Source organism: Pleurodeles waltl, chromosome 9, assembly GCF_031143425.1.
Source record: "Pleurodeles waltl isolate 20211129_DDA chromosome 9, aPleWal1.hap1.20221129, whole genome shotgun sequence".
In the NCBI taxonomy this organism is placed as follows: Eukaryota; Metazoa; Chordata; class Amphibia; order Caudata; family Salamandridae; genus Pleurodeles; species Pleurodeles waltl.
The window spans coordinates 768,503,425-768,647,603 of NC_090448.1; positions in this window are offsets into that span (position 1 = coordinate 768,503,425).

Genomic DNA, 144,179 nt, shown 5'->3' on the forward strand with positions numbered 1-144,179 from the left:
AGATGAGCAGGGTATTTGATGTGGAGAGGGTCCCTGCTTCTGGAGTTCACACACATTGTACTCCCAACTATCCAAACAACGTGGCTGGGGCAATATCCCTATTTGCTGTCTGCTGGCATGTGGTGTATGTGTAGTCTGCGAAGTCAGAGGTTTCACATCACACAGCTATATGTGCATGGGTTATGTGGCTGTACAAGTAGGCCTCCAAAAGTCCATAGGGTATCTAGTTCGGGTCTTGTGATTGTAAAGAGCCATGACCCCATTGACTGGTTCAGCCATGTGTTGAGGGTATGGCTTTCATCCTGTACACAACTGAATGTGTGTCAGCATAAGTGGAACACATCTGCATGACTGTGGTGGCACGCATGGTCTGTTACTGGAGCGGCATGTATGAGTGAGGCATTAGAGCATGTTGTAGTGACGTGTGTGGCTGTTGTGCTGGCATTGACCAATTGCTCCCTGTCTCTCTCTCTCCCACCCTGTGTCTCACTGTCCTACCCTCCCTCCCTCTCCTCCTCTGTCTTTGTGTGCATCAGCATCATCTGGCGAAGGAGAAGGGGCACCAGCGAGAGGGGAAGATGCATGCCATGGGACCCAGGAGGCTGATACCAGCGGAGGGAGGGGTCCAGTGGGACGGAGGGCAAGGGGAGCACCACAGGGGAGACAGGATCAACTAAGCCATCATCAGATTCTTTCTTTGATGGTGACTCCCTGATGGTGGCGGAACCTTCAGGCCCTGTGACTGCACCATCATTGTCCGCCACCCCTCTTACTAGCACCCTCCCTGTAGCTCCCCACCCAGTTGCCCGTGCCCGCTCACCCAGGAGGGTGGGCAACTCCTTTGCCGCAGGCCCCTCTGCCCCTTCCCCAGCCAGCCCTGCTGCACTCAATGAGGAGGCTATTGACTTCCTGAGGTCCATCTCTGTTGGGCAGACAGCCATTGTGAATGCCATCTAGGGACTGTCATCCCAGATGCAACAGTCAAAAGCCTACCTGGAAGGCATTCACAGTGCCCTGTCTGCCCTTCATAGATCATTTCAGGCTCTGACCTCCTCACTGACGGCAGCCAGTGTTCCTTCTTCTTCCGTCCCCTCTCCAATTACCTGTTCCAATTCCCACATCCCTCTCCCATTTCCCATCCAAAGCACACTTTCATACCAGCATGCATCCCCTCCAGCAGACCCAGAGCGCAAGGACAAACGCATGCACCACAAACTCCACCACCGCCATGCACACACCTAACAGTCAGACGCACACACAACAACATCCACTCCCTACACTGACTCCCCCATCTCCTTCCCCCTCACAGTCACATCGCCACTCACACCTGCAGACACCACATCATCAGTCCCAGGTCCAACCACATGTACCGTCACTGCCACCGCCACCACAACAACAGACCCCCATACATGCACCCCATACACCACATCTGCACACAACACAACAGTCAACACAACCACATGCAGCACATCCACCCTACCTGCACACACCACCCAACATTCACTCACACATCCCCCTGCCATCTCCCTGTGTCTCCTTCCATCCTCCTCCCAGTTCACCTATACACACACACTCATCCACCCAACACACACCCAGCACACACATATTCACCCACGCACCAGCACCCAAACCACATCCACGTACACACCTATCAACCATCCCCTCTCCCTCCACTCCCAAACGCCTTACCTAAGACCTACCCGCTGCCCCCAAAAAAAGATTCATTCATGAGTTTTCCCTGTTGCCCTCCGTCCAGTCCCTGTTCCCCCCAAACGCTGTGCTACCCCTCCTAGACCCCTGCCTTCCACCTCCCTGTCCTTCTCTAGACTGAGCCATGCCCCGCAGACAGCAGTCTGCAGTGCTGCCACAACAAGCAGACCTGCTCCTCACACCTCAAGTCCTGAGACCACTCCATCTGGGTCCCCTGCTGTCGTAGCCTCCACCGCCGTCCCACCAAAGAAGGCAGGAAAGAGTGGCAAGGCTAAGGTGTCCTCCTAAAAGCAGAACAGTACGGAGGGGAGGCATAAAGACAAGAGGATGGACCCCCCATCCAAACCCTGATCACATCCCACCCACCACCCATCCTTGAGGTGCCTGCAAACCCCATTGATGCCACTGCCCTGTGGAGGTCTGCACATTGCAGTCAGGAGTCAAGTTGGGCACTCCTCATATGCCCAGTGTGCCCGGGACATTTGAACACATATGCACTGGCCCTTGCGGCATTTTGTGAATAGTTGCTTTTATTAAGATTTAAAAATATAAAATTATATTTATCTGCAAATGCACTGTTGGTGTCGATGCTACATAGCTTGTTCTGTCTTTCCTTGTGAATACATGTGTGGTGACTGTGTGTTTGTGCGTGTTTGTGTACTAATGAGCATTTGAAAGACTTGCAATTCGCGTGACATGGCGTATACGGAAGTGCGTGTGTTCCAGAAAGTGAGTGCTTCCTTTTATGTTTGTTCCACCCATATTTTTCTGGCGGTTAGACCGCCCCAGAAGTTATGGCTGTGTGCAGCCTCGTAATACGGTGGGACCGCTGTTGCTGGCTGAAGAGGCCTTCCTCCGGCAACAGCGGTCCGTCCACCAATGCGGTCCGGACCTGGACTGTGTTTTGAAGGTGCCTTCCCGGTACTTGTAATATGGCTGTCTACACCGCCAGGCCTGTGGCAGTGCGACCACCACCTTCAACGCGGCGGTCCACTGACTGCCAAACTCGTAACGAGGGCCTTAGTGTTGTTCTTGGCCTGTGGCTTCCTTCTCCTTTTCAAATTAAAAGATTCCTCAACATCTTTCAGTTTGTCTGATAGAGACTTGGTTGGTGCGGATGCAGGACTTTCATTGCTGGATCACAAGCTTGGTCTGGGATAGTTGAAATGGAGTGTATATATATGTCAAAACTGCAGTTTGACATTTTTATAGACCCGAGAGGTTAGGCCAAGAGTGTGTACTTAGGGGAAGAGACCCCCTCAGAGGTCTAAAGTACGGGAAAACATGCTTTCTACACAGCTTATAAGTTCATTGTGAGTTTCCTGGTTTAGAAAACACAAAATGAACCTATGATGTAAAAACCACAGAAGTTTTGACACATATACAATCCATAAACAAACCGTATCTCTGTACTTAAAATACATTACACCTATTCTGGAAAATGATTAAAAACGCAAGAGGTCCAAATACAGAGAAATAGCAAAACAATCTAAATTTAATCCACATATACTCAATCAGTATTCAACATTAGTCTGCAATGTATTGGAGAGAATGCCCGCCAGCAATTTGTGGAAATTAGTGCAGTGTAGCAGCCATTGTGATAAAAATATGTATTGCATAAGGTAAAATGTCTTTAAAAGATTTTTGAGTCTCTTATTTACAGTCAGATCAGGTAGTTGAATAGCTGTGTTCATATGTATGTATTCCCTTACAGTTGAATAGTCGAGATATTATTCAGGAAATAGTTTCAGCAATTCACATAAGCACTCTTTTTAAGTCTGTTGGTTCTCCCAGAAGATAATCCTTATTTTTGCTATGGGTTTCCCGCCTATCAAATCATTCGTGCATTTTGTCCCTATTAGTAGTTCAAAAGAGTCTCAATTAAAGACTGACCAAAAAAGAAATGGCAGAATTAGGGAAAAAAGAACAGAAGACAGAAATCAATATACTCAATATGCCAATGACTAGTGCAAATAAAATATTTGACCACCACAGTGTCAGGCACACATGCACACCTGCCTGTGGCCAATGTGATACATGTTAAAGAAATGTGATTGTGGACACCTATTGCCCAGTGTTTTAGCTCATCCTGTAAATGGCCACTTTGATTTCATTAGCTTTTATGACCTGCAAGGTCATCCATCCAGTTACTGGGTAATGGCATCAGGCTGGTGGAGCTCAAATATTCAACCAGCTGCTAGCACTCCAGAGTTGGCAGACCTAAGGTTTGGCTGGACTGGCCTACTCTTGTCATTCCTCAACCAATGCTTAATTTGAGCCGGAGGTTTCTGGTGTTCAGCACCAGCACTTAGTGTCAACACCGGTGCTTGTGACACTCTGCCACAAGGTGGGCTGTCTGGCTAATTTAGAGATGACCACAACAACAATGAATTATTAATTCAGAACACATAAAAAATTAATATTACCTGCCAGCCAAGCCATTCTTGTATATTTGGGGGCCTGGAATAGTCTGAATTGTCACACTTTTGGGAGTGTGCCTGTTAGAAGTTGTGTTTTTACTATTATTGTCAGCATGGCATTGGCAATGTATTGTGCAAGCTGCAGTGGCCCCTCTGACGAGAGCCCTGACACTTATTTGTTTACAAATTAAGCACTGTCCTCAACAACGTTACAAGTAGCTCCCCAGTCTTGTAACTTTCTGCATGCAATTTGTTTGCATTTGCCCTATAATCAAGGCACCTGAGGTAATCCAGTCCTGTCTCCGGAGATTTATTATTCTTGTTTGCTTCCTCTTCCTGTATGGCACATAGTACATTCTCAACTTCCAGTTTTCTCAGTTTCAATTCAAAGGTTTCCAATTCCCTAAGAATGGCATTTCCGCTGCCCTAAGAAGCCTTAATATTTTCCCCTCAATACCACCTCAAATGTCTCTTATTGACCTCTTTGCCATCCTCTGACTCCTTTCCCTCAGTTGTGCAAAAACATGATTGATTGCCTCCCCCAACATCTTACTAAAGGCCAGGTCCTGCAGTTATTTCTCAGTTCTTGTTGGGCAACATGTGTCTCCTGAATTCCCCTCATCTTCAGATAAGCTAATACTTTATGGTGCTTAGCTGGTGAGGACATTCTGTGAGCATTGAAGATTATGAGCTTACAGTAGTGGCTTCTCCGCTATGGCGGGGGAGCGTCGCCCCCCGCCAGCAGCTGCAAATTGAAAAATAAAAACAATGGTAAACAATGCTTATTGTTGTTTTCATTTTTCAAGGGGCGAGGCCAAAGGGATGACGAGCAGTGAGAGGAATAGTGTGCACTCCCCTAAGTGCACATGTGTGTTTGGCTGGCCGTCCAGGACGACCAAACACACATTCACACAGTGCTCTCTCCAACCTGGCACTGTGTTGCCAGGTTGGAGACAGCAGGCAGAGGATCCCAGTATGCCTCGCAGCGCCAAGCCAGGGTGCTCCAGCCAATCCTAATGCTGCTTTCATGCTGCTAGCAACATGAGAGCAGCGCTAGGATTGGGTGCAGGGCAGGCTAGGAGCCTGTGCCTTCTGTGAGTACGGACTGAGGAGCCCCTCAGAGGAGGCGGCGAGTAAGGTAATTTTTTTTTCATTATTTTTTCATTTGTAATGTGTTTTTATGGTCCCCACCCACAGCTTTGCCCAGACTGGAGCCGCCCCTGTGAGCTTATATAATTTCCAAGTGACTGTTTAACAACGGCAGCAGTAACTTCCTATAGCAGGACACCCCTCTTTGACAGACAGACCTCCGCTGTCCAACATCTCCAATCAATATCAGCAACCCATTTTTCGTATGTGCGATGGGTTCATCTTTGAGTGTGTGACGCGATCTTGCCAAAGTGACTTTGGGTGAGATGGCGCATCCTAAGAAATGCATCCCACTAGTGTATGTAGAAAAGGCTGCTTTAATGAGGAAGGTGCGCATCACAATATTAATACAATACCCTGGCCATTGCCTTACAGGCTATGAATTCCTCACTCACGTAAACTGGTCATAACAAACTGCCAGCGCCTCACCCCAAACCCCTCAAGCTCATCCACCCACCCAGCATGTAACCAACGTTATTGTTGCCTATAAATTATCGCCATATGTGCCACTCAAAAAACCGATGCTTGCAGGCTGTTTTCTGCCCCCCCACAAACAATCACTCATCTGCACCAAGGTTGCTCTCCTAACAAAGTAGCCAACATCAACACCATCTGATATAACTCTATCTCTATGAAAGAGAGATGCACGCCGTCGTTCCTAAATAAATGCTTACATTCAAAACCATTGTCTGAATGCTCCAGTTTCCAAATGCCTTCTGCAAGACATAAGTTGTACATCTCCCTATTGAGCTTTCTTCGTGCCCTATCAACAGCCGCTGAGTCCCTGGCCCCTCTCCAAATCCTTTGTGCAACAAAAGCTGTCCAAACCTGCATCGTCCCACACCACAACCCCTTCAGTTTCTTTCAAAACCCTCTTTATGCTCGTTATGAGAGCTAAAACCTTCAATTGAACCAGATTGTTATCCCCCAGGTGGATCAAGAGTACTTATGGTCAACCCTGACCATTAAACAGCTCTGTCAACCATGGCAACAATTCCCCCCATTCCTCCTTTTCCCCACAACTTTAACTGAAAAGGAATGTCGGAAAAACTGAGCTGTTAGCCAAAATATCTTCACTCTGTCTGATGCCTGCCCACATAATGAACGAATGCCCGCAGATCCACACCAATAGCTGCTGCCTTACTAGGTCAGGAATGCAATCTTCAACAAAACACCACAAAACAGAATTAACAAACATGCTATGGTAAAACCAACACCGGTTGCACATTTGGGGGGTGATTCTAACCCTGGCAGTCGGTGATAAAGCGGCGGCCAACCCGCCAACAGGCCGGCGGTCGAAAAAATGGAATTCTGACCCTGGCGGGAACCGCCAACACAGCCCGCCACATTAACACTCCAACCGCCGCGGCGGTGCAGACAAACAGCGTGGCGGTCACCGCCAACAGGCAGGCGGCAGACAATGTACCGCCCACACTATCACAACTCACCAATCCGCCACCTTTTCCGGGGCGGGAGCCCCGCCGATAAAAACACGGCGGAAACAGACTACGAACGGGAAAACGCGCACCAAAACACACTCCACGAGGAAGGAGGACAGCATGGAACCCGAATTAAACATCCTACCTGCTCTCGTCTACCTTCTCATCTACCACGAGTACGAACGCCGGCGCAGACGACAACGGTGAGTACTGCACCTACGACACACGGGAGGGGGGAGGAGTGAAGCTTACGGCACACACATATGCGACCCCCACCCCCCCAAACTATGTACACACTAATGCAGAGCAACAATGCACAGTGACACCACCCAAACCCCCCTTAAAAATGCAAAGACAGAATTAAATTGGGACAAAAATTTTATATAAAAAATAGACTCTGATATGGAGCGGTCAACTATGCAAAATATCCATAACAAAATGAAACTATATACACTGCCATGGAGAACCGAGGCAATTAGTCCTGTACATGAAAGTTAAATGGAACAGTCCGTGGGCTACAGTGTAGCGACACAAGGGCAAAGCCCACACAGGAGACCTGAGTCCTTTGGAGAGAACACTGCAGGGGCATCTGATGAAAAAACTACAGGCACCTCAGGGGGAAGGGAAGGGGGAGGCACCACAGCCACATGAGTCCACGACGCCAGATCCACGAAGGGGCCACCATGCCCATTGATGTATCCTGGGGAGTGCAAAGCCACAGTCTCTCAAGTCTCTACAGTGGGTGGGTTGCCCACTGTACCATCCTGGGGAGTGCAAAGCCACAGTCTCACAAGTCTCTACAGTGGGTGGGTTGCCCACTTCACCATCCTGGGGAGTGCAAAGCCACAGTCTCTCAAGTCTCTACAGTGGGTGGGTTGCCCACTGTACCATCCTGGGGAGTGCAAAGCCACAGTCTCACAAGTCTCTACAGTGGGTGGGTTGCCCACTTCACCATCCTGGGGAGTGCAAAGCCACAGTCTCTCAAGTCTCTACAGTGGGTGGCTTGCCCACTGTACCATCCTGGGGAGTGCAAAGCCACAGTCCATCTGGTGGATGACAGTCTCCACTGCTCAAGGAGGAGGCATGGTGGGCACAGTGAACCATAAACAGTGCTTGACAGGAAGGGCCCAGCGGAGCGGTGCTTGAGACGGCGGTGCCCAGCGGAGCGGTGCTTGAGACGGCGGTGCCCAGCGGAGCGGTGCTTGAGATGAAGGGCCCAGCGGAGCGGTGCTTGAGACGGCGGTGCCCAGCGGAGCGGTGCTTAAGATGAAGGGCCCAGCGGAGCGGTGCTTGAGATGAAGGGCCCAGCGGAGCGGTGCTTGAGACGGCGGTGCCCAGCGGAGCGGTGCTTGAGATGAAGGGCCCAGCGGAGCGGTGCTTGAGATGAAGGGCCCAGCGGAGCGGTGCTTGACAGGAAGGGCCCAGCGGAGCGGTGCTTGACAGGAAGGGCCCAGCGGAGCGGTGCTTGAGATGAAGGGCCCAGCGGAGCGGTGCTTGAGATGAAGGGCCCAGCGGAGCGGTGCTTGACAGGAAGGGCCCAGCGGAGCGGTGCTTGACAGGAAGGGCCCAGCGGAGCGGTGCTTGACAGGAAGGGCCCAGCGGAGCGGTGCTTGAGACGGCGGGGCCCAGCGGAGCGGTCCTCTTCTGCACGGCGGGCCCTGTTCAGCGGTGCCTATCTTCACGGCGGGGCCCAGCGGAGCGGTCCTCTTCTGCACGGCGGGCCCTGTTCAGCGGTGCTCTTCTGCACGGCGGGCCCTGTTCAGCGGTGCTCTTCTGCACGGCGGGCCCTGTTCAGCGGTGCCTATCTTCACGGCGGGCCCTGTTCAGCGGTGCCTATCTTCACGGCGGGGCCCAGCGGAGCGGTCCTCTTCTGCACTGCGGGCCCTGTTCAGCGGTGCTCTTCTGCACGGCGGGCCCTGTTCAGCGGTGCTCTTCTGCACGGCGGGCCCTGTTCAGCGGTGCTCTTCTGCACGGCGGGCCCTGTTCAGCGGTGCTCTTCTGCACGGCGGGCCCTGTTCAGCGGTGCTCTTCTGCACGGCGGGCCCTGTTCAGTGGTGCTCTTCTGCACGGCGGGCCCTGTTCAACGGTGCTCTTCTGCACGGCGGGCCCTGTTCAGCGGTGCTCTTCTGCACGGCGGGCCCTGTTCAGCGGTCCTCTTCTGCACGGCGGGCCCTGTTCAGCGGTGCTCTTCTGCACGGCGGGCCCTGTTCAGCGGTGCACATCCAGTAGGTCAAGGGAGCCAGACCTGGCCTGGACTCCCTGCTCAGTCGCCCTCCGACCGTGATGCTTCTGGACCCTTCGGGGACGGAGTCCTGGGCCCTTTGGTGTCCTTCTTTCCAGCTGGGATGTGGCATGTGGGGCACACCTGCTCCGCGCTCCTGCTGCCTGACTTCTCCGCCCTGCTGCCCTTACGCTCCTTAGATGGGGCTCTCGGGCCCTTGCCTCCCCTAGATGATGTGGCTGGTGAAGTGGGCGAACTTTGCTCCTTGGGGGCAGCCGTGTCAGTCCTCGCACGGCGGCCCTTGTGTTTCCTGGTCCTCTTGCCGGGGGGGGGGGCTGGATGTGTCCTTGCTGCTGATTGAGGTGTCACTGCTGGCAAAGGGTGGACTCCAGAACCCATGCACAACAGTGACACCCGAAGCTGGGCTGGTGGTGGCTGTGGTGCTCTTGGGACTCTTTGCAGATGGAGGGGGTAGGTCATCGGAGGGAAAGAGGTCAAGATTAGCCAGGAAAAGTTTTTTAGGGCCAAGGTAAAGGGTAGGAGAAGTGGTGATGGGAGTGGAGGAAGAGGATGTGGTTGTAGGAGAGTCAGGTGTGCTGTCATTGGGTGAAGGTGCTGGTGCTGTATGCTGTCGTGAGGTGGATGGCTGTTGGGTGGGTGGCTGCCTGCGTTTGTGTGTCTTGGAAGAGGGGGTGACAGACACAGTGGGAGAGGACACAGGGGACGTGTAAATGGCAGTGGGGGTGGTGACTGCACGCGTGCGGACTGTACAGGAGGGTGTGGTGGTGATGGAAGCACTGGCTGATGTTGGTGTGCATGCAGGTGTGAGTGTAGACGTCACAGGGAGGGAGGAGGGAGACGAGGAGGAGGGGGACACAGGGGTGGCAGTGACTGTTGGAATGTCTGCATCTGGGTGTTGCTTGGGTGAGTGTTTGTGGGATCTGTGGTGCTTGTGTCTGGATGAGCTGCCCTTGGGTGTTGAGGTGTGTGCAGGCTGGTCAGATGGTGTGGATGGGATAGGCTGAGGAACAGGAGACAGAGACAGGCTGGAGGCAGTCAGAAGAGGGAGGCTGGAAACAGGGACAATGGCTGCCGTCAGTGCTGAGGCCAGAGCTGTGAACGATCGTTGATGGGCAGCCTGACCCGAATGAATGCCCTCCAGGTAGGCATTGCTCCGATGCACCTCCCTTTCTACCCCCTGGATGGCATTCAAAAGGGTAGTCTGCCCAACAATGAGCGTCCTCACAAGGTCAATGAGCTCCGCACTGAGGGCAGCAGGGGTGACAGGGGCAGGGGCTGAGGTGCCTGGGGCGAAGGAGACGCCCGCCTTCCTGGGCGAGCGGGCACGGAGCGTAGGCTGAGGGGCTGCAGGGAGGGCGGGGCTGGTGCCTGTAGAGGCGGGGGGCCCGGATGTTGCCGCCACCGCTAGGGAGCACCCATCCGAGGACGTGTCTGTGTCGCTGCTCTCACCACCGGTCCCCGTTGTGGTGCTCCCCTCGCCCTCCGGATCACTGGTGCCCTCGGTGTCTGTTCCTGGGCCCACCGGGGCCTTGTGACTTGCAGCTCCCTCGTGCTCCGATGCCAACTCTCCTCCGCCTGATGATGCTAATGCACGCATGCACAAGAAGATGAAGAAGAAGGGTGGGGGGAGAAAAAAGAAGACCAGGTTGAGTGCATGCAATGTCAACACCGTTGGCGGAGAGGACAGACACAGGAGCCTCATGCACTAAGCCGCGCATTCGGGGTACACTACTCAGTACTTCTGGCTAAGACAACAGGTCACGAGACGACAAACGCGCACATGTGTGAGGCTGGACCATCAATAGCTGTACTTGTCACCCTACAGAGGTGGGGGCCGGGAGCACAGGGCCATGCCTAAGGGAGAGGACTACACTACAGAAAGCGCCCTGGCCTAATGTCACCCACAACCCTCCTCCCCCACCCAGACGCCGCCACTGCGCAGAAAGATAGCAGAATGTGCTGATACTCACCCCATTGTGTCTGCTGTGATGCTCTCAAGCGCCCATCCAAATCAGGGTAGGCCACCGCCAGGATCCGGGACATCAGGGGGGTCAGGGTACGACTGGCACCCCTCCTAGGTTGGGAGGCCATCCCCAGCAGTGACTCGGCGGTCTTCCTGGTTCCGCGGCGGATGTCCTCCCACCTCTTGCGGCAGTGGGTGCCCCGTCTGACGTGGACCCCCAGGGCCCGGACTTCCTTGGCGATGGCACGCCAAATCTCGACTTTCTGATGGGCGCTGACCTATGTGACATGTACAGGGTGGGAAGGAAACATTCATCAACTTACTGCATGTTAGATGTGATTGGCCCCCCCTCCCGAACCTTGCCATATGGCACATGCTCTCATCTGTCGTGCGTTGCACTCCTCATTCGCCCCCCACCCCACCAACTTACATCCACCCCACTCCACACAGGCATCGCCCATTCCATGTGCACCCGGTGTACTTACCTGTTGGTCTGGAAGACCGTAGAGTAACGCATACTAGGGGAGGACCCCATCCACGAGCTTCTCCAACTCTTCAGACGTGAAGGCAGGGGCCCTTTCCCCAGTCGCAGCAGCCATTGTCACTTCCAGACCGAGGTCACAGCAGCACTTGCAGTATAGGTCCTCTCCTGTGGATGATCAGGTCTCGAGTGATTAGGCAGATAGAAAATGGCGGTCACGCCCGCGGCGGTGCGTACCGCGGCGGTGCGTACCGCTACCGCCGGCGCACCTCGTCATTGGCTCCTGAAACCCATAGGCTTCAATGTTAACCAATGCGGCTCCGTGTAGCGGTCTTCGACCGCCTACCGCCACGGTGTGCTCCGCCAGCGCATTGACCTAACATCCCATTGTCCCACTTCACAGGTCAGGCAGCCGCCATTTCAAGGGCCCACATGGCATAATTTCTACTGCGACACACAGGCCTAGGCCTTGCATTGCCACACATACACGCCTTTCAAAACATAGATAACCGTGTGCTATGCAAGCTGTGGTGAACGTACCAGTGATTAGCTTGACTCTGTGCTCCATGTTGTCATTCCTAGGCACCGTCCGCTGGGACTTGCGAGGAGAAGGATGAATCCTCGCGTGTACCGACCGCTGGTGGACCTGTCGACAATGGAAGAACGCCACATCATACTACGATACCGACTTGACCGTGCCACTATCCATGAACTGTGTGCCCAGCTGGAGCCAGCCCTGATGTCCCCCATCCGCCAACCCACAGGAATTCCCCCTCTGGTGCAGGTTCTGTCAGTCCTCCATTTTCTTGCAAGTGGCTCATTCCAGACAACAGTGGCCATGTCATCTGGAATGTCTCAGCCTGTGTTTTCAAAAGTTTTGTCTAGAGTGTTGTCTGCCCTGACGAAACACATGCGGAGTTACATTATATTCCCTGAGGAGGTTGATTTGGCCACTGTGAAGGGTGATTTTTATGCCCTTGGACATATTCCCAACATCATTGGTGCCATTGATGGGACCCATGTAGCCTTAGTCCCCCCAAAAGACGATGAGCAGGTGTACAGAAACAGGAAAAGTTACCATTCTATGAACGTCCAGGTGGTCTGTTTGGCTGACCAGTACATCTCCCATGTGAATGCCATGTTCCCTGGGTCAGTGCATGACGCGTATGTGATGCGTAATAGCAGCATCCCTTATGTGATGGAACAGCTACAGAGACAATGTGTGTGGCTAATAGGTGACTCTGGTTACCCCAACCTGCCTTGGCTATTCACCCCAGTGAGGAATCCCCGGACCGGGGCTGAGGAACGGTACAATGAGGCCCATGGGCGAACTAGGAGGATCATAGAAAGGACCTTTGGCCTCCTGAAGGCCAGGTTTAGGTGCCTGCATATGACAGGGGGATCCCTGATGTACTCACCAAAGAAGGTGTGCCAGATCATCGTGGCCTGCTGTATGCTTCACAATCTGGCATTGCGACGTCAGGTGCCTTTCCTGCAGGAGGATGGTCCAGATGGTGGTGTTGAAGCAGCTGTGGAGCCTGCGGAGAGTGAAGAGGAGGAAGACTCAGAGGACGACACAGACAACAGGGACAGAGTTATCCAACAGTATTTTCAGTAGCACACAGGTAAGAATCACCCACGCCATTTTACTTTTCCTGAAAGCCTCCTGCTTCTCAACTTTGTCTATGACCCCCCAGTTCTTTTAAACTGATGTTTGATTTTCCCTTCCCTTTTCAGTGCTGTATGACCCACTGCATGACTTCTGCTTGGTTAGCCCATGGACTGATGCTTATTGATCTCGGTATGTGTTCAGCACAAAGTTAACAGAACATAATTGATCGGTAATGTGTTATACATTTGTAAATAATACAGCCTGACTCCTGTTTGATTTCAGTGCATTGAGTGATTTATTTTTTGTGCTAGATAATGGTACATGATATAAACACGGTGATGGGTGGGGGTGGAGTAATGGCCATGGCAGAGTCCAGTTCTCAGTCTCACAGGTGCATTGTCCATATGCCTGTGGAAGGATGGAACAGGGGCAGTTCAAGGTTGGACAGGGTGGCAATGTGGGACAGTGGGAAGACTTCAGGGGGTATCTCATGCTGGCGGGGGTCTTGACATCCTACTCTGTCGATTTTTTTGATCTCAGGCTCCTCTTGCGGGGTGGTTGTTCTTCAGCAGGAGGTGGGGTTCTGGTGGCCTGTCGTTGTGGTGGGGCCTCCTGTCCACTAGCGCCGGCGGAGGTGATAGGCTGTTCCTGGCTAGTGACAGGGGCCCTGTGTGGTGCCACATGGTCCCGCAACGTGTCTTCTATCCGGTTGAGGGCCTGGACTATGCTCCCCATAGCGGTAGAGATGTTGGTGAGTTGATTGGTGAACCCCATGTAGCGTTCCTCCTGCTGTGCCTGGATCTCCTGGAACCTGGCCAGTACCGTCGCCATCGTCTCTTGGGAGTGGTGGTAGGCTGCCATGATGGTGGTGAGGGCCTCTTGGAGAGTGGGTTCCCTGGGCCTCTCCTCCCCCCCTGTCGCACAGCAGCCCTCCGAGTTGCCCTGTTTCCCCTGGCCTTTGTCCCCTGGACGGTGTGCCCACTACCACTGCCCCCAGGTCCCTGTTGTTGTTGGGGTGGTGGGTTAGCCTGGGTGCCCTGTAGTGGCAGACACACCGCTGATTGACCTGTCCTAGAGACAGAGACATGGGCCCGCTGGGTGGGAGCTGTGCTGTTGGTCCCAGAGGGGGTTGGGTCTGCTGTGGCCTGTGTGTGGGGAACCGACTGTCCAGAGGTCCCCGATGGTCCGGGCTGGTCATCAGGTTCCAGGTCGACAGAGCTGCTGTCATCACTGGGGGCCTCTTCCGGGGGGGGATGGACATTTCTGGACCCTCCTGGCCGGTGTGTTGGCGTTCGGGTCCTGCATGGGGTAAGAGAGTATGGTTATTGTTTCTGTGTGTGCTATTGCGTGCCATTTATGGGTGCCCTTGTCCCCCAGTGCCGTCATTCCCTTGGGGGAGGTGTTGTGGGGGTGTTTTGGGGGGGGGGGGGTATGTGCAGTGGTCATGCTTAGGTGATGGGTGTCCATAGTTTGTGGTGGCATGCAGGGGTTGGTGTTGGGTGGGTTGTGCTGGAGAGACATTCTCAGGGAGGATGTGTGATGGGGGGTTGGGGGTGAGGGTGGTGGTGGGGGTTAGCATGCTGGGGGGGGTGAAGTAGTTGAGATTGTACTTACCAGAGTCCATTCCTCCGTGTACTCCAGCGAGGCCATCAGGATGCAGGATGTTTAGTACCTCTTGCTCCCATGCTGTGAATTCAGGTGGAGTGGGTGGGGGTCCCCCGCCAGTCTTCTGCACTGCGATGTTGTGTCGCGAGACCATCGAGCGCACCTTTCCCCTTAAGTCGTTCCAGCTTTTGCGGATGTCATCTCGATTTCTGGGATGCTGTCCCACCGCGTTGACCCTGTCCACGATCCGCTGCCATAGCTCCGCCTTCCTGGCTATAGTGGTGTGCTGCACCTGTGAGCCGAAGAGCTGGGGTTCAACTCTTATGATTTCCTCCACCATGACCCGGAGTTCTTGGTCCGAAAAGCGTGGGTGCCTTTGGGGTGCCATGGGGTGGTGTGGATGAGGTGTGGGGTGGTGTATATGGTGATGAGTGTGTTGGTGTGTGGTGCTTTGTGCTTCTATGTGGTGTGTGTGATGGTGTAGTGTGCCTCTGTGTGATGTAGCTCTCTATTCTGTGATGTGTCTCTCTCTCCTTCGTCTCTGATCTTCGGTCGTAGGGGTTTGTGGGTGATGTGGGTGTGTGTTTTATAGTTGATTGGATGTGTGGGAGTGTTGTTGGTATGTGTGTCAGGTGTGTGTATTTCAAATTGTCCAATGTGGCAGTGTTTTGGAGCTGTGTGTGTATTTTGAGCGCCGCGGTGTGTACCGCCAATGGAATACCGCGGTTGAAAGACCGTCGCGTGGATTCGTGGGTCAGAATGGCATGGGCGTGTTTGTGTTGGCGTGGCGGTGGAGGTTTGGTCATCTCCAGTTTTCCGCGGCCCGCTGATGAGGCGGCCTTCCTTGGATGTCGGGTTTTTGGCGGATTCACAGTTGGTGGTCAGAATGACCGTGGCGGTTTACCGCGGCCGCGGCGGTAGTATGGCGGAGTTCTGACCGGCGGTATAGGCCTTTTACCGCCAAGGTCAGAATGACCCCCTTGATCTGTAAGTGCCTGACTTCAACCTGCCCAAAGCTTTCTTCTGGTGCTGCAGCCCTTCTTGCCTCACCTATTCTGCCAAAATCCTTCTGCTGGAAGGTGAAACTCTGCAGCACCTTGACAAGACAATAAGTACTGACTGCTTTGGACTTTATCCTCCTATCATGTTCAGTCACCCACTCTCAACCTCCTAGACCCCTGCTAACAAATTCTTTCTATCATTCAACCAGGCATACATCTCTCAAGACACTTATTCCCAAAACTACCACCATCCCTGCCCCCCTTTTGTCTGCCTTCAACTTTCATATGAAAAACCTCAATATATCCAAAGATTGTTGACACCTACTTGATTGTTGTGGCACAAAAGAGAAATAATCCAAATAACAAAGGACTGAATACAGCTCTGACACAAAAGTAAACAGTCTCTGCTAAACTTTCCAAACAGGGTACATTACCTTGAGCAGTCCGTAGACAGTGCCTTATCAACAAACACATGGCCTTCAAGTTGTACGTGTAACAAGGTAAAATGTTGAGGGTTGACGGGAAGTAACCGAAATGAGACTTTGTGGCTCATCATGAGTACAGCGGATAGTTTACACCATCCGCCAAACTTTCGATTAGGAGGTTGCCGCCATACAGACTACCTCCCCGCCGGCCCCGTTAGGAGTTTCCCGCTAGTTCAGCGCCCGTAAACCTGAGTTTCCACCTGCTGGCCTAGCGGGAATCAGCATACAGCATTGTCTCTGGCTCATAATCGAGCCGGCAGCAATGCTGTAGAGAGCAGGGTGTACCAGCACCCTCACAATGTTCACTGTCTGCAAAGCAGGCAGTGAACATTGTGAGGGTGCTGGCCAGGGGGGGCCACTGCACTGCAGGGCAGTGCAGGGGCCCATCGGGGGCCCCCTGCTCCTGTTCTCTGCCCGCATTTTCATGGCAGTGCTACCACGATGAAACTGCTGGAGGAGAAAGGGGTTGTGATCTCCAGGGCAGCGCTGCTTTCAGCGATGCCCTGGCAGATTAAGACCGCCACCTCCTCCAGACCGCCTAGATCTCTGATCTTGGTGGAGCTGGGGTTCTATGGCGGCCCGACTGCCAGGGTTGTAATGTGGCTGTCTGACCGGCACATTGGCGGCGGTCCGACCGCCATCCAGGAGTCTGGCAGTCTAAGGACCGCCAGAATTGTAATGAGGCCCTTAATGTCATGTTTTGACATCGACGCTCCCTGCACCATCCTACTCACCAGGTATAAAGCATCATCCACTGTTGAGTATTTAACAGATACCACATCTTCTGTAATGAAGTCATTCACTGTATCACTTTCAGGCCACAGCAGGTGTTGAATCAGGCAAAACCTGCTCTTTTCTTGTTTAGGGACAATGCCAATTGGTGAAATAATAAGTGGTTGTAATGGCAGTTCATCAAAGTGGCCTGCCAATCTTACTTCCGAAACCTCTTTCCTCAACGTACCCATATCCACTTCTTGTGTGCATTTACTGACCTCGAATTCTCTACCTACCCTTTACCCAAGGGCTCTAATAATGTTATCTGAATCCAAAACGAAAACCTTCTGTCTATATCCAAGCATCCTCTTCTTTATCATAAAAATGTAAGCAATGCTCCAGGTGTTCCAACTTAATTGTGTATGAGCCTATTTCCAAATGTCCATAATTTCCCCCTCTACCTGCTCTCCTGCAACCTGCCAGTTCTCAGTCTGCTCTACTTGTCCATCTTAGCTCTATCTCCCTATACAACTTCAAACTGCTGGGTACATTGAGTGAGCAGGTGATTCCCCCACACTTGGACATCACAAATGATGGGCCGAATATTGATCACTGTCAACCATTCATACCCTGTCACAGATCTGGGTTTAATCCATTGTTTTTTTGCTCACCAAGCCACCCCAGTTTGGACCCAGCCATATGCAAATCAGTCTTGACCTTGCTCCCCATGGGGGCAGTCCAGTACGACCTGTCACACTGGGTCCTCTCTGGACCAGAAACAATTATTCTGGGACCAGTTTCAGGGTATCACTCCTCATCAGCCAGGCTAGCTTGAGTCCAGTGGCATAGTGAACATGGGACCCATGTCTGGGCATACCCTTACTGCTTAGGCCACCCGAACAACACAAAAAGATGATGGACGGAATGCTGAACATTTTCAAACATTCACCCCATCACAGTTCTGGGTTTCAATCATCGTTTTTGTGATCACCACACTACCCCAGTTTGGACCCAGTCATATGCAAATCAGTCTTGACTGGGCCTGGGCGTAGAGCTCTGCTCCACCAGCAGAGTGCTTCCAGCTGCGACGGCAGCCAAAACAGTTCCGCTCACAAGCGCAAGTGCATCTGGAGTAGATTTTCTAGTAAAAAATAGGTTTTTCAGTGAAATTTCTTCTCCAATGCACTCTTCAAGTTGTTTTTTAGTGTAAAAAGCATTTTTCCTTTTTTTTTCAAACAGGAAGGACTTCCTGTCCAGCATGCTGCTTCCAGTGCTTTGTCCATCTCCTGGCCACTTTTTGTTTGGTTTTCGAGGTGAAAGTATCGCTCTCTGTCTCCTGGATATACCTTTTGATTTAAGGATTTTGGCCTTCATTATAACATTGGCGGTATTGACCACCTCCCGCCACGGTGATGGCCACCAACATACCGCCGCCGTGGCTACCAGCCAGCAATGCATGTTATGACCGCCGACAGTACTCCACCAGAAATCTGGCGGAACATCGCCGCCGGTAATGGCAGCGGGCGGCGGTAAGGTGGAGCTGCTAACAGCAGCACTGCCACGCCAGTAAAACACCGCCAACCGTATCATGAGCAATGATACAGCCTGGCGGTGTTTTGCTGGCGGACACTGCTGCTGACAGCAGCGCTGCGGACCGTCTCCAGCCGGAGCACCCCCTGCAAGCAGGTAAGTCGGGTTCTCTGACAGGAGAGGAGGGTTGGGGGTAATGTGTGTATGTGTATGTTTTGGGATGCGTGCATGCGGGTGTGAGTCACGTTGGATGCATGCGTGAATGAGTGATTGTGAGCGCTGTGTGTTGTTGATGCATGTGTGTGACAAGGTATGTTGGTGTGTGTTGTGATGTGTTGGTATGTATGTGTGCATGCGTGGGTGAGGTCGGTATTCGCGTGCATGTGTGTATGTGGGTGCGCGTGTGGGTGTATAATTGTGTGGGGGCAGGAGCGGTGGGGGAGGACTCTCGGGAGGGAGTGGGGGAAGGGGAGACCCCTATCAGTGCCAGAGAAGGGATTCCCTGGCACTGATAGTGCCTACCGCCATGGTTTTCGTGGCGGTAAGCTTCGCACAAAAACCATGGCGGTAGGCAGGGTCGTAATCCCGAGGGTGGGATTGTGATGGCCAACGGCTGTTACCACCGTGGCGGTCGGTTTGTTAAAGTGCTGGTGTTGGATGGTGGTAACCACCAGGGTCCAAATTCCAGTTTTTTTTTACCGCGGCCTGTTGGCGGTATTACCGCCAATTTAACACCGACCGCCAGGGCCTTTGTTTTGTGAAATCACACAAGTATGTTCAAAACCTATTGAATAAGGGTGTTTTCTTGGGTATGCACCAGTATTTCTTTGTAATTTCATTTTATATTAAATGTTATAGTGGTGGATAGCTCGGAGTTTAACTTTGGGCCTAGTATTATTTATTTTGCATTTCATTGATTTTTCATCTTTTGTAAAGGGAAATTGTTGCACAGCACAGAACCTTTTCTACATGTTTGTAACATTTGCAATATTATTTTACCATGTGGCCTAGATTTCCAAAGGGCCATCTAGCCACTAGGCCCAGTACTAGTAATCAGTGCATTAAAAAAATATTTCAGTGGTATATGTTTTTAAAACTTCATTAAGGGCTGGGATGACATTTGATTGAATTTAAAATATTGGCTATTGTTTGCATTTCATTTTTTTTTGCAAAAAATGTATATGTTGTGGGACAATATTTGATGGCATAGGAGGATGTGTACTGTTGTGAAATTTTTATAGATTAGTTGATTTTCGTATTTTGCATTGCTGAATTAATGTTAGTGTTTTCTTCAGTGTTAACTCCATACTTCCTTAAGGCCAGTGTGTGTGTGTGTGCGTGTGTTTGTCAGTAGTCACCATTTGTCTTTATTCTTCATGCCATGTCTCCATGGGCCATTTTGTGTAGTCTCTGTCTAAAGGCTGGCATATGTTCTTTCTTCTCCATGCTTCCTTGTTCGTAGTTGCTGTTTGACCATGCGGCTGGTGGCCATTTTGTGTATCCAGCCAGTGTGTCTTTACCATAGACTTGGATGTGTTCTTTGTTCTCCTTGCTCCCTGTTGTTGTTTGAGCATGTGTCTGGTGGCCTTTTTGTACATCAAGCCACTGTCTCTTTGCCATAGGCTTGCATGTGTTCTTTGTTCCCCATGCCTCATTGTTCCTAGTTATTGTTGTCTGACCATGTGGCTGCTGGCATTTTGTACATGCAGCCAGTGTCCCTTTGACAAATGCTTTCATGTGTTCTTAGTTTCCCCATGCCTCCTTGCTCCTTGTTGTTGTTTGACCATGTCACTGGAAGCTATTTTGTGCATCCAGGCAGTGTGTCTTTGCCATAGGCATGCATGTGTTTTTTGTTCTCCATGCCTCCTTGCTCCTTATTGCTGTTGTTTGATCATGTGGCTGGTGGCCATTTTGTGCATCCAGCAAGTGTCTCTTTGCCATAGGCTTGAGTATGTACTTTGTTCTCCATGCCTCCTTGCTCCTTATTGTTATTGTTTGACCAAGTGGCTGATGGCCATTTTGTGCATCCAGCCAGTGTCTCTTTGCCATAGGCTAATGTGTTCTTTGTTCCCCATGCCTCCTTGCTCCTTTTTGTTGTTGTTTGACCATGTGGCGGGCAGGTATTTTGTCCCTTTGCCATAGGCTTCCATACAAACCTTGGTATGTATTGATCATTTGTTTATTCTCAGATAGTATTTTAATTGTTTAGTTTAATTTTCTAATTTAATTTATATTTTATTTTGTTATTTTCATATATTAATTTTTAATTTTTAATTTTTCATTTCTATTTTGTTTTTTTGTTTACATTTTTTCTAATTTCTTGTTTTTTATTTTAATTTTTGTAGTTGTTTTTTAAAATGCTTATTTTTTATTTCATTTATTTAACTCTGCAGTTTGCCTTGATCAATCCACTCATCCATCCATCCATCCCCCAATGTGCTACAGCATTCTGTTTCTTTAGTTGTATAATAATTTCATTTCTTCCTGGTCATCCTTGCTGTGTTGCACTGCAGACACATCAGCAGCATAAATCATTTTTTAATGATTATTCTATTTCCCCTGGACCACCTTGCCACTATAGGTTTTTTAAGGATTATTGCATTTACCCATTCACTTCTCTCTGACTACCACAGGTGTCTCATTTACACATGGAAGTAGAGCAAAGAGCTATGTCTGCATGTTGTGCTGCCTGACTTGAAAGTGATGGTCGTTTGACTTTACACTGTTTCATTATATTGGTATTTATTACATAAGTAACCAACCACACTAATATTGCATTTTTCTGTACTAAAAATGCCATGTTTCACTAACTACATGTTTTACTTAATTAGTTGCTTTTAGGTGCACAAGAGAAGTGACTTCACATAGTGCACAGTATTGCCAAAGACAAAGCCTGTACTGTAAAGTCCTCCAAATCTCTTCCTCTTGTGCAGCTTAGTGCCACTGCCAACTGAGAGCTTTAAGATGGACCCAAAGAAGGTTGCTCCCAAGAAAATGGTCAGTGACAAGAAGCAGCTTTCCACCAGTGACGTGCTGACCACAACCTTTTTCGGAAGACATGTGCCTGCCACACTGGCCTCTGGGGAAGAACCTGGGAGCAGCACTCCCGCATCAACAGCACCACTGCAACCTAAGCCCAAGACCATAGGGGTCATTACAACATTGGCGGTAAAAGCCGCTTACCACCGTGCAGAAGAGCGCCAATACACCGCCGCGGCTGCGGAAATCCGCCACAGCTATTATGACCCACATCTCGGAATCCGCCGAAATTAAGACACCCACCCAAGTTCGCCACACCAAAGGCCAGTGTTAAACTGGCGAAAACAAAACCTCCACCGTCACGCCAACAGAAACACGCCCATGCTATCACGACCCACGAATCCACGTGGCGGTCTTTCAACCGCGGTATTCCATTGGCGGTACACACCGCCGTGCTCAAAATACACACACATCTCCAAAACACCACTACATTGGACAATTCGAAATACACACACCTGATACACATACACACACTACTCCCACACAATAAATACTATATAAAACACACACCCATATCACCCACAGACCCTTTACGACCAAAAATGTAGACGAAGGCCAGAGAGACAGCACAGCAGAGACAACCCCACCACACAGAGGCACATGACACCATCACCCACACAACATCCACGCACAAAATACCCCACACCACTACACATCACCACACTCATCACCACATACACCACCCCACACATCACTTACACCACCCCATGGCACGGCAAAGACACCCCAGGTTCTCCGAGGAGGAGCTCAGGGTCATGGTGGAGGAAATCGTACGGGTAGAGCCACAGATATTTGGATCACAGGTGCAGCACACCTCCATATCTAGGAAGATGGAGCTATGGAGAAGAATCGTGGACAGGGTCAACGCAGTGGGACAGCACCCAAGAAATCGGGAGGACATCAGGAAGAGGTGGAACGACCTACGGGGTAAGGTGCGTTCCATGGTCTCAAGACACAACATCGCGGTACAGCGGACTGGCGGCGGACCCCCACCTCCTCCCCCACAACTAACAACATGGGAGGAGCAGGTCTTGACCATCATGCATCCTGAGGGCCTCAGAGGAGTTGGTGGAGGAATGGACACTGGTAAGTCAAATCTTAACTATCATATCCCCCACCCTACCTGCATGCTATCACAGACCCCCACCCTCCCCCCTCCCCTATCACTCCAACTCCTCACTAATGTACTAATAACACAAACCACCAATCCCAACACCAAGCCCTGTATGACACCACAAAGCATGGTCACCCATCCCTAAAGCATGCCCACAGCACATACCCATAACACCCCCCAACCATCATCACACAAGCCCCCACACAGGAATGCTAGCACTGGGGTACACGCTCACCCACCCATTGCACACCATGACACACACAGATGCAATAATCATGCTTTTATACCCCTGTAGGACCACTACCCAACGTCACCACACAAGAGGGTCCAGACATCTCTACCCCACCCACAGAAGAGGCCCACAGTGATGACAGCAGCTCTGGCCAACTGGATCCAGATGTCCAGCCCGGACCATCGTGGGCTTCGGGACAGTCGGTTCCCCTCGCACAGGCACAGCCCAACACTGACCTTCCACCCTCTGGAAACACCAGCACGCACCCAGAGGGCCCAAACCTCCGTCCCCAGGACACGTCAATCAGCTGTGTGTCCACCACTATAGGGAACCCAGGATGACCCACCACCCCAACAACAACAGGGACCTGGGGGCAGTGGTAGTGGGCACACGGTCCAGGGGACGGAGGCCCAGCAACACAGGGGAACTGGGAGGGCTGCTGTGCGACAGGGGGCGGACAGGCCGAGGGAACCCACTCTCCACGAGGCCCTCTCCTCCATCATGGGAGCATACCACCACTCCCCGGAGACGATGGCTACGGTCCTGGCCAAGTTTCAGGAGACCCAGCGCCTGCAGGAGGAACAGTATTTGGGGTTCAGGGAGGAATTCAGAACCATCAGCTCCGCCCTGGGCACCATCGTAGGGGTGCTGAAGGACATACAGAACACCAAGAGGGACACTGTGGCACTCCAAGGGGCCCCTGACACTAGCATGGACGAAGAACTGCCCACCACCTCCGCTGGCGCTAATGGACAGGACGCCCGCCACAGGACCACCACACCAGCACCCCACCCCCTGCAGACAGAGAACCACCCCGCAAGCGGTCCCTGAGATCCAGGAACAGGACAGAGCACGATGCCAAGACCCCCGCCAAGAAATGAGACCACCCTGATTGTCATCCCACTGTCCCACTTTGTTACCCTGTCCATATTGGAACTGCCCCAGCTCCACTTCCTATGCCCATATGGGCAGTGCACCTGTGAGACTAATAGACTGGACTCTGCCATGGACATTCCTCTACCATCACCCATCACCATTTTACCACCCCCTCCAATAATTAGCACTTCAATAAACACCCTTGAAGCACAAACCAATCTGGAGTCAGTCTGTGATTTTGAAAATGTGTATTAGCAATGACAGTGCCAAAATGCGTTTTCAAATGTAATGTCAACATACCTATGTCACACATCACAAGTCCATGAAGGATGCAAGCAGATGACACACGTTGGTAACCACACCTGTGAAACCGTAATGGATATGTACAACTCAGTTGACAAATACTGCTTGAAATAGACAGACAGGATAAAGGTAGAAGTGTGAAAATACTTGTAGTAGGCAAGAATGTGTTCTCACCTGTGTGTCACTGGAAATATTGCTAGATGACTGAGTCCCTGTTGTTAATGTCTTCTTCCTCTGCTTCCTCCTCATCACTTTCCCCAGGCTCCACAGCTGCCACAACACCGTCATCTGGACCATCCTCCTGCAGAAAAGGCACCTGGCATCGCAAAGCCAGACTGTGAAGCATACAGCAGGCGATGATGATCTGGCACACCTTCCTTGATGAGTAGAATAGGGAACCACCTGTCATATGGAGGCACCTGAACCTGGCCTTCAGGAGGCCGAAGGTGCGTTCGATCACCCTCCTAGTCTGCCCATGGGCCTCATTGTAGCGTTCCTCTGCCCTGGTCCTGGGATTCCTCACTGGGGTCAGTAGCCATGACAGGTTGGGGTAACCAGAGTCCCCTAATAGCCACACCCGGTGCCTCTGGAGTTGACCCATCACATAAGGGATGCTGCTATTCCGCAGGATGTAGGAGTCATGCACAGAGCCAGGGAACATAGCATTTACCTGGGAGATGTACTGGTCTGCCAAACATACCATCTGTACATTCATTGAATTATAACTCTTCCGGTTCCTGTACACCTGTTCACTCCTGTGGGGGGGGGGGGACCAGAGCTACATGGGTCCCATCAATGGCACCTATGATGTTGGGGATGTGTCCAAGGGCATAGAAGTCACCTTTAACAGTATCCAAATCCTCCACCTGAGGGAAAACAATGTAGCTCCTCATGTGTTTCAGCAGGGCAGACAACACTCTGGCCAACACATTGGAAAACATAGGCTGGGACATCCCTGATGCCATGGCCACTGTTGTTTGAAAAGACCCACTTGCAAGGAAATGGAGCGCTGACAGCACCTGCACTTGAGGGGGGATTCCTGTGGGATGGCAGATTGCTGACATCAGGTCAGGCTCCAACTGGGTACACAGTTCCTGGATTGTGGCACGGTCAAACCTGTAGGTGATGATTAAATGTCGCTCCTCCATTGTCAACAGGTCCACCAGCGGTTGGTACACCGGAGGATTCCGCCATCTCCTCACATGTCCCAACTGACGGTGCCTAGGAAGGACAACAGCGACCACAGAGTCAAGCTACTCAGAGGTATGTACCCACAGCTACACAGAACACGAAACATAATCCCAAAAGTTGTCTGTATGTGTGTTGAGTCCAGGCCTAGGTAAGTGTGATGCAGTTGAAAATGAAGCCATGGGGGCCCCTGAAATGGCAGCTGCCTGACCTCTAAACTGGGACAATGGGATGTGAGGTAACTGCGCTGGCGTTGTACACCGTCGCGGTAGGCGGTCGAAGACCGCTGCGCAATGCTGCATTGGTTAACATTGGACCCTCTGGGTCCTAAGAGCCAATGACGAAGTGCACCAGCGGTGATGATACGCACCGCCGCGGACGTCACTGCCATTTTCTATCTGTTCAATCACTCGATACCTGATCTTCGACAGGAGAGGACCTATACTGCAAGTGCTGCTGTGACCTCGGTCTGGAAGAGACAATGGCTCGTGCTTCTGGGGAAAGGGCCCCTGCCTTCACTGCACAGGAGTTGGAGAAGCTCGTGGACGGGGTCCTCCCCAGTACATGCTACTCTACGGTCCTTCAGACCAACAGGTGAGTACATAGTTGTATGGGCTATGCCTGGGTGGAAAGGGCTGGTTGTAAGAAGGAAGGGGGCAGAGTTCTGCGAGCATGAAGGACTGTGAATGCATGTGCCACATGGCAAGGGCAGGGATGTGGGCCACTCACTTCGACGGTGCAGTTGGTAGTGACTTTTATTCTTCCCCTGTACATGTCATGTAGGTCAGCGTCCACCATAAGAAGTCTATTTGGCGTGCCATCGCCAAGGACGTCCGGACCCTGGGGATCCACCAGAGACGGAGCACCCACTGCCGTAAAAGATGGGAGGACATTCGCCGCTGGAGCAAGAAGACGGTGGAGGCTCAGCTGGGGATGGCCTCCCAACGTGGGAGGGGTGCCAGTAGCACCATGACCCCCCTGATGTTCCGGATCCTGGCGGTGGCCTACCCTGAGTTGGATGGGCGCTTGAGGGCATCACAGCAGACACAAGGGGGTGAGTACAACATCATTCTGCAGACTTTGCGTGCAGTGAAGGTGTCTGGGTGGGGGAGGAGGGCTGTGGGTTTCCCTAGGCCAGGGCGAGTTCCGTAGGCTAGTCCCCTCTGTAATGCAGGCCATGTGGCACTCCACCCCACCTCTGTAGAGTGCCAAGTACAGGTATACATGCCCCTGTGTCATCTATGTGTGCTGATGTCCACCATAGCCATGTAGGCCATATCCCAGGAACTGCATCAGTAGAGCCCAACAGCGCGGCGTAGTGCAGGGGGCTGCTGTGTCTGTATTGTCCACCAACGGGAGCGGTAAGCCATGCACTCAACCTGTCTTTCTTCTGTCGTCCCCCCCCCTTTTTTTGCTCTCCCTGTTCTTTTGTGCATCAGCATCATCAGGCGGAGGTACAGTGGCACCAGAGCACGAGGGAGCTGCATCCCACATGGCCATGGAGGGCCACACCACAGACTCTGAATACACAAGTGGGATGGAGGGCGAGGGGAGCTTCACGGCGGTCACCAGATCAGCAAACAGCGACACGGACTCGTCCTCCGATGGGAGCTCCCTTGTGGTGGCGGCAAAATCTGTGCCCCCCACTTCTACAGGTACAGCCGCCACCCCCCTACCAGCACCGCCCTCCCAGCAGCCCCTCAGCCTTCGCCCCGTGCCCGCTCACCCAGGAGGGTGGGCATCACCTTCGCCCCAGGCACCTCAGCCCCTTCCCCTGTCACCTCTGCTGTCCTCAGTGAGGAGGCCATTGACCTCCTCAGGTCACTCACTGTTGGGCAGTCTACCATTGTGAATGCCATCCAGGGTGTAGAAAGGGAGTTGCAACACACTAATGCATTCCTGGAGGGCATTCATTCTGGTCAGGCTGCCCATCATCGAACCCTGCAATCTCTGGCCTCTGATGGCAGCCATTGTCCCTGTTTCTATCCTCCCCCCTCCAACTTCCTCCACCCAGACCCAATCCCCTGTACCCCAGCCTATCCCAAGCACACCATCAGACCAGCCTGCACACACCTCAACACACAAGGGAAGCTCAGGCAAACATAGGCACCACACATCCCACAGGCACTCACACAAGCATCACCCACATACAGACACAGCAACATCCACTGCCTCCACTGTGTCCACTCCTCGTCGTCTCCCTCCTCCCTCCCAATGTCGTCTACACTCTCACCACTCTCACCTACATGCACTTCCACTACAGCCACTAGGACCCGCACCAGCACACCCACCACCACACCCCGCTCACCTGCACTCACCACCCCCACTCCCATTTACACGTCCCCTGTGTCCTCTCCCAGTGTGTCTGTGACGCCCCCTCCCAAAGTACACAAACGCGGGCACACCCACACCCAACATCCATCCACCTCACGACAGCCTCCAGAACATGCTCCTGCACCCAAATCATCAAAAGTTACACCTCCTACAACCACCTCCTCTTCCTCCACTCCCAGACCCCCTCCAGCTACCCATCCCAGTGTTCGTCAGAAACTTTTCCTGAGCAACGTTGACCTCTTTCCCACCACCCCCCCTCTAATTCATAGGTCCCGTACTAGCACCTCAGCCAAAAAATCTCCGGTACCAGTGGTGCCTGTTAGAGGTATGTGGAGTGCACCAGGCACCAGGGCAGCCAGTGTGACACGGAGCCAAAGCACAGCCAGTCCCCCCCTGTGAAGCACCAGAAGTTGGACAGTGTCCGACGGGATAGGGGGAAGACTCCAGCCGGCAAAGCCGCTCACAAGGGTCCCGGGGGGAGTGTCGAGTCAGCTGTGACTCCTCCCAAGGTGGGGAAGGGGCAGAAGAAAGCGCCAAAGTCTGGGAAGAGCAGCACGGCGGAGAAGGCCGCCATCATCCCCACTGCCCAGGAGGCCACCGCCAGCCCGATCGTCACTGGTCAGGAGACCACCGCCAGAGTCAGTGCCCAGGAGGGCATTCCCGTCGTCACTGGTCAGGAGACCACCGCCAGAGTCAGTGCCCAGGAGGGCAGTCCTGTCGTCACTGGTCAGGAGACCACAGCCAGAGTCAGTGCCCAGGAGGGCAGTCCCATCGTCACTGGTCAGGAGACCACCGCCAGTCAGTGCCAGGAGGGCCCCGGCAGCCACAGCCCCGCTGGGCAATGAGGGACTGCCATGGCAAACACCGCTGCACAGGTCAGAGACAGCAAAGTCAAGCACCGCTGAACAGGGCAAGCACCGCTGAACAGGCCAAGCACTGCTAAACAGGTCAGAAACTGCACACTCAAGCACCGCTGAACAGGGCAAAGACCGCCATGGCAAGCACCACTGAACAGGGCAAGCACTGCTGAACAGGTCAGAAACTGCACACTCAAGCACCCCTGGACAGGGCAAAGACCGCCATGGCAAGCACTGCTGAACAGGGCAAGTACCGCTGAACAGGGTAAAGAAAGCTAAGTCAAGCACCGCTGAACAGGGCAAGCACCGCTGAACAGGCCAAGCACTGCTGAACAGGTCAGAAACTGCACACTCAAGCACCGCTGAACAGGGCAAAGACCGCCATGGCAAGCACCGCTGTACAGGGCAAGCACCGCTGAACAGGGCAAAGACGGCAAAGTCAAGCACCGCTGAACAGGGCAAGCACCACTGAACAGGGCAAGCACCGCTGAACAGGGCAAAGACCGCCATGGCAAGCACCGCTGAACAGGTCAAGCACTGCTGAACAGGTCAGAAACTACACACTCAAGCACCGCTGAACAGGGCAAGCACCGCTGAACAGGGCAACCACCGCTGAACAGGGCAAGCACCGGCAACTCAAGCGCTGCTAGCCCATGTGCGGCAGGGGCAGTGACGGAACTGGGACCGTTACGGGGAGAGTGATGCACTCTGGGCACCAGTCCCCCTCCAGAACCAGTGAAGAACAGCATCCACTACCTCAATCCTTGACAGGATGAAGCACTCTGGGCACCAGTCCCCCTCCAGAACCAGTGGAGAACAGCATCCACTACCTTAATCCTTAACAGGATGAAGCACTCTGGGCACCAGTCCCCCTCCAGAACCAGTGGAGACTGTCATCCACTTGAGAGACTGTGGCTTTGCACTCCCCAGGACTGAAAAGTGGGCAACCTACCCACTGTAGAGACTTGAGAGACTGTGGCTTTGCACTCCCCAGGACTGAACAGTGGGCAAACCACCCACTGTAGAGGCTTGAGAGACTGTGACTTTGCACTCCCCAGGATGGTACAGTGGGCAAACAACCCACAGTAGAGACTTGAGAGACTGTGGCTTTGCACTCCCCAGGATGGAACAGTGGGCAAACCACCCACTGCAGAGACTTGAGAGACTGTGGTTTTGCACTCCCTAGGATGGTACAGTGGGCAAACCACCCACTGTAGAGACTTGAGAGACTGTGGTTTTGCACTCCCCAGGATTGAACAGTGGGCACACCACCCCCTGTAGAGACTTGAGAGACTGTGGCTTTGCACTCCCCAGGATACATCAATGGGCATGGAGCCCCCTCGTGGATCTGGCGTGGTGCTGTCATCCGGCTGAGGTGCCCCCCTTCCCTTCCCCCTGAGGTGCCTGTTGTATTTCTATCTGATGCCCCTGCAGTGTTCTCTCCATTTTGCTCAGGTATCGTGTGTGGGCCTCGCCCATGCATTTTGGGCCCAGTGGTCCACGGACATTGAATGGTGCATACCTGCACTACTAATCGTGATGTATATTTAGTTGAATGTGTATATATATCTGTATATATTTGCTTACTGTATTTTGATACATTACAATGGTTGCACTCATTTCCTTTTGTCTTTGCATTCTTCCGGGGGGTTTTGGGGTTGTTACTGTTATGTTTGGATATGCATTGGTGTGTGTGTTGTAGTGGGTGAGGGTCGAGGTGGGGGTGTTGCGTGTGTGTGTCCCTGACTTTTGCCTCCCCCCTCCCCTATGTCGGAGGTGCAGTACTCACCGTTGTCTTCGGCGCCGGCATTGATGATGATCGTACAGAAGCAGGAAGACTATCGCAGGCAGTATTTGAAGTTCTGGCTCCATAGTGCCCTCGTTCCTCGTGGAGTGTGTGGAGGTGAGCGTTTTCCCATTGAAATGGCTGTTTCCGCCGTGTTTTTATCCACGGTGAATCCGCCCCGGAAAAGGTGGCGGATTGGTAGGTTGTGATACTGTGGGCGGTACTTTGTCTCCCGCCTGTCTGTTGGCGGTCACCGCCGCGCTGCTTGTCTGTACCGCCGTGGCGGTCGGAGTGTTAAAGTGGCTGTCTTTGTTGGCGGTTTCCGCCACGGTCATAATTCCCTTTTTTTTTTCGCCGGCCTGTTTGCGGTCTTGCCGCCGCTTTAATACCGTCTGCCAGGGTTTTAATGACCCCCCATGTCTGTTAGTGAGGTGGCCATTGCAATCATGATGATGCCGACGAGCAGTGATGCTGAATTTGATTTGTCCATCTGTCGCAAAGTAGTACCCAATCATTTCAGGAAACAGAGCAAATTACTGCAGTCACAGCCAGCAATAGTAGATCTTCCTGAAGGTGTAGCAGAACAGGAGGTTGAGCTTCCTGCCGAGCAAGGACATCCCCTTTTAGAGTCAATGGCTCCCTGATCTCCAGCAAAAAAAGGAAGGGTACTAATCCACCATCTTATCCAAGCCCCACTTCTGATGACGCTGATAGGGACCTGTAGTAGACCTCGGCAGAGTCCTGGAGATTCCAGGAGAGGCACAGGAAAAGAAAAGTTCCAGAAAGCCTTAGGATCATGGAAGGGGTGATGGCGAGGAGGAAGATGACGATGAGTCAGTCATTGTGCAAGCTGGCACACTGGCACAAAGGAGTCTGACATCACAATCCAACATGCTCCGAGAGATGTGACACAGGCAGCACTGCCAGATCCCATATTTGTAAGGCTCCAGCAGAGACCTGCACCAACCCCTATCTCAGTAGGAGCATGTACTGCAGAGCAATCAGCACACCCACCCACCTCCAGTTCTTCATCAGGCATTGGCCCAGTAAGAAAGTAGACCTCCCCAGTTTGAGACTTTTTTAAGATTAACAAACAGAAGGAAAACGTTGCAATGTGCTCTATTTGCCATGCGAGTGTTTGTCGAGCTATGCCTGGTTCACATTATGATAATGGAGGCCAGATGAACCATATGAAAAAAACAATACGAAATCCAGTGGGAGAAGCACCTTAAAAAAATAGCTGAACATGGTTGCGGTGGTGAATGTGAGGAGAGTTGGGAAACATCAGCTGCAACTGGTCAAGTCATGGTGGAATGTGAGGAAGAAGAGGGTATCATTCTCATGCAAAGCCCACAGCAGCACATCAGAATCACTTGCCTCCGCGACCTCACAATGGCACAGGAAGACTCAGAGTCAGATTCCATACAGTGTTTGCACCATGAAGAACATTGAGTCTACCACCACCTACACCTCAAAAGTCACCTGCATCAGTAGCACCACAAAAGAAGAAACTCCAGGCTACTATTATGTATATGTTTAGGCAGGAGGTCCCTATGACTCAACCACCCAAAGGCACATTTGTACAATGGGAGGCTGACAAAAATGTTAGCCCTGGACCTCCTCCCTTTTTTTGTGGAAGGAGTAGGATTCTTAGAGTCTGTGACAGCCATCTGCTCAAAATGGAAGGTGAAGGTTCCAAGTCTGACCTATTTTGCCAGAGTTGCTGTTCCATCACTGCATCATGATGTGCTGCAATTGGTTGGATAAGCTTTACAGCAAAGTGTTGTCCACACTATCCACCAGACAACAGACATCTCTTTTGCGGGCTAAAGCAAAAGCTATCAACAGGCCTTTGCCCTGAAGAAATGTTTAAAAGCATTTGGCAGCATGCCACAATAGCCATTTGGCCATGGTAAATCACACACAGCTGTAAACATCTTGGACAAAATTTAATAGCAAGGTGTCTGAATGGCTGTGACCCAAACATCTTCAAATTGGATTCTTTGCTACAGACAATGGTAGTAACATATTTAAGGCCATGGCAGACGGGGGCTATTTCAGGGTTCTGTGTTTGATGCACTGCATCAACCTGGTTGTGCAAGACTTTCTAAAAAAAGAAGACATAGTCAGCAACGTACTGACCATCTGCAGATGAATCAGTACTCATTTCGGCCATTCATTTGAAGCCTGGAAGCAGTTGCAGATTATTCAGCGTGGTAGGAAAGTACAAGTTAAAGCCTTAAAATAGGCTGTGCCAGAATATTGGAACTCAACCTATTATATGTTGCAAAGACTGTTTGAGTTGTACAGTCAGATCAATGACTATGTCATTCTTAGAAGGAGGGGATGCAGCTGGGAAAGCTCTGACCATGGATGCAGACAAATGGTGCCTAGTCAAATGCCTTGCTTGAGAGCCTAAGCTATCGCTTGACTTGTAATGCAAGGCTGCAAAATCACATTATCTCGTCCAAAGAGTATATCTGTGCCACCCTACTTCATCCCTGCTACAAAAATATTCTTCCCACTTTCATTCCAAAAATAAAACAGCAAATGCAACGTTGTTTGTGTCAGATTCATTCTGCCCCACCATTTAATAATCACATGTCTAGCCAGACTGGAGTTGGACCCGTGTGCAGTGGAGAGCCCCCACATTTCCTTCAGGACAATCAAGACAATGCCTGCCTCACTCATATGCCATTGCTTATCATTTTTAAATTTTTACAGCATGTAGTCAGACTGCCCCATAGGATCATTGATTAAAAGACTGTCAGGTCCAATGCCAAATTCCCATGTGTTGTACCCATCAAAGAGGAGACAATATTTTGTATCATCCATTGTGCTTATTTTGGAAGAGGTAACGACTAATTATTGCACCAATGAGTGGTGATATAGTGAGTGATTGTGAGTGATGATTGATGATGTATGTGGTGGCTGACAGGGAGAGAGGGAGTTCAACAAATTTGTAAACTTGTTTTTGATGATTTGCAATGTTTGGGGGCTGATGGGTGATCACTTTTTTCCTCAAAGTGATTGGCCTTTCAACCTTAGTGAAATTTACCTGTAATGTCCACTTGTTTTTTCTGTTTTCTCAGAGACCAGATCAGTCACTTCAGTTACCAAACACAAATTTACACAAAATACTCAATTTCTGTTTTTCTATTTGTTCTTCAACAGCAATGCACTACACAGGGCTACCTTGCTCAGTTTGGGACTGGGATGGGGTTACTTAAAAGAAGGAGGAGGAGGATGGAAGGATTTAGGGAGGGACTACCTCAACAGCTAGAAAGAGAAAGCTATTGACTTCAAAGAAAAACCATGATGACGGCTAGGACTCTGACGCCTAGTACTCACTCAGCTCAGTGGACTGGAGAGAGGTGTGTAGATTTGGGAAATGCTGCTGAGTGTGTATTGGTTGCATTTCTGGCTCAAATGTGAAACTCCTCTTTATGTTCTTGCTCTGCCTCTAAGTCTTCTTGGTATTCTCCTGACTCTGCATGAAGCTTAACTTGCTTTATTTTGTCCTTCTCCTTTACTCTGTAACACATCTACTGTTTTTCAATATGCAGGCCTTCTGATATTCCTCTCCTGAACGAACAAAACCTGGTGATCGCTCAATACTCCTGCTTACCTACCGGACAGGTTCAGTCAGGCACCCAAGAGTGATGGATATTCCAAGGAGAATGGAGATGCACTGTCCAATTAGGCAATACAGTATCATTTTCCTTTTAACAATCATAACTTTTGGAACTGGGTTGGTTAACTTCAATCTCCTATAGTTTGCATTTTTCAAACCTAGAAGACAGAACCTTTAGAGACACACAATCTTGACTGTCTGGGACAGAAGGACCATTTGCAATGCATTTAATTGAACTGTGTCATACTTATCCCTTCATTGTTCACTTCCACAACAGAGTGATGATGGTGTGCTGCTCAGCACCCCAATGAATATAGCTGTGGCTTCTTTTGTATAGTATTTTGTCTTTGTCACACCTTTCCCCAAATCCCCTTTCCCATCCATTCATCAAACCCCTAAACCTCTCCCTCTGGGCTGTGATTTTTTTAAGGTGTGACTTAATTTTACACCATAAATGGATCACGCACTTGCTGGGATAGATGTGGTGCAAGCAACACCAACTCACTGCATGAGCTTCTATTATCTGAACAATATTCCACACCGACCCTATCAACATCATCATTAAGGCCTTGTGTTGTGTGGCGTAAACACTTAACCTTGTCCAACCAATGCTGACTCTGAGCCCACTTCTCCTAACTCAGGGATTTCATTTCCTAAGTTTAGTTTTTAAATACTAGCTTTCCATTGCTCAGAAGAAGTTGATATTGCTAGTTTATATTATTGTATCTTCTTTGTTGTGTGTCAATTACTGTCATTGTTGTAGCATGGTCCCAGTCTTCCTAAAGTCCTAAAATAACATATGGCCCACTAAAACTCGGATTTCATCCAATCTAGTTGACAGTTGAAGTTCAAGTTCAAGTTTATTCTTGATGCGTAATTAATAAAAATCAATACATCGATACATCACATCATTCTGTAAAATAAATATACGACACGGGGTATAAGTTTTACATTCTACAATATATATAATTAAAAAGCATGCCAAAACGTATTATTATCTAAAAGGGGGTTTCCGCACTCCTGAGCAGAGATTTTATATATAAGTTGTGCTCTAATGTTAGAAGTTTTTGTGATGCCAAGAGTGGAAACTTCGAAAATTTAGCATTTAAAACAATGTCCAGGGGTTTGAGGCAGGCAATCACTGCTTGCCGACAAGTCTGAATACCCCTCTGATTAAATAATGGCTTCAATAAAAATTTGTGTTTGGTTCTTAAAACATTACAAATACAAACTAAATGAATTATATCTTCATGTCCGTTACCGCATAGCCTACACTGTGGGATTTTTGGTCTAGCGTTTTCATGGGACTAGATGGGCATTGCCCGGAATAATCCCAAATCTATATTTGATAAAAAGGTCTTTATCTGGCTTGGTCCACCCTGCCTCCAGGTACGGCTGAAGCTTAAAAAGTTTGTAATAATTAATAATCATCCAGGAGTGTGATCTAATAGCTAGTAAATCCTTGTCCATGATTAGTGATCTTTTTTTTACAATCTGATTTAATATTTTTTTAAGAGAAATGTAAGAGATATTTGAATCCCATAACTCCACTGCCCCTAGGTCGATTAATACCTGGTCTAGGTACCGGCGCCCAGTGGCTGAGGTGTTTGAGCTGATCTCTTTCCAAAGGGCACGACAGAGCGGATTTTCCTTTGCCAGCTGTAACTGTTTCCAGGCTTTAATGTAGCTGGCTTTTCTGTCTATGCATTGATTTACTTAGCCAAACTCCAGCCTAATTTGTGCTAATGAGGTGTGGCCCGGTAGCTGAAATAGGGACCTAAAGACTTTTCCAATGATTTTATTTAGGATAGTAGCGTCTTGTCCACATGGAGCTTTGCTTCCATACACTAAAGTTGGAATTAGTTTGGCTGCAATTACTTTAAGCAAGGGCCGATAGCTGGAGCCTGTGAGGAATTTTTTTCGAGTTTGAAAAGCAAATAACAGCACATGACCTTTTTTATATAACTCCTGTTTCTGGAAAAAAAAGGAACCACGTTCAACAAAAAGTACACCAAGGTATCTGTACTGATTTACTTGTTCCAAAGGGCCCGTTTGTGAGTACCATTTAATTTTTAAGGCTTTTTTGCTGATTCTCATTACTTTAGTTTTGTCCTGGTTAATTTCCATTCCACTTTGCTCTGCGTATTCAAATATCTTAACAATAAGTCGCTGTAGTCCTACTTTAGTTTGGCTCAGGAGAACTACATCATCAGCATATAGCAGATTTGACATAGTCATATCGCCGAGCTTTGGAGAGTGCCTGTTAACCCTGTTTAATTCCACAGAGAAATCAGATATGAAGAGATTGAAAAGGTATGGTGCCAACACACAGCCCCGTTTCAATCCCTGCTTTGTCATAATTTTCCTCGAGAGGAAGGAGCTATCCCCTATCTTGACTCTTACCCACGTGTCTGTATATAGCTGCTGTATGGCTTTAAATAAAATCTCAGGTATTCCCCAGGAAGCTAGTTTCTCCCATAGGAGAGGTCGCAGGACCAGATCTAAGGCTGATTTAATGTCCACAAAACACAGGTACAAGGGCTGTTTTTTTTGTTTGCATTTGCCAATGATCATTGATAAGGTTAATATGTTTGCAGCGGTGCCTAGGCCCTTTACGAAACCTGTTTGATTAGGAGGTATAATACTATTTTCCGTTGCCCAGCTGCGGAGATGTTCTAGTAAAAGACCAGCATAGTATGTGGCTTCTATGTCTATCAGAGTTATGAGTCAGTAACTCTCGGGTTTTGTTTTGTTACCTCCTTTAAATATTGGGTGAATTATCGCTCTGTTCCAGGATTTGGGAATACCTCTTGACAATATACAATGATTGAATATAGGGGCAAATTTTCACCCCAATAAGTCGAATCAAGTTTAAACAGATCATTCGGAATCCCATTGGGGCCAGGAGCACCCCTATTTCTGCTTTTTTTTATTAAGTTGCTAACTTCTATTGCTGAAAACGTTAGTTCTTTAATTTCCTTTTGGACAAAATGGGATTTTAATATCGTATTCCCTGAACTTAATTTTTCTGTGGCCACTTCTAAGATTTTATCAACTAACTTGGATTGGTCAAAGTGTTGAGTTAAATAGGCAACCCAGACGGGTTCCGGGATATTTGAGCTAGACAAAGTGATTTATTCAAATCATTGACCATTTTCCAAAAACCCTGAGTATTTTGTTTTTTACTTAGAAATTGGGCTTTTGCCCAGAGGGCTGGTGTTTATATTCCCATAATTGTTTCAGATAAGCATTATCTAGATTTTTTAAATCTGCCTTAATACAGCCATTTGTTGGGTCCGTATTGCATGACTTTAATACTTTATTTCTTTCTTTCCTGAATTTAATAATATGCGCTGAGTAATTTATATTTATGTTTGTATTTGCCCTGCATGCCTTATTTTGATATCTCTTTTGGGGTTGATCTACAAGAAGGCTAGCAGCAAAATTGTTCAGGAAAAATGACCAAATTTCTATTCGGTCGCCGGTTATGTCCATGTTGCATTGTGCAAAAATTGCCCTTGATCGGACCCCTGTAGATTCCTTCAGTTTTTCAGACCATCTGAGTTTTTTGTAATTTGTTGTAGTGACATCTCCTGGCATAGTTAGTGCAGAGTTAAAAGTGGGAGGATCGCATCCTATTTCCAGGCATTGCTGGCCATGATCACTCATATCTGATTTTTTGATGAAAAACTTTGTGATTAATGTAAGCAAGAATAGTGAGACCACAGTATAGTCAATTGTTGTGTGGGTTTGGGTAGCGTAACAAGTAGATGCTGGCAGAGTACCCTGAGGGTATCTCCGTTTAGGATTCTAAACCCAAGAGCCTCAAAGTCTTTTACTAAAGTAAGTGCTGACATGCCGCATTTTCCTCTCTCAAATTTCCCCAGAGATTGTTGTGGTACAGACCATAAGTGATCTTGCAAAATAGTTTGTGTATCCCTTTCAAAGGGATTTCATAATTTTTTCTTGAAATCCCCGGTTATTAAAAGCTCCAGGGGGCCTAGGTCTTCATGGGCAGTTACGATTATATCTACCAATTTTGATGACATATATTTTTGGATTGGGCGTTTGGGTGGATGTAAACATTGATTGGGAGGAGTGGGCTTGAATGATTCCTATGCCACCCATCTAGCTTCACGACCAGGAAGTCTTTGTTTTCAACATATATTCGAGTGCACAATAGTTTTAGACCTGCTGAAATGAAAGTAGCAAGGCCCCCCTTTGAATGGCCGCACTTTTTTTCTCCTTTATTGCTGGGGTCGAAAAACCCATGTATCCATCAATTTCAAAAGGGTTTGTAGCCCAAGTCTCCTGAAGGAGGATGATATGGAAGTTCTTCAGTAGGGTTGGTAAATCTTTCTGGTTTGTGTTCCGTCTAACCCCATTTATATTCCATGAGCAGACCTGCAAGGGGGTATCATATCAGTTTGTTAGCTTGCTGTGCGCCCTGCTACATACTAGTCAGTGACGTTTTTCTAAATAAGTTAGTTCTGATATCAGGCCTAGTTCAGAATGTGCTGAAGGATACGTATTAAAAGGAGTGTCCCCTGGAGGGTAACCCTCAGTTTTTCCAATTGCCGACCTAAGGACTGAAAAGGGTTTGCCCGACTCTTTTATTATTAGTTGGTTTGATTAGTTTTTGTATTCCTCTAATGGATCAGGATAACCAATTTGCTTGGGGATGCTGAGCTTAATTCCCCATTTTAGAAAGACACCTTTTTCGTCAGCTACTCTTTTTGCCAAGAAAGGTGTCCTCCAGGTTACCAAGGTTGCTTCGTTAGGGAGTCCTTTAATTGTCTTTTCCATTGAGATGGACTCTATAGAGACAATGTCAGCGGATTTTATATCTTTTAGTGTGGGAGTGACTTGTAGTAGCTTCAATATATTTCCCCTGTTTAGGATGTCGAATCGCCCCCTAGACTGGTATTGAGGTTCCAGTATTAGTTGTAAACAGTCATTTGACATACCGGCGTCGGGGCTGCCTATTTCGTCCTCCTGTTCCCCAAGTTGGGTGAGCATTAGGTCTTTTACTCCTCTGTCAGGCTGTTTTGACTTTATGGTCATGTGCTTTGTTATTGATCTATTTAAGTAATCATCCTCCCTAGATGGTTTTGACATTTCTCTTTTTTTTTCCTGATATTGGGCCAATTGGGTTCCGATTTGAGCATATCTCGAATTGATGACCCTGATTATTGTACCCTCTTCTTCAAATGACCTCCTGCTTATTTTAGGAGTCGGGCTTATTTTATCTTTGTTCTCCTGCTGGTATAAATTTGTGACCTGAGGGGCCGGTTCTAATTGGCCTAATTCAGATACAATTAGTGTAGTTTGCTGATCATTAATTATCATATCCCCCTCAATAGAAGCTTGTGCGTTTTCAGTTTTTCCTTTAAAATTTTGGGTCATGGCCTGCTCTGATATTAAATATTGGAAAAGGTTTATTTGTTTTTGATATTCCCTTTGTGGTTGTCAATGAGTCATTTGACCTGGACTTGTCATCTCCTGTGTCCAGACTTAGGGTGGGATGCCATTTTTTTGCCATTGGGCCCAGTAGAATAACTGCTTTTTTGTTTCTCGCTTTTCTTCGTTGTTTCTTTCGTCTTTTTGTAAGAGACTTCACTGGCTGAGACAGAGTCCCTACTGATTCGGGGAGAATAGAGGGGTCTGTATTTACCTTATGATCTCCGACCTGATCAAATTTAAGTTCCTCCTGGGCTTGCGCCACTTTGTCAGTTTGTTCCCTCAGGCACCCATATGCTCCGTCTCCCAAGTTTTTGCATTCCCTTGTCTCCCTCTGGTCCAGGGATGGCACTTCGGTTATGGTTTGTTCATCAGTTCTCATAATTAAATTGTCTTTGAGGTTCGTAATCAACGAATTTAAGGCTTCTGGAAGGGAGGCCAACTTATGTATTATGAGTTCACAGTTTCATTTGTTGTAATTTCAGCAAGATTTTGAGCTCTCTTAATCAGATTATTTAGATTTGCCGGTATCTGATCAATGCCGGCTATGGATTTGGCAATAGTATTCAGTATATCCACCTGGACATCCATTTTTGAAGACTGGTAGGCTAAAGCGTCCAGCGTTACCTGTGAAGTTTTAAAGAAGATGTCCCATACCCCATTTTGATCCAGTCGGTCCTGGGTATTTGATGGTGGGGGGGGGGTGTTTTTGTTTTCGTCCTCCTCATCTTCCCTTATTTTCCTTTTTAATATAAGAGATGCATTTGTGGATCTGGCTCTAGAGAAAGAAAAGTTTGTTTTGATTTCTGAGGTTCCAGCTATATGTTCTTGCGGGGACATCCCCATATCGCAATTGGAAGACTTATTATAATTGAGCATGGTAGAGTTCAGATCCTGATCTTGACATGAATGTTTTTCCAGATTATATTTGGGTTCTAGGTAATGATTCATTGCATTTGTTTTGCTATGGCCTTGTAGCACTGGGGAAAAATCAGCTGCTCCTTTAATAATAACTTTTACCTCCACCTGGGGTTTGGTACCTATGTTGGGGAAATCGATTTGGTTTTCCAGTGGTGGGAAGTTGGAGGTATCGGGGGAAGGTGAGTATGATCAGAGGGTCAATAATTCCAAGTCGTTTAATGAGCCCCAGTCAGTTTCTTTAATGTTATTTTCCATTTGGTTAGTTTTTTCTCCCGAGGTAGTCTTCTCTGTCCACTCTTTTTCTAGTTGACAGTGATGGATTAACACTTTGATTAATCCTGGAGTTGGAGTTCACTTAGGTGGTAGTGACACCTTGTGACTTCCCTGTTAGTGCGCTAGCCTGCTGCTACTACTGCCCCCTAAAGTTAACATAAGATGTCACCTTGGGAAAACCCACCAGTAAGAAAAATCCGGTATCAGCCCTTGCTTTATCCATTCAGTTACAAGAAGAACAATGGATTGAAGTGAACTTGTTTAGTTAGTAGTTAACCTCTACTGAAGAAGATGTTGCTTGTGTGCATCTAGGTTTTTACAGGCAAAATAGGCTAAGTAATCATCCCATAGTGGCCAATATAGCTGCAGAGGGAACTAGAGCAAGGGTATAAGTAAATTACATGCACTTTTTTGAATCCGATTTAAAAAAAAGTCTACTCTAAAAGACAGCAATGCAAACTAAAACACCAAATTAAACATTGGAGGAATAAATGAAATAAAATAAATTATCTCCTTTTATTTTTGACAATCAAGAAAACCCACCCTTTCTTTCGGCAACAGGCTTACCCCCTCCCCAAACAAATGGCCCCATCCCCAAAAGTCCAATTAACCCAGTGTCAACTCCCTTCCCATCCTCTCCACCCACAGCAAGTCCCTCCCACCAAAACAAAAAATGAAAAAAGGGCTAAGAAGAGAGCATTCTCTATTTGGGCCTGGAGCTGGTCCAAGCTCTGCTCTATCCTGCTGAGCCGGCTCTCCATTTTGTCCATTCTTTGCAGGATGTGTTTGAGCAATGCCTTGTCATAGCATGACGGGGTGGCAGCAGTTCTTGTGAGGGTCCCTGACATCTGGCAGCAGTGTTGGTGATATAATGATGCTGGGGCTGGTGTGCTGAACTGAGGCCCTAGTCAGTGGCAGCTATTTTTGCCTCTTCATCCTCCAAGACCACCAGCCGCCCGTATTCTGCCCAGATGGTCTCGAGCCTCTGCAGCCGCAGACAGGCGGCTATCTCCTCCCTGGTGGGTGGTGCTGGTGGACAAGCAGGAGGAGCTATATCAAGAAAAACAAAAAGAAAAAACACAGATTATAAACAATGTTCTGTGCAAACACTTGTTTAAAATTAAGTAGTGGGTGGCACAGTAGCAGTACATTGCTGGTCCCCTGGGAAGATTGGAATTTGATAAGAATATGATTAGGAGAGTCACAGAGTCAATTCTATGTGTTTATCTACACGAGCCTCACGAGCACTGACTTTCAGGCAGAAAAGAATTAAAGCAGAATATCACCTGATTAAAAAAAACAGTGATTTGATTTTTTTCTTTTAAAGGCTTTTGTAGTAATTACACTTTGAGTGGAAAGACAAAAATAAATAACCTCTCATTTGTGAGTAAGGGACTATGCACTATTGAGGACAAGTTGTTGTGCTAAATTAATGGAGGCATGCTGACCAGCACTTCTGGTATCTTATCTATTTTTAATTCCAATGGCCCTGCTCTTCTCCAAATGCCTTTTACTTTCTTCCTTGACTTCAAAGGGGCAGATAAATAATAGATAAGATACTAACTACGTCACATACGTCACGTATAAAATGTGGATATGGTTATCCTCTGTGCCATAAGTAGACGGTCAGGAAAATGATGTACTGCACTACAGGGAATGCAACAAGCTATATAGACTATATTTGTCATGATCGTCACAGAGTATCCCTTACGTAAAACTTGAAATCAAATCAGGCACTTAGTCCCACTTTACTCACGTGCCTTGCACAACACCACACATTATTTCCAACAAATTAATTTGCTGGGCAGCAAGGAAAGGAAACTTGACTTACTCTACTATAGGGTGAGGTAGAAGGATAGGCGGGTAGGTAGAGCTTTTGTCATAGAATAGTGGGGTATCACGGATCATTTATTCATCATGTGCCTAATCTTTAGCTTATTCAGTCACTCTAATAGACAAAAGTCTAAATGGAAAAATCTGAACAGGCGTAAAATAAATCTGTTAAGGGAACCCATTAAATATATTTTGCAATCACTTCACATGGTGAAGGGAGGACATGGCGGGCTGCATTACGGCCGCAGCTCGTTAGACGTGACGTCTGCCGTACCAGGGGGGCGTGGCACTTGCACGGAGAGATCGGCCGAATGTGCCTGACGGACGCGACATTCTCGGAGAGCCGCCGGCATTGGAAATTGGACGAGCCGCCCGGCGGGAGACTCTGGCACTGGGGACGTGCCGCACTGGAGCTCCGCCGGGCGCGAAGAGGTTCGGCTAGGATTCCCCTTCGGGGGAATCCAGGTAACGCTAGCACTAGCAAGGCTCTCGGGAAGGTATCCCGGGAGCCTGGTAGCGCGGTTACGCGCGCTTTTTCAGAAAACTTTTAAAAAGCCAGTGAGGCAACAGCTGGTGCTGGGGCTACAAGGGAGACTCGAGAGGAGGAGAAGAGCCCCGCCCCACCCCAGTCCTCCATCAGCTTATGGCAGGTAGGGGGGCAGGGGTTGGGGATAAGGGGGGATAGAAGGGATCTGGTGGTTGGCAATAACCTGGGGAGGTTGAAGGGAAAAACCTCGGACCAGGCGAACTATTGAAAGAGAAAAAAAAAAAAAGAAGGAATTGAAGCGAGAACAAAAATAAAGCATAGATTGGCACCCTCTTTAAAATCCTATTTCAGGACTAGGCCAGAGGATATTGTTTTAGTGCCGGGGCAAGGGAAAATGGATACCTTTGTGGTCAAGGATATTGGAAGTGGTACAGACTCTGGCAAGGGGGCTGAAGAAGGTTTCTCCTCCTTAGTCGCGAATTTACCCCTGCATGAGAATATACAAGTTGGAACTGACGCTGATATGATGTGTCAAGGTGGCATCTTGTCCACTCCACAACAGGAGGAATCAGGCCTAGTAGCACAAGTCGTTAGTCCCCACCCAGATCAAACTGGGGCCTCTGATTTGAGGTATACCCCCTCTATGGAGGAAGTGATCCTCTCCATCTCGGAGGATATAAAGAAAGGGTTTGCAAGTTCGGAATGTAACCAAGGGGAAATTCGAGAAGCCTACGAGGCACTGGAAAAAAAAATTGATAACTTGATGGAGAGGATTCAGACATTAGAGGTGACGGTGGGGGGGATGAAGGAGGAGTTGAAACTCCACAAAGATGAAATCCGAGGCCTGAATGAAAAAGAGCAAGGTTTGCAAGTCAGGATTGAGCATCTGGAGAACTACTCACGTAGGAATAATATAAAAGTGTTAAAAGTTCCGGAAGGAGCAGAAGGAGCAAATCTTAAGTCATATGTTGTCTCACTAATCAAATCTGTCTGTGAGTTGGAGGAAAGTAATGAAGAGATTGAACGAGACATTCAGAGAGTCTACCGGGATCCCTTTACGAGGCGGCCTAATAGTACAAGACCAAGAAAAATTTTGGTTAATTTCTTAACTTATCATCTAAAGGAGAAACTTTTGACCAAGGCGCTAAAACAGAAAGCATTAAAGATGGATAATGTGACTTTTGAGATCAGATCTGACCTATCTAAAATTACAATGGATAGACAGTGGGAGCTGGGAAAAAGGCTAGATGAATTTAAAAAACTCGGAGCCACAGCTCAATTGAAATTCCCAGCATTCTTACGAATAATGTATAATAACAAAATGCATAATATAAGGGAGATAGATAAGGCAGATGAATTGTTAGATGTTATAAGGAAAGAACAGGCTGATCATGTGTAATATCTGTAATAAATGTTTTGAATTTTGAGCCCCCCAGGTAGGCAGGGCACTCTAAAATTAGGCCCATGGTGGCTGATATAGTGGGGGGGTTCTCCATGGGAGGGGTTAGGGACGGGTGGTACAAGGGGGTTGGTTCCTTGGGATAAGGACAGAAATGGTTCCTCATGCACCTAGGCGGTGGGGTGGTGGGTTAGCGTTAAATGACTAAAATTGGTACGGGCCAGGGGGAGGGCAGGTCTATGATAAAACTTCTCTCTTGGAATATTAATGGGTTGAGGACTAAGTCGAGACGAAACAAAATTCTACACTATTTAAAGGATTCTCCGGCACAAATCTTAATTTTGCAGGAGACTCATTTGGCTGCAGACGAGTGTAAAGAGTTATTTAAGGCTCAAAAGTGGGTGCAAATGTGTTTTTGCACCTCCCATAATTTTCATACAAGGGGGGTAGTCATTTTAATTAAACAAGGATTTCAAACCAGACCAGAAATTTTCGAAATAAAGGCAGACCAAGCTGGTCGGTGGATTATAGTAAAATTACAGGTTAATGAAGTATCTTTAGTTTTGGCTGGTTATTACGGCCCAAACTGTGACGATAGTGAACCTCTGAAGAAGGTATTTTCTCAGCTTATTGAGTTCTCAGATTCGGTCATTATGGCGGACGACTTTAATGTGGTTTTGGACAATAGATTGGATAGATCTGATTCTTGCAGATCTTTGGGTACACCCAAATCGCAATGTTTTTTAAAGAGAATGATGAAGGATTATGGCTTGTGTGATATTTGGCGTAAGAAGAAAGGGGAGGCCAGAGCCTTCTCCTTTTTTAATAAGAAATATAGTCATGCGTCACGTCTCGATTACTTCCTAGTGGATGAAAGGTTGTTGGAAAATGTTGAAGGAGTCGAATATTTGCCTTCACCCTTATCTGACCATGCGGCAGTAATATTGCATTTGACTGCTCCACAGAGAAGGTTGGTTAAGAGGTGGACACTGGAGCGTGCACTATTATTAGATGAAGATGTTTTGCTGCAATTACGTAGGGAATCCGAGGCCTTTTTCAAAATTAATATAGGGTCGGCATCATTATCAGTGGTTTGGGACTCTTTTAAGGCGGTAATACGAGGGGTGCTCAAAAGTATAGCATGTTACAAATGTAAAGTGTTCAGAGACAAAATCAGGGTTTTAGAACAGGAGATGCTGTTAAAAACCGAAATGTTGGTTGGTAAAGGGGTTGGGTCTCAGGAGGAGGAGGCAGGAAGAGTGGAATTGGCCGAGTTAAGAACACAATTGGCTGATATTCTACAGGCACGCATTGCGAAGAGATGGGAGGTTAGCAAATTAAAACATTTTGAATATGGGGAAAATTCAGGGAAGCTGCTAGCCTGGAAAGCCAAATCAGATCAGGAACCAGATTAAGGAAATAATGATCGAGGATACAGGTGAAAAACTGATACACAGGGAGGACATTGAACGTGGGTTTCAAGATTTTTATTTATCTCTGTATTCGGAGCATGTGGATGGGCAAGAAAAGCGGGTGGAAGATTGGCTAGTCCAAGATATCTTGCCAGAGATTTCGCAACAAGCTCGGGAATTGTTGAATGGCCCCATTACGGCTGATGAGGTAAGGGCGGCCCTAGCGAGGGGCAAAGAAGGGAAAGCTCCGGGCCCCGATGGAATTCCGATGGAGGTGTACAAAGCTTTAGGGGATTTAATAGGCCCGATTTTGTTGGATTTATTTGGCCATTTTTTTTTTAACGAGATAGATATGCCTTCCTCATGGAATGAGGCAGTTATTACGTTGATTTTGAAACCGGGTAAAAACCCGACTAATTGTGCATCTTACAGACCTATCTCACATTTGAATAGTGATTATAAGCTATTTTCTAAAATCATAGCGGATAGATTAAATAGAGTTGTAAACAACTTAATACATCCAGATCAGAAGGGCTTTTCAAAAGGCAGATACCTCCACGAGTTGACATATGAATTGATTGGGGCAATAGATCTGGCGGTATCACTTGATTCCCCTTTGGGGATTATCACAATCTACGCAGCTAAAGCCTTTGATCAAGTTAATTGGGAATATTTAAAGTTTCTGTTAAAGAAGGCTAATCTGGGAACTAATGTGTGTGGGGTAGTAAATCAAATCTATAAGACCCCCACTGCTAGAATATTGGTGAACGGGAATCTTACCGGCCCAATTGTTATTGCGAGGGGTACTAGACAGGGCTGCCCGCTATCTCCTGTATTATTTAATTTATATATGGAGCCCTTTGCAAGGAAGATTCGGCAGAATAGGGTGATTTCCCCCTTCCGTTGTCAGGGTTGGGAGAAAAAACTATCTTTGTACGCAGACGATCTTCTGCTTTTTACAGACAATCTATCAACGGCATTTCCTGAGGCTCTCAGGCTAGCTGAAGAGTTTGGCAAGGTTTCAGGGTATCAGGTGAATGTGGAAAAAACAGAGATAATGGCTTGGAATATGGATTATAGATCGGATACCTCAAAACATTGATCAATTAGCAGAGAGGAATCAGGTAAAATTATTGCTGGAATGTAAGGGCCTGTTAAAAGGCTGGTCCCATCTTCCTCTATCAATTATTGGCAGGGTTTATCTGGTAAAAATGTCTATCCTTCCAAAATGGAATTTTTTCTACTTCTCCACTCCCTATGCAGAAAAAATATATAGAAAAAATGCAGTGCCTAATAAGTGATTTTATTTGGAACTCTAAGGGGGTTAGAATTTCTAGGAGAAAGTTGAGGCGGCGTAAGCAAAAGGGTGGTTTGGCTTTACCTGAATTGCAATACTATGCTTGGGCCTTTCTTTTGAAACATTTCAGAGTTTTTTCCACATCGGACTCTACAACGGCTGGTCTAATGTTTAAAACAATGGTTTCTAATATTAAGGGTGCGTCAACTAATTTTATTTTTAAATTCGGGAATCCTAAATTCTACAAAAAGATAAGGCTGAAAATCATGCGGGGACTAGCAGAATGTTGGTATCAGATTAGACAATTAGCAAAACTTACCTATTATAATTTCAACGCACCTATATGGGATTCCCCGGGTACGCCAGAATGTTTTCAAGACATACTAGCGCTACCGATTGGGGAGAGTTGTTTCCTGAAGGGGACCTTCTTTCGTGGGAAGAATTGGTGTTAATAACGGGGGGCGCTGTGTCTAGATGGAAATTTTTGCAAGTAAGAGAATGGGCTAAAGGGATTAAGGAAGGTGTGGGGAAGTATAACCCTTTGGATGTAATTATCCCAAGCCTTTTGGCAGGTCCCCACAAAGTGTCAGCTTGGTATTGGGGGATCCTAGAAGGTGTAGATGGCGAGTTTGATCTTCCCACAAAATTGTGGGGAGATTGCTTCCCGGAAGAGTTGGTTAAGAAGTGGTGGAAGGAGTCATTAGCGCTGCTCCATGGTACTGTGAAACCCGCTGCGTTAAAGAAAAAACATTATTATACGCTACATAGAGCTTACATTTCCCCAGAGAAATTATCCAAAATGAGAGGAGGCCAGGGGGTGAATTGTTCAAAATGTGGTTTGGCTCAAGCTACGGATATTCATATGTTTTGGGAATGCTTGGATGTTCGACACTTTTGGGAAGAAGTATGTGGAACAATTTCGAGTATTCTGAAGCAGAGAATAGAGGCCTCCTTAAAGTTGATAATTTTTGGTCAAGGCCAGGACGGGTTGGGGCGGTCTGATACAGCGAGAGACAAAAAGTTAGTATTTTATGCAATAGTGCTGGGGAGGCGAGAAATCTGTAGGAAATGGATGTCGAAGGCCCCGCCAGGTTATGCAGAATGGCTTAGAAATGTATTAAGCACAGCAGATTTGGATCAAGCCATAGGGGGAAGGGATAAGGCACGAGGGGATTTCTGGACACCATTGTTGGATTGGAAAATAGATCATTGATGGATGTAATTTTATTTTATTGTTTGTTGAAATAGATATGGTTTTGGGTCATTGGTCCGATGATTACACACCCTGCTCTGACATCCTTAGGGAGTTAATACAGTCTAAGGATTGGTCGAGAAGAGAGGGTAACCCCGGGCCGAAAATAACCCCATGTGCTGGTTGATAAGCAAAGGAGGTTTTATACACTGCCTAGGGTGAATGAGGACAAAAAAAAATAAAAAATCACTTCACATAGTCATAAAAATGTGGCACATGGCAAGAATGAATTGTTCAATTTTTTGGTAGGCTGGAATGGAAGAACTTAGGAAAGAATAAGGGAGTGAGGTACTAAGAAATGACTGAGTGGGCAAAGGGAAACACACCCTGTGTTTTTGGTTTGCAATGTATTGACAACTTTATAAATGCTGCATTAACTGAAGCAGACCCACATTGCACAGCCAACACTGCAGTCACAAATTGAAGCATACTACACTTTGGTCATTGGCGGTGAAATGTCATGTTCATGAATAATGATGGGTTGGATACATCTGCTTTGCTTAACTAATACAGTGAGTCACAGGATTAGATCAAACAATGAAATACCCCCATTTTGAACCTTAGCTTAGATAACCATAAAACAAATTAAGTGAAGTAGATGAGCAACATGCCCCTATCCAGAAGAACTACCGTGTTTATTCATCCAAGCAATTATGCAATCATCCTTTCATTCTTCCAAAGTATATTTACCCATAGCCACAATGATTTAAACTTCACTTTCTCTCATCTACTCTTTCACCAACATTTCCAATCCATTATCCATCTATTCAGTATCCACCCTTTCTTTCATTCATCCTTCTTTCACTTATCTAAGCATTTAACCAACACTCACCCATGCACCCTTTCATCCACCCATGCATCTTTTCCTTTCACTCATTTCACCCATCCTTTCTTTAAACCTTCTGTTCTTTCCTGTTTCCATCAAGCCATCATTTTAAGCACACATAATGTGAGATTTTGCTGACTTGCAGATAAAAAAGGCCATAACTCACCCACTGCTGTAACTGGTAAGGCGGTGGGTTCACAATCATGAGCCACAACAATGCCACAGTAGCTTGTGAGTATAATAGTACTTGTCAATAAGCAAGCAATGTAACTTAACACCCCCGTCCCTGCCGCCTGCCATCCCTGCCCCTTCCTTCTGCTTCTGCAGAGGCACTTGAGCCAGTAGCACTCTCTGTGGCTAGAAAAAAATTATACATTTTTAGGATGCCATATCTGCCTTCCCATCATTTTTTTAAATACAAAAGATACAACCACAATACATCACTAGAGTTTGGTTAGTCATGCAGTATCTTCTATCAAAAATAACACTGGGCATTTTTTTGGTTCACAATGTTAGAAAAGCCAGGTGGTTAAGGCAACCAAAAACTTTTTGTGATGGAGGGGCAGAGTTGTAGCCTATGATGATGATGACTCTGAATCACTGAAGCACAATAAAGGGGTGGAATAATAATGGTCAATGGAAGACATATGGTGAAGGTTGGCAAAAGCAATGGGACCTCATTCTTTCCAGTCATGCTGCACTGTCATGGGAAGTGTTGGTATACTATATAAATAAATTACACAGCACAACACTGGGGGGTTGGTGGCTTCCATGACCATGGCCACTGTCTCGATAACTGTTAGAGCATGAGCAAGTAAAAGAAAGCCTTTTTAACAAACAAACATGGTGAACATTATTTATAATACTAGCTTACTTGGGCCTGCAATCTTCACAGTATACAGTGGAATACCGAAAATCTGTCCTTAGTCTTATAGAACCACAACATATATAGGGTAGAGGGAAAGATTACCAACAAAGCAGAAGAAATCTACAGGCTATTACAGACCAGAAAAAGTCAGCTACCAAAAAAACATGAAATAAGGAAAAAAACATAGTGCAGGGATAACAGGAATTAAACAAAAATTGGATAGGGGAGTTAGAAAAAGAGAGTATAAAAAATAAACAGGGCAAAATTTAAATTTGTATAATAATGGTCAGAGGGAAAAGTTAGGGAAATACTAATAATAACTAAATAATAGGATTTACTCGGGTAAGGAGAGCCCTCAGCAGTGGCGCTGGTGTTCAGCGCTTCTTCCTCCCTAGCTCTTCCCGGCCCCCACTGCCCCTCTTCTTGCCCTTGGATGCTGATGTAAAAAATTAAGACGATAAAAAAATAGATTAGTGATACAGTTAATCTCCACAAAATTATTACAACAGGCAAACGCAGTAACATTGTACTTATCTAAATAAGATTGCCTACGGTACTAGTATCGACTATCGTTGAGTTGGCTATACTAATCCTAAACTCCATATTTCAACTTCCCTTAACAAAAACTAGATTTGTAACTAATGCATTGCAATGAATGATCTTTGAGTCTATTCTAATTTGTCAACCCCCTTGATGGACCAACTCAGTCTCCCTTTTTTGCAATGTATAGATGCTTACTAATACTATACATCACTGTGAAATTGCTTGGGACTGTATGAGCTACATAAAAAAAGTCACAGAGAATGCTAACTACCTGATATCACTAATTCACTGCGGTGACATAATCAGTCAAAGCGAGCATCGATGAGAACGATGAGGTAGCGCCGACCACCTGCCTAGCTCAAACTTGATCACCTAATAATATTCTTAACGTAAACTAAACTAAACTTACCTCTGAGTGTGAGCAGCATGCTATTTGGAAAAAAGTTAGCATTGTAGAACACAAACACAACAAATAGTATAGATAATACTTACCGAGCCACAGAATCTTGTTGCCTAGCAGGTCGAGCAGGTCCTGCTCCCGGTCGACGATATCTTGCCAACGGTCCGTCAGCTGCTCAATGGTGTGATGGACCTGGCTGGTGCGTCGCACACACCTGTACGCCTTCCATCAACTGGAAAACACTTTCAATTCAGCTGAAAATAATAGCCTTTAGTGAATTTGTTCTTTACAATGCTTATAAAGCAATATAATCTGTGATCAGGTAAACATTGGCAATGGCCATTTTAAAGGACTATACAAGTGGATGTTATGCAGCATGGTGTCTAGGTAATGCAGCAATTTCATGCTCACTGGTTTGGGTATGCTTCCAGTGGTGGCATTGAGACCAGCACCTTCTGCTGTGTCCCCTCAGCTGCAAAGAATTTGGTGAGACCTTGTGGAGCAGCCATAGTAGAAAACCAGTTCTCCAGGTCCATGGCTACTGTCTGTCCTTGCATGAACTCCAGCAGACGTATGATATAGATGTTGCTCCTGCAAGCCTGGCACTTTGCACCTTTTGTCCTGAATTCTGGGCAGCACGCCCATCCCAGCAGTTCTTTCATGTCGTTGTGGATTCTAGCACTACAGGCATCAGGTTGGTGAGATCACCCCCTGAGGCACCATAACAGGTAAGCAATTCCATTTTGCAAAATTGTGGGTATTAGTGGTTCCAGTAATTTTGAATACAAAACTACGAATGCGGGTCTGCTGTAAAACATACCTGGAATACCTATTGGCCATTTTACCACCAAACAAATATTATTGGAATTTCCCACCTGCCTCAGGATATTTTCCTATTAAATGTTCAGATTAGGGCAACTAAAACAGTGGGTGTTGATGGGAAAAGTTGTGTTGGAAATATTTGCGAGTATGAAAGTTCTATCCTTGGGGGTAAAGACTCTATGAATCTCTAATTAATGCATTGCTGATTTGTGCCCATTTTACTATGCAACGAGACACTTTAAATAGAATTTGAATTATTGAGAAATATCTATATATGCCAGGAAGGGGATCTGGATACCTTACCTGTTAGCAATAGCTAGATACTCACAGTTATTTTGTCAATGGGCTTTTGTATTTTATTTTTCTAAACAGTTCCAGATTACCAAATAGGCAAAGTAGGCATTGGCCTGTGTTCCCCACTCCTTAGGGGCCCTGTGACAATGAATCAAAATAATATTGATTTGATCTTGAAAGAAAATTGCAATCAAGCTTTCTTAAATTGTTTAAAAAGGTATAAAAAAATCGACCAACTCAAAAAAAAAAAATTTTTTACATTAAAGACTCTATAGATAAAATCTTGTATTAATGTAATGTACCCATTAACAACTTAAAGTACATAAACCATAGACATCAGATTCACATAATAGTTTGTCTCTTTGAGCTCATCTTCTGTCAGCTGTCAGTTTGTATTCCATGCAAACTACCTATGTGTAACGTACAGTAGTGATGGTCAGAGATCTCCATCTAGAGGCCGACGTGCACACTGCTTAGTTCAGTGTTGCTATCCCACTACAGCGTGTGCATGAGAAACCTACAGTAGAATCACTACATTTTACAGAGTACCACAAACGACCGCCATTATGGGTCTGTTTTAGAGCAGGAAATTTGTGTAGGTTTTAATGCAATCACTGTAGATTTTTTACATATTGAATAGTAGTGCCTCTAGTGTTAATAGTAAATTATCAACAAGTGTCAAAATAGTGAAAATAACCTAATAAATGAATAATAATGAAGAATTTGTAAATACATTATTTTTGTTTATCATTTTATAAAAATTTAATGACAAAATGAGTAAACTTGAATTAAAATTTACTGATAAGCGATTAGATTTTTAATTGGTATCACAAGCAGATATTTTCATAACTGCCATTTTGGGTCGGACATCATTCCCTCTCTGTCTTACACATCACGACATTGCTTGTGGTACTCCGTAAAATGTAGTGTCTCGAACCTCCAGAAACAAAGCTTACTGTGAGTTAGTATGTCACAAGTTCCCGCCAATTGTTGGTTGGTAAAATTAAAAACGTATTAAGAGATAATTTGGTAGGGAGGCCCGACATTTTGACTGGCTAGGGACCTCAACAAGGTTTAATTTGGCACTGTTTATAAAGTGTTTTCTTTGAACTGTAGTGTGACAAATTGGTTATGACATGGTATGTATTGCTGCGTTGTTTTAAATAAGTGCATACATGAACAAATGGTCACACTTAACTATGGTCTACCACAATACTATGGAAGCAATTCGCAAAATCATTTCATTTTATTCCCATTTCAGATGTTTTGGGACCAATGCACAAAGGTGTGTAGGAGTATTTTAAAGAGTACTATGGGAGTAGTACTGTAAGTACTCCAAATTGCCTTAGCCAGAAGGCCCCTAAGTTTTTAATATTGTCATGGAATAATGCTGAGTGGGGAAACACCGACATGCGCTAAGCCCTTACTATAAGTTATCCATTATCAGGTCCAATACTTACCAAATCAAATAACAACGGACACCAAGGTTTTCTGTATTATCAGGTGCAGTAATTATAGTCTACAATGCGTTTTTTAGGAATAACGTGGATATTAGTGTTCCCTGCACCAAAATCCCCATGTTACACTAAACAGCAGCCTAATTTTCCTAATAAATATTGTCAGGTTTGACAATATATTTATCATAAAATATATACATTTACATATATGAATCACAAAATTCATAATTCCAATATGTTCTGTATCAGAATGTATTGTCCCACTAATAATGAAGGCCTTAAATGCTCCTGGTAACTATAGAAGGGTAAGAATAGATTTACTATTCTTAATTCCACATCTGTGTACTTTGGTCAAATACATACCTAATAGCTACCTGCATGGGGATTAAAATATGACACCTATATTTATTTGTATATACTTACTTTGAATATGCAGTGGTAGTCGCTGCCCTGCCCTTAATAATGCTGCTGAGCGATATTTGGCCACTCGATATTGTGTAAAGATCCCACTTAACATGCATTGATACATTTGCTATGCAGGGTATTATTTCATCAGTATGGTAGTTGCCTGAGGCAGGGGATGCAGAAGTGTATGCAGTGAAATCATGTTCGGGGGATTTTGCTTGCAGCGAATTAGATACGCTGATAGAGTGGTTTGAGTGAAATACTTTATGGCACCTACATATACTGCACCTGACAATATTCTCAACTGTCTCCTTGTAAGATGTGTGCGATGACATGCAGTCATTACTCAGCCGCTTACAGCCGCAGGTGCTGATGTGACACACTCAGTGTAACCTGCATCTGTTAGATCCTTTCAGTGTTATGCTCTCTACAAATGTATTCTGTGCAACACCTTTTTGCTGATTCTAAACTAGCTCAAAAAAGGGATAAATGCTTTTCCTTATGCTGCATGCGTTTCACTCTAAATCATGAAGGCTGTTCCCCACGGCCATACTGAATAGCATAAGAGGTCATCAGAGCTTCCCCACTATCTGCTTTTTGTGCTGGGAAGTTTCTTTCACAGCAAATTTCTATTTCTATAGGAGTAACATTCTCATCCTGGCAGGTGAGGGCAGTGAAGGCCTGTAATACTTGTGCAGTGTAATGATCAGTAGTTAGAATATGGTGGATATATTGTTGTTTCCTAGTCATGGAAGAACTGACCCATCCGTAAGGCTGGTGGTTATATGTCTTCAGTATTTAGGTTTTGGCAGTATCTGTGAGGAGGAGGAAGGACTGACCAGTGTCCTTCATTCTTCTGACGTTGGTACTCCGTCCTCAATAATCAGACACCACTCCATCAATGTTGGTATGGCGGACATCCTTCTTTCATATTTGAAGTTAACGTCTATTGGAGTGGGACAACAGAAAACAATTGCAATTGAAGATGGAGTTTCTGATGGTGGGCTCAATCATCAACATTAACACGTGGTTCCAGCACCAGGACCTCCCCCCCACAAAAGACACTCCTCAAACCTTATAAAACACTTATTGCTCTCAAGACCAAATACAAGCATGAATGCTCCTTTAAAAATATTGATTAAGGTGTATAGAAGAAGACAACCCTGATTATCAGAAAATGAGTTAACTTTGATGGTGGATGAGATAATTAGGGTTGAGTCCCATTTTTTGTAACACAGGTCTAGACAACAACCATGAGAAAGAGGATGGAAATGCGGGCCACAATTGTGGATAATGTGTATCCTATCTCTAGCCCTGGACGTTCACAGGAGAAGGTCCACAAGAGGTGGAACAACCTGTGTGGGAGAGTGTGTTATCTTGCTTCCAGGGCACACCAAGAGGTCCTAGCAGCTGGCGGTTGGTCTCCTATGCCCTTCTACTGAATGCTATTGGAAGGCTAAGGTTTCACCTGCACTGTGTATCTTACTAGCAGACCCATCTCTACAAAAGGATGTGAGTGGAGGTAGAGGGAATAGGCACCCTATATGTCTTTACTTTAGGCAGATCACCTATCAGAAAATTAGAGTTGTTTTTGTGATTTTTAATTATTGCAATTGAACACAGTTATTTTTAGGTCAAAATGAATGATTGTGAAGCTCCGTTTTTGTAATTCACTACAGCCTGCATGTTGTGCTTTGAGTGTGCTCTATCCCCACATTAGCCTCCCTAAGAAGCTTAGGACTGATGACCATTACTAATACTGACAGTCAAGTGTTTGAAGAATTCTACTGTGTACAGTGTTGCTAAGGCCCAGATAGAAGGTCTCCAGAAGGAGAGAGCCAAGCATACAACACTTCCACGACTGAGGTGCACTAGCCCAGCCCTGCTTTGTTGACCTCCAAATCACATCACTTAACTCTGTTTTAATAGGCCACTCAATATATTTTTTAAGAATATAACTCAAAAATTAAATAAACCCCTTAATTCCATCAGTAGGGAAAGGAGAAATAGTGATAATCTGCCTGACAAGATAAACGTTGATAAAAGCAAATGGAAAACAGCACATCCTAGCAATATATAGAGTAATTACTATAATTTTCAAAAATCGCACAATATTTAATCTAGTATTTTGTTAGTGGAGATGAAACAAAATCACAGTCATCAGCCTTAACTGTGTTATCTGCTGTGCCTCAGGATGAAAGACCCTAAGCCTTCAGTGGGCCAGCACTCCATCGTGGATGATCTTGAAGATCTGCCTGACCCATTAGGGTTGAGTAGCCCTAGGTCTTTTCTCTCTTCTGAAGACACAAAGGGCCCAATTACGAGTCTGGCGGACTAAAAACCACCAGAGTTGTGGAGGTCAGACCACTGCTGCTGTGGCAGTCCAACTTCCATATTACAAGATTGGTGGTGGGTGCAGCCACAATACTGCCATCTCTGCCATGATCTCTGATCCCAATGGGATGACAGCAGTTGTGGTTGTAATCAGCCACAGCGGTGCAGAGAACAAGTGCAGGCACCCCTCCCCAGCATTATTGGAATGTACAGTGTCTGCTGTGCAGACAGTGCGCATTCCACAGGTGCTAAGGGGGCCCACTGTGCGGCAGCATTGGACTCAAGCTGAGTCCATTGCCACTTCAGGTTTCCCACTGGGCTGCAGGTTGCCGCCAGTCAGCCCAGTGGAAAACTCGTAATGGGGCCAGTGGGGAGACCGCGGTCTCCTCACCACACGGTTGGCAGTTGTGTTTTCCGACCGCTAAACTCATAATCAGGCCCAAAATCAAGAATATCTAGAAAAGTTCTGTGCCCACTACCTACATCAGTGTCCCAATAAGCCCCCTGCATCCCAATACCCCCAACAAATGTGACCACACCTATCTTGGCTCCTGTGTCAACCACAATGTCATCAAAAGCAGCCAGGTCACATAACGCCAGCTGCCACCCAGTCATGGTCACAGAGTTGTTTGAAAGAGCTGGGGCAGGACTTGCTTTGGGTAGGGAATCTTAGGTTGCAGTTTTCAGCAGGAGGGCCACCTGGCCAGATAGTTAACCTCTCAAGGGCCCACAACAATCACCTGAGTACCCAGAATAATATCTACAAGGCCCAGAATGAAACTATGGTTGATCACCAGAATCTTCTAACTCTACATTCTGGGGTGGCGTAGGATGGCTTCAGAACATTGATTGAAGCAGTTTATGATTTAGCTGCTGCTTTCTGAGGTCAAGTGCCATCTACTGCCAGCTTAGTCCCAGCTAGCAGCTCCACAGAAAGTGGGACGCTGCTGCCTTCTGAGCTGTCACCACCCCCATGTTGACACTCAGGCCACTTCAGTGTCCTTTAGGAGGGGTCGTTCATCTGGTCTGGATGAGGATGACACCAAAGAACAGACTTACAAGAGATGAAAAAGGTGATCTCCTAGAGTGGGCTTATGAGCTGCTCTAGTTACTCACCTGATGACCACACATGTACCATTAGCTAACAAAGTGTTGTTTGGAAATAACTCAAAAAACTTCTGGCTCATAGTTATTTTCTCATCCAACATCAGTTAACTTATCTTCTGTGATTTAAATGGGTACAAACTTATTTACTAATATTTTTTACTATACAAATAAATATATGTCCACGTCTGTTTGCACAACATCCAGACCTGGATATCTATCGTCTACCAAGACAGAATTCCTGTTATTTGCCAAGATCAACAAACCAGAGGCAATACAAACTTGCTCAATAACATAAACCTTGAAATCTTCAAACTTCAAATCTCAACGAATGCCAGGTCACTTGGATTCACATTGAATACCATCCTCTACCTCAAAGAACACATTGCCAAAAAATAGACAGCCTGGCACCAGCTCTCTCTTCTAAAGAAAGTTAACCCGTTTCTTCCAGAAAGCGACTTCAGAATTGCTCTTCAAGCTCTTGTACTCCAGTATCTGGATGTGGTAATGCCCTACTCCATGGTCTGACAGACTCCACACTGGCAACCTGAATCATGAGCCAGAAGAAATATGATCACCTCACATCCACCCTGATAGAACTCTATTGGCTCTCCTTGCCAGTCCGCACCATCTTCCAAACCAGTTGCATAATTTTCAAGGCCATCACAACCGTTGATGTTATGCTTTTAAACAAATATATCCTTCGAAACTCTGTCACCAAAGGTTCTAAAAGTGCCAGGGTGAAAATATATATATTTTTTAAATATTGCCCCATTTCTCTGTTTCCTTACTCTGCAAATCTGTTGGAGTCACATGTGGGCCAGGAGCTTTTTGAATATTTACAAAAGTCAAAATATTTGATTCCACAGCAAGCAGTTTTTCACATTGTACTTAGCACAGAGATAGTACTAATGGCCTGATTATTATTATTGGATCTGCTTTTTACATGGTTGACCATAAGAGCGTTGTCCACTGTTTGGAGGCAGTAGGGCTTAAGGATAAGTTTGGATTAAATACTTCCATCACTATCGTACTCAGGCAGTGTAGCTGGGTCCATTGTTTGCATGTGGAGTTCCTCAAGGATCTTCTGTTTCTCCACATTTATTCTGTGTGTATTCCAGACCCTAATTAAATAACATGCAGTTAGGTGTTGTAGAGTGTATGCCTAGAGGATTCCCAATTTCTTATCTTCTTAGATAGCTCCTGGGCTTTTCAGCCTGAATTTCAAAACATCATCAGATTTATTTGGTGTTGGGTGGGAAATACACTGCTCAAGTTAAATGCAGAGAAAACAGAGATCATGGTTTTGAACAACAATGTCGACTTCTGAAATAGCCTTTATTGGCCATTGGAGATGAGTGAATTTATGCAGTTAAAGACTTGAGGGTATTGGTAGACCGTTGACTAACAAAGACACCTCAGATTGGTGCAGTTGTAACTAAATGCATTTTCACATTGAAACTGATCAGGAAAATGTTCACTATTCTCTCAAATGCAAGCAATAAAAATGAAAATCATGGCTGCGGTTATATATCAGTTAGACTACGCCAACTCTATGAATCTAGCACCTCCAAAAAACATGATCCATGGGCTCCAGTTTATCCAAAAAGAAGCAGACATCTTCTACCCTAAAACAACTCAATTGGTTACCTGTTAGACAAATAATTCTGTTTAAAGTTTCTTCAAGGTTCGACCCACACTCTTCAGTGAACAGACTTACTAAATATAATCCTATATGTAGATAACATTTTTCCAGCTCAAACATTTTCCAGGTGCCCAGATATATGAAGGAACAAATGGCAGGTCATAGTTTCTTAGTCTAGGCCAGTGGTTCCCACGCTGTGGTCCGGGGACCCCTAGGGGTCCGCAAAGCCTTCTCAGGGGTCTGCGACTGCTTATCTTGCAGACATGCTGACTATTTCTGGTGCTTCTTAGCTAGTTTGCAGCCAAGACATCAATAGACTGCAGACAATGTCCTGTCTGACCAGGTTAATGGCATCTTCAACTCTATTTTTACAATTTAAGACACATTGCTACAAAAAGGAATATAACACTATGCAAAACATAAAGGCCCCTAAAGAAATAAAGATAAATAAATGTACCAAATTCTACATAATATATAAATCACCAGTAATGATTTTGTTGGACGTGAACCATTTTAATAATACTGTGCATTCTGATATCCAGAGTAAAACAGTTTGTGGGAAACATGAAGGAGTTTATTTAGTTACATTGTCACTCCTTGGTGCAACAAAATACTATGATTGAAAAAATGCTTGACAATGAAATTTGGGGTTTTAATTCATCAAGGTTCATATAATTCACTATGTTAGCGCTATGTCTTGTCGAGTGTACTTGGCAAGCAGTCTTTCATCCCCATCACATCAAACTAAAAGCAATGACTGTGCATCAAACTGAAAAAGAATAACTCTTACTTTGTGTTGTAATGAATTTTAGGTAAAATGGTAAGACCTCTATTTAACCGTGTATTGTCTTTTTTTAAATGTAATTTGAAGATATGTGATCTAAGGGATATGTTTTTTGGAGGAATCTTGGAATTTCATTGTATTGAACTAATAAGTATAATTATATAATTTTGTAACTACATAAGTGTTATTTGTAATATGGAGTTAACAAAATCAAAGTAAAGAAAATAATTCTGTTTTTGTATGGTCCTTTTAAAGGTGGTAGTAAACTGTTCTTTTGTTGAATGGTATTTGAATCCTTCTCCCCTTTGTGGGGTTACTCTCTGGTATATGTGTACGAAGAACAGACTTTGCAACTGATTGATGTATAAATGCCGACTGCTGTGTCTTAGCTCATTTCGTGTTGTCTCTTTGTTCTGAAGATTGTGTAAATTGCTATTAAAAGTAAGTCTGGAATGGCACTACATTGTTCACTCAATCTTGATACTGTGATGAAGTTGCATCAAGATTATAGTCTGAAATGAGCTTGAACAATTCAAGACAATCTGTGTTTCCTGACCTAGCATTTAGAAACATGTGTGAAAAATTATTGTTACTTGCACCTGTGTTGGTGTTTTCCGGTTGTATGTGTAAAGTCCCTGATGTATATAGTCCACCCAGTAGCACCAGATGGACAACCCACTGGTGAGCACGGGATATAGGCTTTCATGGCAAATTCTCTAAAGATTCAATCTTGGTGTGGGGGACACACACAATTGTGCTTCTAGGAAGGTACGCTGCTACATTATATATAAAACATTTAACTATAAGCATAGATTATTAACAGTAGAGCAGGTTTACTTACCTGAAGACCAATGGTAATCCTGTTATGTCATTTAATAGAACAGCCTTTACTATGTGGATGCCGAGGATCTATATAGCCTCAAAGGCTATAGGTCAATCCCTAGCCTGGATGTTAAAATAATAATGTATTAAAATAGCAAGCTTTTAACATAGTTTTCCTCCATATCTTTGTGTTACTTTTATGCATATTTAAATACGAGTGATTTTCTTTAGGTTTTAAAGCTTTTTTTCCTTAGTTTTGATTTTATTTTTCGAGTCGTGGGTTGATCATGTGAAATTATTTGAATAATATTTTAGAGGTAAAACGTTTTAATTTATATATTTTTTATAGTTTTTGATAAAGATTTGCTATTAATTAATATTTAATTAGGTATTTGGAAAAATTTGTGTTTGTTTAAATTGAGACATCTTGAATTGAGTATTTAATGCTGGTGGGTGAATTGTGTTTTAGGGGTGGGTGTAAAGTGAAATATGTTAAAGTTTTAACTACGATTTTTTTCCTTTCAAAATGAGTTCTGAGTTGTAATGGGGATGGGCTGGATAGTGTTTGATAATTAAAATATTTATTTTAAAAATATTCAGTTATCAAAGTATTATTAATGTGTACCAGTAGTTTGATAAAAATATGAAAGATTGACATAAATATTACCACTTTAAAATTAAATATCAATACACAATGTGGTGTAGACATTTTGAATTAAAAGTATTTGCACATATTTAATTTCTTTTGTTTTATATTACATTTATTTATAATAATATTATGAAGTCCAATGTAAAAATAACAAGCATTGCTTTTAAATAATTTGTTTATGTTTAAAAAAAAAAAAAAAATGATTTTCATTTGTAAATAAATATTTGGAAAATATTTACAGTTTTTTAAATTGTGTTAGAGCTATAGGAGATAATTGAATCCCCAGTAATATACATGCAGTTTCCACAGTGTTTTAGGGATTTGAGATAATTTAGCAAATGTAAAAAGAAAACAATACATGGATTTTTAAATTGTTTTTGGTATTGCAGTTTGCCCTGAGACACCCACTAATATATACACTTTCCCAAATGTTTGTGGAGTTTGATTAGGCAAGAAAATCTGTCCCCACATCACACCAATATATACACTATCCTCAAATTAGTGGGGTTGAAGCCATCCACAATATATCAGCATTCACCAATGTCTGTGTAATTAGATTAGAATACCAAATCGGACCCATTCATGATATATATGCACTTTCCCCAATGTTCGTGGGAATAGGAATTTTTTTATTACATTTTCTGAATTCAACAGATTAACAAACATTGCAATCTCAGGAGACCCATAGTGTCACAAGCAGTTTCTAACTCATACATCTTATTGTAATATCATCAATTATGTACAAAACATATGCCATATTTGGTACATAATGCAGTGTTTAAATTCACAATGTTCAGAAACAGATGCCCTTGACATGAGAAATGCTGTAAATGGTGACCAAATATCTCTGGGCTGTGATGCAGCTGATAGCTCCTCCGCATTTATCTCCAATTGGTCCCTACAAAACGCCATATCTGTTATTCATTGGTCGTATTTGAGGGACACCTTCGCTCCCTAGTGCAGTGCCACCCTTTGCTTAGTCAACAATAAGGCTATGGCTACTAGCTTCTGATTTTGTGTTTGTAAACCTTTAATTAAGCCTAGGGGGCACACATGAAGAGTGCAGCCATCGGCCTCTACAATGCACAAATGACCACGACCAAAAATGATAGATGCGGTCCGCACCTAGCTAGGTGCAGAAAATCTGCACACCGGATGCAACGAGTATTCGCCCGTAGACCGTATTTATGCAACTGTAGCAGAGTGTAGTATAGTTGATGTAGATATTTAAAATATATCATTCTTAGATTACCATTCGCTGTAAGTTGGCCTGTGAGTGTGCAGCAAAACTTTCAGTCCTAAGGGCCATCTGTGGGTCCACTTATCAAGCTGTTTGTGTGTGCTAGTGGGGTCTTCACCTAGAGCAGTGTTGTACAGCCTTGTTATGAGCTGTTTATATGAGTTACAAGTCAATAAGATCTGTAGTGCTTTTAATGTGGGTGGAGCTTTTAGGAAAAAAGGTTGGTGGGCCTTCAGAGCTTCCCGGAGTCAGTTATACATAAAACCTAATAGTGGGGTGTGACGTTGTGTCTGTGTAATGGTTTCCATTGTGACAAACTCGCATTCTGGGTAAGTGCCCGCCCATTATCAGCAACCCTGCCTCCGAGAGAATGGAGAGCGCTTTATGTTCCTGGGTGATGGAAAGGGTCGGGTGGTGCATCACAGGGAGAGCGGGTGCACACCGTTGTGTTTTCCCCAGTTTTGTGTACAATTTCTGCCAGGCCCTAACAGTCCTCTGACTAGTGTGATTTCCGATCTGGGAACATCATTACAGACATGCGGTAACATGGCTCTTAAGGGTATATGGTGTGCGTCATCACTTTCTATTGCTAAGTGTGGGAGGTAGGCCGTTGGAAAGTACCAGTAGTGTGCAAATTGCGCTTGTGCACAGAGATAATAAAGGTACTTATCGGGCTCCCCAAAGCCACCTTTTTGAGTTAGAATAGTATATTGGCTCTGCATCCTACAAATAAATTCACCTTCCTCAATGTTTGTGGGATTGGAGGTACAATAGTAATTCTGATCTTCCCCAAAATATTCACTTTCCATGATGTTTGGGGAATTGCAGTTAGAATAGTAGATCTTATCTACCCACAATATTCACTTTCACTACTGTTTCCCTACTTTTTGTGGCATTTAAGATAGAATAGCAAATAAGACCCATAAAATAATTCCCAAAACATTGTGGAAAGTACGCTCTTTCCACAATGTTTTGTGAATTATAGAATCCATCGAGTATCATAAACACTGCACCTACATTATGCACAATTGATATGAAGTGCTAAATATTTTTCATGGTGGATGCCGGTGAGAAAGGTCGGGGGCACTAGTCCCCCCAAATATAGGATTGTGGGGGTGTACCATATGTTATGGACACTGTACATGATATCCACTAAGAGCTCTGTTAGGGCAATGCCGAGGATTGCAAAGTGGATTGTTAAATTAGAAGTGTACTATTTCTGAGTTGAGAATTTGGTAGGATAGCACAAAATAGCATTGCCTGTTATATGACAAGCAATTGTTTAAAGATTACTGTGACAGAAGAGCCTCCTGAGTGTGCTTGAGGTAGTGGATGGATAAGAAAAAATTTAGTTGTTGATAATATGCCAAAACAGGAGCGGTTGGAGGCAAAGGTCAAGAATTGGTTGCAGTGAAGGGGTTTGTGGTACATGGATGTCCAGAAGCGAGTATTAATGGTGAGGGATTTGTAACTGTTAAGGATGAATTTCACTTTGATAGTGTAGGGATTTGGAGAACTCCGACACTGATTTCTACAATGGTGGTGTGGAGGAGAATAACTGTCATTACAAATGAAGAATACATGGGAAACATTAAGGCTAAAAGGGAATAAGTGAGTAAAATGTTCTGGCCTGGCATGCATAGGATGGTTGAGGAGGTTGTGAAACATGTTTGTGTATGCTTCCAGTGACAAGAGTCATGAAGCAGTGAGAATGCCATTGAATCCAATTTCCGTGCCTAATGGGGTATGGGGACAAGTGTAATTTGTATGCTTTGGAGTACTTGGAAAGTAAATGCAGAGTGTGATAATTATTTGTCGAAGTACATTGATGTTGACTTTGTGTCAGTGGTTGCTACAATTTATATTATATGGATATTAAAGAAGGTTTTTCTTTGAAAAAAAAAAGAAAAACGGTGTTGCACTGGTGTTCGTTACGGACAGGGGAGCATAATCATGTTCAAATGAGTGAGGTGAAAAAGATTCACGCAAGAGATGGGGTGGAACATCACCATGCAGCGTTGTACCTTCTTAAAGCGAATGTGCTTCTGAGAAGGGTGAATAGTCATGGGCCAGTGATACATTGCTGGCAACTACAATTGGCAGTGAGGGATCATTTGTCACAGCAGAACGAGTTGGTGAAGTGGTGGTGGGCTTTCAAGGACATGTCACAAAGTGTTAGTGAGTGTGCTTCATTTGCAATGATGTGTCCGTAATGGATGACTCATGTTCACAAATAAGTGGATTTGAGAGTTGTGTGTGGGAGATTTTGATAACCAAGTCAGGCATAAGAGAAAGTGTGATGGTTGTGCAGGAGAAGGAGTTGTGGATGTCTGTTTGGGAGCTGTGGTCTGGATAATAACCTAGTGTAGTGAATATATCAAGGTTTGTGAAATGTGAAGATGGATTGTATTACGTCATAATCTGGAGATGTGTTCATGTTGTCTGTGTCTGCATGTTTGTGTGTGTATGTGTTATGAGATAGTGGGTTGGGTGTTGTATTCTGTTATTTTGTGGGGTAGGTATTTGCCACACTACCGGCCATTCCAACACATTCTTTAACTTACTGTACTATGGTTCATTAGGAAGGCATAGAATATAGCGATATGAGTTGGATATGTGTTTCGTGTTCCACTGAGCAGTTGCCTTTCAGACTGTTGTTAGGCCTGGGCGGAGTTCAGATAGTCAAGCTAAGCAGAGCTACGTGAAGTGCAAAAAAAACTCAGCTTCGCGAGCAGAGTTTCTTTAGGCGTCCGTTCATGTGACGTTTAACGTCATGGCAATGTGAAGTGCATTCTCATGCTCAAATTCTCACGCAAACAGCAAAACGCAGTTCGCATATGCTTGCCCACTTTGATTTTTGTTTTGTTATGGTGTTGGGTCCTACTTGCATACCTTTTCAGTCTCTTTAATCCCACACTTTTTACATTTTTTCCCCCTATTTTTTATTTATAATCTTACTTTTGCTCTTTGTGTTTTATATTTTATATATTTTTTCTAATTGTTTTGTTTCTTTTTGTGTTTTTTTAACTTTTTGAAGTTTTTTGCTTTACTTTCTTATTTTTTTTCCTTCCTATATTTTTCCTTTTCCCTATCTTCCCCCAAGTGCCCTGTGCCATGGCAGAGCAGGGGAGTTCCAGGCCCCCGAAAACACCACTGGCAGCTGCCTTCCTTGCAGGCGGTGGCACTGTGAAGGGTTGCAGCCCTGCACCAATTTTAAGAGGTGGAGGTAGCAGCATTTGTTTTTTATGTGCAGCGCCACAACCTCTTCACCCTGGCAGGAGGTGACAGGCCCGGGAATGGGTACGGCCTTCAGGACCGTAGGCAGCACTGGGAGAGGGTGCGCTGGGCTGTGCATCACAGCTCTGGGGTCTGGCGTACCCAGCAACAGCTTACCCAGAGATGGGCCGACATCCTGGATTGGGAGACGGACCTGCTGGACCTGATAGGCATGGATGTTGCGGGACTCAGTGAGTAAAAAAATATTTATTAGTTGTGTTCTATAGTAAGATTTTTTCCTAAATACCAAGTATTCTTCCTTTCAAAAAATATTTTTTGAGAGATATTTATTATTAACTCTACCACCAATCTTTTTTTCATTGTTTCTTACAGCATTCAGCATCCAGGGGCAACAAGAGAGCTGATCAGGAGGGTAAGGGAGCTGGAGGGGCCCCCTCCACAAGTGCCAGGGCAGAGGCTCTGCTGACCCTAGTAAGGCCTCCTGTTGTTAATATTAACATTTATTTCCATAACATTTACCCCTCAACCTTTAGAATTATTTTTTACCTTTTTACTGTGCCCGTCTCCTATTTTTTTTCCAACTCCTCTTCGATTTATCTGTTTCCTATATTCTTATTATCCTGTTTAATTATTTTCTGTATTTTAAGTCTCTGTATTTTACTTCAAATTGTCTGTACTAGTCTGTCTGTACTAGCTTCCTTTCTTCTGCTTTGTCAGTAAACTTTCCCTCTCCCCTTATATATCTTTCGGACTGGTGGTACTGTAAGGCTCAGAGAACGCATGTACTTCACTGTGAAGAATCAAGATTGCATTCTCCAGTAAGGTATTCTACGCATGTTTATTGAGAAGGCTTTCTTTTCTTGCTCCAGCTCAATCAATGAAAAAAGAGTGTTTGGACATGGTCATGTTATTGTTGGACTCTCCACATATTATTATAGTATAACAGCAGTTGATGACCGTGCACCATGGTTGGAAGTATGAGGAGGACGGGCCCATTGCATTTGCCAACAAAGACCATATGTCCTTCATTGACCAATCCTTGCACCCTTTTATTTCTCTTCAAAAACGCAGATTAATCAATAGCTCTCCCCCCCATTACAAAACGTTTTTGTTTGGATTGACTACCTGGCTTTTCAAAAATTGCCGACCAACAAAATGGCTAATATTTTTATGTAAGATAAGTCTGTAACCGAATTGTAGTGATGTATTGTGGTAGTATTTTTCCTATAAAAAAAAATAGGAGGACGACCACGGACGTCTAAAATGTGTAATTGTTTTTCTAGCTGCACCGACCACCAGTGTCCGGGCCAGCAGCGACAGTGGCAGCGGTTGAAGGAGGAGTCCGGCGGCGGCAATGTCGGATGGTGGTAAGTCATATTCCCTGCCTATTGACAATTAGTGATATACTTGCTGCAAGGGTGTACTGGACTGGTGTTGTTGACTCGCTGGTGAACACCCTGCTTTAGCAGATACAATGGGAATTAAGTATTAATGGCCTCTTCTATCTGCAACTCAGCAGACAAAGGTTCATAATAAACTTTACTATGATGGGTTTATGGAAAATTGAACGAAGGATGGAAGGAGAAAGGATGGGTAAAATATATGTGTGAAAGGAGATGTGGGTGAAAGGGTGCATAATAATCATATAGGTGGATTATAGGATGCATGGGTGGGTGTGAAGGATGGATGAAAGGGTATACAGGTGAAAGGATGCCTGCCCAGGTGGATGAAAGGGTATGGATAAAGGATTTCTGCCTGGATGGGTGAAAGGAATCCTTGGGTGGGTTGGATCTTGGATGGGTGTATGGGTGAAAGGATACATGGGTGGGTTTTGGGTAAATGGATGTCAGTGAAAGGCTGGTTGAGAGCCATCTTTGGAATTTGGATGGTTTTCAATGGTGAAAGACTGGATGAGAGAATGTAAAGCTTAAATGGTATGTATCATATCCAAGGGTGAAGAATAGGAATAATAGAAGAGCAATGCAATAATGAATGGATAATTGTTTGGAATGAAGAAACAAGGGAGCTCTTCTGATAGGGGTGTTCTTCTCACCTACTTTACTTGCTTGAAATGTTTTTTTCTCAAAGCTTTGATTCAAAGGTTTGGGGTGATATTTCTGACTATTCACTTGACTCACAGTATTTTTCAAGCAAGACAGATAATAATATGTATCCCATCATCATTAATCAGTACTTCCCTAGTTCTGGTATTTTCACCAGTGCAACCCATGATGACCTAATAGCTGCATGAATCAATTCAGCAGAATTGGCACTGCAATGTTGGCTGTGCAATGTGCATCTGCTTAAGTTAATTTAACGTGTCAGTTTTGTTAAACGTTTTCAATTCATGGCAATGCGTAAACAAGTTCTGCCCCAGCCTCGAGAAGTGATATATTTCATTATGACTTCCATAACAGATTTATGTCTGTTCAAATGTTTCCCTTTCAACCACTGCCAACCACACATGAGAAGGATTCACACCACTAGTCAAACCTTATGCACATGATGATAATGATGAGTGCTGCTGTGACCTGCGTCTGGAAGCAACAATGGCTACAGTGTCTGGGGATAGGGCCCCTGCCTTCATTGCGGAGGAGTTGGAGAAACTGGTGGATGGGGTCCTCCCCCAGTACACGCTACTCTACGGTCCTCCAGACAAACAGGTGAGTGAACCGTATGCATGGTAGATGGGACATGATTGTATGGAGTGTCATGGATGGAAGGGACAGGTGGGGGACAGGCCAGCATGTGAGGATGGAGAGTGTATGTTTTTATGGGACAGGGTGGGAGGTTTGTGTCCAATGTATGAGAAGAACTGTACGGGAAAGTAACATCCTTTTTAACTTCACTATTTCTCTAGGTCAGCACCCACCAGAAGAAGGGTATTTGGCGTGCCATCACCAAGGGAGTGTGGACCCTGGGTGTCTACCATAGATGGAGCACCCACTGCTGGAAAGGATGGGAGGACCCGCCCCGCTGGACCAAGAAGACGGTGGAGGCCCAGCTGGGGATGGCCTCCCAACATGGAAGGGATGCCCGTCACAACATGACCCCCTGATGTACCGGATCCTGGCGGTGGCATATCCTGAGTTGGATGGGCGTTTGAGGGCATCACAGCAGACACAAGGGGGTGATTACACGCTCATTCAGCTGACTCTGCACACTTGACAAGGTGTCTGGGTGGGGGAGGTGGGCTGTGGGTTCCCCTAGGCCAGGGCAGACACGCAAAGGTAGATCCATTGATTTGCAGGCTCATTCCCACTCCAACCCCAAAGGTGGTATTTGCCCTCTACACCTAGTCAGGCTCCCATGGGTTCCAGCTGTGCATGAAATGTGTCTAGACAGAGTCCCCCATGGGCATGTGCTTTTCCCCTGCCCTGTTAGTGCATGGCTTAGTGCATAGGGCTTCTCCCTGTGTGTTGTGTCCACCAACAGTAGTGGTGTTGCAGGCACTGACCATGTGTCTCCTCTGTCTTTCCCCCCCTTTTTGTTTGGTCACCCTGTCCTTGTGTGCATTAGCATCATCTGGCAAAGGAGCAGTGGCACCGGAGCAGGAGGGAGCTGCATCCCACATGGCCCTGGAGGGTGAAGTAACGGAGTCAGAAGGCACCAGTGGGATGGAGGGCGAGGGAAGCCCCACGATGGGGACAGGGGGAGACACCAGCGACAGCGACTCCTCCTCTGATGCGAGCTCCCTTGCGTGCCTCTGTGCCAACTGCATCAACAGGTACAGCTGCCAACCCCCCTACCAGCACCGCCCTCCCAGCAGCCCCTCATCGAGTTTCCCATGCCTGCTCACTCAGGAGGGTGGGCATCTCCTTCGCCCCAGGCTCCTTAGGCCCTGCACAGTCAGCCCTGCTTCCCTCAGTGTGGAGGCTATTGACCTCCTGAGATCCCTCACTGTTGGGCAATCAACCATTTTGAATGCCATCCAGGGTGTTGAGATGCATTTGCAGCAAACAAATGCATACCTGGAGTGCATTCATTCTGGATGGCAGCCACCCCACTACCATGCACACTTCCCCTGTGTCCTCTCCCAGTGTGTCTGTGGGCCCTCCTCCCAAACTACACAAACGCAGGCACACACCCACCCAACAGCCATCCATCTCTTAACAGCCTCCGGCCCATGCACCTTCACCCAAATTCAGCAGACGTACACCTCATACAACCACTACCTCTTCCTCCACTCTCAAACCCCCTCCATCTTCCCGTCCCAGTGTGTCTAAGAAACTCTTCCTGGCTAACATTGACCTCTTCCCTACACCTCCCCCACTCCCCCCGTCCTTCCCCTAGGGCCAGGCTGTCCAGGTCCCAGCTCAGCACCTCAGCTACCAAATCATCCAGCACAGTGGTCTCAGCAAGTCCGGTCACATCGCGGGCGGCACCCATCAGGGCTGCCAGTGTGCCACCTAGCAAGGCCAAGGATCAGCCCATTCCGCCACCTGCCAAGGTGGAGAAGGTGTCCACATGCTGGAGGGATAAGCCGCACCAACCACCAATCAAGGGCTCCTCCAAGCCAAAAGGGGACAGTGCCAAGGCACAAGCAGCGACATCAAAGGTGGGGCTCAAGGCAAAGAGCAAGTCAGGACAGGGCACGGCGGCTCCGGCTGAGAGACCAGAGTCACCCCTTCTGTGAACCAGAACATCAACCTGTATAGCGGTGGACACCGCCACCTGCACTGCCACCTGCACGTCTGCTGCCTCAGCAACAGTCCCCAGCATCATCCCCAGTGGGCAGCCGTCCGAGGCTGCAGGAGACGTCCTGGACCCTGCACAGCGTACATGAGGCACGACATCCAGCACTGTTTGTACCTGCATGTGGCAGGCGAAGTCGCAGCAGGGTGGAATGTGTCTCTGCCTCCATTGAGTATCATGCTACCTGTTCCCAGGCAATCTCGTGGCACACACGCCAAGGTGAGGGAAAGGGACCTGCCACACTGCATGTGTAGCACTCTGGGCACAATGCCCCCTCCAGAACCAGTGGAGAATCACATCCACTACCCCAGTCCTTGGCAGGATAAAGCACTCTGGGCACAATGCCCCCTCCGGAACCAGTGGAGATTCACATCCACTACCCCAGTCCTTGGCAGGATGAAGCACTCTGGGCACAATGCCCCCTCCTGAACCAGTGGAGAATCGCATTCACTACCCCAGTCATTGGCAGGATGAAGCACTCTGGGCACAATGCCCTCTCCATAACCAGTGGAGAATCACAACCACCACCCCACTCCTTGGCAGGATGAAACACTCTGGGCACAATGCCCCCTCCAGAACCAGTGGAGAATCCCATCCACTACCCAAGTCCTTGGCAGGATGAAGTACTCTGGGCACAATACCCCTCCAGAACCAGTGGAGAATCACATCCACTTGAGAGACTGTGGCTTTGCACTCCCCAAGACAAAGCAGTGGGCAAACCACCCACTTGAGAGACTTGAGAGACTGTGGCTTTGCACTCCCCAGGATAATGCAGTGGGCAAACCACCCACTTGAGAGACTTAAGAGGTTGTGGCTTTGCACTCCCCAGGATAAAGCAGTGGGCAAACCACCCACTTGAGAGACTTGAGAGACTGTGGTTTTGCACTCCCCAGGACCAAACTTTGGGCATGGAGCCCCCTCGTGGAGCAGTGGCGTCGTCCGTTCATCCGGCTGAGGTGCCCCCCTTCCACTCCCCCTGAGGTGACTGTTTATTTTCAATCTGATGCCCCTGCAGTGTTCTCTCCGTTTTGAGTCAGGTATCTTGTGTGGGCTTCGCCCATGCATTTTGGGACTACTGGTCCACGGACAAAGATTTAATTAATATCCAGACTTGTGTAGTTGGTGTACATATTTTTGTATACTGATATTTTAATTTGGCCTACCTGATTTTTCAATGATTACACTTGTTACAATCATTTCATTTGGTCCTTGCATTCTCCCAGAGGGTTACTGGGTGTATATGTAATGTTGCTGCATGTATTTGTGTGTATGGTGTTGGGGGTGAGGGTGAGGGTGGCGGTGGGGGTGTTGCGTGTGTGTGTGTCACTCTCTTTTCCCTCCTCCCCTCTCCTGTGTGCTAGGTGCACTACTCACCGTGGTCGTCGCCGGCGTCTTTGCTGCTCCTGATACAAGAGGAGGTAAAGCAACATGGGCAGGACCTGTAACTCTGTCTCCATGGCGTCCTGAATCCTCGTTGGGTGTTGAAAGGTGAGTGGTTTCCGTTCCAAGTACTGTTTCCGCCGTGCTTTTGATGGCGTTGGTACCGCCCCGGAAAAGGTGGCGGATAGGCCTCTTGTACTACAGTGGGCGGAACCTTGTCTTCCGCCTGTCTGTTGGTGGTTACCGATGCAGTGTTTGTTTCTACCGCCATGGCGATCGGAGTGTTAAAGTGGCTGCCTATGTTGGCGGTTTCCGCCATGGTTGTGATCTCATTTATTTTACCGCCAGCCTGTTGGCGATATTACCGTCGCTTTAACACCGACCGCCAGTGTTTGTAATGAGGGCCTTAGTCTCCCACACCGGGGGCGATTTTGCCACTCAAAATCCAGTAGTCTCATTAGAAAAATGAGAGCATACGCGACATGGCACTGCCAACGTTTGGTCAGGCTCTAATTTCTAATTATATACAATGACACCTCAATACCGTATACGGAGACGTCCGTGGTACTGAGGATTTCCATCCCAGCTACGTAGGCTATCCTATCTGAGGCTGGAGGTTGTTCGAGCTTGAACTATAAAAGGAAATCCCCATTTGGTGTGCCTTCTCTGAACATATAGGGGTATATTTATGCTCTGTTTGTGCCAAATTTTGACGCAGATTTGGTGCAAACCGTGCACCATATTTAAACTTTGACGCCTGAGCCTGCGGACGTCACAATTCCTCTGTGGGAGTAATTTTTGGGATGCGAGAAACTGCCTTGCGTTAATGACATGCAAGGTAGGCGTTCCTGCCCAAAAAATGACTTTAAGGCCTGTGCGCCTTATTTATACTCCTGCGTCATTTTGACAGGAGAGGGCGGGCCTTATAAAACAGCGCACAGCTTGATGTGCGCCTTTTTTTAACGTCTGGGTCAGGGCAGACGTTAAGGGACCTGTGGGCTCACATCCTTGGTCTCTGACCATAGCAGGAGTCCAAAGGTGCCCTTCCCTGCCCCCAGGGACACCCCCTGCCACCCTCGCCCACCCCTGGAGGACACCCATGGATGGGGGGACCCATCCCAGGTAAGTACAGGTAAGTTGAGGTAAGTATTTTTTTTTATTGTTTGAAAGTGGGATAGGGGGGCCTAATTTGGGGCCCCCTACATACCACTGTGCCCAATGACCATGCCCAGGGGACAGCAGTCCCCTGGGCATGGCCATTGGGCAAGGGGGTATGACTCCTGCCTTTGCTAAGACAGGAGTCATTTCAATGGGGGTTGTGCATCATAAAATGGCACAAGTCCGGTTTGAGGCATGATTTTTGCCTCAAACCTGACTTGCACCATTTTGTGATGCACAACCCCCAATTTCCCCTACGCCGGCGCTGCCTGGTGAGAGTCATTTGTTTTCACTCTGACCAGTCCACAGCGTCGGCTAACTTAATTCCTTAAATAAGGCACCCGCATGGTGCATAGGAATGGCGTTAGCCGGCGGTAAAACTTTTGAGGAAAACTAGCGCCGGCGCTGGTTTGCGTCAAAAACTATAAATATGGGCCATAGTCTGTCTATGATGGCGAATCCACAGCAGATACAAATAGCAGTTAATTTGAGACAACTTCTGACTGCACATTTACTAGCAAATGTCCTAATGGCCCAGGAGGGTCCAGTCACATTTGTGGTGGACACCCATCCAGCTTATAGAACAGAACTCTTCCATTCTTGGGTCACATTGCCAGCAGTTGATGGGAAGAAAAATACATTTCATCATTATACACTTGCAAATGCACCTGGACAATACAGGGCATACACATATTTAGAAATACCATTATCTTATCAAGAACATAATAATTGGCTTGATGGTGCCCTACCCCACACAATTTTACCAGTAAGGTTAGGTCCTCTAACTAACAATGGTCCTACCTGGAATTTTTTGGCCACTTATACACCACATCCTGCAGTTGCAAATTTAGCGGTAGCTGAGGTTCGTCGCTTATAAACAGAATTAACAGTGATATATAGACGATTAGTACAATTTGTAATGCAAACATTAAATACAAATCCAGCACGTGTTGCTCCAGCACATCCACATGCAGTCACGTCAGGTATAAACCCTGCGACTGTACATTTAATCATGGGTAAAGTACCCGCCAAACGAGAGGAAACTACGTTTTGGGTAGAACAAAAATTAAATGCACTGGAGGCAGTATTTCCCCATACGGGACCTCAGGATAAACATAGAATATTAACAATGTGGTTGCCATGTGAGATGGTTCCTGTAATACCTGGGGCACGGTATTTGCCGCGCTCTATGCAACTGCACACGGTACACCGAAACTTGCCAATTTACCAGAGGTGTTGAAACAAATTCAAGATGAATACAGGGCTGCCCCTTTGGGGATGCAATTGATGGGCAATTTTGCCACGGTATCCTCAATTATTTTAAGTAATCTTAAAGGGGAAGCGGTCGCACTGGCATTGCGCATGCGGCTCCGTGACGTTCAGCAACAGGATCAGGAACGCGAGCTGCCTAAGATTATTGCAGAGACCTATTCTAGCATTGGTCGTGATAGCTTAGGGGCCAGACCAACTAAACCACAATTCCCCGGCAAATCTTATAAATATAGGGTAGTAAGAAACACTGGGATAGAAAAAACAACAAACTCCTAAAAAAGAGAGGGGAGAATCTCTACGAATGGAGACCTCACAAAATAGATATAATCTCAGAAACAGAGATAATACAGTATAAAAACGCCTGATAGAGATCAATATACTGATCCACGCCAATCTCATTCCTTTCAGGACTCATCAGAAAAACGAAATGAGAGAGGTGGCCGATCAGAGCGAAGAACAGAGTATGTGAAACTGAGACAGGAATCACAACGCTCATCTGAGGTTTCTGTTAAAAAGGAGGAAACACCTGCCCAACAAAAACCCCAATTCAAAAAGAAAAAAGTGGCAGCAGTCGCAGTCCGACATGCCACTCAGGAAGAGGGTCCTCTTGAAGAACAAGAAGTGGGCACTTGCACTGCTAGACAGCGCGGCAGAGGTCACAATAGTTCACCGGAGTCTTCTAGAGCATCTGGAGGTGAAAACAACTGATGACTTTATACAAGTAGAAACTGCGGACATGCGTGTCTCCACACCTGATAGGGTGTATAAAGTAATAGCGCATAATACTGTAGACTCAATCTTTTGGGATTGCGTAGGAAACATATATGATGTTTTGTTGGCCAAACAAGATTGGCCACCTGAATTTGTCCGTAACTGCCCATATGGAGAAGGCGTCATTAAGCATTCTTTTTCGCCCCTTGTTCCAGAGGAACTCGCTGAATTAGATGCCATTGATTGGGCTTTGGCACAGGCACCTGCATTGTACCGCAATCACGTAGGATGGATAAAAACAATCCCCTTACCATGTGATTCCTATCAAAAATGAACCTCAGTCCCAACCTCAGTATCCAATAAAACATGGAGCAAAAGCACCTGTGATCACACAATTAGAGAACCAGGGCGTAATTGAACCCTGTGTCTCCCCAATTAATAATCCATTGTTCAGAGTAGCTAAACCAGACCATTGATATAGAATAGTCTTAGACTACAGTCTTAGACTACAGACACTTAAACAGTCATACACGCACATATGCCATACAAAACTCACATAGCACAGCACTAATGAACAATATAGTATGTAAAAAATACAAAACAACACTGGACATTTCCAATGGTTTCTTCTGCCAGAATATAGCACCTGAGAGTAGAGACTTCACAAGTTTCAGTGCACTAGGCTCCTAAAAAAAATCTGTAGTTTACCTCAGGGGTATAAGAACAGCCCAGGACTGTTCACAGCTCGTGTGACAGCAATTTTGCATGAGATTTATCCCAAAGCATTGTCCTATGTAGATGATATCTATCTTACGGATGATGAATTGCTACAACATTTAAGACGGGTAGCCCGCATTGTCGTAGGATTTGCTGAATTTGGCTACAAATTCAATTTTTTAAAAACTAAAATTGCCTTCCTCAGCGTCCTGTTTCTGGGATATGAGCTGTCAAGTGAATGAAAGAGCCTAGTGCCACAATTCTTAGAAAAATGCGCACAGTTACAACTCCCAGATACGATTAAAAAACTCCAATCTCTATTGGGTTTCCTACATTTTGGCAGAACTTACGTTCCAGATTATGCTACACGCATAAAACCTTTATATGATCTGATACGTCCTGATTTTTCAAGCAAATTCTGGACAATTGAACATACACGCATTCTTAGAGAATTGCAAACAGACATGCTTGAAGCACAACATTTACACATAAGGGACAACAAAACACATTTGGTCATCAGGAGTAATAGCTTGTGCCATCAGTTTCACCTATGTGACATTTAATGAAGGTGAGACAGTCCTGATTGCATACAAATCACACTTATATTCTTCGGCATAACAACGCTTTGCTCCCACTGAGCAAATACTCACTGCTGTACAAATGGCTGTCATTAAAGAATGACCTCTAGCCCAAGGAAAACGCATTATTGTTGTTTCTCTGATCCCAGCCCTGGAGGCTGTTACAAAAGCCAGCTTTCCAAACGCAAAAGCATTACATCCACGATGGATACAATGGGCCACGTCTTTGACAGCCACTGATGTAGACTACATTTTTGACCCAAAATGACAAACTCAAGAATTTTTGCAGTATGAACTAGAATACCCAGTTCCAGCAAATACACTGCCTATCGAACAATATCATAGAGTCATGTACAGCAATGGCTCAGCGCAACTTGCAATTGGCACAAAACACCAATATTCTGCTGCTTGCGCTGTGGTAAGCGGCTACATGGAGGACAATACATTTTGTCCCCTACATACATTTACGCAAACCCTGGGGGATTGTACAGCACAATTTGCAGAGCTAAAAGCGCATCTGCCCTTGCTGGTGTGGCGGCTACAATTTCGATCTTGTAAGCCTGTTATTGGTGGCCAGGTCTCTACAAAGAGACTAAGCTGTATGTCCTTGGCTGTGACATCTGCCAATAAATCAAAGTTTCCACTGCCAAACGCCCGCCTCAGACACCCCTCTTGATTTCAAACAAACCACTACAATGTGTGTACTTGGACCCTTGCGGTCCCCTAACACCGAATAGAGCATACAAGTATATATTAGTCGCTGTTGATTCTTGCTCCAGATTTTTATGGGTGTGGCCGCAACCCTCGGCTGACGCTCGGACTGTTATTAAAGATTTGCGAGTCTTTATCGGTACATATGCGGTTGCAGCTTTCCACTCGGACCAGGGCCCTGCTTTCGACTCAAGAGCATTCAGGGATGCCATGGCTTCGTTGGGGGTCCAACTCCAGTCCAGTCCATTTCATCCTGAAGGAAATAGTGTTGTGGAGCGATTAAACCGTGATTTAAAGCAATCATTAATAGCCAGAGTCTTAGGTACGGGTCGTAGTTGGCTTAATCACCTGTATGGAGTTCAGAGAGCACTTAATAATCTGCCTAGAAGGTCCCTGGGGGGTCATACTTCATATGAGTGCTTGTTTGGAACTCAAATGTATGTTCCGGATCTTGATGGTCCTGGCGTGGAGGCAGCAGAAACACCTTTTGACATAAATGACTGTGTCACTGTCTTACAGGAATTGCAACAGTTCCGTGACGATAATTCTTCTATCAGTGCTGCTTCCACAGGAATCAAGGATGTGCCTGTAACACCTACTGGCTGGATTCCTAGAGTCGGGGATCTTGTACGTGAAAAAGTCACTGTGAAAAAGGAATTTGGCCCTACCCATCGAGCCCCAGTCCCAATATTGGGGATACACGGTACCAGAACTGTAATTCTACCACCGTTGGCAGGTGCCAAAGAAAATCTTTTTGTCTCCATCGACAATATCAAACTACAGCATGTGGCCGATCCTGCACAGCAGACCAAGAGGAACATACAGTAGTTCCTGAATCCCTCTCACTACTGGTCAAGAAGTCCCTAGACAAGTTGTTAACAGCAACCCTGACACCTCTCCGAGCTTGGGGAGGGTGGAAAATGATCTTGCATTGGTTCCACTAACATCGAACAATACAGAAATGATTGACCGATTTGACTCAACTTTAACACAAACGGATGGTGCTATTTATTGTGTACCACCACGGGAAACACCAACTCCACCAATGACCACAGCTCCAGCTTTTGCACGTACTGCTTCTGGATATTTTGCCGACTTCAATGCTGACGTCTCAGACTCATTCGCCTCTTCAACACCTGAATTGTCAAAAACACGTCAGCTAATGAACTGGCTTAAAAAACATATTTTATTTTTCCGTGGAACTATCTATGGCTTTCCATGGCTTTCCTTGACTGTCCTAGCTTTCCTACTTTGTATTGGTTTTGTTATCACTTTCTTCTTGTTAATACATGGTAATTTTCTCCCTGAAAAAACAACAGCTGAATTGGTGGAGGAGGTCTTAAAACCACATTTTTCATCAGACAAGGTCCGAAGAGACTTATCATTTGTGAACAGTTCCGCAGTACCAATTCCTGATGGGATTGTTTGGGACAAAGTAAGATTTGACATATACGGTCCCACAGAAGTCAATCAAATACAATATGTGTTCAAACTATCAATGAATGATATTATAATACCAGACATTGTTTCTGATGATTGGGATGTGAAAACAGTTGATTCTATGATGACTGAATTGCAGTATTATACTGTATTTGAAAAAGAAGATGTTTATCAATCTAAAGAAAATTGTGGTGATATGTTTTGCTATAATTATTATGGGCACCATTTCATACATAGAGCGAGCAGCCCCAAAACTGTTTTTAATTATACACAATGGTTACATTGTCCGACTTCACCACAAGGGAGTTCCAAAACATATTCTGAAAAGTTTACATATTTTTCTGGGCACAAATAAAAAAATGCTGAATCATATTATTTTAAATTGCCACCTACTAAAGATATACATATACTATTGACGAATACGAAATTTATATATTCGGAATCTTTTGTTTCCCGGTTGTCTATAGAAGGCTCTGAATATTAGCTGAAGGTGATTGATCTGAAAAGGGTATGGGGAACTAGACATTGGCAAATTAGGGGTAAGGAAGCTTTATTTAGAGCATGCTGATACTTGTACAAATGGTATTCTTAAATAAAACAGTACAACAAACAAGTTGTTTAGGCTTAGCTAAGATTAATGAATTAAACATGCCCAGTATACCTGCCCCTGCAAAGTTTTATAAATGGCAAAAATATACAAATGCAATTGAAGATCAGCTCGACAAATGGGTCCAGAATGGAACATTTAATATTTCACTGACACGTCCTGGCGGGTGGTTATTGTGGCCAATTGATACCAACGGGTGTCATCAATGTTTTATCAACTCCTTGGGGGTTTGAGAACTAGTAGGCTGGACCCTCGCTATATATCATCCAAACATGTGGGTATAGTTACAACATACAGTGTACGGAAACTATGCCAGCAATGGTTAAGAACTTCCTCACTAGATGCGGTTAGAGAACACCTCCTGTCTAATAACACTGGTTTACAGGATTTCCTGTTAGGCCCCAGAAAACACCGTAGGAAGTGTTTCTTATATGAAGTATATAATGAAATTTGGAAGCTTTCCCAACAAGAAGCAGCTGCCCGGTTAAGGCAAATAGACCAGGAAAATACGAAAAAGGCATTAGCTGTTGTGGATAATGGGATTAATGCCTTGTCCAACCTGACATACACTTTAAATAACATTGTTTCTTCTGCAATAGACATCAAACAACAGATATGTCTTCCTTATATCATGGACAAAGTCAGTTAAGGTCCATTATGCAGTTGGGTTGGAAACTTCAAACATTAAAGGCGGGTCGCGTTCCCTGGCAGCATATCAGTGCGAGGGAGATATTTTCTTCCCTTAATTTAACGCGACAACAACAACTAATGGCTAAGAAAGAAGCAACTGATGTCATGCTTAATATTGAGAAATTAGAAAAGTTGCCATTTACTGTGGCTGAAATACCATCTGCTGAGTGGCTAATACATGGGGTCATCAATCTGCCTATTTCTACACTTCAATTCACTTCAATTCACCTCCTGTTTAAAACACATTCCGGTAGGCAGATATGAAAGGCTGGGAGATAGTTACATCCATGAGGTGTGGGAGCTTCCCTTCTCGTACAAATGTCTCAGTGTCATGAAAGAAGTCTTTCTTAGTGGTAGTGAATGCTAGACTTCAGTCAGCCATTTGATGGTTTGTAAACAGCTGTCCTTGCATGAGGCGTGTAATGCTTCTGCAGCAAACTTAGACCCATTTTATACTTTTTTAGGGCCACATGTGTGTCATTTTTTTATACAAAATCGGCGCAAACTTGCAAAACACAATTGTATTTTGTAAATGTGTGCCATTTTTTAATCAAAAAGTGGCACGAATGCTGCGCTAAAAAAGTATTAAAATGGGCCTTAGCTTGTTATCTGAAGGGAGCTCCAGTCCTGTTGATTAGACTTACGTTCCAGGCGCTTTCAAATGGCAGCTACGTCCTCCTCAATGGGGAAGACTGTTGTGGTATGCGAGCCGGAATAGTTTATGTTGTGTCGGTCTCTAATGTCGTTACATGCTGCGGGAATGTACTTTTTCCCCCCACTAAGATAAAAGAGGTAGCTGACATTTGGCCTCACATTGTTACTTAAATGTGAATTTTGACAAGTTGAGCAGACTCAAGGCTTTATTGTTTCAAAGGCACGAGGCCCTTACATCTGCACGCAAGACCTACTCACTTCAGGTGACAAGGTCTTCAGCAGAAATACAGTCCCTTTTAAATACCAACTTTCCAAGACACTTTTGTGAACTCGTGGGACAGATATTTTGTGCATCCAGTACAGCTGGAATCACACATTTTTTTAAAGCTGTTGGTTCTGGTTTTATTCACACCTTCTCCTCCATATTCGGTTTAATACCATCAGCAATCCACTCAATCTTTTCTAGTATTTTCGGGGGATCTCCGATAACTTTGGCTTTATTAGCTGGCATCTTGCTGTTGCTATTATTATGCGCAATGGCTGTTCTGCCGCAACAAGGAGGAATGAAAGTGCTCCCATCAGCGCAGCTGTGTAGTGATCGCATAATGCAGTATTTTGGAGCAACACTCCTGGAGCAATTGGAGTGAGTCTGGTCTTTGTCATTCTGACCTGTTTTGCATTGTGTGCAGCCCGTGTTTCGGTGCCTCTGGTGCTCTTTCGAACACACACTGGAAGTCTGTCTTTCTACGCAGCGCTTGCCTTCATTGGACGCTGATCTGTTGATGTTCTTGCTGAGGGTTCATTACCGGACATGCGCATTGACGTTGCGTTTGCTACGAGAAGCTACTTATGAGTTGCCCTTCCTGTAGGATATAGCTCATGACTCATCACTGGACACACCACACAATGCCGCCTTGGCTGAGGCTACGGAATACAACTGCTCCTTGATCCTTCTTGGCAATGACTTTCCAACTTTAACATTGGCCAAAGTGGAAGATTTCCTGTCCTCTATGGTCCGGAATCGATTGGAACTTTTCAAAATTGACCTTGCCTTTTGAAATTCGGTTTTACGGCACATGTTCATTTTTTAAATTGTCCCTTTACATGCTCACGTGCCCCTTCGACTTGTCATCATTGACATTGCTTTTATATGTATATATATCTTAGGCTGAGCTTTTTAGTAGCAATTTTATATGTCTTTAGGCTTTGAACCACCTTCAACCGACAAAGAGAGGGTGTTGTCTAGCCATTTTAGTCATTGCTCCATGCACCTTATTTTAACATACTAGGCCGCTGTGCACTTTAACCTAGATATATTTTATTCAGCTTCATTTTATTACTGTCACAATAATATTTTTACGGTCTTGTTTCATTTTCCATTTATCTAACTGTTTTTGCCTAGGCCAGCACTCTGTTCTCAAACAAAAGACATTCTTGATCACTCTGTGCTTCTTCCAAGGCTACAGCACGGTACATTGTCGGTGAACGTGGTAGAAGTTTACTCTCCAACATTCGTAGAAAACACACATCCTTACGTAGGGACATTTTCTCAGAACATCAGCTGTGCTGTTATAAAAACACTTCCTTGTCCCTTACACGTTAAAGGGAGATTCCAGTCAGAGAACCACAACTGTATGCTGATTGCTGAATGCTTTGCAACAGATGCTAAGGCAGACTGCAGGCATTTGCTCAGGTATGGGGGATGATGTCTTCCCAGGGGAACCTGAAGGGCAGAATTAGAGCTTAACATGCTGTGCTTTATCATAGCCTAGGTAGGAGTTAGTCTATTGACTATAGCGACAGTATGATACCGTTGTTTTTATGCTTCACTCTTCTCGTCACAATTTTAATACTGTCATGTTGTGCCGTCCTGGTTATTGCAGCTCACGCTTTGCTATCTAACATGCAGTTGTATTATTAAACTCATTATTGAAACATATACTGCTGCTGTTTGTCATTTATATATGAGACTTAATTGTAAATGAGAGAAACGGATGAGACCTGAGTAACCACATCTTCCCTGAGAAGCCAAGTATGTCATGCACTCTGCAGCCCAGTCATCCCCATCCTTGGGTAGAGATGAGGCACTGCTAGTTAGCTGGAGCAAAACGCGGATTGGAGCAACAGGTGTCACTCGCAGTGGGTTAGACTTAGTCTCCCACACCGCAGGCGATTCTGCCGTCAAAATCCAGTAGTTTCATTAGAATAATGAGAGCCTATGCGACAGCATGCCTTAGTTAATTTAGCACACCACGAGAGAGAAGAATACATGTACTCCATAGTGCAATTGTGCCACTACATGATTTTAAAAAAATTATTTTGCACAGAGCATTGTTTACAATTTCTCTTTTTTATTTCTTGATATAGACATTTCTGCTGGTCCACCATCACAGTAGGAAGAAGGAGCCCAGCTGCAGCAGCAGAGGCTGGAGGCCATCAGGGCTTAATATCGGCAGCTGGTGGTCCTGGAAGAGGAGAAGGAGGAGGCAGCAGCAGCCTCTGACAATACCCAGGGCCCCAGACAGCGCCCAGCACCTCCATCCTCTCAACACCGGCACCGCGGTTCGCTGGCAGCTGCCCGCCACCACTCCATTTCTACTGCCCCCCCAGGCACCACTTTTCAACATTGTGTCCTTAGAAGGCTGGTACAAATGGAAGCCAAGCAGGCATGCAAGGAGGGCCTCCTCAAGCACCTCTTAACCTGCCATTAGTGCCCCCTTCTGCCCCTTTTTTAACATTCCTTTTGGTGGGAGGGACTTGCTGTGGGTGGAGAAGGTAAGAATGGGTTTTTGTGACCAGGTTCGGGATTGTTGTACTTTGTTTTCTTTTCTTGATGGACAATAGAGGTTTTTTTGGACATTGGTTGGCGACAGGGCGATTTCTTTGGAGAGAGGAGGTGGGCCAGTTGTGGGAGGAATGGGTGTTTTTGTACTTTATATTGTTCTAGTTAGGGTGAATAAATATTTATATAATGTTATTTATGCCTCAAATCTTTTTGGGGGTGTTTGTTTTACTTCGCACTGCTGCATTTTAGAAAGCATGTTTTTAAAATCTGCTGATAGCGTATAACGATTAGTTATGCGGTTAGGTACCCTTGTCCCACTTCTTCCCTAGTCTCTGCACTGTAGTCTGCAACTATATTTGACCCATAAGAAGTGGGGGGGGGGGTTTGCCATTGACTATTATGCTGCCCAATGGTAAAAGTACAACAATGTTCCATAGTACTCTTACCTGAATAGATGAAGCGAGGGATGCATGGTTTCCCAATGTGCCATGGTGGTGGTAGTAGTAGCATGCTGGTGTACTAACAGTGAAGGCATCGGAAGCAAGGTCCCGCTCCCACCTAGGTGAACTCAAATGAAGATCCCGCACACTGAGCTGGTGTTGCTTCCAATACATCCACCTCATCAAGTGTGTGATTAATTAATAGTGTAAATTAAGTCACACCTTAATAAATCACACACCCCGGGGGAAGAGGGTTAGGGATTTGATGAATGGGTGGGAAAGGAGATTTAGGGAAAGGTGTGACAAAAAGGCAAACACTAGACAAACACAATCATCAGGCAATGATCAGCAGCCTGTTGTGGGAGGAATAGAAATGAATGGGTATGATACAGTTAACTGAAATGGATTGCAAAAATGTAGCCAGCCCCAGAGAGACCCAAGTTACTATTATACATATGTAAATGTTCTGTCTCCTAGGTTTGTGAAATAATAAATACAAATAATGTTGGAGTGAAGCTAACACACACAGTTCTAAAAAATAGTATTAAAAGAAAATTATACTGGTCTGTGTTGCCAAATTGAGTGCTGCATCTGCATTCGTATTGGATTGCCTGTCAATCTTAAGTGCCTGCCTGGCTGAAATGGTCCAAAAAGGTAAGCATGAGTGTTCTGGAGCTTTTGCCTTTTGTGCAAGAGAAGAGCTGTGGATCGTAAAAGTAAACAGAAATGATTATATTGTAGAATCAAGAAAGACAGAATGGAAGATAAGCTTCATGAGGAGTAGTTTACCAAGAAGATACAGAGGAGGCTGAGCAAGCGCATAGCCCCTTGTGTTCATTCATTTTATGACTGATGTGCAATTAAGTGAGAACAATTACAAAACCAACGATGACAGACAAGTGTATCATCATATCATCATCATATTAACCTCTAGCCTAGAGCACATGCAAAATGTGATGATGCATGTGACATCACATCATCCATCACATGTCTATCTCCTCCAGTTACCTACAACAACAGGCCTCCCACCCAACCACATAGTTTCAAATTTGAGCCAGCCAGCACACACACACAGCAGCATTGCATTTCCCAAATCAAGTAATCAACACACTTCTCATCAGTCCACATAGTTGAGTAGGCCTCTTAGACTCATCTTCATCCATGTTGATTTCCAGGAAGTTGATAATGTCCTTCTTCTTGCAGTTGCTGAAGTTGTCAAATTGCGCTCTGAGTCCTTCCATCATCCTCCTGACTCCTATTAAAAATTATGTCCAACTCCGGAGAGTGCCAGTTTCCCAATCCAATTGAGACAGAGCGACTTGTAGTGCATAGCTGTGTTTAACAACAAGACCAAAAGTGAGTTGGTTTTTTTGTGTAGACTAGATTTGTGTTTGTTAGCTAAATGGACTTGTCGGGTCTTTGAGGAATGTGAACCAGAAAGGAAAGCAGTGTGAAACCGGCAAACAAATCTCGCTACATGTCAAAGGGGAAGAAAAAAAATAAAAATCACCCTCAGGAAAACAATAGCCACCAACATCATAAATCAATCATCACAAACATAATCAAGCATAATAATTATAGTTACACAATAAACACCCTCTCTCACTATCTGCCACCACATGACGTGAACCATCGCAACACTGAAACAAGAGTCACTGATTTCACTTGTTGTTACCTGATCCTATCAAGCATGGTGGTACATTGCTGATCCACTTTGATTCACAAAACGAAACACACATTGGCCAGTACAACATAAAGAAAGTTAGCTTTATGTGCATCAGGTTGGCATTTGGCAGTCAGGGAGGTGCTGTTGATAAATGGAATAAATATTGAATATTGTTGTGCAGCTGTGCCCTTATGGCACATATGGTGAAAATGGAAAAAAATAAAAATATTTAAACAAATAAAAAATAAAACACAAATAAATGATTTGTTATAAATTAAAAAATAAATAAATAAAATTATTATTAAATGGTATTATTATTAAATCAAATTAAATAAAGTTTGTGAAACAAATTATTGCTGATATATTCGGGAAGTGGACTACCATGACAAACCACTGGGATTTGGGAGACATGGAGTAGGACAAGTGAAAAACACAAAATACGTATACAATATAATCTGAAACAGTGTTCATACAGTACATTTAGTAATGAGCATTGACCTACTAGGTCTCAAGCATCATACACGAAATGGCCACCAGCCACATGGTCAAACAAAAACAACCAGCAAGGAGTCATGGCCGCCACAACAAAGAAAACACATTGCAGGCCCACTGGCTGCCTACACAAAATGGCCGCCAGCCACATGGCCTAGCAACAACCAGCAAGGAGGCATGGCCACCACAACAAAGAAGAACACATACAGGTCCACTGGCTGCGTACACTAAATGGCCACCAGTCACATGGTCAAACAACCAGCAAGGATACATGGCCGCCACAACAAAGAAGAACTCATGCAGGCCCACTGGCTGCCTATACAAAATGACTGCCAGCCACATGGTCCAACAACCAGCAAGGAGGCATGGCCACAACAAAGAACACATGCAGGCCTAAAAGCACACAGGCTGCCTACACAAAATGGGCACTAGTCACATGGTCAAACAGCAACAACCAGCAAGGAGGCATGACCTCAACAAAGAACACGTGCAGGCCTAAAAGCACACTGCCTGCCTACTCAAAAATGTCCACCAGGCACATGGTCAAACAACAAGAAGGATGAATAGAAGAAAACAAAAAACACATATTGGACAATATTTGAGTATAAAAAAGGGCTCCTGGCCACATGGCATGAAGAACAAAAACAAACGGTGGCCTATGGCAAACACTCTCATACACTAGCCAGACAAAGGAAGCATTGGTACAGGAGAAAAAAACAGCATTAAGTTAGCAATTCCAGAAAATATTAAATGGGCTAAAAAAGTACATTTTCAACAACAATACACCTCATAGAAAGGCATCAAATATATTACCCCACCATTCACTGTTTGGAGAAAGCAAGCATGGAATCCAGCCAAAATACATTTTGCAATTATTTAATCCAACGCCATCCATGTTCTAAATTATGATTCAGTTCAACAGACACAATAAACAGTATGACTAGTACTGGCCTGGGCATACAGCTGGAAGGCATATTTCATTAGCAGACTAAGCCACATAAAATAGTGAATTAAATGAACATTGTAAATTTACAAAACATGGAGAATATATACTGTACTGTGAAACATTTTTCCATTAAAGTGGAAAAAATAAAAGAAAAACATTAACTACTAGGCCCTTATTGAAACTGCTTGCCACACACCACAATAAATTCTAAAAAATGAATAAAAGTACAGCAAAATCTTGGTGCATACCCTCTATCAAACAAACAAGTTGTACAACACACTTATACAAATGTTTTAGAACTTACATGAGAAATCTCAACTACAACAAAGTCCTTAAATCCAATGATACATCCAGGAGGCAAAAAGTGACCCTTCCAGCTCAACATCCTACTGAAAAATGACCATGATTTGGACAACACACTGGGTGGAGCCTGCCGGATAGGAACAGGAAGTTGGAGTCTCTGGGGCACTTCCTGTTGTTAAAAAAAAAGTAAATTAAAAAGAGACTCCTCACACAAAAAAATCAATGCGAGTGGTCCATTAGAGGATGCTTTTAACTTGAAATTGTATTTTTGAGGAGATTTTAGCTGCTTCAGCTTTGACAGGTTGCAGCCGCAGTCGATCGCGCTCATTAACACTCGCCTATGTCCCAAAAAGATGTGCCAGAAGTTACTGGTGTGGTGTAAAATCTTGCGGATGGGTACAAAATCTTGTTTGTGGTTGTGAGCGACAGGAAGCTTCCTGCGCATGGGAAATGACATCAACCGCAGGCCAACAGGGGAAAAACTCTGCTCCGTTGTGGAGTGAGGAGTCTATTGGTAACTCTGCGTTATCCCTGGAATGCGGAGTTGCTGAATTCCGCAAACTCCACCATCTGAGCGGACTTTTTCGCCTAGGCCTAACTCAACTCTAGTGTGGACTGTGCACATGAAATAATTAGATTGCACCTATACCATGGTTTGTTCGATGCCCATTGCACAAACAAGTGTCTATTTCTTTCCAGAAATGGAAAGCAATGGGATCTGGTGGATGTAGACTGAGAGGAGGCTCCACATTCTCAAACAAAGCAGCAGGAGGCATGATGCTAGGTCTTCTGTTCTGCATTTCCTGATTTTCAGGCATGCACACCTCCTTTTGACTTCCTTTGTGCACATCACAGGTTGTTGATCTTGTTCACCAGGCATAGTGTGCTGCTGAAGGTGGTATTGAAGGTCTTATATGTGATGTACACAGGTGACTGAGCCACTGAAGAGCATTGGTGTGATTCTGCCACATTTCTGAATACCTTTGAAAAGGCAGACCGCAGCATGCACGACACTATTCACAGGTGTTTCGTTTGAGATGTTGTAGTGGCGATGTAGAGATTGTTATTCTGACGTCTCTCCTACTGGAAGGATGGGCTGATGCTGCGTTTTCCTAATTTGCACGTCACAAATGACGGATTCTATTCTTTGAAAGCTGTTCTTTTGTTTGTTGTTTACAGCCATTGACAATGACTACAAATTCTGTCTCGTAGTGATCTGTTTAAGTTAGAATGTAGACATCCATGCTGAAAGGTAGCAAATCACCCCATCATTAGGTTGATAACGTAGGCAGAACAAAGGCGGCCATTGCAACGTGTAATTTTGAAAAAAAGGTCAATGCAAACAATTTTCTTAGGAGCCCACAACCTAAATGCTGAACGCTGAGATAGCCAAATGACTGGTTAATTAGTTTTAATTTCATGTTCTGCCTCTTTCTCCCGCTAGTTTAAACGTTCTGTCTCTTCCTCTCACTGGCACATGTTCTTTTTCATTTCTGCTTTTTCCCTTTGTCACTGATTTTCTATCTTTCTCATCCTCTTTCTTTCTTATTTTTTCGTTATTTCACTCTTATGATCTGAGTCTGAATCTAATGATGAAAAATAATCTCTTGTGGATATAAATCAGTGATTGAGCCCAGCACCATGACCCACTAAAACAAATTAAGCATTCTGTTAGGCAAAGCTGGAAGTGTTTGGTGCACTAGTGAACTCTGGTGTCCTTGCCAGTTTTGGCAGCTCCACATCTAACGTGATGACTTTCTCACAATTGGTTACCTTGTTGTCTTACTCACAAGATAGGTTGCACTTTCTGTTCCCACACTGCTGCCAGGATGTATATTTTGTAACCAGTCAAACCTTAATAGTCGACATATTTTTAACCTCACTAATGACTCTTACCAGATGCAATGATTAACCTTAAACTGGTAAACTGTAGCACACATTTATTTACAGTGTTGTTAATATGACGATACCAGCTTAGAACTTAGGGCCTGATTTATATGTTGGTTGTAAGGATATTCTGCCACAGAGGTGGCGGAGAATCCATACCACAAAGATTGTGGTCTACCTGCATGATTCATATGGGGGTGGACGTTTCGTTTAATCATGGTGGAAGCCCACTGTGTCAGATGAAGTGAGGGCCTTTGGAGGTTGATCTTTTATTCTTCCCATTTAATTTAGATGGGCAGAATTAGAGGTCATTTATCACTGCCTGTAGCAGAAAACCCCAGCACTAAGGGGCAGTGAAAGTGACAAAATGATCTCCTCGCCATGGAAGAGGACTCCCATAGCGAGGGGAGCATTTTCAAAAAGAAAATCTTGCTTCAGGATTTTCTTTTTTAAATTTAAAAAGAAAATATACAAATACACCAGTTTGACATATGGCTCTGTCATGGTTGACAGATCTGTGCCTCAAACTGCAAAACACATTGTCAGGAAATGCAAAATGCAATTTATTTCCAGTTGCAGTTTGTAGCACTTGGAAGCGCCTTTGCTATAACCATGCGGTTTATAAATGCATAGACCGATGGACTGACAGACGAGCAGATGATCAGATAGATAGATATTCAGGACGGACGGATATTTATCAGATAGAAACCCAGACAGACAGAAAAGCAGTCAAGATAGTTATATAGGTAGGATGCTTTCTAGATAGGTAGGTGGATAGGTAGATAGATATATGTGTAGATAGCTAGGTAGATGGCTAGATAGGTAGGCCAGTATGTCTATGAGTAGGTGAGTGGGTGGCTTAGTAGCAACAATGAAGATAGGTTCTGTGACTCTGCTTTCTGGCAATACTTTAAGAAATGACCGCAGCTTCACAGTCATTTCATAATTTCTCAGGTGGAGGGTGGAGGTGCAGGGAACGCGACAGAGTAAACTACTCTATCACCTTGACTGTCAAACCTCCATCTGCTAAATTGTAAATTGGCACCTTAGTTGCACTTGTTCACCATAACGCTTCTTGTTGTTAAGCAACACCAGTGAAGAGCACTCTGTTAGCTGCTCGTCAAAAATTGTCAAATAACTGCACATAAGAAGCTTTCCTTTGCACATTCGCTAAACAAACACAAGTCAGGCTTGTCACAAAGGTATGTGCGAATGTCTTACTTTAGCCCATATGGACGCTCGACCCCATGGTCGGACTGGGAGAAACTATAGGTCCGGAAAACAAAATATAAATGGCCCGATTAGCGAACCAAATAGCTAAAAAGGTGTTCCGTGTTTGCACACGGGAGACAGTTTTGAACTTGTAAAGACACTGTATACGTGTTTCACAATGATTGGAGCTGCATTGATTTGAGTTTGCTTCAAGCAATGTTGTTTTTTTTTAATGTCAGGGAATTCAACAGTTAGAATTGACCCAGCAGCAGACCATAAAACAGGCACACCAACAGCTAAAAGAATCAGCCCTGACACTGTCATACCAGCCCTTCGGGGTGCCTGATTGCCTCACAGGCCAGTCGGACCCTGTGAATCTCAAATATTTTCCTGTTGCACTATACAGAATGCTATTTATTATATGCTTTCATGAACGTTGCTTATTTTGACTGAACTTCTCTGTGTAAACCTCTAGATGGCGATATTTCATTCTCCTTCTTTAAACTTTATCATTACTCCCCAATCAAACTGGTGGTGGTTAGGTTACCTTTGGACAGCATATGGTAGTCTGCAGAAATGACTTTATACATGAAACGTATTTATCCTACGTGCACAATGATTAAGAAGGAAGTGGGTGGACTGCAATTAACCTTCTCTCTCTAATGTCTTTTGTACTTCTACATATCACATGCCCGTAATGAACAGGGGAAGATGATGAATGACGTTGCCTGGCTGCCCCAGGCGTCCAAGTCCTCTCTGATGTGCAGACCGGATGGGTTTAATAGCTCAAAGCATAGAGTTTGTTAAGGTCTAATTTGAAACTATCAGGGCTTCATTTGCGAGGAAATGGCTCAGCGTGGTGCCGCTAGCAATTCTGCTGAGCAGAGCTGCGTCATTTCCAAAAACGCAGAGATGCGTGATATTTACCAGAATACGGCGCATCCCTGCTTTTCCCCTGCCTCGGCACTAAATCAGAGGCAGGGGCGCACCCACACAAAACACATTGCTTTTTGACACTGCCCCAGATTTACAAGGAAACATAAATCTGAGGCTGCGCCAGAGACTAACCCCTCCCAAGGAGTGGCGTTAGAGTGGCATAATGAGGAAAAATACTTTCATTTCTCCTCGTTTTTTGCTCTTTTTATGTGTGCTGCATTCCGTAGCACAAATAGACGGAGCAAAATGCCATTAGTTATTGTTTTTGTGCAGGAAGGTGTCCCTTCCTGCACATAAACAATCACCCCCTAAACGCAGGCATGCTTGCACCATAGTGCAAGTGTGCCTGCATTGGCGTTAGGCAGCTAATTTAGTGCTGATGCAGGGGAAACACAGAGATGCACCACATTCTCGTAAATATGGTGCATCCCTGTGTTTTGGAAATTATACAGCTCTGCGCAGCCAAATTGCTTTTCTGCACCACGCTGTGCCTTTTCCTCATAAAAGAGGCCCTTAGATTTAAAACAGCTTCAACATATTTAGGGGCTTATTTACAAGCCCCTTGTGCCACTGGAGCATGACTTTTTGCAACACTCCAGTGGCGCTGTGTCCTGCTCCATATTTACAAGGTGGCGTTAAGCCACTTTTCATGGTTTAACACGGCTTTGTAAACATGGGACTCCCAATGCAGTTTTCTACAGCAAAGGGGCGTGCAATGGGTGTTGCTGTGGGCATGCCCACGCAACACCCATTGCTTTTTTAAACTGTCCCAGATTTACAAAGAATCATAAATCTGAGGCAGTGCCAAAATCTAACACCTCCCCAGGGGTGGTATTAGAGTGGCACAACAAGAAGAAATACTTTTACTTCTCCTTATTGATTGCTCTTTCTATGTATGCTGCTTTCTGCAGCACACATAGAAGGAGCAAAATGCCATTAATGATTGTTTTTGTGCAGAAAGGTGTCCCTTCTTGCACATAAACAATCACCCCCACAATGCAGGCATCCCTGCACCATGGTGCAATGGTGCCTGCGTTGGCGCTAGGCAGCTGATTTAGCGCTGGTGCAGGGAAAAACACAGGGATGCGTAGAGTTCTGGTAAACATGGCGCATCCCTGCATTTTGGAAATGATGCAGCTCTGTGCAGGAATATTGCTTGTGGCACAGTGCTGCACCATTTCTTTGTAAATTAGGCCCTTACTTTGAGAAATGTTAACTTTCACCTTTAACCATTTACACAACTAATGATAAAATACCACTTCAGTGTCTAAGCACCAAAAGTGGCTGACACAGGAATTTTGAGAGGTAACTCTGACCTTTTGGTGTAATGGCAAGGCAAAATAATGGCTGTAGGTGAATTTATATGTCCAGGTCATGATCGTAGAAAACATACTTTGAAAACTCACTTTCATTAACTAGTAAACAAATTGTAAATGATGTGATAAGTAAATTCACAGGGCATGATGTATTTGTTTTTTTACTAGAAAATTATTCTACTTTGTTTTGAATGCGCCACATTTACTATTTGTTTTCAAATTAAATACTATTTTCATTGATAGGATATATTTTCAAAACTGAAGGTTTTTTTCTAGCTATTTGTTTCAAAATATATGCAGTTTACACTCCTGTCCAGAAAAATCTACCCTCCACAAGGCCTCAATCAGGGCTGTGTGTTGGCCCCATAACTCTTTAATCTTTTCACGGCTGACATGTCAACAGTCCTTGATGAAACCAACAGCCATGCTCTACCTCTAGGTAATCTAACATTGAACCACCTACTAAACGCGGACGACTTGGTCCTGTGCAGCTAAACCAAAGTAGGTCTACAGAGATTGATAAATACTTCGCAACTGCACACTTGATTATCAGTCGGAACAAGATTAAGGTGATGCAGGTTAGCAGGGCGCACAAGAAAAATGGCACTTGGGCGGTCATTCCAACTTTGGCGGGCGGCAGTAGCCGCCCGCCAGGCGGGAACCGCCAATCAGCCGCCATGCGGCCAAAAGACCACTGCCGGCATTCCAACATTCCCGCTGGGCCGGCGGGCGCTAACCAAGTTAGCGCCCGTCGGCCCAGCGGGAATGAGGCCGCAACACAGAAGCCGGCTCCGAATGGAGCCGGCGGTGTTGCGGCCGTGCGACGGGTGCAGTTGCACCCGTCGCGCTTTTCACTGTCTGCTAGGCAGACAGTGAAAAGCTGGCCGGGGCCCTGTTAGGGGACCCCTGCACTGCCCATGCCAGTGGCATGGGCAGTGCAGGGGCCCCCAGGGGCCCCAGGACACCCCTTACCGCCAGCCTCTTCCTGGCGGTGAAAACCGCCAGAAACAGGCTGGCGGTAAGGGGGTCAGAATCCCCAGGGCAGCGCTGCTTGCAGCGCTGCCCTGGCGGATTCGCCCAGCCGGGGCAAAAACGGCGGGAAACCACCGGCCCCGGTTTTCCGACCGCGGCTTTACCGCCGCAGTCAGAATGGGCTTTGAAGCACCGCCAGCCTGTTGGCGGTGCTTCCGTCATTCTGCGCCCTGGCGGTCCAAGACCGCCAGGGTCAGAATGACCCCCATGGTATCTTGGAGCCCACGGCTTGGAAATAGCAAAAGATTACAAGTACCTAGGGGTGTTGCTAGATGACAAGGGGCATGCTAAACAACAGCTCCTAGCTATTACAACTAAGAGCAAAGCCTTGATTGCTGCATTCAGCACCTTACACAAGAAACTGAAAGGTCCAACACTTGACCCTCTTTTAAAATGGTATGGTAATGAGGCCCTATTTGGTCATGACTCTGCACTTCTGGACAAACTTCAAACAAAGGTTTATCTTTGTGCACTAAATCTATCCCCAAGCTCCTACCCAAGCCAAATCCAGCTTGATCTTGGTCTAACGAGGCAATCCATAGGGCGGCAGGGGGCTCTGTGAAATGCTGCTTCAAACTAAAACATGCAGAGCCTAACTCACTAAATTATGTTCTTTGATCAGTAATTGACAACGCAAGTGGCAGCAGGTACACCAATAGCCTCAAAGACTACCTGGACCAAAGCCTAGCCAACTTGCATCTTAGGAACCTCTGGATCTTATTGTTGTCCTACAGTGCTTTCAATTAGGCAGTCAGCTCAGCAACTGCTAAAATCTCACTAATAGAAGGTAAAGCCGACCTCACAAAAAAAGCCATAGGTGAACGGTTGTAAACAGCTGCTCAAAACTAAAACATATGCTGTATTTATCCCACACTTAGCCCTTCCACTTGAAGCTCAAATTGTTGGGGTGTTGTTTGGGCTTCCCTCAATCTCATGCAGATAAACTTGCTTGGCTGTATACTGGCGATAGAAAGTGCTGCTTATGCTGCTCATACACAGAGGACATTATGCATGTAATCCCCATTTGCCTGAAAATGGCGGAGGAAAGGAAGAGCCTTCTCAAAACCTTCTCAGACCTCTGGCAAAGGATAAAGGGATCTACAAATGCAGGCAGGCCATCATCTTCTGCCTAAAGCTTTACAACCTTATCCTGAACTGCTGTTCAATTAAATTTTTAAACAAATTTGAACAAAAACTTCTTTTAATTAGCATCTGACTGTTTCAACATGTAATTGGTCCTTGTGTCAATCATATTTCCTTTTTGGTGCAGTACAAATCCCGGGTCACTCTGCTAGCCATAGTGGAATTATCATCACCACAACCTTGAGGCTATCCTGGCCCATCAGAGATCTCTGTACCTCACTCAGACTGCACATAAGCACTTTTAAGGCTGCTAATTTACAATTCATTTTTTTTTAACACATCGCTCACTGTGGACCAGTCAGAACCTCGAGCTAGGTCGCTAGTGGGAGCAGAAACAACAACCTTAAAAACAATAAGCGACCTTGGCACCTTGTAGTTCTTGACAAACTTTAGACAGCAGCCACTTTAAAGTTGTTAACTGGCATGTCTGATTTGAGATTCGTTACTTTTTTTCTCGTTTATCAACATTTTTAGCTCTTTCTAATCACTGTTTTCTCTTTTGTACAATTTTAATTAATCAAAACAAATAAAGTTACCTACTTACTTACTCACTAAGGGCCAGATTTACTAGGATTATCTATCTTCTCAACCTACGTGGATCGGGTGGATTTAATTTTCGGGGCCCTCCTTCCCCTTTTCACTATTGGCCCAGAGTCCGGAGAGCAAATTGGGGCAGACGAAGAATCAATGACATCAGTTCCTTCCTCTGCTACAGCATTGCCTGAGACAACTTTGCCTGGCACAGAGAGGCAGGCTTGACTAAGGGCAGAGGGAGTAGTTGTCATCCTATTTGCCTCCTGGTTGTGTTTTCAGCATCACGTTAGTGGCTCCAGCTGCGGGTAATGCTAGGGAGTGTAGGCAAATGTCCAGCCCCCACAGGTAAGGTATCCAGCGCAGCGGGAGCAGCTGGTCTCCTATATGCCCACAGGTCGTATTGTAAGAACCACGTTGGTAGCTCTGCCGGGGGTAATGCTGGGGTGTGTAGGCCAGGGGACTCCAAACTGGGGATTGGGTTCCCCTTGGGGGGGGGCCTCAAGTGATCCCATGGGGGCGCCAGGCTCTGGCCAAAAGAAGCATTGTACAGATAACAATGCTTTGTTTTAAGCAGAAATGTGTTATTGCATTTTTAAAAAGGTAACAGTACTTGCCTACAGTGTTTAAATAAGTCTGGACACATTTGAACATTGCCATCTTAACAAAACAATTGTGAAAAATTCTGAGTGGGGGAGGCAGATGACTTATATTTTTCAACTGGGGGCGCAACATTAAAAAGTTTGAAAACCACTGGTGTAGGCAAATGTCCCAGCCCACACAGGTAAGGTGTCCTGTGCAGCAGGAGCAGAGGGCCTCTGATATGCCCCCTGGTTGCGTTGTGAGTGTCACGTTGGCAGCTCCAGTCGCGGGTAATACTGGGCATGTAGGCAAATGCCCCAGCCCACACTGGTAAGGTGTCCCGCGCAATGCGAGTAGATGGCCTCCTATATGCTCCCTGGTTGCGTTGTCAGCATCATGTTGGTGGCCCAGCCCTCACAAGTAAGGTGTCTAGCGCAAAAAGTGGCGCAGTGCAGTGCTGTGCCAAAATGTTAAGCGTCGCGCTTCGTCACTTTAGAAACGTACTAAAATACGAGGCACCCCTGTGTTTTCCCCTGCCCCGGTGCTAAATTTAGCTGCTAGCTCCAACACAGGCATCCTTGCACCATAATGCAAGGGTGTCTGAATTGAGGGGATTGATTATATAAGTTGTCCTTTCCTGCACATAATCTACAATGGCAACTTGGCACTTCTAAGTGTGCTACAGAATGCAGCACACATAGAAGTACTAAATTGTCATTTTTTAATGATTGTTTATGGCAGGAATGGACACCTCCATGCCCATAAACAATCATCCAAAGCCTGTTGCTCCTTCTGTGTGTGCTGCAGAATGCAGCACACATGGAAAAAGCAAAAACAAGGACTAATAAAAGTATTCCTCCTCGTTGCACCATGCTAACACCACCCCTGGGGTGGCATTAGTTTTTGGCACTGCCACATATTTATGCCTGCTTGTAAATCTGGGGCAAAGGCAAAGGCAATGGGTGTTGAAGTGGAAGGTCCACAGCAACACCCATTGCAGACTCCTCTGACGCAGAAAACTGCGTATGGGGGCATATTTACAAGGTGGATTTAAGCCACAAAAAGTGCCTTAGAGCCGCCTTGTAAATGTGGCCTACTTCAGAGCACCACCGGAACATCACAAAAAGTGCTGCTCCAGAGCCACTAGGGCTTTGTATATTTGGCCCAAAATGGTTCAACATATATTCAGCCTGACGTGTACCCACAAAGATCTCACCTTGGGCCATGCCTGGGATGAGTACTTCTTTGAATCCTATTTTTCCTCCTTGCATTGTGGTACTTGTAGTTCTACATTTGTTCACAGAGCTATCTGTGACATGATGCAGGGAAAAACTCTTGGGAATAGTCAACAGTGAGGCATAAAAATGTGTTTACATGTTTGATATTTGAGGCCTTCGTGGCACATTGTGGGGATGCAACAAGGTTCGAGCAAGCTACCAGGACTACAGAACCAGTCCAGGGTTTTTCTTGGCATTCTGGAACTCGTGGTCCTTAATTCAAATGCAACAGAATTAAAACATAGAGTAGCTGAGGCCTTGTATATCGAAATGAGAAATTAGTTATGGGTTTCTATGAACATGGGTCATCATATCTTCATGTTGCTTTTGCATTTAGCTGTATGTGTAACAGAAAACGGAATATGACAAGAAAGAAAATAGTAACAAAAAGAGGTTGGATGAACACTCACATCTTGCATGACTCTACATGAGATCTCTCAATGCATAGAATTAAAAGCCACCTAATGAAGGGCATCATTAGGACAGTTCATATAGCTGCTTTGGGGATGACTATTGTTCCATAACTTACGAAAGCGCTGCTAGTACCAAATATTGACTGTATTTATAGTTTTTGTGCACTGTTAAATGCCAGCCTGCAATCGTTACAGATTAGAGGTTTAATGCTTTCCACAGGAGTTTGTTCAGTCCTGTCATCCAGAGGAAGTGGGTTGTGTGTCAGTCAACCTGAACTCAAAGCTGGCCGCTCTTCGGATCTGGTGACATTGTCTGAATTAAGGCTGATAGGAAACTAATCATCATCATCATCGTCATAAAAACTTTATTCGACTACCAAAAGTCATAAAAGTGCACATTCCACTCTTAAATAGACACAAATATAATAGTAACAATTAAAACAGATAAAAATATAGAATAAAAGAATGTTAAAAAGTAGATACATAGCCCACATTCTTGACATATCAAGTAGGCAAAAACGTCCTTCCTAATCCTGTGAGCCCTCACCAGGAAACTAGCAACAACAAAACATATAAGAGGACTGGTTAGTGTTTGAAGGTACAGCAGTGCTGGTTTCACCTGCCCAAAAGAATATACCTGCACCACGGTTCACTATAGTACCCCTAAAAAAAGACAAAGTGCATTGTATCTTGCGGGGAAAAATCATCACACGGGCATGGGCCTCTCTCTTCCACCTTATGTCTTCCCTGATAAACCGCAAGTGACCAGTGTAATAAATTAAGTCTAAAACTAGTCAATAATGCTGTGGTTATGTAACAGTAATCAAATTAAGCTCCATCAGGGGGCTAGTTTTTAAACATAACATAAGAGTGGACAGTAAATTACTAAGCTCTTGTGCCTCCCCTTCCATCTTCATCATACAAATAAATGCTGTTCACCTAAATGAAATCACTTTTAGTAAAGACAGACGGATTCTCAAAAAGTTCCTGACGGCCCAGATTCCGAAAATATCCTTAATATATCTTAGCCAAGGGATACCTAGGCCCATATTTATACTTTTTGATGCAAATCAGCACCATGGCAGATTTGCGTCAAAAAGTTTACTGACGGCTAACGCCATTCCAACGCGCCAGCCGGGCGCCTTATTTATGGAATGACGTTAGCCGTCACTGCGGCCGAGTTTGCGTCAAAATAAACAACTCAAACCGGGCAGCGGAGGCGAAGGGAAGACTGGGGTTGTGCGCCAAAGAATGGTGCAAGTCAGTTTAGAGTCAAAAATATTGGCTCCAACCTGACTTGCGCCATTTTTTGATGCACAACCCCTATGGAAATTACTCCTGTCTTAGCAAAGACAGGAGTCATGCCCCCCTGCCCAATGGCCATGCCCAGAGGACTTCTGTCCCCTGGGCATGGCCATTGGGCATAGTGGCATGTAGGGGGCCCAAGTTAGGGCCCCCTATGTCCCCCCATCCATGGGTGTACTCCAGGGGTGGGCTAGGGCGGCAGGAGGTGTCACTGGGTGCAGGGAAGGGCACCTGTGGACTGCTTCCATGATCTCCCACCATGGAAAAGAGCCCACAGATCCCTTAACGTCTGCCCCAGGCGTTAATTTTTGCCGTAAATCAGGATTTATGTCATTTTCCGGCTCCGCCTACCAGCTGTGCGGCATTTTTGCCCGGCTGGATAAATATGACGCACAGGTGTTTAAGTCACTTTTTGGACAGGAATGCCTACCTTGCCTGTCATTAACGGAAGACCGTTTCACGCATCCAGAAAATGACGTACACTGAGAAATGTTGACGTTAGCGGGATCTAACGTCAAAGTATAAATATTGTCTTAGTTTTGCGCCGAATGTGCGTAAAAAAAAATTACGCAAATCTGGTGCGAGCAGAGTATAAATATGCCCACTAGAGCCTTATCTAGGGTCTTGCAATCCACGATAATGGGACGGTTGAGATCTAGCATAGGATTGGACCAAACCCTATTCCACCAAAGCAAGGAAGCAAGAGCTAACTGGTCACCAATATACCAAAGCCCCAGGTCCTCATGAATAATGTACACAGGAATAGACTGAGAGGCCGACAACAGTTTTCGTAAAAACTTATTTTCCACTGTCTGGATTTCTTTCAAATTTTGAGAAGCCCAGATGTTACTACCATAAGAGACGATTGGAACACATTTGCCTTGATACACCTTAATAAAGGCCTCAATTGGTTTCGCCCCCAGCTTCTTGCTGCAGTTACACGAGACAAGGCATTCCATTTTAGTCTCATTTGGGGACCCCAAGACCCTACCTCATCATAAAGACTTCCCAAATAAGAAAAGGTTGGGACTCTGAACTACTCCTTACCCCAAAATACTCTTCTGGGATTTCCTCCTTCCAACAACCATTGTGTGTGACTTAAAATAATTGGTACTCAAATCCAAAATACTCATAAAAGATACGCCCTTAGAGGTCCTAGCAATTAGAACCACATCATCCACGTACAAAAGGGCAGGTAACTTATCAGTTTCCTACTTCAGAAGACAAATATAATGTTGAGACGGAAAAGTTCTCCTACATGGAGTGGGAGAGTGTGCATCCTTGCCCTATTTCCTCCCTAGCGTTTGGAGAATTTATGACAGTGGCATCAGTGCATTTCATGTGTGTATGCTGAGGCCCTGTGGGGGTAAGGGATTGAGGCAGACAACTCAACTCTGCGGTCTAAAGAGGTGCATCACATGCACCTCCTCCTTGAATGAATGAATGAGGATTTGTAACTTGCAACTGCTCCCCAAGTATTCAGGTGTCATACCGCTACGGAAAACACCAGTTTAAGGAGGTGAAGAAGTGACATTTATAGGAGGAATAATGTCCTTATAAAGCCAATATTTAAGCGTCTTCCTAAAGACTGCCCCAGATCTTGAATTTCTCCTTTACCGAACATTACTGTTGTCAGCTCAATGGGCTTTGAAGGATAGACATTGGTTTCAGTGATTGATTATACCACCAGGGCAGAACTTTATACCCACACAGGTAGTTACCTACTGGCCTCTCCTGTTTAAATTTGTCTATCACCTAAACTTGTCATGCATTTGTTGTGGGACATGAACATCGTATGTATGTTTACACTACTGCAGCGGATGAGCATGAGTGTGGAGCATGTTTTCTGGATATGAGTGTTACAGGCCAAAAATCTATTTTGAATCTACCATAAGTGACTGCTACTTAAGATGGAGGTTAGAGGGAGCGTGCAAGATGGCAGTGTGAATTCCAGGATCCCTACAAGGCATTCCAGAGGTCATATGAAATGGCCCAGGCTCTAGGGTGTGAATGATAGGAGACAGTGGACTCTTTCAAAGTATTGGGACAGCCCTTGTCCTCTCCCTGACACATTCTTCTAAGAGGTTTCTCTGTCAACAGGTTGTGAAGTAGCTAAATGAGAAAGCCTATACCTCTTTTGTGCTTTTGTTTTGAGTCTCTGTGACAGTGAGCACCCAGCCTTACTCATCCTTCCTACTGGTACTAAAGGTCAAAGGCTATGGCTTTACCAGTGGGATACATAAAAAGACAAGTTCTGCCTGAAACCCGTCCCAGAGCTGGATCTGGTTCATACACTCCCAGTGCTTAATTTGACCCGATGGCTGCCTGTGGGAGCCATCAGCACTCATTTTTGGGGACCGGCACTTATTTTTCCACATCAGACATTTACCGGGAGCAAGAAAGGGGACTACATGAAAATGGGAAAAAAAGAGGAAGCGAAAGATGGAAAAACTGACCCTAAGGGAAAAAGAAGGAAACAGCAAGGATGGGATAAGGGGACAGGGAGTGTCTGACAGTGAACTAGAGATGACTGAGGTGGATTTAGGACCATACAGCCTTAGTATTTAGCCTGCTGACATTCAATAGTTCCGGCTATGGGCTTCTACAAGAAGAACAGTCCATCATTTGTGTTTGTTTGCTGTTGTCACCATAGATGCGCCAGGTATGCCCAGACGTGGGTCTTGGTCTCACTATGCCACTGGATTAAAGCTAGCCTGGCTGATGAAGGGCGATACCCTGAAACCGGTCTCAGGATGCTTATTTCCGGTCCAGGGAGGACCTGGCTTGGAAGTTCGGGCAGGACTGTTCCCATGGGGAACAGGGTCAAGACTGATTTGCATATGGCTGGGTCCAAACTGGAGTGGCATGGTGAGCAAAAGAATTGATGTATTTAACCCAGATGTGTGACTGAGGTGAATGTTTGATTAATTCCGCTTTCCGTCCATCATTTGTGTTTGTTGGCTATGGGCTTCTAAGCAGTGACTTGACCATTCATCATGTTACAACTTAAGCATTGTACACACTAGTCTACAAATTATATTGAACTAGCATAAGTACTTTGTGCCAGAACTTAAGTTCTCATTTTCTCATGCCAGGGATCAACAGCAGTGAAGACAGAGTCAGATCTTTTAGCTTCAGATTTTGGGTCACTAACTCGCAACTTCTCTTTGCAATGTTCTGGAACCAGAACGTGGAGGTCCAGCATCCGACTAGAGGAAGTTGCCTTGAAGCACTAATGGGGAAGGAGCCCACTAAGTGATGACGAGGATACCAAAGCTTTTTCTGCACAAAGTAAAGGCTGTCTATAAGAGGAGGACCTTGATGAACCTTGCAAGAAGAAATGGACATCGGCCCACTGTAGCCCAAGGATGGTTCTAGACCAGGCCATCTGGTGAGATCTTGTGTACCTGATCCCTCTGTAGTATGTGCAGTGTGCCCCAGCAGTAAGTTTATCTACTTCTAAGCTATGCGCTCATGTGTGTGTTTCAATATGAGATAGCATAAGGCAACTAAGACATTGAGAGGACAACGGTGCCGTAAAACAGAACCGGGTGTGCTATGAGGTTTATCTGTTATCTGAATGCTACCTTCATTGTTCCTCAGACATGATAAAATGAAAAACTGTGTCCCTTAGGCTCCTTGGTAATCCATCGTATTTCTTACTAATTGTACAACTAAGGGGCATATTTACAAGAAAGTGGTGCATCATAGATGATGCGCCACTTTTCTTGTGCCCCCCCCCTTACTGGTAGTTAATGACACCATGGTAGCACTGTATTTATGATACGGGGCACCATGGTGGTCCTTAAGCCAATAGCTTTGACTTTTTGACGCTATTGTGGTACTTTGCGGCACTAGCGTCAAAAATGTTGATGCTAGTGCAGCAAAGTGCAAGGAGGCCCGTAGGTTACTATGGGTGCGTCATTTTAATGCCTGCTGTGAGCAGACATTAAAAATGAAGCCAAAAACGGCGCAATTAAATCTTGTACATTTCACTGCACCATTTTTGCCGGCCTCCTGGCACCGGAACACCCCCCCTTGCATACATTATGCCTGGTGCAGGCATATTGTGGCGCAGGAGGTTACACTTTGTAAATGTGGGGAGGCAAAAACGCTTCCTTAACGCCACATTAGCGTAAAAAAATGACACTAATGCGTTTCAAGGAGATTCCAGGGGCGTGTAAATATGCCCCTAAGTATTTTGGAGTGAAAGAGATTGAGAACGGCCTGAGAGCAGCAGTTCCTGCTTCCGAGCTCCAGTGATCCTCATTCATAGCTTTTATGCAATGTTTTACCCTTTGCCTTTCATGTATGGTAGTTGGTTCAGGCCCGTGAATAAAGTATTTTTATTTATAAGCAGACGTACTGGTTCTATTTAGGCGAGAGACTCAAACTCAAACCAACTCCTTGAGAAGCTGTGGACTGTCCAATTTCAATACCCTGGAAGATTCAGCCCATATTTATACTTTTTTATACAATTGTATTTTGCAAGTTTGCACCGCTTTTGCATCAAAAAATGCCGCAAATGCGTCGCAAAAAAAGTATAAATATGGCCCTCAATGTTACACGAAAAATACAAAAACACAGCATCCTGGAAATAGCTAACACTTCGCAGGACTGCAAGATTACGTAAAACGTGAAACATAAACAGAAACTACATTGTTGACATGGATTACTTTAATGTTTTTTACATTCATAGTTCAGAAATTGATCAGTGTTTTGTCAGAAAAGGTAAGGGCATGGGTGTAGGGTCCAATACGGAGCTGCTCTGTTCATTTTTAATTACTACCGGGTGTGAGACCCGAAGGGACACCGCTCACTTAACGCCCTGTGTTCATGCCCTTGGCTTGTATTCAGAGGTGCGATGGTGTGTGGGCCTGCCCCATTCCCCTTCAGCCTTTATGTTTTGCCACCTCTGTTCCTGTGTAGTCTTTTGGGGCTTATTCTGACACCTAAGATGTTTATCTTCCCCTCGTCTGCTCGTCTTCCACTGCTTAATCATCTCACTAAAAAAAACCATGGCCATTGCTCTGCTAAGGCCCACTCTCATGCATCTTTTTTCCATGATGCCTACGTAGGGCCTTTAGGGTGAAACCCGTGAATGGCTGCTCTGTGCTTTGCCAGCACCATTCCCAAAACTATACATTTATGACGAATCTTCACTTTATTGAGTTTTTGGAACTACGGTGCATACACAGTATTTAAACGAGACCTCGGTGTGTGGCCCACTACTGTACACAATGGGGGCTTTCCTAGCTTTAGTGCAGAGAAAATAATAGATTTCATTAAAAAAATGTCAAGTATGAAATGCAAAACCCTGTATTACAGATCTCAGTAGCAGCATTAGAGAGATGAAATATGAACAATATATTATGATACCACTGCATAGCTATAAAAGGCAGCCACAATAAGAAACTAATTTTCTCATTGTAGCCCAATTGGCAAAAACATGAAGAATTGTCAAATCCATAAAATAGACATGCACGAAGGAGAAAATGTTTAGGAGGTCGAGTCATAACAGAGGACGTGGACACAGTCGACTTCGAGGGGAAGCTGTCAAGAGGCACAGGACCATATTAGTACAACTCTGAAAACCATTCCAATATTCGATTTATTTTGTGATCGCAGGCATGCCACCCAAATATGCTAAATCAGCATCCCATCATGAGTACAGTTTGTGAAACTAGACAATCAAGGAAACACCAGGCGCAAGCTATTCAGTCTCGGTGACGTCATGAAGAATGGTATCCAGGCCAGAGAGCATCATACATAGAAAGCCAAGGTCGGGTGCATAGGGTACAGGAAAAACATCCAAATAAGAAAACATTGCTGAAATATCCAAAGAGATGATCTTGAGGAATCGGCACGAGAAGGTGTGAGAGGAGCCAAGACAAAAGGTTGCTGGCAGCAATAAAACATGATCGATTAGGCAAAGGATATTTATCAGACATTCAACAAAGGGGACAGCGTAAGCCAAGTTTTAGGAGTTTTGGATGCTCCTGCAAACTGGAAGCTAAGGAGGAGCAAAGAGTAAAAGGCCTAAAGTAAAACAGGCATTTGTAATGTAATGGGTTTCTCGTTTGATCTAGTTAGAGTTATTAGTGTTGTAAATTCCTAATTGGACTTTTCTTGCCACATAAATTGAAAATGAAAAGTAAAACAGATGACATAAGCAAGTCAATTCAAAGCGCCACGGCCGCCATGAATGTGAGCGCAACAGTTATTGGCTCCCTGCATGAATGTCTAAAAAGTATCGCGGCTGGGTTGAAAGGAAAACCGAAACCGGAGGAGGAGCCATCGCACGCTATAACAGGAGAAAGCGTGACGTAGTGTGATGGCCAACAAAAATGTTCACGTAGTGAAATTCCCTTGGAGGGAACTCAGCACACAAAGGAGGGAAATTTCACAAAATGCACCAATAAAAATGAAGCATTTAAGAAAAGCACAACAAAGAATGAATAACAGTAGTGGGTGTAGTTAAAAGCCCACAGAGAGATTACAACAGGCCAGAGCGCTTGCGCGATCAACCCTAAAAAGGACAGACAGAGTCACCAAACACATTCACAAGAAGTATAATAATTGATGTAGGGTAGACAAATCCCATGGTGAAGAGCATGGAGACAGTTACTAGAGTGAAACATGGCAGGACATTGGAAGAAGACCCACTGTTGTGGAATGGCATGGTTAAACACTGTATGGAAACTCAGAGCATGGTGGTTGAATATTGTTGTAGGAAGGGCCTGTAAGTGGAGTAGTAAAGTGGACGAATGGCTCCCTGCTGAAAAGAGGTAAGAAGAAACATATGAAACAGGGAGAGTAAAGCCTGCCCATGTAAAGCTGTGTGACCTGCTACTGTGCAGTCATTGTAGATAACCCCACACAACAGATAATAGGTTGACATATACTGCAGTGAAACAACAAAAGCAAAGAGTACAGGGGCTGACCCTTTATATCAAGCTCAAAGTGTGAGAAATGCAAGAATAGAAAAATGTAAGTAGAAAAGAGAAACAGAGGGATAAATGAGAGGGAACTATTTGCGTATCAAATATCTTGATAACCCACTCGGAGGGCTGGAGGAATATTATGTTTGCCTAATTGTATTTACTAAAATCTTAGATTTCCTCTGCACTAAAGCTAAGAAAATCCCTATTTTATACAAGATAATAAGGGGCATTACATGGAAGTTCAATGCACACAAGAGCTTATGCATCTTATTTATCTATGTGGTCATGTGGGCTTAGTTCAGAAAGGGGAGTAGTGTGAGATCAGCTTGAAAAATAAAGACGTCAATGATATTCAAGATGGGGTGTACCTTGGAGCAACAAGTTGGAAATAACTGTATGAAGATAAGGAAGGAAACACTAGGTTCTTTTCTTAAACTCAGAAGTACACGACTGTTCATGAACATCTTTCAGATACACATAGACAATCTCACACCATCACTGTTGACAGAAGTTCTAGTTGAGAAGGACAAGAGGGTTTCCTGTTTGGTATCCCCTTCATGAGGGCTCTGGGGCATCCTGCCCCCACAATGGAGGCCTCCACCCGCAGCACCCGAGCCCCGCATGACTTGCACAATCTCCATGTCCCAGTGGTGTGGTGCACATCCCGCGATTCTCACATCTCCTCCAGAGCACTGAAAATGTGTGATCATCAGAGCGAAGAGTTGATAGAGCGTGCCTGGGGACTAATTGTACTAAGGGGCAGATTTAAGAGCCCCTAGTGCCTCCTTGTGCCACATTAGCATCATTTTTTTTAACGATAATGTGGCCCAACAAGTCCAAAATCGCTGCAGCTAATTTACAAAGTGGCGCAATTTGTAACCCTTTGCACTACATTATGCCTGTGCCAGGCATAATGTATGCAAAGGAGGTGTTCCCCAATAAGTGGGCCAAAAACATTGGTGCAAAGAAATCTAAGAGATTTCTTTGCACCATTTTTTCGGCACTTTAAAAAGGAGGCACACCATTGTTTACAATAGGCCTCAATGGGCTTTACAGGATTAGCAGGATTGTTTATGCTAATCCTGCAAAACTCAGAATTAGCATAACAAATGTTGACACTAGTTCCCTAACTACCGCAGTGGTGCACCGTATCTCAGATACAGCACACACATGGTGGCGTTAGAGAGGCGTTAAGGGGTGCAAGGAAAGTGCAGCGCCACTTACCTTTAATCAGGCCCTAAATTCCAAAGGGGCGGAACAGGTGTTCGCATCTGTTTTGCATGACCCCAGGGCATTTTGGTATTACAGAAGGGGCTGCAGATGCTTGTGCAGGCCCTTCAGTAATACAGATAGGACTGGCGCGCAAATAGCACCAGCGCTATCATCAGAGGGCGTGGAAGTTCACTTATTTGCATGAAGGCATGGCCACATGCAAATGGGGTAATCTCTTTGCCTCTGCACCTGCGCTGTATTATAGATGCAGGCGCAAGGGCAAAGAAGCAACGGTCAGTGGGCCCTCTGATGGAAGCCCTCTGGTGGTAGTGAAGGGGGTCACATGGACCTCCAGACACCCTTATGCAGACAGGTGCACTTATTGTGCCAAAAAAGAGTGCAGGTGCGTTGCAGCCTGCACAGTGAAACACAGAGCTTGAAAGCTCTGCCCCAGGGTAGCATGAGTTTGCGGCTGCCCAGGAGCAGAACATTCAGTCTAATATGACATATTCTCCTGTTTGCACAGGGCGCACCTATTAAAAGGTTTGCCTGGTGCAAACAAGTAAAAAGCGCCACATTGTAAAATATGGCCCCTGGTGTTCAGGTTTGTGTCAGATACAGTAGGACAATCTTCAGAACATCACAGTGAAAGGCTCCAGTTTTCAAAAATGGAGCTCTGTAATACCAAGAAACATTTTCTACTTGAACAAGTCTCCTGAAGGTATTTTGCATTACTTTTTAAAGCATTGAGCACACTTGGTTAAAAATAGGCCTGGGCAAAGTTTGTGGAGTTCTGCTACTCAGAACTCCACGAAGTGCCAAAAAATCTCAGCCGCGCTACACGGACTTCTGCGAGCGATGGAGTTTGGGTAAGGCGCATTGTTCGCACTGATTTTACAGCATGGAGAAACTCCAGCGCTGAAAATCAGTGCGAACAGCATCAAGCAGAGCGCCAGAGGGCTCTAACTTCTTTTTGCTGCTCAAGTAGATTTCCGACTCGAGCGGCAGCTTCCTTAACATGAGTGGCAGCTTTCTCAGTGCGATAGAGCGCGGCCTACTGCTCGCATTCAGAAATCTTGCTTAAGTGCGCCAATTTAGCGATTTCTCTCACTCACGCACACCAACTTAATGTTGGCAAGCGCGAGGGAGAGAAAAAACTCAGCTTCACGTCACTTTGCAGAGTTTTTTGGAACTCCACACTCCGCATGGATTGCAGAGTGGGGAAAACTCTGCGAAGTTCGCCGGCAGAGCGTAATTCTTCGCCCACCCCTAGTTAAAAACAAGTGGTGCAAGATGCTGGCAATCACATTTCACTAAAAAAAAGAGTAATTTCACTGAATTTCGTCAAATTTGATGAGAAAAAATTACGTAATTTCACTAAGCCCTAAATGGGAGGGATATAGAGCGAAACTTGCCTGCTGCCTTTTCTTGCACTATTCTTAGGGAGGATATCATCAAGTCTTCTCCAGAAGGCATCTCAAAAGGGCCCGCCATGCATCTTTCAACATATTTCCGTCTGTCATCTGCAACATTTTAAGTGCACCATTCAATGCCCCAGCCGTAGGCACAATGTACTCTGAATCCGTAGGTAAATATCTGCAGTGATAAGGCAGCTGCTGCCGTATAAAGGTATCTTTGAGCCAACATTTCAACATTTCAACCTATGTACCCTAACAGGATTAGTTGCCCTTTCTCAGTTTCTGTCACCATTGCCGCTAAACTTTACCCCTGACCCTTGGACCCACTGTCATAGTGGGTGTTTCCCTCTACATTTCAAGCACTCATGGTGAAACCTGCAAGGGTAGCAATAGCATCCGTTTTTGTTAAAATTCCAAAAACCTTTTGTTGGGCCAGATCTGTCTGACCCTCCTACCCTGCGAAGGTGGGACACCCTGCAAAAGGTGAGTATGGTAGGGGCAACCCACTCGCTTCATGCACTGCTTGCAGGTGCTTCTATGGGGGTCATGTTCTGCAGCCACGGTTCATTGTCCAATTCCCTCCACAACTATATTGGCTTCACGCTTCTTGATTAGAATTCCTCACCGTACTTTACCCAGGCTAGACCTCCAAACCGAGACCTCCAAAGCTGAAATGATCGTCCTTATCACATGTCGATACTTCAACAAAGCCATATTGCTCTCGTGTGACTTGTCACAAATTATGCTGCTGTAGATAGTTAATGCCACCGTCTATATAATGATATTGGTTAGCATTCTGGAGTGTTTAGCCAGTCCTCTCTCTTCAGCATCAGACCTTTCCTTACACCCACTCTTTCTGAGAAGCAGCTCGAATACAAATTAATTCACTCCAGCTTGATTACAACTGTATGTTCATTTGCCCCTATGTTGCTTTAGTGCTCAATAATAGGTGGCCACCTCCAAAAGTCCATCACGCCCATGTTAGTTTCACTTATTTCTCTGGTTTGGTCTTTGACCGTTTCGTCGTGTTGATCTTTTTCCTTTCCTTTGCCATCTCCTTTCTCTACAGCCAGCTCAGTTCTTATCTCCCCATCTAAGGTCCCTGGCCCTGCTCCATCTACTGAGCCCACTACAGGTCTCTTGCATCAGTTCCCTGTCTACCCCTGTCTTTCTTTGTTCTGTCTCTGGACTATTTTTTTTTTCCCTGCCTCTGTTACCTAAACGAGCCCCTCTAGCTCCACCATGCTTTCTGAAATTTCTCAAACTCCGAGTTCTTCCCTTGGCTACTGCCTCTGTCCATCCCCACCCCAGTTCCACTCTCCAACACACTCCATCTCACTGTGTCACCCCAAACGTCCTATCATTTCCCCTATACTCATAGTCGGTGTCCTCTGTACTCTTTCTCTGGCTCTCTGACTTATTGGGCCCCCTTTATCGGACTCTCTCCTCTCAGCCGTATTTCTACAAGACAGATGCCTCTTGTGTCTCACGGGCTCTGTCCAACTCCTTTTAGGCTTAATGCTGGTACCCTACTTCTCTCCGTGGTCCCCCACTTCGTCTTCCGATCCTGATGATGACCTTTGACATCCCTTTTTACCCATAGTTCCAGCTTCTTTTCCCTTGTCTTGGGTTCTCCATCTCCATCTGCTCTCTTCCACCGAACCGTAGCTGTACAGTCTTCCTCTGTCATCCCTTCCTTCTTGCCCATCTTATGCGCAACCACAGTTGATTTCGGAGCAGGCCTGTGCTCTACCGCCCTGTTGGCGCCATCACTGTCTAACTGCAGCTTGACCATTTCCCCCAAGTCATTGCCTCGTCTTGTCCCTTTTCTGAGGCAGGGAGTGCGCTCTCCTCCTCCGGCCTTTCATCTCTTGACATTTTTCGACTTCCAACAGCGTTGGGAGTGTGCACACACAGACAGAGATAGATAGATAGATATGCAGAGAGACAGACAAACAAAGGGATAGATAGCCTTATTAGAATGAACCTGTGGAGACATTTTTTGCACATTCATATTTAAGCAGAAATTTCCAAGGCTACACAGTGGCACACTTCAAGTGGTCCTGGCTAAACCTTTTACTTAATAATTCACCCTTCTCATTGTAAGATGCATACACCTAATATAATGAGTCCCTTAATTCATATGGTATTAAACGCTCCTGGAATTAACAGCTAAGCTTCTTCTTCCACATTATTAGAGGCTATGTGAATGTTTTCAGGAGTCCTGGGGGAATCAGAGGTTACTGGACTTAGATCTTAACAATCAAGGCCTTTTACTACTGTTTTCATGGGTTTATTGTTTTTCCCTACTACTGAGCAAAAACTGAGAAATTGTTACATTACTTTATCACATGACCCTCCAGGTACTGAAGTCGGACAGTTCAAGACTTAAGGAAGTGTGGGGTAGAAACTCGAAACAAAATAAATCATATATTGACAGTCAATACCGCAATGTCCAACCAGTGCTGTTAGTGACACAAAAACTTCTTTATTTCTAGTATACAAGAAAATACTGCACACATATAAAATGAGAGGGCAAAATGCAAATTTGCAGAAACGTATTATTAATAAGAGTGTGGAGAAAAACTAGCCATAGTGAATTCTGCTGCTTCTCTGTTAAGGTTCTTTCATAATATTTATTGTATGTAATGGGATTTTATATAGTTGAACTACCACTCAAAATGGAGTCTCTGGGAGCTCCTGTCTTATACATAAAGATCACAGGGAAGCATTACTCGAAAAACAGCCAGGATCTGAGTGATTTCTGAAACTTCAAAAGCTGAAGAACGGTATGAAGTTTGATAGGATGAATTCCACAACACAGAGTCCTAAACTCTAAGGGCCAGATTTACAAGACCCTAGCGCCACCGGAGCGTCACTTTTAGTGACACTCCAGTGGCGATGTGCATGGCACAACATTTACAAGATGGTGCTAAGCCACTTTTTGTGGCTTAACACCACCTTGTAAATATGGGCCCCTCCAGTTTTCTGCATCAGAGGACTATGCAATGGGTGTTGCTGCGGGCATCCCACTGGAACACCCATTGCTTTTGACGCTGCTGCAGATTCATAAAAAGGCGTAAATCTGTGACAACTCCAAAAACTAACGCCACCCCAGGGGTTGGGCTAGTATGGCACAATGAGGGGGAATACTTTTATTCCTCCTCGTTTTTTGCCTGTATTCTGCAGCACAAAGAGAAACAGCAATAGTCCATGAATGGTTGTTTATGTGCAGGAATGTGTCCCTTCCTGCACATAAACAATCATTAAAAAAAGACCATTCGGTACTTCTATTTGTGCTGCATTCTGCAGCACACATAGATGTGCCAAATCGCTGTTGTAGATTGTTTATGTGCAAGAAGGTACACCTTCCTGCACATAAACAATCACTCCCCTCAACGCAAATACCCTTGCACTATGGTGCAAAGATTTCTGCATTGGAGCAGGCTGCTTAATTTAGCGCCGGCACAAGGGGAAACGCAGAGGTGCGCAGTATTCTTGTAAATACGGTGCAGCCCTGCGTTTCAAAATTGGTGCAGTGCAGCGCTGCTAATTTTGGCGCAGCACCGCGCTGCTCCAGTTTCTTTTTGCTCTGTCCTGCTCCAGTTTCTTGTTGCTCTGTCCTTAAAAGAAAGCTCTTCCTCCCACATCTAACCAATTCAAAAGGTGGCACCACTAACATCAAGTCAGTCCAAGATTTCGGCATCCTGCTGGGTTGGTATTTCTGAAATTTGCGACATACGTAAAGTGGAGCCCTACCTGCAAAGATTTTAAATATCATACAAACAGACTTAAACTGAATTATTTTGCCCATTGGCAACCTGTGGAGTTATCGATGATGGTTAAATTTTTTAAGCTGGTAGATAGATCTGACCAAGGCATTTTGAAATTTTTGAAGTCGTGCAAGTGAAGCTTTAGGGATTACAATGTATATGGCATTGCCTTAATCAGATCTGGCGTAACTAATGGATTTTTACTGCCTTTACTTTAAGCATAATGGACAGAAAAAGCATGATTCTCCTCAAAAGCATTATTTGGTAGAGGCATGTGTTGCTGACACTGGAATTCAGGGTAACTAGATCAACTTTAGTATCAAGGGAACTACCCAGATTTCTAGCCTTCAGAACTGGAAAGGTATGTTCACCCACATTAGGAAGCCATAAAGATAGCAAATGGCTTTGGAATGTTTTAACTGTTATGCAGGGTGGGGTGTACAAAAGTTGTATAGAACAGAGGATAAAGATGATCCCTGTGGTACTCCCCACTTTACAGGAGTGGAGGAAGAGGAAAAAGAGCCCAGTTGATACATTTAGTATCTACTTATTTAAAAGTAGGAGATCCACTTAGGGCTTTATCTCTAATGCTGAGAGCGTTCAGTCACGCAAGGATCGTCACGGTCAGTTGTATCTAATGCTGCAGAAAGATTGAGGAGAAACAGGGCTCCTGATCCCCCTAAATACCAGTGCTTGGAGATAGCATGTGACTGATAAAATAGCTATCTCAGAGGAGTTTCCTGGTCTGAAATCTGCTTGGTTATTGCATAGTAAGTTTTGTGACTCTACAAAGGCTTGAAGATGGTCAGTGATTATTTTTTCTAAAAGTTTCAAAAATTAAGGCGAAAGAGAGATTACTCTATAATTAGCAAGGTTGTCTGGATCAAGAACTGGTTTCTTAATCAAGGGTCTTATACAGCTTTTTTATAAAATGATGACGAGGACTACTTCTTCTATAAGGGAGGCATTGAACGTTTCTGTGAGCTTGGAAGCAAGTGCCTTTCCATGGAACTGTAGTCTGATAGACATCTAATAAAGTACCACAAAGATTACTGACCTGAAGTAGATTAAGGCACTCCTCTATGGAGATCGGAGAGAAGGCTGATAAAGCCATGGTTGTCACTGGGCAATACCTAGTTTGAAAAGGAAGTGGCAGTAGAGAGGCCGTGATCCCTTGAGGTTTAAAGTGAGAAAAATAATGTCTAATCTTCTGAATTTCATTCTAGAAAACCATGCAAAGGTTGTTCACCCATTGTTGCGAGGGCAATAGGTCACCTTTAACTGATAAGCAATTATATAAAGATTGTGGCTCACAGACGGGTTACTCCGTCCCAACGGTGACGGATATCCCATCCGCTGAAATCTAAATTCCATCATCTACAATTGGAATTAAATTTCGGCAGATGGGATATTCATCACCGTTGTGATGGAGCAATGGTCTTCCAAGGTCTAAATTAGGCCCTGTGGTTTTAAATAGCTCCTTGCTATTAATTGGAGCTGAAAGGATTTTTCATTAATAAAATGCTCTCTCCTCTTTCCAAGTCAAATGGCGGTGCAGGAGTGTCTCTTGTCCCTCTATGAGGATTCTCCATGCATAGCAGCAAGTGTGCACAGTTAAGGTGACCTTTAGAATTACACAATTTTATGCCCAAGTGCGAGCTTCCAAAGTATTCCTAAATTCTCATTAGTTATGAAAATCTAATTTCGCGTACTGACTGAGAATTTTTTATTTAACACTAGTGACATTGTTCGCACATTTAATGACAAATGTGATAAGGAAATGATTATAAAATGAAAAGAATAACTGAAAAGGAGCGACCAGTGATTGAAAAAATAAAATCAAGCTTGTGCCCAGCTTTATCATTGGGAGAATTAACTAATTGTCTAAGGCCTAAGGAACATAGACCCGGATGTATCCCTTTTTTGCGCCGCATTTGTGCCATTTTTTGATGCAAAATCAGCGCAAACTTACAAAATATAATTGTATTTTGTAAGTTTGCACCGATTTTGAGTAAAAAAATGACGCAAATGCGGCGCTAAAAAAGTATAAATACAGGCCATACATTCTTGAGAATTTTAGCGCAGCTCAGGCATGAGATTGGCTGTTGAGCTCTTCAGCCCAAAGATTAAAATAACCTAAAACCAAGTTATCAGGATGTAGAATAGCAAGATGTATGATGCATTTTTCCATCCAAGTAAAATTGTGATTTATGGTGGGTGATAACACAAGACAATGCCTAGTGGAGTTTTGGTATTGAGTTTCAACTCGAGAAAAGTTGATTCTGCCACTGAAATTGTTTTATATTCTCCCAGCAAGTTATACCTACCACACCAACTCTCATAGAAGCTTGAAGCCTAACATTAAGTGGGGTGGGCCCAGGTAGTCTACTAGTGGCAAGCAATCTAAGTTGATTCACGTCTCTACTAGGAAGAGAAGGTCTAGGTCCTGGGTTTCAAAAAATGAGTTAATGACGCCTAGTTCTTGATGGCAGAGAGCAAATTGCAGGGACCTACCTTGAGCTTATTCTGGTCAGTATCGATGCAAATCCCCACCTGGAGAACTGCAGGAGCTCGAATTATGGGAATAAACAGACAATAGAGGCTCTTGGTTCTCAGGGCAGATTTGATAGGTTTTCAGATCCCGAAAAAGTGAAAGGTTGTAGGCTCATCAATCAATGAGTTACCTTTAGGTCCCATTCTATGATTACTCACTGATTCCACCTCAATGATGGTTGAACCAGAAGGCTGCCAGACATAGAAAGGTGCAGACAGGCTTGACTTAGGTGCATCTTCTGTGCCCCAGAAGGGTGACTGCTGTGTGGATCCCCATTTCGGTGCAATTTACTGCAAATGTAGAGGCGATGCATTGGGAAAGCATGCACAAGAAGCATGGCTCTGCCAATAAAGAGGTGGGTCAGGCTGGAAAAATGGGGCAAAGAAACAATTCTACGACCAATAATGAGCTAAAATGTGCACCCCTATTAGCTGGCCCTCAAAGTGTCCCGCCAGATTCCCGTCTATCCCTTACCCCAAAAGTCACTTTTGGATAATGATTATGAGGTATATAACCCAAGTTTCTCAAGTTCATAGTTCTCAACACAGTGCAACGCTCCACATGCACGTTTAGCATTTAATGCACTGTGGATCGGCCTGCAGTTGGTGACTGAAAGTGGGGGAGTCACAGCTCAAAATGGTGTGCAATCCTGCACGGCCTGCCTGGAACAGCTTTGTGGACCATCATCACTTTTGTTCTGACCCAATGTTGATGTATAGGTGTTCCCTCCAGCTGAAGAGATGGGAAATTATGAGAAAAGCTTTGTCCCAGAAAGACCACTTGATGTCAGATAGTACCTAATGGATGATAATTCCTCAAGTCTAAAACAAAACCCACCACCTAAGCATAGAAATTGCCAACAAGGGTATAGGGTGACCTAAGGGAGGTCGGGGGCTCCAACTATGTGGAAAACTAGTAGTAATGGCTTCCTCCTCTGGATACTTTCAGTTCTCTCAGTGCAGTTGCTGACATGTAGTCACAATTCTTCTGGGCACCCTGCAATCACAAGTGCTGAATATTCATGGGGGCAGAAGATACAATGAGGTGATCTCCATAAGTACCAACCTGGTAGAGACAAAGACAACTTGAGGGAGCATTCTGGGGTCCACAGGGTCCTTAGATCTCAACATCTGTCTTAGGAGTACCAATCTTTTCCAGAGTTGCAGCAGCATTGGCCAGCACCTCAGGCCTCAGCTTCTAGCAGTCATCCTTATTAAGGCAGCTTTGTCTTCATACAAGAATCATTCTTGTTCCCCTCCTCTGTAACTGGGCATTTCCTCACCTCAAAGCAGACCCCAGGCAGCTCTTCTCCTGGCAGGTTGCAGAATTATTCTGGTGTGACATGCATTCAGCAATAATTTACCCCAACCTTGGCACACCAAAATGTTTTGCAGTCGCCGCTGGTGTGGAGCCCCAGATTCTGAGGGTTCTGATAGAGAAATCTTGGCAAACTAAGTGGTAGTTTTGGTACCATCTTTATAATAAAGTTGCAGACAGGTTATGTGTATTCAAAAAGTTTAGCTTTGGGCAAAATTCTGGCCCTTTAGCTGTTTCACCCAGACTAGTGCTGTCTTGGCTTCATTTGTCAGCTGAAAGGACAGGAGGAGCTGGGAGTTTCTTGGCAGTACAAATCTAAAACAAAGGCACAATGAAGTGAGTGGATGCCCAATTTAACTTTACTTGTTAATCGGTGCTAGGGTGGATGGGAAGGAGCATTTCAAGGAAACAATTGAGAAAGAAAGGACAGTTTTACCGCTATAATCTACTGCTGCCACCACTAGCAGTCCTAACCATCCTTGCGAGCTCATGAGACTCGCACTCAGAAAAAGAGGGTGCACTTGATGTACCTCTCCGGACCACAGAGCCCTGCTCAAGGTCACATTCTGTGTCACATGAAGCCCTCAGTGCATATACAAGATTGAGGTGGAACTTAAAGTATGGGTGCATGTTCTCTAGTGCCATGCAGAAGACCTTTATAGGGAAAACAGAGGAAGTCCTAATCTTTGTAAAAGCATGTGAAAATTGGTGGAAATTGTTCTTTTTTCTAAAAAAAAAAAGGTAAAATATCTGGAGAAAATCCAAGAAATGTGTAGAAACAACAGTGAATATGTGTGCGTTTTGTGTATGTGTGTATAATATATATATTATATATGCATTATATATGTATATATATATATATATATATATATATATATATATATATATATATAAATATATATACATTCACTTAAAAAAACAAAGGTTACAGGGTAGTTATAGTTAGGGTCACATTTAAACTTTTAAAAAATATTGAAATTCAACTGTTATAGCAAGTAATTATAGCTCATGTCCTAAGGTAACGCCCTCGCCATGCACAGTTTTTTCGTCAGACATTTTACTGCAAGTAAAGATATTATCAATGATGTTATCAAAGATGTCACGAGTGACATAATTTGTGGGGTAATTAGCAGTGCATGGCGAGGGCACGAGTTATAGTTACCTTTGGGCACGACTTATGGTTACTTGAGACAACTCTAACTATAACAGGTGAATTTCTGTGGTTTTGTGCCTTTAAAATGTAAGCCTAACTATAATGTCCCTGTAACCTTTGTTTTTTTTCAGTGAATTTCTATGTTTTTTTTTAATGTAAAGTAATTTTTATTACTGTACATTAATTCAACCACTGCCAGGCATGGCTGAAGGGTGCGTGGCGGCAGTTGGACCCAGAGCCTGCGGCCAATCCCCTATAACCACCCAACCTTGTGCTGCGTACGGCCTTCAGCCATGTGCGGTGGGGTTGGACGCAGAGGCTGGCCGCTCCCCTAACCACCAAACCCCACGATGCACATGGCCAAAACCAGAGCTGGCCACAGTTCTGCGTGGCTCTCCTCCTCTGGTGGATTTCAGCCGGTGGACCCCATACGCCAGGACCCGGCATTAATATATATTAATTTCTTTCAGTGAGGGGGCCTATGCCCCGGGACCACCTTTCTAATATTTTTTTTGGGGGGGACGGGGCCGCGCAGCCCCCCCTCAAGCCGATCTCAGGCCAGACGACCCCCATGCCCAGAGTCCAGCTTAAACACTTTATTTTTGTGGGGGGACACGCAGCCCCCCTCCCCAGGCCTATCTCGCCCCAGAGACCCCGTCCACCGGGTCCAGACATGTGACCTGGGTGCCCCTAGGGCACCCATTGACAGTGTTGGGGACAGCGGGCGGAACCTGAAGGCCCCTGCGGTCCCAGCCAGCTCCCCACATCATGTGGGAGCCAGGATTGCTGTTACTGAAAAAGCTTCCTCTCTGTGAGAGCAATGTTTTCTTTGTTTTCCTGCCTGCATCTCTGAAGGCAGGAAACCAGACGATACCTCCTCTTGCAGCGAGGGAGAGCTATATGACAGCTCCCCCTCACTGCAACCTAAAGTGTTCACTCTGACTTGGCAGGAGCTGCCAGCTTCCACCACGTCACAGTAAACAGCTATGTCCTGGGGTGGGCACACCGGGACATAGCAGGAGACGGCCCTCGGGGTGTAGAGGTCCCAAGGGCCATGTATGGCTCTTTGAGGGGGGGGCCCCTTCCAACTTTACAATTTAGCCTCAGGGAGGTGGTGGTCCCTGGGGCTGTGGAGGCGTGCATCTCCTCCCCTTTAATTTAACGTAATAGCTCTGGGTCGGTGATGGTTCCTGGGGCTGTTGGGTGCCGTATAGCCTTCTGCATCAATATACTATTCGGCCGCGGGGCTGTGGGGGGCCGTGCAGCCCCCTTGCATTTGTTTACATATTCTGCCCCATGGAAGTGGCAGTCCCAGGGCTCCGGGTGGGTTTGGCACAAAGACCCCTCTGCGTTTGTTTACACATTCTGCCCCGGGAAATGGCGATCCCCAGGGAAAAAATAAGCCTGGGGGGGACCTGCCCCCATCAGGGGCTTTAAAAAAGTCAAGTACTGGAGACTGCGCTTGTTTTTTTAAATTTTTGTTGCTGCAAATCTGCGAATTTCACGAATTTGCAGCCAAAATTTAAAAAAATTGGTTTTTTTGCCTTGCTTTGGTCCCTCTGGGACTCCAATAGGAGGCTGGGGGGAGAGGGGGTCAAGGTATTCCTACCCTAGCCCCTATTTTTTTTCCCCTTTTTTGTGAGGGACTTGGTTGAAACTGAGTCCCAAGATGGCTGCCAGCACTTCCTGGTTGCAGTGCTGGCAGCCTATCAGAGCTTTGCATTTCCCTGTGTGAGCTCATGGTTATTTGCAAAGTCATCGGGGAGGATCCGCTGCTCTAGATATACAACCTTGTTTTCCCTTTAATATTTCCAAAACTACTGGTCATATTTATAGTAAATAAACAAAAGCATAATCTGTGTACCAAAACCAAGCTTTCTGCAACATTTGGTGTAATTCCATCCAGCGGTTCGGGCTGTAGTCGTGTTCAAAGGTCCTATGGGGATTAACATGACAAATGCATGTTTTTTTACCCCCCTTTTTCTGAGCCTCCACTTGAGGGATCACCCCAAAACTTTCAGTGCGCAACAAGAATCAATGGGGCACTTTTTAAAAAAGTTTTGAGAAGATTCGTCAAACTGTGCCAAAGATATAGGCAAGTCAAAAAATTCCTTTTCTATGGAAACATGGTCCTAATTATAACTGCCTAGTGGCGATATATATATATATATATATATATATATATATATATATATATATATATATATATATATGTTGTTCACTTTAATGCCAAAAATAGATGTAGTACATCAAATTGCACTAGTTGTGTTTATTTATTCATACCATTACAGAATGGCATGAAAGCAAATTGAAACGTGCAAGGGCACAGTCAGGTACTCCGCTTCCTCGCACACATTGTGGCAGCACCCTTTACAAGGCTATGCCCATGAGAGCACAGATGTGCTCATTGCGATAAGAGAGAGGATCCACTGGGTGGGCTGAGTGGATCAAGCTGGTTATCTTCCTAAAATGTGTTGGATAGAGGGCACTGTGTAGGTGCCCTCTATCCAACCTAGCTTGCAACTGAGCTTCTTAAAATTGTGATTTGTACTGCTATTGTAAATGTAACATTGCTGTGCTATATGTGTTTGTGGCACATATGTACAGCACAGGTGCCATTGAGGATATACGTTTAGGGCCATATGTACGAAAGCTTTTTCCCATAGACACAGAATGGGTGAAATCCTTTTATACATCTGGCCCTTAATTATCAAAATGATTGAAATGCTGTGACTTTCTGTAACTGTTATTTTCTTTTTTTTTGCTTTTATGAAGCATGTTTAAAGACAATTTAAAAAATATATATATTTTCAGCTTGCAACTCAGCTGAGAAGCACTTACAACAAACACTTTTGTTGAACTATGTTGATTCTGGCACAGCTGCCCTTCTTCGCCGAGTCAATTTTCTATTCATTTTGAGCCTTCTGCACTCTTTTCCTATCCATGGACAAGTAGACAGAGACAGAAACCCTGCGCGATCATATCTAAACTATTCTAAAGGAGATGCAGTATCAGATTGTGTCTGGGTGTTTGTACTGACTCATCAGATGCCGGGTTCTCTAAAGTGCCCAAAACACACTTGTTTCCCACAAAAGCTGGGTCGAATTGCATGACTTAGAGAGGCCGTGCTTGGGGCTGATATAGAAAGGCAGAGAAAAATAGACAAAAAGATACAGATAAGCAGATATACTTTGTGATAGATAGATAGATAGATAGATAGATAGATAGATAGATAGATAGATAGATAGATAGATAGATAGATAGATAATTAATCTAGTGGGTTATGTGATTATTCATGTGCTTCCAAGAAAAATTGCATGTATTTATTCCTGTTACTTTGTGATAGATTATTTTAATACCAGTTAGGTGAAATTATCAGTGGGGGCTAAGTGGTCTCCGGGGAATGATTGTTCAGATGGATAAATTGAGGGAGATTAGGTAAAGGTAGTTTACAGGAATAGGATTTTAAGAAGGAGAGATTGTGGTCTATGAAATGAGGTATCAACCAATGGAAGAATGACAATAAGAGAGATCAAGTCAGACAGGCAGGAGACTGAGAGGAGGACATACTCAGAAATAGAAGTCATGCAGAGGATGCAATCACTGCAGGTTTCGGTGCGTTTGACCAGAGAGTCATATAATTGAATCCTGGTTGATGCAATGAGGAAAAATTACTTGTGCATTTGTAGTGCTACGAATTACCAACATGTGACAGAAAGTACTGCGTATATGTAAGCTGTTATTTGTAAACTATATTACACACAGCATGAGGATAGGCTGTTGCACAATGATTTAGTACTTAAGCTAAAATATTTTTTTTAAGGTACACATTTTAGTGAAAGTTACTCAGATATATTTATAAGTGCAATATTTTTTATAAGTTATAGATAGATACATAGACCTTAGTTCAATGCCCCATCTCTTTTCTTTTTGTTTGTTTCGATCACCCATCCTTGTAGACTCGTCTTCCTCTTGCTGTGACTTCTCTGCTTCTACCGGTCTTTCTGTCTTTATCTCTTCCTAACTCTGTCCCTCATCTTCTCCCTTTCTCTGACTCGCTTTCTTTCACTGTATACTCTACTCTGTTTCTTCCTGTCTTTCTGTCTCTATCACCCTCTTCTCTCACGCACTCTCCAACTCCTCTACCCCTTGTCATCTTTCCCTGACTTTCTCCTGCCGGATCTGCGGGGTGGGGATTGTTTTTGAGCGCTTTCTTCCGCTGCATCCCTACGGACAGTAGGCACTTCGTTCTTCCAAATCTGCATATTCCAGTTATTGCACACACGCACACTAGCGCACAGACACACTTTAGGGAGACATTACACGGTGGGTGTGTCCCTACTCTGTGAAAATTGAGTTTGTTTTGTGTATAATCATGTTGTGACCAGGGCAGAGGTGCCAGACTTCTGCTGAGAAGTGTTCTGCAGCTTCGCCTAGGGCGGGGGTGCCGTCAGAGCCAGGCCCATCTCAGGCATGGGGGCTTGACGCACTCGCCTCTTATGCGAGGGCAAAGCTCCGGGTCCTTAAGCAATGCCGTGAGCAGAGGCGATGCTGTTCACCCACCAGGTGGCGCTCCTGAGAGAAGAAACGAGCAGCCCTTTGTTAATAAGCCTGCACGTTGCAGCACCAGTCCCTGCTCACACTTTTAGCCTGGATGTCTTTAAACTGGTATTGCACTTTGTAATGGTAGGATTTATTTTATTGTAGGTTTCTCTCCGTCACTTAATTTAGGTGAGTGCTCAGTTTGTCACCTTTAACATGTGAACTGCAGCTACATGGTTCAGACTGGCCTACTGTTGGACTATCTGGGAATGCCAAACAAGACTGGTCTGGTAGGTCAGTCCGCAGACTGTTTTTGTTGGCTGTTTGTGCCTCTGTTTTAAGGAGTGTTGTGTTTTTGCTTTTGATTTCCTAATTTTATCACATACATTGTCTGCAACAACAACAGATGAATGTAGTCTCCCATACATTGCACCATATTAAACCGTCTCTTTACACACTCGAAAGTGCCCGATGTGTAAAAGTGGTCAACTATTTTTGGCTATGTGATTCGCTAATGGGAGCCACTATTATTTTGGATATTGGTCTATTTTCTGTCCTAGTCCTTCCTTTGACCACACCTCCACAAATGCTAGATTGAATTTAGGAACCATGGGTGGTCCTTCATTAAAGCAATATAGTTGACCAGGCCTACACCAAATGACCCAAAATTGTCCCTTATCTCCATAAATAATCTTAAAGGTCTTCTGGAGAGAGCTGTATCACCATTCCCAGATTACTACTTGAAATGATAGGTTACGGCTTGCACCACTGCATCTCTTCTGGTTATGCTTCCCATGGTCACGCCTCTGGTCCAAACACGTGATCTACAGTACACATGCCTTAAAATAGACCCTCTCTCTCATCTACTGACACAACCAAGCAGTATTGTGCTACCTGTCCGCAAAAGTACCTCAGCGCCTCATCAGAGGTAGGTAACCCTCAGCAGATGCAACAAAAATAAATCGGCAGCAGGAGTTGAGTTTTTTTTTTAAAGCACCGATGTATGCTGATCAGTAAATGTAAGTAATCATGAAAATCAGCTATTTTGTTAAATGACCTTGTAAAATAATTTGAAGCATAATATTAAGCACATCTATAAATTACGATAAGGCCGTAAAGAAGACCTGGAATGGGCCTACTGCCACTAGACCTAATACGACTAAACAGCAAACAGTACAAAGAAACACTCAAGTCTTATATCGCAGGCCAACTGGCCAACAAGCCACCGCCTTCAGATTCATAGCATGAGAACCGTAGACAGGCAGTTGACACTATCATGAAGGTCATGGAGTCCCAATGGTATGATGAACACCACCCAGGGGTGTGGAGCATGAGCTAATGCCACAAACATGAACGCTACAGATCACACACACAAAACACCAAACTTGGACAGTACCATGTCACCAGGGCCGGCTTTTAGCATGGGCGAACTGAGCCCAGGGCGCCAAACTTCAGGGGGCCTCATGGACCTCTCAAGGATTAAAGTCTTGCGCACAGCAATGTCCCTTTACCTTGGCTCAAGCGATTTAGTTTGAAGGTGTGCTAATCATTTCTAATGTGTTCCAATCGTGCCCTCCCATTTACCTTTCACCCCACAGCCGCCACACACCATCACCCCCTCCCCACTTAAAAATAAACTTGGCACCAGCCTGAGGAACTAGGCTGTGGGTGATTCTGATGAGTCGAGGGAGCCGCAAAATGTTTGTATTCAGAGACAAGTCACCAGCAGCAGCGAGGGCAGTAGCTGCTACCATGTAAAGCATTTCATTTTTTTTATCTAGCAAGCCAGGGACTTACCTATGAAAAGGGGAACCTGCTGACTCGTTGTATACACCAGCAGTAGCGAGGGCGCACATTTATTTCCACCCGACGCATTCCGAGCAAGGGACACTGCATGCCATTGTCAGAAATGCCATAAACATTATAAGGGGAAGACAGCTGGAAATGTTTACTCTGGGTGCAGTGCTAGAAGGGTGTTCTGAAATTATTGTGTTCCAACATTAATTTTATACTAAGTGGAGACAACAATTGTCTTTTCTATCACCCAGAGGTCATTGTTTTTCTGCTTAGGAGGCGTAATCCAGTGTGGGTCCCAATTAATTACTACCAACAGGCCTCTACCACAAACATGTCACCAGTGAATGCAAACGGAGACAACTTACATGGAAATTCAGACTATCTCATACTAACCAAACCAATCATGCATAGAAGCCTCCTCTCCCACTCATGCCTCTATAGCCTTTCTCAGTACTTGGCAACCTGTCTTGATTGCAAAGTTCAAACTATCCAATTTTCAGCAAAGCCATGGATAGAAAAGTGTGTCCATTACATGCCTATATGGGTATTGTTGCTGCTAGGTGTGCGGACCAAATCTGTGCTCTTATTTTTGTCGTTGTGCCTATATGTGAACTTGAAGCAAAAGGCATAGGAGATAGGAAACTTAAGCATAAGAGATACAGTATCCAACCTGTCACTTAAGCAGTCACCCACAATGTGAAATCAAAAGCTAGGCATAGTAATACAGCTCTGTTGAGGACGTTTTTAAGGAGATGGGTGGCAAACCTAGTCAACTATTTTGTTTTAATTAAAGTTTCTACTGGTTTCTAAAATCACCATAGCATTTCATGATTCAGCACCTTATTATTCCCTGTATCTCCACAATGACAACTTACCCTCTGAGCGAATGACATAGAAAGTAGTTTCTCTCTATACGGCTTCCCTTCATTTATCCAGGGATTAATGGTTAGTTGTCATGCCTATGATTTCTAAAATCTTGCCTGTGTCTTAGGTTTCTGATAGCTTTATGGGCATTGTTTACCTATCCACTCTAAATCCAATGGCCTTGTTTACAGTTGGCGTACAGGATACACAGTCACAAACGTGGTGGATGCCCTGATCTTTGTATTAGAAGTAGAGGTGTGCGAGACAACAAATTAACAGGGAGAGAAGAGTCAGAGCCAAACCACGTGTCTGGCTCGGATCTTAGAGCCTGTGCACTAACTGAGCACTTAAAATATGTATTATATAAATCATTCAACAAACTACGTAAAATGTGTTGAAGTCTCTTCAAAGTTCTAAAAAGTGTATTTCTTTAACATGTGGAAGCTTTACTGAGAAGTATTTATTTTACCTTATGTTAAGGCTTTGTGTTTACCTCCTAATATATTCTTCTGCAGTTTTTAAAATCTATCCCAAACTTGACCCAAAGGTATTTTAGCTCTTTACAAGACCACTACTTACATTACACAAAGGCACATGCACTGTTTATAGTCATGGGGAGTTTAAGGGATTTGCCCAGAATCACATAATGTTGAACCAATGCCCAGACGCGACCCTGGTTCCCGAAGTCCATAGTTGGCCGTTCTGGCTGAAACACTACATGCTGGAGAGAGAGAGAGGGAAAGAGAAGCCACATGAAGCCTCAGCTTGTTATTAGCTCAAAGTACCAACGGGACCTAGGGCTGAACTAGAGCCAGGCTTGAGGCATTGAGCCTAGCTCGACCTTCAATGGCTTGCCAATGAAGGAGCAATGGGCCCTATCAATAATTCTGGGGTCCAATGAATCTTTTCTTCTCAGTTCTGAAGAATGAATAGAACCTGCATCAAGTTATTCAAAATTAGTTACAGTGTAACTCAGTGAGCCACAAACTAAGGCCCTCATTATGACACTGGCGGTCAGCTGACCGCCACACCAGCGATGGCGGTAGTTCTGTCACCGGGCTGGTGGTGAAGACCGCCAAATTATGACCATGACGGTGATCCCTCAGATAGACAGCCAAGGTACCACCTGAACCGCCAGTGCGGTCCATCCACCGATAACGGCGGTTGACATCTTCAGTCCGGCGGAACACCATTCCCTGCCCACCATATAATGACATAGCAGACCGTAGGATTTCCAGGGGGGACCAGTGCCACTAAAAGCCTGGCGCAAACAAATCATATAAAAGGAGACACTCACCTCTAGGGACATAGAGGAGTCCGCGGCCGCCATGGAACCCGAACTTGAAGCCCTGTTGATGCTGTACCACGCAATGGCAGTCCAGGAGCAGCAACGCCGATGACCACTGTAAGTACAGCTGCCTAGCACACAAGGCAGGGAGGGGAGAGTGACACACCCACACGCACAACACACACCATACACACATACCACACACCAAGAACAATCCACTGATAAATCCCAAAACAACATAAGCCAGAAGTAAAGAAAGCCAGGACACATACCTTTGGTCCAACCACTGTATTCCGGAGGACTTGCACCCACAACAAATGAGGCAACCATATACAAAGGGCCGCTGGCCAGTCCAATGTTATGAACAACCCACAGGGCAACGTACAAGGCCTTTGTCTCCTGACAGCCCAAGTCACTTCACTGGGCAGGGACATAATGATGGAAGGCTGGCACCTCAGGGGGCATGGGGGTGGGGAAGATTCTTGGCATGGGGGTCCTTGGGTTTGGGCTTGGGAGGGAGTGGGTCTTTGCACTTTTGTTCAAGGGGCGGAGGAGTGGGCTTGGATCAGGGGGGTCAGAGTGGCAGTCTTGTGCCCCTTAGTGGGAGGTGTTGCTACAGGGGGAGGATTATGAGAGGACGGGGAGCAGGAGGTAATGGGCTGGGGGGCGGGACCTTCGTTTTACAGACAGGACGGGGTGGGGTAGGAGGAGGGAAGAGGTCAAGGCGGGCAAAGAACTGTTTTTTGGGTACAATGGGGTGGGCTGTGGGAGCAGGTTTGGGAGTGGAGGTACAGGGAGATGTTGTAGGAGGAGTAGGTGTGCTGGACTGGGTTTCAGGTGCATGTTCAGTGTGTGTGTGTGTGAGGTGGATGGCTGATGAGGGTCTGAGTGGGAACGCTTATGTGTTTTAGGAGAGGCTTGGGCAGACAGGGTGAGAGAGGACAGAGAGGTCATGTGCATGTATGTTGTGGTGGTGTCTGCAAGTGAGGTGGGTGTGCTGCATGTGGTGGTGACTGCACATGTGGTGAATGGGCTGCTAGTCTGGGTGTCTGCTGTTGTGGTGACTGTGGGCAAGGCTGTACAGGTGGCAGGATCTGTGGCTGAAGATGCAGAGTTTGCAGGTGTGAGTGCTGATGTGACTGTGAGGGAGGAGGAGGAGGAGGGGGAGGCAGTGGAGGCAGTGGCTGTTGTTGTGTGTGCTTCTGTGTGTTGGTTGTGTGTACGCTTGTGGGGTCATCAGTGGTGCCTGTGCTTGTGTGTGCGAGTTCTGTCAATTGTCTTGTGTGCATGCTGGTCTGAGTGTGTGCTTGGGAAGGGCGGGGGTCTGAGCTTTTGGACTGGGAACAGGTAGTGGGAGGGGGATGGAAGAATCAGGGACACAAGCTGCCATCAAAGAGGAGGCCAGAGCCTGAAACTATCTCTGTAGGGCTGCCAAGCCACCATGAATTCCCTCCAGGCAGGAATTGCATTGCTGCATCTGGGATGCCAGCCCTTGGATGGCATTCACTATGGTTGACTTCCCTACAGAGATGGATCTCAGGAAGTCAATAGTCTCCTCAGTGAGGGCAGCAAGGCTGACTGGGGCGGGGCCTGAGGTGCCTGGGGTGAAGGAGGCGCCCACCCTCCTGGGGACCAGTGGGTTGGATGGTGAGAGGAGCACCACGGGGGACACAGGAGCTAAAACAACAGACTCTGATTCCTCCTCTATGGAAGCTCCCTGGTGGTGGCGGACCCCTTTGGGACCATCCCAGCTACATAATCTTCTACCACCTCCCGCACAGCAGTGCCCTCCCACTAGCCCCCACTCAGTTGCCCGGGGGTGGACTCTGCCTCCTGGGTCCTGTGGGCTGCAGCTCCCCCACTCGCCGGTGCCCCTGCTCCTTCGCCAGATGATGCTAATGCACTCAAGGACAGGATGAGAAAAGGAGAGAAGGTGGGGGAGAAAGAAAGGGAGCACAGGCTCAATTTCAGCAACAGTGGCACATATGGCATACACATCACAAGGACTCACTGGGACTAACACTGTGCAGTATGAACCACAATACACAACCATTGCCTGGGAACTACAGCAGAAATGAACTAAAACACTACCATCTGCACATCTACTGGGACTCATTAAGCCATGTCTGCCATGGTGTGCCAGCTTCTCGTCAATACCAAATGTACATACCACTCTTCATTGCTAAGCAGGACTCCACAAGATTAGCTAAACGGGCATATTGTACCATCCACTGACTTGAACCTTGCACCCATACAACATGGCAGGCATCAAGAAAGAATTCCACACAGTGTGTACTCAACCCCTTGTTGCTGCTGTGCTGCCCTCAAGTGCCCATCCAACCTCAGATTGGCCACCACCAGTATGTGGGCCATTAGGGGGTTCAGGGTCCGACGGGCACACCTCCCTCTTTGGGAGGACGTCCCCAGCTGGGCCTCCGCATCTTCCGGGCCAAGCGACATAGGTCCTCCCACCTCTTTCTGCAGTGGGTGCTCTGCCAAATATGGACCCCCATGGGTCCATATGTCCTTGGCTATGGCACGCCATAATCCTTTCTTCTGATGGGTGCTGACTTGCATGGGAGACACAGACAAAAGGACACCATGAATTCCACACTACATTCTGTTACAGCACTGGCTTACATACTGCATAGATCCCACATTGACATCACACATTACTCGTACCTCTGTGTACACATTGCATGCAGCAATAAAACACTTCCGAAATGACACACTGCTAGCACCCACATACATCTACATACAGCCATGTTTCATCCAAAGTACTCAAAAGGGGCTCACCTGTTGATCTGGAGGCCCATACAACTGTCCATACAAGGGTAGGACTCCATCCACAAGCTTCTCCCGCTCCTCCGATGTGAAGGCTGGGACCCTATCCCCTGTATCACGGGCCATCGTGTGTTCCAGACACAGGACAGAGCACTACACGCAGTGGAGGTGTTGATGTGCTGGGAGTCAGGAATCAAGTGAAGTGGGATTGAAAAAATGGCAGTCACGTTCACGACGGTGAACACCGTCACCGCCGGCGCTGATCATCATTGGTTCCTGTGCTCCATAGACTACCATGTTAACCAATGAGGAGTTTCACTGCGGTGTAGACCGCCTTCCGGAGTGAGGTCACTTCCACCTGTCCCTGCATACAGGGCAGGCAGTTGCCAATTCCTAATGGTACTTATGGCAGTCAATTTAATGTGCTTTATAGGTACCGATGGTAGACACCAAGGCAGTTCCACTCTGCTACATACTTTGGTTTCCTTGTAAACTCTGGCACTCAAATTGGGTCTCATACCAGTGCACTGCTTGAAGATGAGTAGTTGACAGTACGTTTAAAATGGGATGCTACTAATCACGAGACACGACTACATCTATGTGACACAATGTCTAATGAACAGTATTGGTATTCTTGAGGAAGTCTGTTTGCATGTAGAGGACACCAGTGCATATTACAATCATTGTTGGACTATTGGATGTGACTGCTCTGTGTACTGTGATGTTGTGTGTTCAACCTTCATGTAGTCACACACTTCTGATGTTTGGTTTACTTAGATGTGAACCACTGTGGAGGAGGAGGAGGCCAGCACCCGTGTAAAGACCCCTAGTCGACTTGGCTACACTGGAGGAACGTCACATTATAATGACCTATCATCTGGACAGGGTCACAATCACTGAACTGTGTCAACAATTGGAGCCAGATTTGACTCCTGCTATTCTTAGCACTGCAGAAATACTCCCAGCAGTACAGGTTCTGACAGTGCTCCACTTCCTGGCAAGTGGTTCTTTCCAGGTGACTGTGGGCTTGGTTGCAGGAATGTCACAGCCAATGTTTTCGAATGTGCTTAAAAGAGTTTTGGCTGCCTTGATGAGCACCTATATCACATTCCCCCAGAGTGAGATTTGCCCACTGTTAAGGCTGCATTCTACACCATGGGACACATACCACCTGTGATTGAGTCCATTGACGGGACCCATATTGCCTTGGTCCCTCCCAAGACAAATGATCAGGTCTACTGGAATAGGAAGAGTTACCACTCAGTAAATGTCCAGATGGTGTGCCTTGCAGATCAATACATCTCTCACGTTACTGCCAAGTTTCCAGGATCTGCACAATGCCTATGTATTAAGGAATAGCAGCATCCCACAGGTGATGGCACAACTACAGAGGGAGAGAGTGTGGCTCATAGGTGAGCTTGAGTTTTCACCCAAAGTGTGCCAATGTATGCCACCTGAAGTTGTCCTCTGTGACATTGTACATGAGTAATGTGTGTCTCTTACAACTTCCAGGTGACTCCTGCTACCCAAACCTATCCTGGCTGTTGACACCAGTAAGGAATCCGAGAACAGGGGCAGAAAATTGGTACAATGAGGCTCATGGTCGTACCAGAAGGATAATTGAACAGACTTTTAGGCTACAGAAAGACAGGTTCCGGTGCCTCGATGTAACTGGTGGATCCTTCCTCTACGCCCCTGGGAAGGTCTGCCTGATAGTGTTGGCTTGCTGCATACTGCACAATTTGATCCTCAGACGCCATGTGCCATTCCTGCAGGAGGAGGGGGAAGACAATGCACCTTTAGCATCAGAGGAAACTGAAGACACTGATGAGGAGGAGGATGTGGACAACAGAACACATCTGATACAGCAGTACTTCCAATGACACTCAGATAAGACTGAACTTCTGTTCATATCTCCATTACAGTTAGTGGCTATGTGGCTGCTGTGTTGTGCCAAGCAAAAATGTGTGCATTAGGTGAGCTGACACTGTTCCATCTGTGGTCAGTTGTGTCAGTGTTATGGTGATGTTGTACAAGCTGATTCTGCCCATGCAATGTGTCAGTAGTTCAGCTTTCTCGAATACATTGCCACTGCAAACTGTGTCCTCATCCCAAACAGTACTTAGCATATGTTGCTAGGAATGTTATGTTACTTACAATGTGCTGACACAACCGATCTGTGACATCCGTTTCCCTGACAGTATTGCCCTGACTAGGTGGTCCAGAGAAGGGATTGACATGCTGACAACTTGGCATCGCTGATACTGTGACATCTTGTGTGAGGCCCTGAAATGGGTTGCTTCTCCTCACCAATGGTGTTTGGAGTCAATTGGTGTGCATATTACAGAGTAAAAGAAAAGTGACCAGCTGAATGTAGGCTGTTATGTTACAGGGGATCATGTTGCTCTAGTACCTTTACTTATCAATTAGCTGTCACTAATGTTTTCCCTTTTTGCAGATGTTGGTGTGGTCACAACTCAGAACTAATGTGATGACTACAGACTGCTTACATCCATTTGGTGGATGGATTCACACTTTACATGACATTTGCACAGGATAATACAGGTCAGGATATTGCATTATGTTGTAAATAAAGCACATAAACTTCAGTTGTGTTCAAGGGAGATTATTGGAGGAAAATTAAAGGAAGGGATAGTGCAACAGAGTGGGGTGATGGTGGACTAAATCTGCAGATTAGTGGCTCAGTTTGTTTGTAGCACAGGTCCAGTAACCATGGGGACATAGTAAAAGGAACAATAGCAGTCCAAAGTGAACAAGGTGTCTCAGTGGCACACAAGGGAAACATGTAGGAGGGGCTCATTTTCTGGTGGTGGTTTGTGTCTTGGCTACAGTCTCTGGTGTCTGTCTGGGTCACAGGGAACGTTTGCAGAGTGGTTCTTTTGCTGCAGAGGGGGGTGTGCTGGTGGCCTGGGAGTCTTGTGGCAGGTCCTCCTGTCCACTCGCTGCAGCAGATGTGGGAGTGCACTGGCTAGTGGAAGGTGTCCACTGGTGTGTTGTGTACTCACGCGTGATGTTTGCCATGTCACCGAGCACCCCTGCAATGGAGGCCATGTTTGCATTTAAGCCCTGCAACTGCTGCATGACCACCTGGTGGTGTTCCTCCTGAAGCCGCTGGTTCTCCTGCAAGATGGTAAGTACCTGGCCCATCCTGTCCTGGGATTTTTGGTAGACTCCCAGGACATGTATGAGTGCCTCCTGGGCAGTCGGTTTCCTGGGTAGGGCCTTACCTTGGTGCACAGCTAACATCCTACTGGCCCTGGCCCCGTGTGCCTGTGTTCCCTGAACTGTGTGCCCACTCCCACTAACACCAGGACCTTCATCATCTTGCCTGTGTGGTGTCAACTCGGGTCCCTGTTCAGGTGGGCACACTGTTGATCAACGTGTCCTGGGGACAGAGGTTTGGGGGCGTTTGGTGGCTGCTGTGGTATTGGAGTCAGATGGGGGGGCCCGGTGGTGGACTGGGTGTTAGCTGGGGTACCTGACTGACAAGTGGCCCCAGATGGGCCAGGGAGATCATCCAGATCGAGACATCCAGAGTTTCTGTCATCACTGAGGGATACATCTAGTGGAGGACTGGGTTGCCGTGGCACATGGTCGCAGCTGACATTGGCTGCAGTACCTGTGGACATGTATGAGATTTGTTACAGTCATTGTCAGTTACATGTTCAGCCTTTCTGGCTTTCCCTATGGGATGGGTATTGTCCTTCCACCTTTGGTTGGTGTATGATGATGGATTGTGGGAGTTGGTAGTGCTACATGATGCCCATGTGTTACTGTTGTGTGCGCACACAGAGCTGGGAGGGGTGTGCTTGCAGTGGGTAGGGCATGCAGGGGTACCTACTTGAGGGTGGTAATGGGGGTGGTTCTCTGTATGGGATGAACTGAGGTGAAGGAAGTCAGGGTGAGGGGTGACATGCCATGCAGGTATCAGTGGTGATCGGGTAGTAATGTTGACTTACCAGTGTCCAGCCTTCCAGTGATTCCAGGGAGGTCCTCTGGATGCAGGATAGCCATGCCTTTCTCCTCCCATGCTGTCAACTGTGGGGGAGGAGCTGGGGGTCCACCACCACTCTTCATGATGGCAACGTGGTGCCTGGAGGCCACTGCACGCACCTTCGACCGTAGGTCATTCCACCTCTTGCGAATGTCCTCCCTTGTGCGTGGGTAGGTTCCCACGGAATTCACCTTGTCCACAATCCTCTGCCATTGCCCCATCTTCCTGGCTATGGATATCTGCTGGACCTGTGCACCGAACAGCTGTGGCTCTACCCTGATGATTTCTTCCACTATGACCTGCAATTCTTCATCAGTGAAACGGGTGCTCATTTGTGGGGACTTGCCTATTGTGTAGTGGGTGCGTTGTGGAGAGGGTGTTAGGTGTTAAAGTATGGTGTGTGGTGTGTAATGCGTGACGGGTGTATAGGTGGCTGTGGTTTGTGTAGCTCTAGGGATATGTGGGCTGGAAACATGTCACAGTCTGTACGAGTTAGTAAAGAATTGTGGGTTGTGTGGGGTTGTGTTTTATAGTGCTGTTGGTGGGTGTGTAAGGTGTGTGTCTATGTGTCAGGTGTGGGTTTTTCAATCTGGCCAATGTTGTCTTCTGTTTGTGTGGAGTGGCCAATTCGACCACGGCGGTCCACACCGCCAATGGCTGACCAAAACTGTGTGTCTGCTGTGGTGATTTGTGGTTCATAATTTGGAGGGCTGTGTGTTGCAGGCGTAGCCGGGAGGCTGGTGGGTCAGGCAGTTTTTCATTTACGTTGGGTCTGGTGAATTGTTGTTGTGGCTGCTTTCTGTCGGTTTTGTGCTTGTGTGTCATAATGTGGCAGGCAGATTGCCGCCTCCGTGGTGGTCTGTTGGGGGCCATAACCATGTTGGTCTTCGGAAAAGACTGTCAATGTCATAATGAGGGCCTTAGTCTCAGAGACCATCTCAAATTTTCAAAGGCTTTATTACAGACTCAAAGTCAAACTTAGATGAATGAGTCTAAAAACCATGTAAATGTGCACAATTACTAATGGAGAATTAAAACGTCATAAAATATTCAACTTCACCAGCATATGAAAAGAAAAATCTCAATAGCAACTATGCAGAAAATCAGAAACAAACACTGATGTTTAAATTCTAAAATAACATTCTCCTGCCTGACTGTTTAAGCTAGGTTTACCTATTCTAATAGTAAATATTTCTAAAAAACAGACTAAGCAAACAGAGTCTTCAGTAGAATTTCAGATGAGAGAGGTGCAATGGCACAAAGCTAAAGAGCGACTCTAAGTCTAGCACTATTTCAGTGAGGTCCACTCTCAGCTAAGGACGAAAGGAATCTGTGTTTCTCTGGACACCTCACACCTTTTGAGCTAAATATTTGTTAAAGCTTAGATCACTGTGAAAACATCTACTCTGAAAAACAAGTCTATCAATCCATTTTAATTAGCACTTTGACTTTAGAAGCTCACCAGGACGACCGCACTCTCCCTTCACTTTCCAGGAACTTCAGAAAAGTTACAAATCATCTTCCCAATCTTCTCACCTTATGATAACAAGCTCTGAAAAATATTCTTATCTCTCAAGCACAAAGGACCTTTCATTAGTTCAACTCCGCATCCTGACACCTGCAGCTCATAGAAAGAAACATGCAAAGCAACTTCATGTTGAAGGTTAAACAAGGGAAGGTATGACTCCTTCACTCCAGCAAAGTTACTTGAAAATACAAATATACTTCAGTTTAAATGAATTCTGTTCCTTATGGTTAAAATACAAAATGATTATACAGAGTAATATTTTAAACAATAGAACATAATATATTTTCAAGAATTCTTATATAATTATACTAAAACATTTCTTCTACTGTGTACTTTTTTGTATATATTTTGCAGTGCATCATTTAAATGGAATAGCTTGCATGTTAGCATTTCTCCACGTTATAAAATAATGTGACCACCAATCGTGACTACCCGAAATGTGACCACCCTTTCATGCTCATTTTCAGAGACATAGTGGCACAGCCAACCTATGCTCTCTCAACCCTCCCTCTGATTACTTTTAGATTCACCATAAACTCCTTTTTATTTTCAAATGAGACTCTCTAAAATCTTGTTGTTTTGAAGAGCTTTCATCTTGAATCTTCAAAACGCTTCATGTCATCGTGATATTGATAACGTCTATCTTCCAGCTCAACTTCTCCTCTTTTCCTCCGTTGACCCTTCAGAATCTTTCTTCTTTAGAAAATTTTGTACCAAATCCACAAAACTACTGCCACTATTGAAATAACCAACAATGGCCTCAAGACAAAACCTACGACTCCTCTTTTCAAACTCACAATCTACCCATAGCAGAAAATCCATCTCCATATCTCCAATAGCTTCCCAGGCACCAGTTACTTCTAACCCATTCAAATCTTTCGTCAACCCTGAAATATTCTGAATATACTCCTGCAGATCCTTTATCCGGAACATAAGTACAACAATACTGGACTTTCAAAATTTTACAGACTCCACCCTCTTTTGCGAGCAACAAATCTAGCTCAAGACGATTTTGCAAAACCATTGCTCCTATCGCTACCATCTGTGTGTTCATCAACAACAATGAATTTGCTGTACTAGTAGCTAACTTATCTACTGTCATAGACAGCTTTCTAATGTTCAGATCATTCAGATTCACTCCCACTGATGGAATCAATGCACCAAAAATATCACCCACTATTTCTGAAGCACTAGCTCCTCGTTTAGCTCTATGCTTCATTTCCCACACAGAACCTTCAAGATGTTCCATGTGCTAGATCTTCGAAAACACTATCGCTATATAATAGGTACCATGCCATCATTTCAACAACTTGAAATAAGCATATTGTCCACAGATAAAATACACTCCGGGGATCACAGGATACTTTCCATCCAAAAATATTTCACTCTTTCCTCTGACATCAAATACATGCTCACAATCACTGTTCTTTAAAAACAACGGATCCATATAACTCTGATCAATGTGTATGTACAACTTCCCTTTGTGTTGCCAATCTAAGTTGGTAAATTCCCTTGCACTTGATGTTCTATTTCTTTTTTCTTCCATTGATGTTGTGACTTTAGATCTATATCTGTTTTGGATTTGCTTTCTAATTCCTTTCTTCGATCCTCAACTAAATTCAGAAATTTCTTCTCAGTGTCAGTCATCGGACAGGTCAAATCATATCTATGTGCATATGCAGTGACTAACGATTTCAGTGGAAAGAAATATTTTCCTGCAAATTCACCCCCTTTCAAATAAGGATTCTTATTCAGGTGTCTAAACAAAAGAACTTCTAGCAACACAAGATCAAAGTAAGAAAATTAATATTGAAAACTTCCCTCATTGCTTAGCAATAGACTGCAAGAAATACCATTTGTCAAGTGGATATGATACTCAGGCGTGGCTGGCGGTCGGGAAAAGGGGCAGGGCAGCATGTGGCAGGGAGGGTGGGGTCAACCCAAACAAAAAGGAATACAAAAAATAAAACTTACCTTTTTTCCGCGCCCCGCCCCTCCATCCGCTCTGCTCTGCTCCGTTGTTGCAGGCACCGGCTCACAAGCTGCCCTGCGTCGAATCATACCATTGATGTCATGCTGCTGGCAGCATGAAAACAGCGGTAGGGTTGGATGGCCAGCCAGGCCGCTCTGAGGCAGAGTGGGAGCCTCTGCCTGCTCTCTCCAATCCAGCACTGTGTTGCAGGGTTGGACAAAGCCTACTGCGCACGTAAGTTTGGCCGGCCTGAGACAGTCGGGCAAATATACATGCGTACTGAGGGGAAGTGCTGTGCACCCCCTCTCTGTCCCCGTCATGCCCGTAGCCCCGCCCACTTTTATAGTAAAAACATAATAAACAGAGTTTATTATGTTTCTGCTATTAAAGTTTTGCAGCTGCTTCTGCTAGCGGGGGTGTGGATGCTCCATGCCATAGCAGAGGAGCCAACCCTGGTGATACCTACTGACACTGAAGCAGGTAACTATGTACAAACTTAACAGTCCCTTGCGTTCTTCTTATTAACGTATTCATATAACAATTTAAAATATACTTTGCTGAATAATCTCCTCTAGACTCATCTAAGTGCAATAATTTCTCATTTAACATATAATTGTCATTATCTTGAGGACTAATAGTTTGCAGGGTAACACTAGGGGATAACTTCTCTTCAGAATATGTAGGGGAAAATGCTCCTATCAGCAATACTATCAAAACTACTAGGAAAATAAGTGAAAAAGCTCCTAACATGTATATACATCTATTCTTCTTATTCAGCTCCATATCATCTTTTAAATCAGATCCTTTCCTTTCAAATATGTACAGCAGCAACAGAAAGTATTTCTTCGGATGATCTCATGAATGCAAAACAGCAAATAGAGTTCAAAGTTCATTTAGCAACAATGTATAAATCTTGGAAAGACTTCCCTTGCCCTACTTTGTGTTCTTCTATAGGGTAACTCTTTTTCTTCTTCTACTTCGCAATAGGTAATCTTATCGATTTCCTATCTTAATAAATGTAAATGTCTTTGACTTCTACACAAACCAAGCTCATTGATGCCAATGAGAATACAATGTGCAGTTCAAACACTATGTTTAGTCCATGACAATTCACTCAAACTAATATGTTGAGCTCAAGTTTCCCAATGCTGTTTGTCTGAGGCTGTGTCATTTGCAAGGTAAGTCCACTCAGGTGAATAAAATTAGCGACTAGGTACTCTTGTTCTCCTTGACCTTCTTAGTGCCACACCTTTGTCTTCACCTTTGCTTAGGTCTAAACTTTCAATTTCCTCAGCAATCGTTGGTGGCACTCGTTCTCTACACACACTCACTTTTCCCCATTCTTGTCTTCTGGTCCATTGGTCTCCAGATTCCACTCGCTTCCTTCCAGCACTAGTCTCCTCTTCAGGTCTTGTTCTGAGTCCGACTCATTCACTTCAGGACACAGTTCATTTCAGTCTGTTGTTCACAGTTGTGAGTTGTGCAAGACCCCCTTCTGCAAGATTAAGTGTTGTTTCAGGGTCAGTCTGGTCCTCAACAGCTTGGCTGACTTGCCCCTGTTGCCTTTCTCACACCACTGGTTCTTCTGGAAGAGGTGCTGTCATGTCAAGTGAACACTCAACTCGACAAGTATGAGAAGCGTGGATCCAATTAGGGAGACCGCCACACTTCAAAGCAGTTGTGGTAACCATGGTCACCTGGTATGGCCCATGCCTCTGAAGCTCAAAACACATTTTTCTAACGTGCTTCTTCACCAAGCACCAATTGCCGGGATTAGGTCATGGCCCTGTTCCTGATTTGGAGGAGTTGTGTCTGGTCTAACCTGATGAGACACAGAATGCACTACATCAGCTAGTCCTTTGCAAGAGTCTAGGAGTATGTTCACAATGCATTCGCAGGAATCACTGGCAGTCTCATCGCCCTCTCATCAGAATCTCATGGGTGGACAGTCCAGTCTTTCGATCAGGTACTCTCTGAAGACTCATCAACACAAGAGGTAAAGCAGTGGGCCATTTCAATGATGTCGAAGCACACACCTTTGCCAATCTGGATTTCAGCGTGCTGATCACTCACTCCACAAAACCAAAAGCCTCCGGTCTCTAGCTGCAATGCATTCGCTATTCCATCTGCAAATCTGCGCACAGCATTTTTAGGACTTAAAATGAGTTTCTCGATCTGATTCCAAAGAGGTAGGGATACCAAACCTAGGGATAAGTTCCCTTAACAGCAGTTTAGCCACAGTGAGGCTATCATTTTGCCTAGTTGGGTAAGCTTCGTCATAATGGGAGAAGATGCACACAACAGCCAAAACCTTTCTCAGTCCATTGGCCACAGGCATCTCAATGAAATTCATCTGAATTCTGTTAAAAGGCCCTCCTGACCTTCCTACGTGACTTAATGTGACTATAGTTCTCTTTCCAGCATTGTTCTGTTGACACACAACAGATTTGTGACACAAAGCTTCAGTCACCTGAATTTCGGATTAAACCAAGATTGCCTAAACAGTCTCAACAGAGCGTCCTTTTCGACATGGGCTGGACCAGGGAACTATCTAATCATAGGTGAAAACAGACTGTTCTGCAACACTGGTCATCCATCCATTGAAACCCAAATGTCATCATCTCTTTTGACACAACCGGCTCTGACCCAACTCTGCTGTTCTTCCTCAGACACTTCCTCTTGAAGCCTTTTTACTTCGTCCCAAGTGTCAGCTGTTGTCAACAAGATGTTAAAGTTAGTTCCATCCATTCCTTCTTTTGTGAATTCACATTAAATGTGCACACATTGTAAGCACACTATTTGGCAACCTCATTGCTGTATCTATTACCCAAAGTCACATGATCATCTCCAGAATGATGAGCAGGACACTTAACCACTGCAACTTGTTCAGATAATTGTAATGCGCTGAGGCGGTTTCTTACTTGTTCGCCATTCTGGATCGGAGATCCAGAGGACATCATAAATACCCTCTGAGACCACAGTTGTCCAAAGTCATGGACAACACCAAAGCCATACTATCAGTAAAGATTGTCACTTTCAATTGATCAAAGACAGAACTTGCCCTAATAAGAGCTATCAGTTCAGAAACTTGAGCTGAGAATATCCCCTGAAGCCAGGAATCTTCAACCACTCCAGAAAGAGAGCATACAGCATAAGCTGCTCCCAGACTTCCTCCATCATCTCTCAAGCATGAACCATCAACATAAAGGGCATAATCAGGTTAAGGCAATGGTTCATCTCGTATGTCTGGTCTCGGCTTGGTGAACAGTTCAGTAACATCTAGACAATCGTGGTCCCAGTCACAATCTTTGACATCATCCTGACTCTGTGTTGGCAAGGGTTCAACACTCCACAACCTTTAATCATCACATTTTTGCAGCCAACACTACTTGCTGATACTTAGCAAGTTGGCTGCTAGTCAGATAGTGGGGGTCATTATAAGTTTGGTGGGCGGAAAAGGCCGCCTGCCAAATTCCCAGTGCAGCCGCCTTCCTGCGGGCCCCATTACAAGTTCCCTACTGGCTCAGCAGGGAACATCCCACAACATTGACTTCAGCTCATAATTGAGCCGGCAGCAATGTTGCGGTGAGTAGGGTGCAACAGTACCCATCGCGCTTTTCACTGTCTGCAATGAAAAGCGTGATGGGGCTGTCCATGGGGACCCCCTGCACTGCCCATTCTAAGTGCATGGGCCTTGCAGGGGCCCCATGGGGCCCCCTGCACCCTGTCTCTGCCAGCTTTTACATGGCAGTGCTGGCGGAGAGCGGGGTCACAACCCCCAGGGCGGTGCTGCCGCACCACTGCCATGGCAGATAAGGACTGCCAGCACCGCCATTCTTGCCATCAGAGGGAAACTGGTGGAGGGAAACTGGCGGTGCTGGCGGTCCGACTGTAGAGCAACCGCCGTAGTCATAATGTGGCAGTCAGACTGCCACCAAAGCGGTTGAACCACTGCTTTGACTGCGGTCAGACTGCCACCGCAACCCTGGCTGTTTGAAGACCATCAGGGTCGTAATGAGGCCCATTGTGTCCTTGTCCTGTTCAACAAAAGCTCTACTGAATGGGGCACGTATACAGTTAATGGTTGACCCGTGACAATATTCTTGCACCTCTCAATGCTGGTACTAAATGTGGCTACAGATTTTAGGCAATCAGGCAAAGCTGATGCAGCAGGATCTAATGTTGTGGAAAAAATCAGACTGGTCTCTTAGCAATTCCAGTTGTTTGAGTCAGCACTGAGAGAGCACAGCCCTCCCTCTCACTGCAGAAAAGTGCAAAAGATTTGTTATAATCGGGCATCCCTAGAGCCGGGGCACAACAGACATTCTCTCAGCTCTAGAAAAGCAAAAAGACAATCATTATCCTGTGGTACCGGATCAGACACATCCTTGTGTGTCAGGCTATGTAAAGGCTTGACCATTAATGAAAAGTTGGGTATCCACTGTCTACAGTAGCCCACCATTCCCAAAACATCCTAACTTCTCTCTGAGCGGTTGGCAGACTCATGTTCAGTATAGCTGAGATTATCTCTTGTGACACCTTTCTTGCTCCCTTTTCAATGTGGTGTCCAAGGTGTTGGACTTCTTTTTGACAGTATTGCAACTTTTCTGGAGACACTTTGGGGGTCATTCTGACCCTGGCGGTCATGGACCGCAAGGGCCAACGACCGGGGGAGCACCGCCAACAGGCTGGCGGTGCTCCCATGGGCATTCTGACCGCGGCGGTACAGCCGCGGTCAGAAACGGGAAACCGGCGGTGTCCCGCCGGTTTCCCGCTGCCCAAGGGAATCCTCCATGGCGGCGCTGCAGGCAGCGCCGCCATGGGGATTCCGACCCCCTTACCGCCAGCCTGGCTCTGGCGGTATTGACTGCACCCGTCGCACCCCTTCCACTCCGCCGGCTCCATTCGGAGCCGGCATCCTCATGGAAGGGGGTTTCCCGCTGGGCTGGCGGGCGGCCTTCTGGCGGTCGCCCGCCAGCCCAGCGGGAAACTCAGAATGACCGCCGCGGTCTTTCGACCGCGGTACGGTCTTCTGACGGTTCCCGCCAGGCGGGCGGCTTCCGCCGCCCGCAGAGGTCAGAATGACCCCCTTTATGTCTATTCTCAGCTAGGTGGTTCAGTAATGCAATAGGATCCTGTTTGCAAGCTTCTTGAGTGCTTAATGCAAACATCAGGTCATCAATATACTGGATCAAGACTGAATTACAAGGCATGACCAACAATTCAAAAATTATTTTTAGAATCTGATTAAAGATCAATGGTGACCCCGTATACCCTTGTGGGATGTGACACCATGTTAAGACCCTATTTCTGAGCTGAAACGCAAAAAGAAACTGACTTTCCTCAAGCAACAGTATAGAAAAGAAGGGCTGACACAGGTCAATGACAGTGAACCACTCCGCCTCATATGGAATCAGGAACAATATTACAGCTGGATTTGGTACCACAGGACAACAAGGAACCATTAAGGTGTTTATTTTTCTCAGATCTTGTACAATCCTGTATTTCCAACTTGGTTTCTGAAAACTCATAATAGGAGAGTGTGAGGAACCGCGGAACCCTGATACAGGGAGGAAGTGCCCCGGGGGCACTTTCGATAGTCTCCTTGATGACCCGGAAGAGGAGGGTGTTACGAGGCAGCGTATCCGCGAGATGGGTGCGGAAGCCAGCGGGATTTAAAAACCAGAGCAAGGCACAGGAAGGAGAGGATTGTTTTCCCCAGGAGGCGAAGGAGTGCTGCAGGCGGAAGGAGGGACGGACAAATCGGCTACAGACTGGAAGACGGAAGAAGCGGACAAGGAGAGGAGGCACTTCCCAACGCCAATGTGGAGACAGCGGAGGACGTCTGGGAGGCGAGCAGGAGCGAACAGACCGGCCACGTTCTGGGAAGGACGTGGCCCAGTCAGGTACGGCCACTGATACAAAACGGGAGTCGGGGAGGAGGGAATTTATTTTTATAGTGCACAGAAGGGGGAGTGGGTAACACAAGGAAATTCTTCACAGGGAAATGGGGCGGGCACACAGGACGAGAGTGTGAAAACTGCACATTGACAAGGGGCACAGCAAAACGTTATGATTCTGAAGGCTCATTTACGTGTGGCCTAGTCAGAAACAGAGAGGAAGACTGAGGAGAAGCGCAGACAGACCAGATAAAAGACAGGGAGTTGTAGAAGAGCCCTGAGAAAAGAAGAATAAAGGAAAGGTCAAAGAAAAGGAAGGAAAACACCAAGGGGCATATTTATACTCCGTTTGCGCCGAAATTGCGTCGTTTTTTTTAACGCAATTTCGACGCAAAACTAACTCCATATTTATACTTTGGCGTTAGACGCGTCTAGCGCCAAAGTCCATGGAGTTAGCGTCATTTTTTAGCGTGGACACCTACTTTGCGTTAATTATATGCAAGGTAGGCGTTCCCGTCTAAAAAATCAACTCCGAGGCATGTGCGTGGGATTTATACTCCCGGGCAAAAATCACGCCCGGAAGTGGGCGGGTCAAAAAAAATGACGTACGGCCGCTTTTGCGCCGTTTTTTAGCGCCTGCAAAAGGCAGGCGTCTTCAGAGCCCACAGGTGCCCCCCCATGCCCCCAGGGACACCCCCTGTCACCCATGCCCACCCCAGGAGGACACCCAAGGCTGGAGGGACCCATCCCAGGGACATTAAGGTAAGTTCAGGTAAGTGTTTTTTTTGTTTTTTTTTGTGGCATAGGGGGCCTGAATTGTGCCACCCTACATGCCACTATGCCCAATGACCATGCCCAGGGGACAGAAGTCCCCTGGGCATGGCCATTGGGGAACGGGGCATGACTCCTGTCTTTGCTAAGATAGGAGTCATTTCTATGGGGGTTGGGAGTGAAAAAAAATGGCACAAATCGGGTTGAGGCGAAAAAATTGCCTCAACCTGACTTGCCCCATTTCTTGACGTCCAAGCTCCATATCCCCCTACGCCGGCGCTGCCTGGTGCACGTCGTTTTTTTTAACGCACACCAGACGGCGCCGGCGGCTAACGCCGGCTAACGTCATTCAATAAATACGGCGCCCGCATGGCGCTTCAGAATGGCGTTAGCCGGCGCTAATTATTTTGACGCAAAACTGCGTTGCCGCAGTTTTGCGTCAAAAAGTATAAATATGGGCCCAAGAGTAGTGACGTAGTGAAACAAGCAGCCAAAAGAAAAGACAGAAAATAAAGAAAAACAAAAACACCCAGGATAAAATAAACAAGATAGGAGTGAAAGAAATAAAGGTCAGAGAAGACAGAGAGAAATAACAAATTAAACAATACCCGCCTCCTAAAAGGCCTTCTATATTCTTCTTTCTTCCTATGACCCTCCTGGATGGTACCGGAGATTCCACCTGAAAAGAAAGAGAAAAGAAAGACGAATCAGAGACAAGACCCAGAAGACTTACCAGCAGAGAGAGAGCGAGAGAGAGAGCGAGAGAGAGAGAGAGAGAAAGAGAGAAAAAGAAAAGAAAAACAAAAGACCCTCGATGAGAAAAGGCTGTGACTTAACAGTGTTCAAAAAAGAAATCAAAAGCAGTATCTACTACAACGACTACAAGCCTCTATTATTTCTGACCCTGTCACAGAGACTGACAAGGACTCCCCATCATTTCCTTCAGAATTCCCTGCTGTATCATGGACTCAATTAAAAGAGTTAATCCAGCAATAGTTTCAGGTGTCAAGTTATATTGTGGTGTCTCAGGAATTCAACACCAGGTTTAACAGTGATTCGACAGGTTCTACACCTTTGATAAGTCCGAAATATATTACAAATATAACATACTTCAAATTTTACAGTCTCTCTCAAATCTGGGGGCAAATTGTCCACTGTTAATAATACCAGTAACGTGCACTGTGTGTCAGGTTTCACTCACTTAAAAGCGGCATCTTCATCTTGGGTTTGAACCTCTATTCCATGAGGTGTACAGAAAATAACACAATTCATTCTAGAAAATAAGTCCCTTCCCAAGAGATTCCCAAGAGATTCACTGGGATGGAATCACATACTATGAACTTGTGTTTACCCTCAAAAGATCCTATTTTCACTGACACTGTGGCAGTTTCTTGAGCTGACATTTTTTATTCTCCACATCAACTTAGATTCAGATCAATATTTTTCCCAAGAGCGGGTAACACCAGCATCAACCAGAAATGATATGGGACGGCCATCCACTTCACTATCTATGAATGGTCCGGTTTTTTGTTCCCCTTCTCCTTCAGACCCATCTGAGGTTAAAGCTGGATACAGTTTAACCCCTTCTATCATGTCTTTTCTCCACCTTTTTGCTTCAGCATCTCATCTAGAATCTGCATAAGTATGCATAGCTTTCTTTGCTCGCCCCTGATATTTCTCTTTATCTTTCATATAGACAGCTTACTTTCAGGCATTAAGTGCTTCACATCATACAGATCTAGGAGGCGGTTTCATTTCATACAATATTCTCCCCAAATTGTGAAAAAGTTGCACATTAAATGTGCCATGCTCTGCGAATTGCAATAGACCTTCCTTTCCTGTGATCTTGTGCCATTGACCAAGCCAAACACGAGTGAAGCCCTACATTTGTCACCATATAATGGCCTAGAGTACCGTTGGGGGTGCCATAACATCCTCCATACTGGCGATATAAACATTGCCTCTAAACACGTTTCAAACAACTTTAAAA